This window comes from Trachemys scripta, chromosome 17, assembly GCF_013100865.1.
Source record: "Trachemys scripta elegans isolate TJP31775 chromosome 17, CAS_Tse_1.0, whole genome shotgun sequence".
Taxonomy (NCBI): Eukaryota; Metazoa; Chordata; order Testudines; family Emydidae; genus Trachemys; species Trachemys scripta.
The window spans coordinates 8985071-9129249 of NC_048314.1; the positions used below are offsets into that span (position 1 = coordinate 8985071).

At 44.1% G+C, this 144179-nt stretch overlaps 2 protein-coding genes and 1 long non-coding RNA gene across 7 annotated transcripts; 1 reads left to right on the forward strand and 2 right to left on the reverse strand.

Moving 5' to 3' along the window:
* Positions 1-399: 399 nt before the first annotated feature.
* Positions 400-32879, reverse strand: TNFSF15 (TNF superfamily member 15). The gene is made up of 4 exons (XM_034793669.1): positions 32589-32879; positions 18703-18754; positions 14857-14898; positions 400-8486 (listed from the first exon to the last, which is right to left on the reverse strand). The coding sequence occupies exons 1-4, from the start codon at positions 32784-32786 to the stop codon at positions 8059-8061; spliced, it is 720 nt and encodes a 239-aa protein (XP_034649560.1). The 5' UTR covers positions 32787-32879; the 3' UTR covers positions 400-8058.
* A 3208-nt stretch (positions 32880-36087) lies between these two features.
* On the forward strand, positions 36088-98178 carry LOC117889454. 4 transcript variants are annotated; one of them, XR_004648481.1, is made up of 4 exons: positions 36088-36842; positions 39844-40002; positions 45620-45837; positions 96158-98178. It is a non-coding gene; the product is annotated as an uncharacterized LOC117889454 (long non-coding RNA). The 4 variants fall into 4 exon arrangements; XR_004648482.1 differs by lacking the exon at positions 96158-98178 and adding an exon at positions 50210-51630; XR_004648479.1 differs by lacking the exon at positions 96158-98178 and having other exon boundaries at positions 45620-46365.
* A 2936-nt stretch (positions 98179-101114) lies between these two features.
* TNFSF8 (TNF superfamily member 8) lies at positions 101115-124423 on the reverse strand. 2 transcript variants are annotated; one of them, XM_034793667.1, is made up of 4 exons: positions 123698-124423; positions 114929-114971; positions 102887-102958; positions 101115-102348 (listed from the first exon to the last, which is right to left on the reverse strand). In XM_034793667.1, exons 1-4 carry the CDS (start codon positions 123890-123892, stop codon positions 101888-101890), a joined length of 771 nt encoding a protein of 256 aa, XP_034649558.1. In that variant the 5' UTR covers positions 123893-124423; the 3' UTR covers positions 101115-101887. The 2 variants fall into 2 exon arrangements, with proteins under 2 accessions (XP_034649558.1, XP_034649559.1); XM_034793668.1 differs by lacking the exon at positions 102887-102958.
* Positions 124424-144179: the final 19756 nt, after the last annotated feature.

Below are 144179 nucleotides of genomic sequence, written 5' to 3' on the forward strand. Positions count from 1 at the left end.
ATACACAATTTAATAACCAATTAAAACTTCACAAGAGGGTTTACATGGCGCTAAACTGGTGCCTAAGCCCTGCTGGTGTTCCTCTGCACAGTAGTGAATTTCACCTTCACTAAATTATTTGGATGAATAATTTGCAGACTGTAGGTTGCTCATGAACTCTGCACTTTGACTATTCACCATTCATGTTGTGCAATAGGTCACCTAATTTATATAGTTTTTGCTCCCCAACTGAGTGACTCACACATTTGAGAAATGAGAATAGTGAATAATAGTGCAAGGCCAGTGGGAATTATGTGTGCTAAAACTGATAACGTTAGTATTCACAGTCATTTGCATGACTGCATTATGTTGCCCAAAGACTTTGGAATAACAATGACTCTTTGAATCAAATTCCATGCTTTTATTCCTGACAAAAGTAACAAATCAGGCTTTTAAAAATTATTCAAGCAACTATAAATTATATCATACTGCATATTTCAAAGCCACATTTTATTATAGCTGTTGAATATGATAGATCTAAAGATCAATTTTATATTGTGTCATTATAACAGTTACATAAAGACTAAGACATAATACCAGTTAGTTAAATATAGTATCAATAAATATACTGTGTGCACTTTCAGGAGGTTTACTGACGTTTTAATATAAAACTTTTTAAGATCAATGAAAGCATGTCGTTTGGGGAGCACTAAAATGACAGGCCCTGGAATGTTAACATAACTTTTATAACGCTGCAAGAATCAACAGAAATTCAATTTCTCGATTTATAGTAAATAATAGTGTATAACTTGCTTGTTACATAATGCCTTTCATGGTATTCTAAAACCCTTTGCAACAATGAGTTACAAACTGATGAGCTAGAAACTGACGAGGCATAGCCAATTGTGGTGGCCATCTTGCATTCAGCAGTGATTCATGGATTGTCTTGGACAGTAGAGGCCAGGTCTTCTGAAGCCCCCAGCATGTTTGGTGCACACTGGGTGCTGAACTTCTCTGTGGCACTATGGGAGCTGCTGAGTACTTTGGAAAATGTGGCTTTTATTTAGGTGCCGAAGTGGGAGCTGAACTTTCTGGGAAATCTGCCCCCACCTGTGCTTGCTGAACCATGAATATCTGACCACAGGGACTCGATCCTGCAAGGTGCTTAGGACTCCTCAACACCCATTGGAGAGGGTGGGAATTGGCGGCACTCAGAAATGCTGCCTGACACTGAAAGAGTGAGCTAAGAAGCTGTTTAAATGAGTGGCAATATTGACGATGACACTGGGGCTGTCCCCTATTCTTCTCAAAAAGTGCCAAGGGATCTCCCCACCTGGGCAGCAACTGAGGAGGGGCTGAGTAGACCTTGGTTGACCAACTCATCCAGTGGTGGTTGACTGCAGTCCTGCAGATTTAAAATCCCATCCCTCCCACGGGGGGAATTCCCTGCCCTACTGGGTGAATTCCATGGAATAACATTGATCCTTGTTGTTGCCTCTTTTTGACCTGAGCAGTTAGCCAAAGTTTGGGGCCTGGTGCAGATGATTAATTGGAAGTAGACAGTGATGGTGGCTAGTATTTTTCCAGTCTGGTTTACTTTCAAGGAATATACAAAGTTCTGCTTCTCCAAATACAGGAGGAACCAAGCACACAAGCAATCGTTTCTTAGCTTACAGCCCCAGACCTCTTTAACCAACCTACTCCAAACATTCTGTCTAGCTTTTTCCAGGATCACATTATGCTCAAAAGTTACTAATTGGTTTTCTTGCCTCTGCCTCTCTCTGTCCTGTATTCTCCCTTCCCTCACACTATCTGCTTAACCAAAACAATACTCTGCAAAAGCCCTCTCCCCTCTAAGTCCAAAAACTCCGAGGTGGGTTCACAACCCCTTGTCTTAGGGGGATGGCTTGTAAGTATTTTATCCTGATCAGAGGTGCTGGAACTAGGAGTGCTGGGGGCGTGGCAGCTTGAAGTGGTAGAGGGTTTTCAGTTTGGTTCAATGGCTCTCAGCACCCCCACTATACAAATTGTTCCAGCACCCCTGATACTGATAGGTATGGCCATTGAGGAGTGTGTTAACACCCAATCTCAGAGGTTTGTGATGCAACAACCACCTCTCTGCACAACTTTTCATGAGTGATGTACCCGAATATTCGGATTCTAATTTCTAACCTGCATTGTTAAATCTATTCACCTAAATTTGGGTTATTGCTGATTATGTAGCGCATGACATTTAAAAAACTAACTTTGTATTTGTGGATAATCTAAGCACTATACCCAGATGTTCAGACACTCTATTCCCAACCTATGTACTATATTCTTTTTTTTAATATTAGCTTTAATAAAATGTTTAAATCTCTCAGCATCACATTCTAACAAAATGCCTTCTCTCCCTTCAAGGCAGGTTTGTTCTGAAAGATCCAGGACTGTATAGACACTGCTCAGTCGGTGGTTTAATAGTTTTCTATCTAACCCTTTGGAGGGAGTGAATTTAGTGCTGGTGAAAGGCACTGGGCTGACAGAATTGGAGATTGATGTCACTGCAGAATGGTGGTAGCAGGACTAGTTGCCTCCCTTCTCCCCCAATTTGCCACTGGTATAGAGGGACCACATCTGGCAGTAAGGGATAATTCATTCTCCATGGCTCACTCAGTCCGTGGGTATTCTACTGAGTCTGCCAATCATAGAACACCCATCTTAAGAATGTCACAGAGGAGGAAACACAACATAAAAATGTTTTTCCCTTTGAAAAGACTTCTCAAGCATAACTCTTAGTTAAACCAGAGCTATGGATGAGCAGAAGACCCCACCAACCATTTCTGAACCCATCTTAAAAAGATGTTCTGGTTTCAAAGACAAGAAGATTTTAGAAAGCCTGGAAATCAAAAATGACATGTCCAGTGGGAGAAAGACTTCTTGTCTCTGCTGGTGGAGAGAGAACGCTTCCATATTGTCAGAGGAATGATGAATAAAATTGGCCAGGATGAGAGAAGAAAACCAAAAATGAGAGAATGTTACCATTACATTCAACGAGTCTAATTCATTGCTCAGGATAAAAACTCAGCTAAAATTGCTCAGAAGAACTCCTCTCTGCTGCCTCCTTCAGAACATCTGACCCTCTCTTTTGGCTGAAGCTTGCACATGAAAGCTTTAAGCATCCAATGCATGTTTACGTACATTAAAGCCAGCTATGATTAAAGCAAACCTTTGCTTTCAGGCAGGCAACCGATCAACGAATAAATAAATCGTAACAGCCTGAAAGTTTCTACCAAATCTAAGTGAATAGACACGGTACATTGGAGTAAAGTTTCAGTGTGTCATCTGATGAGCACTGGTTTTCCACAGGTTTCCACAAACTGCTTCTTCTTTTAGTGTTTAAAAACAAAACAAAACAGGAAACAACTGTTTCCCCTGACTGAAAGTAGATAAGAAACCCAGAAAAATCTGACTTTGCAAAGTTTCTTACATTTCGAAAGGCAGACAGAAGCATGAGAATTTTAGTTGTCCAGTTATTGTCAGGTAACAAATTATAGATTCCCCAACTGGGACACCTGCCATAGCTTTACATTTTCTGGTTTCTCTTGTACTGAGTTCACTTTTGTTTGGGCATCTTTGTCTTGGGGGCATGTTTTCTTATTTCAATGCACTTTAAAATGATATTCACCAAAATCTTTGTATGTTACAAAATGTTGCTTTTTCTTATACAGGATCTACATGGTTTCTTTCATATTAGCCAGCAAAATCAAACAATTCAAATGGCTGAGTAGCCAATGACAGCAGCATTTTCACACAGAAATCAGCTCCGAATTACCGTTGCATATAGTTCATTTTATTTAGTTTTATTATAAAACTTTGGAAACAGTAAGCCAAGTCTACTCTACCTTGAAGGAAACAGCTTGTACTATAAGATAATACAGTTATTTATATGAAAATATATTACTATAGCAAAATGCTATACTGGTCTCTAACACCCACATCGGGCAAATATTTGTGACATTCAATCTGATTCTTTTAAAGAATGACATTTCTCCTTAGTTCTCTTTTGAAATGATGGGCCAGTCAGGATGTTAATTAAACAAAGCACATTGTGGGTTGGAGGGAGACACTGTCAAGGTGAAAAATCAGATTTCTTTAAAAATTTGTCATAATCTGTGTTTCTAATAACACATAATTGAGATTTAATGCCTTGATCCTTTCATCTGATCTCTGCAGGCACTTCCTTATGGCCACGGAGACTCCCTTTGCAGTCAGGGGTCTGTCTGCCCAACAGAACTGCCTTGCAGGATCATGGTCTAAATCATTTAAAAAAACATAATTTCTTCTTCAGTATTTGTGGCGGTTGTTTCCTTTATGCATTTCACTCACTGGGCTATTCAATTTCATTTTCTGCCTGTCGGCCCCAGTCCTTCAAACACTTAGTCACATGCCTAGCCTTAAGCATGTGAGGAGGCCATTAAGTTTAATGGAAAGACTCATGTAGTTATAGTTACGCACACCTAAGTGTGTGCAGGACTGGGGGTGATAGTCAGTTTCATTCTCTGTTGCTCGTGCATTAGAACAATTCTGATGTCTGTGGGTTTCCAAATCTGTGAGGGGATGATTTAAATTAGGAAAAAAATATTTCCATTGAATCGAATCAGAAAATCCTTTAGAAGAACATTATTGTTCATATTCACTTTTGTAAAACAAAACAAAAAAAACTTTTACAAAATCCAAAGTTTCAGCTCAAGCTACTTGACAGTGTCTCAAAGTTTCAATCAACTTTTAAAAAATTTGTTTCCCATTGTACTTTTTACATGCTTTTTGCAAGCATTCTTAACTGCCTGGATCTGATTATCCTCTCAGTGGAGATACTCCTGATATACACCAGTGGAAGTGAGATCAGAATCAGTTTCTTTTTATACATACTGGTCACCATCATTGTTACAGAAGCACAAATAACAGAGAAAGTTTCCACTGGAGATTATGTGCAGGGTTAATATGCCACCGCCACTTTAAAACAAGTGACGGAAGAAAAATCACTTACGTACATAAATGTGATAGCACAAAGAGGAGTTGCATATGAAAGCTTACAATAAGTGGACTATAAATACAGACTCCTGGAAAATAAATAAATATGGGTTTGTTTTGTGGGAGTGAGGCGTACTGATAGCTAATCTGGGACTGCGGCTGGTAATATTTTGGGCTGTGAAATGTATGATAAATATACACTGGAAAGAAATTGTATGTGTCTCATGTGAGGAAAGACTTATTATTGCTCTAGGACTTCCTAGAACATGAACAGAATGTATCTATATCTGTATATAAATATCTCCAATAGTCTCTTTTTATGTACCATGTACTGTACGTTTCACTCCTTTCCCTTAAACTCATTTTACCATGATTTAGTGCACCAGGCATTAAGAATTGATGACTTGATTTTGATATATATTTCAATCAGGTGTAGAAATCTATTGGGATTGCATCATGATCAAAGAATAATGCCACAGCACCCCATTTTAGAAACAAAGAACTCTGTGGATTTCTATAACTGTCATAGAACTGCTTGAATTTTGCCTTCACGGACACACTTCACAGAAGTGCTAATATCAGGCTGCTGAAAATTACCTGTCCTGGACAGGTTCGCTGTGATGAGAGCATCTTAGCTTAACAGTGGTACCTTCCTTGGGCTTAACTCACAACGAGGCAACTAGGAGGAGAAAAGCAGGAGGCAAAAAGAGAAAAGACCAGTTTTTTTTAAAAAACTTGCAAGCTGGGAGCACTGCAATAGCCAAGCTCTTATGGGGCATGGTCAGTGCTTCTTAATTGCTTTTGGATGCAGCAGTATCATGGGGATAAATGTCTTCTGAGATAGATATTAAGAGAGCCAGGTGATAGGGGGATGGGAAGGGTGGAGGAGTGGGCCATGGGAGGGTTCTTCTCTTACAAAGGGGTTTGCAGTAAGAAAAAGATGGAGAACCTTTGCAACCAACCTGAAGCAAAGCCAGTTTTCCAGCACTGATGTGCTTGTACAGAGACATGGAGGCAATGCTCAGACCATGCTACTGTTGCATCATTTTGTCTCCTTCCATGCGTCTCTCTCTCCATCTCCCCCACACCCGCTTGTCTCAACTTGCCTTGGCTCTTTTCTCTTCCTCCCCTCCACCGCACTCTTGTAGAGCCTATATTCTATTAATTTTGTCAGCTACGTTAATGCAACAATAAACTATCTCCTGCTAGAAGGAGGAATGCAATGGAGAGAACAGACTGGCTTCCTTGCCAGTCTAGCTGCAGTGTGTGTGTGTGTGTGTGTGTGTGTGTGTGTGTGTGTAAGGACCTTAAATCTGAACTCATCAACTAAACCTTGTCAGGATCTCTAGAATTCTCTAATGTGTGTGATTCCCATTATTGGTTTATGAGAGGCATACACTTGCATTGGAAGGAAAATATCTCCGCTACATTTAGCAATGTGCAATCCAGCAAAGCACTCTGAGTACATATATAACGCAGTGTCACTTTCACTGATCACATGGAAAGACATGTTGAAAGTGAAGGAAGTTCCAGTGAGAGAGAGAGTGTGTCTAGCTGCAAAATTAATTCTTTGGGTTCTTTACATGACTGAGCTTGGGGCCTAGAGGCACTTAAGAATATAAAGCTCGAGTCTATTAGAACATGACTTGAATAGTCATCAGTGAATTGTTTATCACGGGAGTGGTGGGAAAGCCAGGGAATTTCCCTGAGACAGTATGACCTAGAAGACTGAGCAAGAGACTAGCAGTGGAAAGTTCCTGAGTTCTGCTCCTGGCTACACCTCCTACTCCCACTGTTGCCGTGACATCGACCCCGCTCTCTGTGTAGAGGAACCACTAGTGCTAGCCAGCCTAGTGCCTAGAAAAAGTTACAGCAGCCTTTCCTTTCAGAAATCACTGCCGGAGTGAGCATCTGGGTATAGGGGAGTTCTGGCCATCTTGGCGGGGGCGGGGAGGAGGAGGAGAAAACATTTTGTTTTCAATATATGGAAATTTCTAAAATGTTGTGGTTTCTTTCCTCAAAAAGCTACCAAACCAAACCAAAACATCACTTTTGAGGGAACATAACACATTTTCAAAATGGTCCCTATTCTGAGTGACTACACTTATCTGCTGTACAGCAGGTTGAAAGTTTTCAAAATTTGAAATTTTTCTGAAAGTTTTGCTCAAAATTTCAATAAAAATCTCATCCCCTCCCCCCAAGATTTCTCCTCCTGACCCAGTTTTCCAACCCGTTCTAATATTAGGACTTTTTTCAGAGTGAGATGAATTTTTACAATGGAACATTAACATTTTGCATGCTCCAGTGTAAAAATGGACAACCCATTCGAAATGCTATAAAAAGAGCCATTTCTGGGCAGCAGAACAACATAGCCCACAATTTCTGCAAAATGTCTTGGGAGAAAAAAATATCAGTAATGTTTTTGTTTGTTGGTTTGTTTTGCAAACTGCAAGAAATTATTTTAATCTACTTCCCAGGGCAGTTGTTAGGGATTCATTAAACAGTTAATGATTTACACAGTGCCTTGAAGATTTACATTTCTATATTAGTACAAAGTACTGAGCAAATCTATTTTTAAGAAGTAATTGCCTGTTGAAAGGGGCAATCTGAAGAAAGGTCAAACAAACTTACGTTGGAAACTTGAACAGTTTAAAGTGGTTGTTTAAGGCAAAGGGGGGTTGTTTATTAGAGGTGGAATATAGGCTTAATTGATTTGTTTGTTCCCCGTCACCTATAAACTATTTATGCCCCACTTGTAGGTATTCAAGAGGTTCCTAGCTTTAGTATGGAAATGTATTTTTCTCTCCTCTGCCTCCCTATGTTTTTTGGTGGTTTGGTGTGGTGTGATCTATTTGGTGATGTGTCGTTTAATTCAACTTTCCTCCCCCAAAGGACAATGATGGGCACCCAGCCACACAGGTGAAGGAGAATACAGGCTTTTGAGAGCACAGATGCTCGGCACTAGGATACCCTGATCCTGCACTCACTAAAATCATTAGCAAAACTCCTGTGTGACTTTAGTGATACATTTGATCAGGACCCTAATTAGGAGCAGTTGCTGTCAGAAGCCTACAGTAAAAAAGCACCAAAGAATGTTTTGTCTTCTTTAGTGTAATCCACCCATTGGATTTCACTAACATTGACCATCAGCCTGTCCCCCTCCTCCATGAAAAGCACTGCCCCTAAGTAAATAGGCTGGAACCAGTTGTTTCCCATCTCACACAGAGTCTTGGTGGCAGTCAGTAGTTGGGTAGGCTCAGGGTAGCTGTCCGTGACTTTGGTGATGGTCTGCGTTATGGAAACTGGTTTACTGTGATTTGGAGTGGGCCCTCGGAAAGTGACCTGAGAGTAGATGTAGTAATCCCCGGCCTTTGGAATCATCAGTGACTTGTTGGTGTAGTTCATGTTGTTCTTGGTGAAGGCTAAGCCTCGCTCGTGTTCCCACTGGAGAACTGGCAGCTGGTTTCCCGTCGGGGGAGAAATATCTTGTTTCTTAACTGAGGAGGTAAAGGAGAAAGGAAAGAAATCAGTTAGTTCACCTGTTCAAGCAGGATGTGTGGCACTGAGCATAACTCAGGTGATGGAGTCCTTCAAAAGAAAACAACCTGCCAGCACATTCTCTTTAGTAAGGGCTCACTCTGATGTGTATTACTGTAGTGCCCAGAGGCCCCACATGAAATCAGAGCCCTACTGGGATAAGCACTCTACATACACACTGTAAGGGTACGTCCACACTATCCGCTGGATCGGTGGGTAGCGATTTTTCTATCGGGGATCGATTTATCGTGTCTCATCTAGATGCAATAAATCGATCCCCAAACGTGCTCCCCGTCGACTCCGGAACTCCACCAGAGCGAGAGGCGGAAGTGGAGTTGATGGGGGAGCTGTGACCATCGATCCCGCGCCATGAGGACGGGAGGTAAGTTGATCTAAAGTACGTCAACTTTATCTATGCTATTCTTGTAACTCAAGTTGTGTATCTTAGATCGATTTCCCCCCCACAGTGTAGACTGGGCCTAAAAGACAGTATCTGCCCCAAAGAGCTTACAGGCTAGGCAAGGCAAACAAAGGGTCAGAGAAAAGGAATATTATTACTCCCATTTTACATATGGAAAACAGAGGCACAGGGCGATTATGGCCAGATTTTCAAACACAACTAGCCATTTTGGGTGCCCATCTTGAGACGCTGTAAAGGGACCTAATTTTCAGAGAATGGACGCCGGGGCCCCTTTAAGGTGTCTCAGTTTGAGCACCCAGGAACTAAGCCACTTGGTGTCATTAGACCTGATGCCGCACAGCAAGTCTTTGGCAAACTGAGAATAAAGCTCAGCTCTCCTGAATTCTAGGCCAGCACTTACCCACAAGACAATCCTTCCTCAGGGTGCAGTCTGGTCACATCAAAGGGGGAAATTCACTCCAGTGTGTAGAAGGATTTGCCCCCCTCCCCCCGCAAGGCCCAATGCACCATTTCACACCAGTTTCAGGTCTATATCAACACATCATCCTAAAATGCAGCCAACTCTGGGGCACCTGTGTGAATGATTACAGCAACTGTACATAATGGTGCAGGACAGTAATCAATGAGACACCCCATATCCAAGGGACCCTTCAGTCTATAATTACCCTAACTTATATTTAGGCAGGACAGCCCTTGAGAAAAAGTGACATGGAATCTTTTCTGACCACAGATGATCAGCACCTTGGTGTTAATCTAATCCAAATACACCTCTACCCCGATATAACGCTGTCCTCGGGAGCCAAAAAAATCTTACTGCGTTATAGGTGAAACCGTGTTATATTGACGTTGCTTTGATCAGCCGGAGTGCACAGCCCGCCCCCCCCCCCGGAGCACTGCTTTACCGCATTATATCCAAATTCGTGTTATATTAGGTTGTGTTATATCAGGGTAAAGGTGTAGGTGGCAACTCCACCTGCAAACACTGTCCCAAAGTCATGTGGAATCTAGGTAGATTATCCTCCTTGCGTGTCCCATACAAAACTATTTTTGTGACTTAAACCTATCTCTAACTATGAAGGGTTCAGATGAGGTTTCTATTGGGGGCAGATTATCCCACATCTCGCTACTGTGGGGTATCTTGTACCTTCCTCAGAAGCAGCTGGGGCCAGCTGCTGTCAGAGACAGCACACTGGAGCAGATGGACCCCAGGTCTGATTCAGTCTGGCAATTCTCGTGTTCTGGTTTTTGCAGAGTTTGGAGGGAGGAGATGAGGCATGGTGGGACTTTTACCCTTCCTGTTTTAATCATCTCTCTTCCCCCATTTGTAATACAGCTCAGGCAAGTAGCTAGGAAAACAAGAGCCCTATATTTTATTTATAGGAGTGATTTCTGCCAGGGAACGGCCGTCAGCTTTCCTAGTAACTGTGTTTGTCACAAAAAATTGTTGTGGTAAAGTTGCAGCTGAGAAAAGTAAAACATCTGACTTCTCTGGGTAATAAAAAGAAACATACAAGGCTACTGATAAACAAACAAGAAAGACAGAGGCAACTGATTTCCAGGAGATGAGACCTTTTCTTTTGTGTGAGCGTAGGGTGACCAGATGTCCCGATTTTATAGGGACAGTCCCGATATTTTTTTTTATATAGGCTCCTATTACCCCCCACCCCCGTCCTGATTTTTCACACTTGCTGTCTGGTCACCCTATGTGAGCGTGGGTTAATACTGAATGTTTGCTCTCTTTCCATATCATTCAGTTTCGGGGTAAGTGGATGAATTAGGTACAGGAAAGAAAAACTTTGGAATTCTTCCAGACTTAAGTGCTAAGTATGCCCTGTGTGGTACGGGATTCAACAAGATCACACACAATTACTACAAGGAACAGGATTAAGGGCGTGTGACTGAGAGATGCCTCAGCTCCTGTTAAGGTCACTGGAAGTACTGGGGGCTCAGAATAGGTAGGTCTACACAGCCTGCAGAAGCAAGGCTCCCAGCCCACATTGACAGATAGGCTAACGGGGCATGTGATAGCACTCTACAAATATACGTGTAGACAGCGCTTTGCAGTCAGGGCTTGGGCTCTGAAGCCTGGGCAGGGGGGTGGGCTTTGGAGCCCGAACTCCAGCCCAAGTCACAATTTCAAAGCACTGTCTCCACAGTTTTTTAGAGCACTAGCATGAGCCCTGCTAGCCCAGACCTGGGTTGGGAGACTCACTGCCCCAGGCTGTGTAAACCTACCCAATCTGGTCTGAAACCCCATTTCCAGAACATTGCAGCAACTACTGGCTAGCACTGGTTTTCTCCTCTGGTAATATGTAATCCATAAGCGGAGAATGAGCCGTAATGCCTGGCGTATTCGCTGAGCAATATAACGCTATGATGGTGGGAAGTAGCCTCTGCAATAATGGATTTGAGCTCTAGTTCATTCTAACTTTTCTCCAGAAAAAGGTAAAGCACACAGATGTGTGGGGGAAGACAAGGATTGCAATAGCATCTGGTGTGGAAGGAAGGAAGAAAGAGTGTTCTCAGATCTTTGGCTCCAGCTGTATAGAAACTGAGGTTAGGGGAAGCAAATGGCTGTCTGCTACCTCACACTTCCCCAGGGCTTCCTGGGGGTGTTCAAACCCTGGTATAAATTAGAGCAGCCTTAGGCCTTGCAATAGCCCCTCCCCTCCCCTCCCCTCGGGCTAATTTAGCAGCTGGGGAGGCTGGAGTGCAGGGGTCTCTATGTATGCAGCTCCCTACCAACCCTAGCATGGCCCCTACACTGGAGTGTGCCACATCACCTGTGCCTGGTATTTAGGACAAATTTAAAGCTCCTCTGTGCTACTGTAGCAGCTCCAAGCAGCCTCAGAATCTGGCCCAGAATCTGTAAGATTAAACTGGATTTACTGGGGACAGATCTGACTCTGGTAGGCCCTCTTTCTTATTTATCTGAGGCTGTGTTTACACTTAAAATGCCACAGCAGCTCAGCTGTAGTATTTTAAGGGTAAATATGTATTTGACCTAGGGAGGTGGTGGAATCTCCACCCTTAGAGGTTTTTAAGGCCTGTCTTAACAAAGCCCTGGCTGGGATGATTTAGTTGGGGTTGTTCCTGCTTTGAGCAGGGAGTTAGACTAGATGACCTCCTGAGGTCTCTTCCAACCCTAATCTATGATTCTGATTCTATTCACTATAGCACTAGATCATCACTGTAGTTAAGCCACCACCCCGAGAAGCGCTAGTTAGGTTAACAGAAGAATTCTCCCATTGATCTAGCTCTGTCTAAACCAGGGGTTAGGTTGGCATAACTACATCTCTTAGGGGTGTGGATTTTTCACATTCCCGATGGACACAGCTATGCCAGGTAAGTTTTCAATGTAGACCAGCCCTTTGACAATCATAAAGTGAGTGTGACTGTAATGCGTGTTACCAAAGTGGCCTAAATCAGGCTCTGGAAGTTCAGTGATCACCCTTAAAAGGCCAGTTGTTCCCAACCAGTAATAGGACAGTCGTTTCCTAAACTGACTTAGGGAAATGCTCAGATACCACCACACCGTGATAGCTGTTCGTTAACAATTTAGTAGTGACTATCATTTTCCCCCCTCCCCCCCAAAAAGCAATTAGACTGAAGGGGGTGCAATAGCTCAGTGGTTTGAGCATTGGCCTGCTAAACCCAGGGTTGTGAGTTCAGTCCTTGAGAGGGCCATTTGGGGATTGGTCTTGCTTTGAGCAGTGGGTTGGACTAGATGACCTCTTTGAGGTCCCTTCCAACCCTCATATTGTATGAATACACTTTCAGTGACAAGGGTAGAGATTAGGGACAGCAAAAATAAGAATAGACCCTATGGCTCAAATCAAACTTTTCCAGAGCTTCAAAACAGACAGGAAAACATATGTCATTTTCCTTTTCTTGCTCCTCTCTACTTGGAGGTACAAGCTAGTGAATGTGCCCAAACAGCAGATCAAGGAGGACCAGAAATCTTTGGTGATTTCCAGCTAGATTTTGTAAATTCAAGGGATTGAAAGAAACTTTATTCAAAAGTTGGGTGCTTCCCTGAAGTAAAGAGAACATCACACAAGCTTTTGAAGTTAATTAATCAGGCGTACAGAGCTACAGTCTTATCTTCTGAGCCAGCCGTCATGCAGGAGGGGCTGTCTCTTGCCCAGTGTCTCTTGCTACTATGTCACACTGGCTGTGCACCACACAGGACTGTTTTATCAATGAATGGGACCTTGTTCTCCTGCAAATCTGCACTGTTGTGTTGAAAAATTTGGAAAGGTTTGCCTTATTAGTATGGAAAAGGGTCAAAAGACACAGTCTAGCATTAGCCAGGAACTTAAGGACAAACCCAGAGAGCAAAATCCTGCTACTGAGAGCTATAGGAACCTAGGCCCTGATTCAGTGGCGTGCTTAAGCACATGCACAACTCTGCACGTTGACTTCAATGGGGTTACCCGCATGCTTAAAGTTACTCGTGTGCTTTGAGTGCTTTTTGGAATCACGGCCAGAGTCCCCTCTGCTGGGTCAGGCCATGGCAGAGGGATAGGGAGTGGATCTTGGAAGCCGTCCACAAGGTTCTCGAACCATCACAGCCATGCCAGCCGCCATTCTGCCACTGATTTTCCCCATTATGTCCTTGCCCCCGGATTCTCTCATCTGGGGGCTGTAGAAATAGTTTAAGGCTCAGTTCTGCCCCTCCCTCAAAGGGTGTACTACGAAGGGGTTTAGAGCATGCCGAGAGTCCCTTGCCCCTCAGCCCATCTACAGAGGAACCAAGCATCATCCCCTGGTCTGGTACCTTGACACTGCAATAAAAGACCCTCCGCATGGCCGCGGCTGGCCTGTGTCAGCTGCCTTGAGCTTGGAGGGCTCGGGCTGCAGGGCTAAAAATTGCAGTGTCAACGTGCAGGCGTGGGCTGGAGGTTGGGATCTGAAACCCCACAATGGTGGGGAGGAGAGGGGTTGGTTCTCAGAGCCTGAGCCCACTGCAGTGTTTATCCCCATAGCCCAAGCCCTGTGTGCCCGAGTCCATTGACCCGGGCTCTGAGAGTCGGTGCCATGGGTTTTTTATTGCAGAGTAGATGTACCTGACAAGCTCCATGAGGGCATGGCTGGGGGTAATGCTGTCCACACCTGTTAAGCAGGGCGTAGCAAAGAGCACCCTTCAGCCTGCTCCCTCAGACTTTCTCATTGCTCGTGACACCGCCCCACTCCTGCCCTTGAGAAAGGCATAACACCTCCTGGCGCCTCCCCCTCCTCAGCACTGCTCAAACGCTTGAGAGTCACAATTGAACTTAATTCTCCTCTTGCACACGCTGGTCAATGGAGTTATACTGGCGGGGAAAAGGTGCAAGTGAAGAGAATCAAGACTGTGATGCTTATGGAATATTAAAGGTCTGGTTCTCCTGTCCCTTAAACTGCTCTAGTGTCATTGACTGACAGGTGTGGAGTTACTCCTGATTCATATCATAATGAGACTACAACTAGGCCCTTTATGTTTAAATATTCCCGTTAAGTACTGCAGAAGAGTAAAATACCAGCCATTGATTTAAACACCAAGATAATTCTAGCAGTTGCTAAGGGCCACCAGCCCGAGTGTTCATTTTGTAAGCAGCCTTTTAAAACCATAACGAGAATCTTTCATAAAGTGCCCAGCTTTGCAGATACTCCGTATGAACACAGGGCCAGATCCTCGCCTGGTATAAATCAGCATAGCTCAGTAAGGCTAAGTCAAGTGATACCCGCTTGAGCTCTGGCCCAGAGAGTGTAACGGGGAGATGACTTTCTTTCCCCTACATTTCCTGCCTTGCAACGTCTGACTGTCAGTCTCCATCAGGCATGTGCGTTTTGGCGCTCAGCTTTTGTGCAGTGCAAATGTTAGTGACAACAACCCAGGGAGGCATATTATTTTTGAACAGTTACATTACCTGTCAGGTGTGCTCTTGGCTTTCCTGCACTGGATACTAAAGCTGTAATTAAAAAAAAAAAAAAAGAACATTTGCAAACATCCGAGTCTGATTCTTCACAGAGAGAATCTGTGCAGTCCCTCTTCATTTCCGCCTGGGTCTGTTTTACGAGTTATTTGTCTAGGCTGGTTTTTTTTTGTTTTTTTGTGGCAGGCAGGAATGGAATTTTGGACAGAGCTGATGCGATCACTGAACAAGCACCAGGACATGTCAATTGCACTGCAAGGCTTGTGAGAACTTGGCAAATCCTTTTAAAACAAACACTGCCCTCCCCCTCCCCACCCCCACGAAAAGCAAAGCTAAAACCTCTTCTTTGAATTAGATTTCAGCATGCACCAGGGCATCCTTTGTCGTTCTGCCATTTCAATACTAATATAATCAGATTGTCCTCAAAAAGCCACAGGGCAGGTTTATCCCCCCACCAATGCACAAAGGAGGAAGTCTGCACATCCCTTATTCAGGGCGTGCAGCAACCAACCCAGCCACTCCCCCTCTTATGCCATCTTTCTGTCCCCCCAGCCCTCCACTGCTTCCTCGAGCCTGCCTGGGCTCTGCCACAGTCGCACCCTCTCCTCCTCCCTTCCTTCCCCACCTGGCCTCCCATCCACACCTCTCTCCTCCAGCCCAGCGCTTGCCTATGATTCTCCCTGACACTCCCTGCACTGCGTGACCATTGCTGAGGAGGCCTCTATAGACCTCCTGTGTTGAAAGGAGTGCGTGGGGGAATGGTGGACTTTGGTTTCTTTGCACCAGCTGCACTGGCATGAAAGGGACCACAGGGCCCCTGTGAGTCTGGCCCACAGAGCAAGAGTGAGCTGGGGTTGGCTTTCACGTGCAGCTACATTTTCCCTGCACAGAGTCCTTAGCAGCACTAATATCATAGAATCATAGGACTGGAAGGGACCTCCAGAGGTCATCTCGTCCAGTCCCCTGTACTCATGGCAGGACTAAGTATTATCTAGACCATCCCTGACAGGTGTCTGTCCAACCTGCTCTTAAAAATCCCCAGTGATGGAGATTCCACAATCTCCCTAGGCAATTTATTCCAGTGCTTAACCACTCTGACAGTTTTTCCTAATATCCAACCTAAACCTCCCTTGCTGCAATTTAAGCCCATTGCTTCTTGTCCTAGCCTCAGAGGCTAAGAAGAACAATTTTTCTCCCTCCTCCTTGTAACAACCTTTTATCTATTTGAAAACTGTTGTCATGCCCCCTCTCAGTCGTCTCTTCTCCAGACTAAACAAATCAGATTTTCAAGATTTCAATCTTCCCTCACAGGTCATGTTTTCTAGACCTTTAATCATTTTTGTTGCTTTTCTCTGGACTTTCTCCAATTTCTCCACATCCTTCCTGAAAGGTGGTGCCCGGAACTGGACACAATACTCCAGTTGAGGCCTAATTAGCGCGGAGTAGAGCGAAAGAATTACTTCTCGTGTCTTGCTTACAACACTCCTGCTAATACATTTCCACAGATAACACCGTACAGGGAAGTAGATTCAGATATAGATTGTTATCTACCCCGAGCCTTTCCCTTCATTTATGTTTTCTATTGACTCAAACCTTCACTCTCGGCCCAACCCTTCAGCTCTAACCCTGCCCAAACTTCCAGGGACTTTGATGGGATTGCAGGAGCGTGTGCCGCAAGAGGATTTAGGCCATAGCATTGCAGATGAGCTGTGCTCAGGGGAGGGTTTGCAAAGGTAGCTTTAAGCCACATGTACACCCTGCGGCCCCCAATTCTGGTTCCTTGTGGATGCTGGACTATTTCCTGCTGTAGACTAGAGCAGTGGTTCTCAAACTAGAGCTGCCGCTTGTTCAGGGAAAGCCCCGGGCAGGCCGGGCCGGTTTGTTTATCTGCCGCATCTGAAGGGCGGCCAGCATGTCCCTCGGCCAGCACGGCTTCCTGCAGCCCACATTGGCCTGGAGCAGCGAACCGTGGCCAGTGGGAGCTGCGATCGGCTGAACCTGTGGACACAGCATGTAAACAAACCGGCCCGGCCCGCCAGGGGCTTTCCCTGAACAAGCGGTGGCCCTAGTTTGAGAACCACTGGACTAGAGTAGCCACAGGGCTGTTTGTACCTGGTTGCCTATTGCCCATGCCAGCATCTGGGCATCACTGGGGGAGAGAGTTGTCCCCCAGATATGTCCCCTATGCTGGGAACTAGGATGGAGTTGGCATAGAAGCTACTAGACGATTCCCTTGTGCCGTTCTCCACTTGCCAGATGTGATGGCTTTAGGACTGGGTTGCACTGTAGAGCAGTATGAAGCCCCTTTAGCAGGACAAAGAGCTGCCGCATCCTTGCGAAGTCACCTAGCCCATCCTCCTCCAGGCGGTTCCTTTGGGAAATCTAATTTTAAGATAATCCAAGTGATAGGGCTTCTACCCCTTTGCGGGTGAGACTGATCTATAGCATAACGGATCTCACTGGCAGGAAGCTTTTCCTGACATTCGGCCTGAATTTACTTTCCCAGACTTTAATCTCCTTTGGCTTCTAGTTACACCTTTTGCACCACACTAAGCAATTCCTTTTCCTCTAAAGGCACCTGATCTGGCCCCCACTCTGGCTCCTATATGCTGTTTCAGCAGTATACAGCGCCCATGAAGGAACTGCTGGGGAAGAAGTCCCTCTGGGCAGAAGGAGCATAGGCTTGATATTAGTGACCTTGCACACTGTCCTCAAAGTCCAACTCTAGGGGACATGCTGGGAGCGTAGCTGGGTCAGGAAGAGGCATGTTGTGATGCTTCTCAAGGGTTACCCAGTGGTGTGAGGTGCCTCCCTACCACCTGCCCTTAACAGGAGGAAAGCTTGTCTGTGACCGCAGTGGGTCAGTTCCTCTACCCCTCTAGTCTCTGGGAACTAGGGCCTTCCAGGCCTCCGTAGGTCCCATTCTCTCTTTACAGGTTAACGATAGTCAACCTGCAATCTCCGAACATCTCAGTGGAGTGCCCAGCCCCTGATCCACTGGATTTCCCAGACCCTCTGTTCCAAAAGGAACAGTTCTCTGGCCCCCCTTCCAGCGAGTCAAATCATAGCAAGCAGAAATAGTGGAAACAAAGGGTTAGCATGCACATAGCTCTTCCTACTCCAAGTGATTCTGGGCTGCAGTGCGGCTCCTAGGCAGCCAATCGGGCCCGCAGAAAGAAGGCAGAAAGTCACCTTTGCCCAACCCCTCCTGTGCTCTTTGTCCTGGGTTTCTCAGAATCTGTCCCTAGGAGCCTTGTCCTCGGATGTTTGTGTTTATGGGTCATAGTTCTCTACGCACCCTCCCACGCCCCCTCTACTGTACTTGTATTGTTCCCAATTTCCGGCAGGGAGGAGAGAAGTTTAATGGTCACTAGGTAACCCTCACACCTTCTGGGTGTGGTGTTCTGTCCCACCTAGTGGAGCGAGAAATAATGAGTCTGCTCTATAGCGTTAGCTAAGAAGGAGTTGGCTTTTAGCTCACGCGGTAGAGGCTCATGCACTAAACTCCTGAGGTCCCAGGTTCGATGTTACATATGGGCATTTTAACCCCTTGGAATCCTGGGACCTACTTAGTTGTTAGTAGAGAAGGCAGCTGTCTCTTTTTGATAGTCCTGGAAAAGTGCATTTCCGTATAGTGGAAAGAGAAGGAGGGTGAGGTAATATCTTTCATTGGACCAACTTCCTTGGTGAGAGAGAAACTCTTTCAAGATATTACCTCACCCACCCTATCTCTCCTACACTTAGCTGCCGTGAGGAATTTGCAATAGCAGGTACCACCCCACATGGACACATGAGTGAACAGAAGCTTTTATAGAAGAAGGAAAGGACTGGCAAACTTACAAATCGGTGATGCCTGTTGCTTTAGGAATCTAGACATGCTTTCATCTGCAACCTGTGAATAGATTCACAAGCAGTTAGTGTTCAGTTGATTGAGACAAGACAAATCATGGAGTATGTAATATTTGCAACAAAAGAGTCCATCAAAGCCTTTGACAATTGCCTCAGGAGACAGAGGAGGCAGCAATATTTGTTTATATCTGAACTGAGCCTGAAGTACAAGCCACCAAGTAGCTTTGGTTGTTGGTGCAAGAGCCTTCTCCTCCACAGCTCCTGTTAGTTTGAAACTGCCTTCCAATATCCCTCTGCCTCACACACACACACAGGCCAGATTCCCAGGTCTGGCCGATCTGTGCTAAGCATGGGACCTGGGATGGGAGAACGTTACCTCCAAGGCACCTTCCTGCTTCCTGGCTCAACCAGAGCCTGAAATGGCCCATAGAATAACTCAGGAAGGCCTAAGGGCTACTCTAAGTTACGCCACACGGAGCAGTCATCTGGGGACAGTTCTGCCAACCACGGCGTGTGGAGCACAACTCCATCCAGCCACACTCCCTCCCATCCCCAGCCTCCCACTGAAGATCTCCTACACATCAGGGAGAGGAGCCCGTCATGCAGAGGTGAAACAATGCACAGGGGTTAGAGCTGGAAGCCAGGATCTGACCCTGACTCTTTCTTATCTGAAAACATAGTGGGCCTGACCCTCAGCTGGTAGCAGACCTCCTCTGAACAAGGGTACACTGATGTACAGCAGCCAAGGTTCTGCCCCATAATTTCTCCCTTACTTCTGTACCTTGCAATTTCTCTCTCCCTCTGCCCTTTATTAGGTGACTCTGTAACTCTATCATTTCGTTCTCTAAGGCACTGGGGAAAGAGTTTGTGTGAAAGACAGATCAGTAACGAAAAGGAGCCGAGACCTCTCAGTGGCAGAGAACTAACCTTGCAAGTAAACAAGCACTTGACAGAGGAAAGGTCAGTTTTGTTTTTTTTAATCACTTGCTAAATCACTCTCTCTATCTGAGAGCCAGAGTCCCTGTGACGCGCATTCAGACTCACACAGCAAATATTGCAACATAATATTGACTCGGTCAGTGCCAAATACAAAAGGCATTTATGCAAAGCAGCAGGAAGGGCGGTTACCACCTGCCAGTCCTGCCAATGGTGTTCGCTTTTCCGATTCAAACCCACAAGAGTGCATGCATTCGTGCAAGACTTCGGTTCTTTTCAGCCAGCTTCTCAGGTGATAGAAATCAGCATAATTTTGAAGCCAATGGCGCTAGGCTGATTGAGGATCTGGTCTATAGTTTGTGCATGTGCACGCCCCTGCCCCAAACCTTAATAGCAGTGCCTAGAGGCATACAATGCTTACAAAGCAACAGAGGGTCCTGTGGCACCTTTAAGACCAACAGATGTATTGGAGCATAAGCTTTCGTGGGTGAATACCCACTTCGTCGGATGCACGAGTGAGCATTCACCCATGAAAGCTTATGCTCTAATACAGGCCTGCACAACATTCAGCCCGGGGGCTGCATGCGGCCCGTGTGGGCTCACTGTGCGGGGGGTGAGTAGGCAAATGCCAGGCAGTTGCAGGGAGTGAGACGGCGAGCCAGGGGAGGAGTGAGGAGGCGAGCGGCAAATTGGTGGCTGACCTGTTCTACTGATCTGGTCTGGCTCCCATCTCCTTTCCCAGGGCCAGCTCCAGGCACCAGCAAAACAAGCAGGTGCTTGGGGCGGCACATTTCTAGGGGCGGCATTCTGGCACCGGCCATCATAGGCGCCGACTCTGGGGCACGGAGAAATAGTGCCCTCGCCGCCCCAGCTTGCCTCCGCTCCGCCTGCTCCCCTGAGAGTGCCACTGCCACTCCGCTTCTCCCCCCTCCCTCCCAGGCTTGCCACACGCAGAACCGCTATTTCGCGCAGCAAGGCTGGGAAGGAGGGAGGAGAAGCCGAGCGGCGGGGACTCGGAGGAGGCGACAGTGGTGGAGCGGAGGTGAACTGGAGCGGGGAGCGGTTCCTCTACCTCCCCCGTTACTTCCTGCTTTCCCCGACCGTAGCTCACCTCCACTCCGCCTGCTCCCCTGAACGCACCGCTGTTCCACTTCTCCGCCCTCCCTCGCCTGAAGCGGAGCAGCAGCAGACCAGGGGGAGCAGGCGGAGTGTAGGTGAGCTAAGGCGGGAGGTCACGGGGGGCCCTCAGGAAACAATGGTGGGGGGGAAATGCGGCACACTGGGGGAGAAGGCAGGGCTGGGGATTTGGGGAAGGGGTTCAGAAGGGGTGGAGTTGCGCCGGGGCCGGGGGCAGAGGGGCACGAGAAAAAAAAGGGGGGGCGGCCAAAAATTTTTTTGCTTGGAGCGGCAAAAATCCTAGAGCCGGCCCTGCCCTCTCCAAGTGTTGCAGCTGTCTGGAGGTGCCTGCCTCATTCACACCTCATTCATTCAACAGGGCAATTGATTACAAAGTGGGGGGGGAAGATCTTATTCTACTTCTAACAAAAAGACAAATTTTTCTTAATTATACTACCTTTGGGGCCTGCTATAACAAATTACCAAGGTTCAATACTGCTGTTTCGGTGGGGTGACGCTGGGGAAGGAGGGTTTGTTTCCGCGGGGCAGGTGGCGCTGGGAGGGGGTGTGTGTTTCGGCAGCGCCGGGGTGGGGTTGTTTTTGTGGGGCGGGTGGCACGGTGTTGTGTTTTAGGTGGCGCTGGGGCGGGGTTGGCGGCTCTCGGGGGGGTTTCGGCCCTCAGTTGTTTTCTTTGGAGTAATATGGCCCTCGCCACTTTGAGTTGTGCAGGCCTGCTCTAATACATCTGTTAGTCTTAAAGGTGCCACAGGACCCTCTGTTGCTTTTTACAGCTCCAGACTAACACGGCTCCCCCTCGGATACAATACTTACAGTGGTTCTCAAACAGCGGAGCATTTGCTGATGGTCTACGGAGAACCAGCTCAGACGATGCTGACTCTTCTTGTTTCCAGCTGCTAAACTGCATCAACACATTGCTTCTGCCTGCATTCTACACTCAGAGCCGGCTCCAGGCACCAGCGCAGGAAGCAGGTGCTTGGGGTGGCCAATGGGAAGGGGCGGCACGTCTGGGTCTTCGGCGGCAATTCGGCGGCGGGTCCCTCGGTCCCTCTCTTCCTCTTTCAGCTGCCGCCAAATTGCCGCCAAAGAATGAAGCGGCGTGATTGAGCTGCCGCAGAAGTGCCGCCAATCGGCTTTATCTTTTTTTTTTTTTGCTTCGCCGCTTGGGGCGGCGAAAAAGCTGGAGCCAGCCCTGTCTACATTAAAGACTCTTCTAATATTATTTCTCCCCAGGCCCAATTCCAGTAGCTGCTACAGAAATGGCAAAAAAGGCAGCCTAGGCAATAATGAAAGGGAGAGCAGGTGTCCAGGAGACAACAACCAGCGAGATCACCAGCAGGTGTGAATTAGTGTAATACACTGATTTACAGCAGCTGAGGTGCTGACCCAACTCGCTCTGTTAAAATGAGGGCTAGGCAAAAGTGCGAGAAGCCCTGCAGTACAGAGTCTGCTGGGAGCCTACTTATGTTGTATGCTTATGCACTTTGGGAACCAGACTCTCACTCCGTGTAAATCAGAGTAGATTTCATTGTAAATGGGTTTCAATGGAGCTCTGCTGATTAACTCCAGCTGAAGATCTGGCCAATGACAATTACTACTAGAAAACAGTGATAATATTTAATGTGTATATACATATTAATGTGTATATACATATATTATCCAGCTTGGATTATTTCTCACACACACACACACACACACACACACACACCAGCTGCTTCTGGGGGAACAGGACACATGCTGCATGCCAACATGGTCTAGATAATACTTAGTCATGCTAGGAGTGCAGGGGACTGAACTAGATGACTTCTCGAGGTCCCTTCCAGTCCTATGCGTCTATGACTCTATGGGCAAAAGGTGAATGAATGGCTGAGTTAGCTTTGTGGCAGACGGACAATATCCTGAATTAACTTTACTGAATTAAGTTAAACCTTGCTGAATTAGTTTTAACAGCTTTGGGGTCCATTGTTTTAAAAAGTGCAGTTGTGTCTGTGTTCTTGTGGAATTGTATGTTTGTACCTTCTCTGGGAGGTCGACTCACTAATGCAATGTCTGGAAGGTATTAGGAACTTCAAAAGGCTTTTTGAAACAATATCTGCGAAATGGATTTCCTAGGAAGTACCTGGGGGCAAAGGAAATGCAAATGACCCGCCTCTAATCCACCCTTTTGAAGCTATACCTTCCTGAGGAGAAGCTACTGTATATTTATTACCTGCTCTAGGAAACTCCAGATCAAAGACACCTAAACAGTATACAGGGTGGACTAAACATAGGGTGACCAGATAGCAAATGTAAAAAATTGGGACGGGGTGGGGGGTAATAGGTGCCTATATAAGAAAAAGCCCCCAAAATCAGGACTGTCCCTATAAAATCGGGACATCTGGTCACTGGAACTAAACATGTTATGAGTGGGCTAGTTCTGAGCTGAGGCTGTGATGAATTTGAGACCACAAAGGAAATCCCTGGGGTGTGGTGCTGAAGGACTGCTCCGGCCAGAGATCATGTTCGATTTGGGGTGATGTCTGCTAAGCTTATTAGCATTGGTGTAGGGGCTTTTTTTTTTTGTAACGGTTTTCTCTGTAGTGCTTTTACCTTAAGAATAAAATAGGCTTGTATTAGAAAGAACTGCCCGTCAACTTATAACTGCGGACAATCGCTCTGTTATCAGTCCCTGAACAGAAAGCCAGCACGTGCTGGGACTGCCAGTGTCTGCTGAGAATCACAAAGTGAAGGCAGGCAACTGTACAGCCTGGAAATACCCTGCTCAGAAGGGAGTGAGACATGCCTCTCCCCACCTCCCCCCCAAAAAGGCAACAGCTGGGGAGCTGGAAGCCTGAGAGTGCGGGCCCTTGCTTGCACCACTGAGGGGAAATACAGGCACAAGTTGCCCTGAACTGAGTTGAATCTGGTGTGTGCTGCATTGAGGCTTCAGATTTTAAAACTGGTGCCCGAAGCCGAGGGGCGTGTGTGGTCTAGGTCAGGAGACAGCTAAACCACTTATAAAATGGTAATTTCCCAATAGTTAAATTACTTAGAAAAGAAAAACATTGCAACAGAAAATTCCATCCCTTCCCCAGCTACCCCGCCTCTGCCCCTGCCTTCCCACATGCCCCCCAGAAGAGCAGCATGATCTAAAAAACCCTTGTGAAAGCTGTAGGGCACAGTCTGCAAGATAGGAAGGAATCAGGAAGAACTCCCCTACTGAGGTTGACCTTAAACTGTTTGAGACGGGGCAGCTGCTCGGTACTGAATATTGCATGATCTGCAAGAGCTCACAAGATTGCTGGGATGTTTGAATACAATTGTAATTTATGATACAATGTGCAGCATCATGGTCAGCTGAATGTGTCATTTCCCTGGAGGGACTTTACCAGGCCATAGTGCGGGAATTCCGCTGGGAACATTCCTCCCCCATGCGACATTAACGACAGTTGTAATCACTTAAATGTCAAGGTAGTTACATATGCCATAACAAAGCTGTGTTCGGCCCCGATTCAGCAAGATACTTCAGCTCACACCTAACTTTAAGCATGTGAACAGCTCTATTTATTGACTTCAGTGGGACTACATGCTCAAAGTTAGATCCCTGCTTATGAAGTTTGCTCAAGAACCTTACATAAGCGGAACCCTCGAGATTTAATTAGAGCTGATTGTTTCCCTGAAAAGTTTTGACTTTTTGTCAAAAACATAGAGTGGTTTTGGGACAAAAACTGGGGGTGGAGGGAATGGCTAACAACTGAAATATGTTTGGCTGAAAATCAAAACAATTTCTATTTTAGGACAAAAGTGCTAGTTTTCCGAGGGGGGGATCCCCAATGTGAATAACGGAGAAGAGAAGCAGTGGTGCCTAGTGGATAGAACACTTGGTTGGGACTCAGGAAATCTAGGTTCTATTTCTGGCTGTGCTAGTGGCCTGCTGGGTGACCTTGGGCAAATCACTTCCCTTATTTCTGCCTTGGTTTCCCTAACTGTGAAATGGGGATAATGATATTGACTTGCTTTGAAATCATATGATGAAAAGTGCTAGTTCTTTTGAATAGTTTGTTCATGTATATACTGCTTAGTAAAGATCAGTTAGGCTGAAAGATGCTATTTAAATACAAGCTGTATTATCATACAATAAGGAGGTATCATTTATAGACCCCATAATGAAATACTTTTAAAAATTAGTCCTTTTAAAAATTATACTGGAGAGGTTTCTTATTCCCCATTCTTGATTTGGTTGGTATTTTTCAGAAGTCCTCGGCATCACCCTAACCATGCTGCCACTGAAGTCTGTGGAAAAACGCCTATTGATTGCAATGGGAACACAGTTAAATCAGCCTTGTGTGTTTCTGAAAAATCCCACCCCAGAGCTGATTGGAAGACAAGGATCTCCCGAATAGGAGCTGAATAGGCCTCAACTGGAGTATTGTGTCCAGTTCTGGGCACCACATTTCAGGAAAGATTTGGACAAATTGGAGAAAGTCCAGAGAAGAGCAACAAAAATGATTAAAGGTCTAGAAAACATGAGCTATGAGGGAAGATTGAAAAAAATGGGTTTGTTTAGTCTGGAGAAGAGAAGACTGAGAGGGGACATGATAACAGTTTTCAAGTACATAACAGGTTGTTACAAGGAGGAGGGGAAAAAATTGTTCTCTTTAACCTGTGAGGATAGGACAAGAAGCAATGGGCTTAAATTGCAGCAAGGGAGGTTTAGGTTGGACATTAAGAAAAACTTCCTGTTAGAGTGGTTAAGCACCGGAATAAATTGCCTAGGGCGTTTGTGGAATCCCCATCATTGGAAATTTTGAAGAGCAGATTAGAGAAACACCTGTCAGGAATGGTCTAGATAATACTTAGTCCCACCATGAGTGCAGGGGACTGGACTAGATGACCTCTCAAGGTCCCTTCCAGTCCCATGATTCTATGAAATGGCAGCGTTAGTTCCTGTGAAGACTGTGGTATGCAAAAAACTGCCACAGGCTTTCAATTCCAAAAGTCTCCAAAAGTACCATTTATAACCGTTTAACATTTAAATAAAAAGAAAACAGCTAAAGATCCCCCTCCCCCACATCTTGTTTTATTGTACCCTTTTGAAAGCGGGCATCAACATTACAAACCTGAATGCAGCAAAATAGTTAGGAATGGTGGGGTCATAAAGATTAATATGCAGCTGTGTTCAGATCACATCCATCTCTCTTGCTCTTTACACAAGAAGAGAAAAAGCCTTTTGGGGGCCAGAGTCTGTGTGTGTTATATGGGTGTGCATATGAGTGCACATGCATGGGTAATCATAGACATGCAAGGCTGGAAAGGACCTCAAGAAGCCATCAAGTCCAGCCCCCAGTCCTGAGGCAAGACCAAGTATACCTAGGCCACCCCTTAAAGACCTCTAATGATGGGGATTCCACAAGCTCCCTTGGAACCTTGTTCCAGAGTTTAACTACCCTTATATGTAGAATGTTTTTCCTAATATCTAACTTTAATCTCCCTTGTTGAAGATTAAGCCCATTACTTCTTGGTCTACCTTCACTGGACATGGAGAACAATTGATCACCGTCTTCTTTATAACAGCCCTTAACATATCTGAAGACTGTTATCAGGTGTCCCTCGCCCCAGCCTTCTCGTCTCAAGACTAAATATGTGTTTTTTACCCTTTCCTCATAGGTCAGGTTTTCTAAACCTTTCATCTATTTCTGTCGCTGCCCTCTGGACTCTGCAGTTTGTCCGCATCTTTCCTAAAGTGTGGCATGCAGAATTGGACAAAGTACTCCAGCTGAGGCCTCACCAGTGCTGAGTAGTGCAGGAGAGTTACCTCCTGTGTCTTACATACAACATTCCTGTTAATAAACCCCACAATGATATTATCCTTTTTTGCAACTGCATCACATTGTTGACTCATATTCAATTTGTGATCCACTGTAACCCACAGTTCCTTTTCAGCAATACTACACGTTAGCCAGGTATTCTCCATTTTGTAGTTATGCATTTGACTTTTCCTTCCTAATGGCAGTACTTTGCCCTTGTCTTTATTGAATTTCATCTGGTTGATTTCCTACCAATTATCCAATTTGTCAGGGTTGTTTTAAATTCTAATCCTGTCCTCCAAAGTGCTTTCAACTCCTCCCAGCTTGGTGTCATCTGCAAATTTTATGAGTGTGCTCTGCACTCCATTTCCAACTCATTAATGTAAATATTGAATAGTGCCAGACCCAGGACTGATCCCTGTGGGACCCTACTAGGTACACCCTCCCATTTGGACAGCGAACCATTGATAATTATTCCTTGAGTCCTGTCTTTCAACCAGTCGTGCAGCCACCTTATAGTAATTTCATCTAGATCACTTTTCCCTAGTGTGCTTATGAGAATATCATGCAGGGCTGTCTCAAAAGCCTTACTAACATCAAGATATATATCACATCTACTGCTTCCCTTGGAACCACTAGGCCGATAATCCTGAAAAAGAAGGAATTTAGGTTGGTTTGGCATGATTTGTTTTTGACAAATCCATGCTGACTATTCCTTATTATCCTCCAGGTGCATACAAACTGTTTAATAATTTGTTCTAGTATCTTTTCAGATACTGACCAGTCAGGCTGACTGGCCTATAATTCCCATGATCCTCTTGGTTCCCCTTTTAAAGATAGTTACTATATTTCCCCTTCTTCTCTATTCTAGGACCTCACCCATTTATCAGGAGTTCTTGAAGGTAATTGCTAATGGTTCTGAAATTGCTTCAGTTAGTTCCTTAAGTATCCTAGGATGGATTTCATCTAACTTGAATACATCTAACTTATCTAAATTTTCTTAACCTGTTGTTTCCCTATTTTGCTTTGTATGCCTTCCCTCTTGCTGGTAATATTAATTCTGTTGAGTATCTGGTCAGCATTAAACTTTTCAGTGAAAACTGAAGCAAAATGGGCATTGAACACCTTTTCAACTTTCTCAATGTCATCAGTTATTAGCACTCTTTCTCCTCTAAATAAAGGACCTACATGTTCCTTTGTGTATCTCTTGCTTCTAATGTGTTCAAAGAACCTCCTCTTATTGCCTTTTATGTCCTTTGCTAGGTGTAACTCATTTTGTGCCTTAGCCTTTCTGATTTTGTTCCTATATGCTTGGGCTATTCTTTGGTAAGCCTTCTTAGCAACTGTCCATATTTCCACTTTTTGTAGGATTCATTTTTGATGTGGGGGTCATTAAAATGCTCCTGATAGGAAGAATAGGAAGGGGCCAATATGGTTCTATCTTTCCTTCACATTGGAATCGTTTGCAATTGTGCCCTTAATATTGTCTCCTTAAGAAACGGACAACTCTCCTAAACTTCTTTTTCTGCTAGATTGTCTTCCCATGGGACCTTCCCTATCAGTTCTCTGAGTTTGTTAAAGTCTGTTTTTTTCTGAAGTCCATTATCCTAATTCTGCTGCGCTCACTCCTTCCTTTCCTTAGAATAATGAAATCTGTCACTTCATGGTCACTGTCACCCAAATTGCCTTCCATCTTCAGATTCGCTACCAATTTCTCCCTGTTAGTCAGAATCAAGTCTAAAACACCTGTCCCCTTCGTGACTTCCCCACTGTCCGGAACAAAAATTGTCCACAATACACGCCAAGAACTTACTGGAGAGTTTGTGTTTTGCCGTATTACTTTTCCAATAGTTGTCGGGTTGTTAAAGTCCCCTATTGCTACCAGATCTCCTGTTTTGGATATTTCTTTTATTTGTTCTAGAAATGCCTCATCCACTTCCTCTTCCTGATATAATATATGCACCAAATTTATTTTGTGTCATTTCCAGGCATGGAATATTGCCTAAGCTTGACCTGTGCTGTAAGGACCTGATCCGACTCCCATGTAAGCCAATCAATAGACTCACTGACTTTCATGGGAGTTGGATCGGGCCCCAAGGGAAATGCATGATACCTGCGTAAAGCTGGAGTCATTACTATCCAGTTGGGCAGTGGTGATAATGCAGGCAAAGTTTGGGAGGTGAAAACCACACACCTGGGGCCAGAATGTGAGCTTTCTCCTCAGCCCACCCACAGCCGTTCCTCCAGCCTATGTACTGGGGTACTGGGTAGCTGATTCAGCCTCCCTCGGCCACTTGCACGGTATGTTGAGGCCATTGGCTTTGCATAAATGTGGTTCCTTTCGGCTCCTCTTTCGACCCTCATCACTGGCCTCCCTGCTGGCCAGTGCAGATCTGGCATGGAGAGATCCATGCCACAGCTGGCGGCTTTGGAGGCCCGTCTGCACTGCTGCAGCCCACTCCCACAGTCGCCACTTGAGTTCAAAGTGGGCTGCAGACCCTTGTCCCTTCTCCATTTGGGTGAATTTCCCTCTAAACTTGATTCTGCCTGCCTCAGGACGCCTTTGACACACCTGTCCAAATCTCAATGGGAGTTAAGTGCAAAGAACAGCAATTAAGACTTTGCTACCCATTTACAGATGATTAACTGAGAAGACTGATAAGGCCGCAACCTACACATTCCTAGCTGCCGTGTCACTCCACTAGTCCGCTCTAGGGCAGGAACTGTGTGCTCAAATTATATTCTAAATAAACTCAATGAAATGGAATTTGGTCAGGGAAACAAATGTGTTGTTGAAGCCACCACACCGCTAAGGGACAGCGGTACAGTTGTTTCAGAATTAGAGCACAAAAGAAGTATCTGTTATTTTGAAAAGCGGGTGGGTGTTGATGGTGGAAGGCAGGCAGGAAGCTCTAGAGCGTGAACCCCATAGTTCTACACAGACCAGGTGCAATACGATGAGGAAAGCAGAATTTCCGGTTTGCCCATGTTGTCCTTATCATGTGCTCTATCCCAGAAGGGCTGCCTCTAAAGATCAGGCAACAGTCTAAGCTTGTCTCGGGCTGGAATATGACTTTAGGCACATGCATGCGCGAGGGGTGGCATGTAATCTGCACCAGCCCTGCAGAAGACCTAGGAGAGACACTCCTTTGTTGCACAGCTCCCTCACGCACTTCCCTCTAGCTCCTGAGGGAAAAGAGTTACTGCTAGCTTATAACCTTGCAAAAAAATGCACGCACGCCCTCAGGCCAGCTCCGCCGAGCAACCCAGCACTGTTGTGGAGCAGAGAGTAGGTTCTTCCCATTGTCCTTTCCACTGGTCTCCTCATCACCAATCTGCTGGAGAGGGCAGCAAGCAATTATGTGGCCACTGCTGATTCCTACCTGTTCACCTGCTTTCAGGAGCAATCAGTGGGAACACACCTACATGCCCAGACCCAAGGTCCAGGGAACCTGTGCAGAACTGTAAATGGTTGGGGGTAGGCAGGGGCTCTCGCTCCCTTCTAAGAGATCCAACCACCATTTAGCCTTCACTCCTTTGCTTCTCAGTTGGGACGGCTAATTATGGTGGAGAGTGGTCTGACAAAAAGATGCCCTTCACCAGCACAATTTGAATTTTTTAAAAGACCAATGGGAATTAATTAGATCAAAAGGGATTTTTCCGTTTTTGTTTTTTTTTAATTTCTTAGAAAAGAAAAGACTTTGATAGCATTCCAATTGGAATGAAAGGAGCTGCTCCTATGAATAATGGCTACAGGATGAGGCACATACGAGGAGCCCAAATTCAGTTCAGAGCACTGGTTTTTGGAGGCATGAGAAGAAAGTTCTCAAGGCAAGTCAAACACACCCATAACTATTTCACGGCTGCTAGTCACTGCTGACTGACTCAGCTCTCAGTGGAGCAAGTGAAAGGTTTATTGGGTGTAGTAAATAATTTAGCAGGATAAGTATGTTCCGCCCACTCCACTTGGCAGAGACAGATGACAAGTTTCCAGCTATGATGATTTTTTACTTTTGCCTACTGGGATTTTCATTTGATCATAACAGCCAGTTTTTAGAGTAATATCAAGAGACATGCATTAATTTCCTTTCATATACTTGTATAAATATAATATATAATAATATTGTCCAGAATGAAGCAATCCTTAATGCTTACAAAACACCTTCTATCTGAAGATCCCAGAGGCATTCACCAGCATTACTTCATTAACCTTTACAACCTGTGAGCCAGGTAAGTATTAATCTCATTTGACAGATTATTTTATTATTTCAGTTGTGGTAGCATGTAGAGGCCCCGACCAGGATCTGGACCCCCATTGTGCTAGGTGCTGTACAAATATATAGAAGGACACAGTTCCTGCACTGATAGGTGGACATTATAGGGACTAAAGTCAGCAGTAAACTCTGCCCAGATACAGAAGTCCACCCATTCAGAATTCAGTGTAAGCACAACATTATTTGGCATGACACCTAAGTAATTATTACAGTAATGGGCACTATAGAAACCACTACAACAGACAGTGAGAGGCATTGAGAGGTTCAGTGACTCGCCAAAGTCACGAGGCCACATAGTGAGTCAAAGTGAAAGAAGGGAAGAGAACTGCTGATTTAAGTGTTGCGTGTTTTTAAGCAGTATAAAACTGCTTCTCCGTATACAAACATGCACTCACACACATTGTACAGATGTGGATATAAATAGGAACTCTGCCTTAAGCATTCATCTAAGCAACCAGCAAACACAGTAAGTAAAGAGGGTCTAGAACTAATATTGTGTTTGACACCCTGGAGAGATTATAAAGTCTTTGACAAAGAACTGTATGTATTAGAAATAAGCCCCTAGCTCTGATTTCACTGTGTGTGTGTGTTTGTACATATATCTACACAACTGCATGTCAAAGAGTGTAAAATCCTAGTGGCAAAAAGTTTGCCAGAATAGAAATAAAGTCATATTCAGCATATTAGTGCCTCTTGATCATTGTTGTTCATAGTATTCATTCAATTAAAACTTTGTTCATACAAATTAGCAAAGAGTGAATTTCAAGCATAAAGCTGAAATTCATTAAGGTCTGGCTCCTGCAAACAATCAGACATCTGCTTACCTTTAAGCAGGTGGGTAATCCCATTGACATCAGGGGGAATATGCACCTGCTTAAAAAGCTGCTGTGGATGCCAGCAGCAGAGGGTTTAAAGACAAATACCTACAGAGGTATGCATGTGGAGATAGATGTTCAGCTGTTTATTAGAGATAGACCTTAAACTGTCCCCTGAATCCAATGCCCCTGAACATTGGAAAACTTTTGATCAGGATTTAGATGAGGATTTGAATGTTGGGATTGGCGTCACTCTCAATAATGAGCCCAGACTGGACCCTCATATGTAAGCATCCCAAATCTCAGGGAAATCTGAATTCACATGCGACTCTGGAGCTGAAATAGGTAGTTCTGACCCATCTGATACACACACACACACACACACACACACACGGGTATTTGACACAAACACAACCCACACATAGACGGATGGACACACGAATGACATTTAACAGGTGGCTGGTGAAATAGGGTCCTTTCAGCCTGCAATGAGAGACGAGAGAGCTCTCAGCTTGAACCAGAAAAAGGGGGAATGGAGATGGGCAGCCAGATCCCCAGCTGAATTCAATGGCACGACCAGCAATTTACACCAGCTGAGGAGCTGGACCATAGAGTTTTCTTTAGTCTGCCAGTTAGGATTTAATATTGTTCCTGCTCTTCTGACCCTGTTCAACTCAAGGAAGAGAAATGGAGAAAAATCTGCCTATTAAAAAACATTTCCTCCTCCTTCCTCACTGTGTGCATGAAAGAAAGAAAAAGCAAGCAAGCAAGCAAGAAAGAAACAGAACGTTTGTTTAACATTCTTCCTTAAAATTGCAAATCCATAAAGCAAGAAGCCACAAACCCTTTCTCCAAACCCAAATATTTAAAGAAACTCTCTTCTCTTTTTCGTAACCTTTCCTTAAGATCACCAAGAAATGGCACTTTCTTACCTGAGCCGGGCCAGATTTATGGGCTCTGAGATTTCCAACCAGCAGATAGGCTGTGGGTAATGCCAGGACTAGAACAGACAGCAAGCAAAAAACCACAGCACAGCGTATTTTCTTCAGATCCTCCCTGACACCCATTCCGGATTCTTGATTGGTCATATGAACTGCTTCCTCCAGGGATATTTCAGCAATGTGTGGCATGCCTTTGACTGGCTTGTGCACCTCTCCCTCTGAATAGAATCTCGGAGGAGGAAAATCTCTTCTGCTTGCTGTCCTGCATGGAGACCCCCATTAAATAAGAGCTCACTTGAGTGTGGGATGGCTCTCCCCCCCTACACACACATGCACCCTCCCTCCCATGGAATGCACCGCCTACATAGAAACCCAGTTCAGGGAGACAGACAGAGCACTACTTTTGCTAAGCTTGGAGAGGTGCACGTACTATGCTTGTGTCAGTTTTTCCTCCCTTTACAGAAGGAAGTTAGGAAAGTCCCAAGGGGTGGAACCAGGATAAATTAAAATGGATCAGATTAAAAGCTTTTCCACCCAGCAAAAGGGAACATGAAACCAATGGGAGTGAAAGTGAGAGATGAGAGAGATCAGCACAGAAATAATATACTGTACTCAAAAATTTGAGTATACGAATTTCATTAAAAAGAACAGGAGTACTTGTGGTACCTTAAAGACTAACAAATTCATTTGAGCAGAAGCTTTCATGGGCTACAACCCACTTCATCAGGTGCATAGAATGGAACATATAGTAAGGAGATATTTTTACATACAGAGAACATGAAAAGGTGGAAGTTGCCCAACCAACTCTAAGAGGCTAATTAATTAAGATGAGCTATTATCAGCAGGAGAAAAAAAACCTTTTGTAGTGATAATCAAGATAGCCCATTCCGGACAGTTGACAAGAAAGTGTGAGGATACTTAACATGGGGAAATGGAGTCAATTTGTGTAATGACCCAGCCGCTCCCTGTCTCTATTCAAGCCCAAATTAATGGTATCTAGTTTGCAAATTAATTCTAGTTCAGCAGTTTCTCATTGGAGTCTGTTTTTGAAGCTTTTCTGTTGCAAAATTGCTACCTTTAAATCTGTTACTGAGTGACCAGAGAGGTTGAAGTGTTCTACTGGTTTTTGAATGTTATGATTCCTGATGTCAGATTTGTGTTCATTTATTCTTTTGCGTAGAGACTGTCCGGTTTGGCCAATGTATATGGCAAAGGGAGTGGCTGGGTCATTACACAAATTGAATTTATTTCCCCATGTTAAGTATCCTCGTACCTTCTTGTCAAGTGTCTGGAATGGGCCATCTTCATTATCACTACAAAAGTTTTTTTTTCTCCTGCTGATAATAGCTCATCTTAATTAATCAGCCTCTTAGAGTCGATATGGCAACTTCCACCTTTTCATGTTCTGTATGTATATATATCTTCTTACTATATGTTCCATTCTATGCACCTGATGAAGTGGGCTGTAGCCCACGAAAGCTTATGCTCAAATAAGTTTGTTAGTCTCTAAGGTGCCACAAGTACTCCTGTTCTTTTTGCGGATACAGACTAACACGACTGCGACTCTGAAACCTGTCACTAATTTAATTGAGGATAGTCACATCATGCAACTCTAGGAAGGAGGGGGGCAAGTGTCCTTTGATTGTTTAGGGACAGGTAAAGCGACTCTGAGAAAGGGCTTGATCCTGAGAGATGCTGAGTGATTCCTAACTTTGGTGGGAGTGTGCAGGGTTAGTTGTGCCCATCTGGAGGTGCTCAGGCAACCACTCCCAGGATCCGGCCCAAAACAAGAGCTGATTTGGATTCCTGCCTGTTTCTGAGGTGAAACCAAACTTCTTTGCAGGTTGGAAAAATGTTGGGCCAGTTTCTGTGTTTGAGGGGTTCTTTTCAGTGCAAATTCCCGGGCACCTGTTGTCACTGGTTAGGAAGGGAAAGGAGAAGGGTAGTGTCTCTGCTACACACTGCATGTTTTAGGGTCATCTTAGTTTATTGGTCGGCTGATATGGTGATGTCAGCTGAAAAAAGGGCTAGGGGCTCAGTCCTGGGCCACCAGGAGTTTTGTGATTGATCTCAGTGGGAGCAGATCAGGATCCCAGCTTATAACCCCAATAAAATTAATAAAATAATATCAGGCCATATGGTGTGATTTAAACAGTCCCACCTGGAAGCAGGGGGGCATTGCCCCTCAGGGAGATCCAGGAAGTGCTTGGGAGCCACAATCCCTCTCCAGATTTTCTGGACTATTGAAGGAATTGCACATGCTGTATCTTACTTTGGGACAGTAGATCATGTGTGCCCATCCTTCCTCCTTACATTGGCATGACTTGTCAGCACATCCTTAAATAATGGGATTGCTGCTGTGCCTGATTTCTGTATGCAAATACAGAGCGAGGCTGCTGCTGCTACCCTCCCTCCCACTGCATGCGTCCATGCATGAGTTAGAAACAATCAGTCAGAGGAGAGGCGAAGGAAGACTGCAGATTAGCAGCTTCAGTAAAGGGCCTGATCCTGATAAGAGCTGTATCCCTGTAGTTCCCACTGAACTCCGTGCTCACCCCTTCTAGACGAAGCCCTCGCAAGGAGGCAGAAAACAGTGACCAATCAGAAGCTCTCCTTTTAAATATTGGTCTGTGTGAGTTTAGTGCATTGAAATTCTCAACTGTAGTGCTATATTGTGTAGTAACTAGGGCTCGGAAATTATCAGTTATTACTATTTAAGAATTACCCAGCCTTGTCGAAAAGATAGAACAGAGGGCTAAAAGAATAAAAATCCGAGATCTAATGGGTACATTTCTGCAAAAGGAAGCTCAGAGTTGCTTCAGCCTTTTGCAAGAGCGTACCGCTGGTGTAATGAAAGCGACTTCCCCTTTATCGCTGGCTGTCAAAAAGTAAATGAATTAAAAGTCCTGATAAATTAATATCAAACATTGATGTTATATGATGTTCCAGATACAGTAGTAAAATAGGGAACATGATGGAATCCAATATTATAATGAAAATGCATATGACAGGGAAGTCAATTGTAACTTTGGGAAAAATATACAAACTTTCAAGAGAGGGTTTTCCTTATGAACAGTCCTGTTAGGAAAGAAAGGGGTTGCATTCATACTGATTTCTTTTAGGTTAAGTGATAAAGTGAAGAAGTAAGGCTAATGTTTGCAGTCAAGCATGCTTATGCTATCAAGTTAGTGGAATACACCTGTGCTGAACGAGGTACTAAATAAATGGAATTGAAACCAAATAGTGTGTTTATATGGACAATTGACCATAGAGTAGAATAATTAGAAACGTAATTGTTTGGTTAATAATCCACAAACTCAGCCAAGTCAGGGTTGGCAACCCTCCAGGATTGTCCTGGAGTCTTGAGGAATTAAAGATTAATCTTTAATTAAAGATTATGTCATGTGATGAAACTTCCAGGAATATGTCCAACCAAAATTGGCAAGCCATCCCTACCAAGGTCCAACCCATTGCAATTTAAACAAGGAGAATCACTTCAGCTGTTCTGGCTTGTTGGAGCACAACAGTTCTTGAAGGGACTCTGCATTGTATAATGAACTGTCGAAACAAGTTTAAAAACAGTGAAGAATATGGAGGAACTTTGTATAAATTATATTAACTTTAAACTGGATATTTCAGCAGCTAGCGGAGTGTTGATGGAGAAACTGAAAATTGAGGAAGCATAACTTACAAGAACTCAAAAATTGATGTCTCATTCCCTGATGGGATGGTGAGAGAGGACAACTCTCCTTTTGGTTGGATCTTTTGAATCTTCAGAAGTATAGGTCACCATCTGATTTGTCCAAGCCAGCACCGTCAAGAAGAGGAGCCAAGTTGGATCACCCAGCAGAAATTGGATAAAATGGTCCATCTCCTTCAGCACATTGCTTTCTCAAAGCTGAAGACACCTGGAAGAGAGAAGACTGAGGTCCTCGGCCAGCCACCTTTGAGTTCTCCTGGTGACACTTACAATATTTATCTTGGATAGGAACTTTCAAATGTCTCTTTTTATTTTCCAGCAATTTGGGTTGCCCATTAGCCCACTGGGAAAAGACTATAGTTGTGTCTGTCCTTCACTCCACCGGTTTTTGCAGTGTCAGCTCCTGCTCTGAATGATAACTGAGCTGAAAGCTGATGGATGAACAAGATCTCATGATAAGCAACACACAGACTTCCTCTCAGGTGATAACCCATATCAGCGAATTGATTAGTTCCTGAAACTGAGTACCTAATTAGCAAGGAAATGTAAGTGCTTGTGTGTCTACTGTGGAGATTGTCACAAACTTCATGTGTGTCTTTGTTTTGTAACAGGTGCCAGTCAAGATTGTTGTAAAGTAACTTTAAAACTGAACAAGTTACTTTTGTTAGCTAAGAGGGATAGCTCAGTGGTTTGAGCATTGGCTTACTAAACCCAGGATTGTGAGCTCAATCCTTGAGAGAGGGATTTAGGGCAAAAATCTGTTTGGGGATTAGCCCTGTTCTGAGCAGGGGGTTGGACTAGATCACCTCCTGAGGTCCCTTCTAACCCTGATATTCTAAGATTGTAGAACTGTACTTGTGTGTAATTTATGGTTTCATACTGCTTTTCAGGTTCCAGGTGCACTTAGTCTGTCATAAATGTTGGAGTTTTGTGGGATAGTTAGGAAAGTCCGTCAGATCCTGGGGCTAATATAATTCACTGGGAAATAGGTAACAAGGGTTGACTACTATAGATCTGTTGTGTAGGAGACATTGGTGAACTGGCATATAAGTATCTGACCAAATTATCTTGTAATCTGCCTTTGGATTATTTTTCCTCTGTTGTGTTAGCAACACAGGAGTTGATCACCAACTATCACAAGTGAAGCCCTATTCTGTGGGACTCAGTCAAAAATCTAAACAAAGTCACCTTCCTATGGCAATAATTGAATGTGTTATTTTCTATGGTGGTTGTGTGATTTGATTCAGAAACCCTGAATGGTTATATCGACCAATTTTCTAGTTCATGTTAGCCAAATTGATACCTATAATATGTATGTATACCAAAAGATTTTCCATTGTATTTTCACTTTTTCACAATTTATCTTTTTTTCTCAAAAAATATATTGGAGACCATTTTTTCAAGATTACCCCTCTCATTTCGGTAGGAAAAAATCCACTTTTTCCTATTTTTTTTTATAAAGTTTTTTTTTCTGTTTGTTCCCCCCCCCCCCCCCCCCCCCCACTGGAAAAAAAAGTTAAAAAGTGAAAGAAAGTAGGAGGAAAAAAACCCAACATTTTCATTGACTTTTTTATTCTCCTTTTTCCCAGTAGGAAAAAAAAAATGTGTGGAGGAAGGTTTAAAGAGTGCGTGAAAGTGGGATTGTTCAGGGAAAGTGGAAGTGTTCAAATACTTTGCTGAACATTTTTGCATCAAAATTTCATTGAAAAAACAAAATAGTTCAAATTTGCCCTTGAAAAAATTGTAATCAGAACCCATTTTTCAATGAAAAAAATTCTGGCAATAAAATTTCAGCCAGCTCTACTCAGTAGCTATTTGGGGAAGTAAAGATTATAATTCGCCCTCTTACAGGTAATCCTGTGCTGCCCTTTATACTGGTGAAAACTAAAAATCCTACTTTGTACAGAATACATCATTTAGGTCCTAATTCGGCACTGAGAAATCCACAGAGTCTGTCTGCTTCCCTCTCACTGCACGATCAGGGCCTTGGGAATTGAAGAAAGAGGAAAAGAAACCTCTATGGGTGGGTTGAATGAGTTGTTACAGCAGAAAAGTAAAAGAAGAAAACAGGATTAGAAAAAAGGTGGGAGGGGAGTGGTTTTCGAACTTTTTAGGCTGGGTACCCCTTTCCAAATAATGTAGTCTACTGCGTACTCCCATCTTAGATAGGGTCATAATATACCTATGAAAACTGAAAAAAAAAAAGTCTGTAAGGGATAACACAATGCACAAGGCCTGGAGTATGTTGTTCTGGATAATATTATTATTAATTAATTATTATAATTTATTGTAAAGAACAATTTTATTATATATACTTTTGCTTTGGATGAAAAATAGCACCTCAAACAAGTTTCTTATCCGGTGTGGTGGTGTGAACCTGTAATTCTAGCTACATAGGAGGCTGAGGTTGGTGGATCACTTGAGCGCAAGAGTTCTAGGCTGCAGTGTGCTATGCCAATTGGGTGTCCAGTGCCACTGAGAGCCTGGCCAGTGGGTGGCTGAAGGACTGGCTAGAACAACACAAATGATGTGTTGTGATTGGTGCTCTCTCTCTGAAGGTCTGATTGGTCAAGTTACTAGCTGTTGTAAATATTAAGTTGTCAAGGTTATTTTATTAAGTTTCAGGGGGTAGCGGTGTTAGTCTGTATCCACAAAAACAACAAGGAGTCCGGTGGCACCTTAAAGACTAACCAATTTATTTGGGCATAAGCTTTCGTGGGTAAAAAACCCACTTCTTCAGATGCATGGAGTTAAAGTTACAGATGCTGGCATTATATAATGACACATGCAGAAAAGGGAGTACCTGACAAGTGGATAGAACAAGAATAGTTCTTGAACAAAAAACCTTCAGAAACAGACTTCAAAGAGAAAAAGCAGAACTAAAATTCATTTGCAAATTTAACACCATTAAGTTGGGCTTGAATAGGGATTGGGAGTGGCTGGATCATTACAGAAGCAGCTTGTCCTCTCCTGGAATTGACACCTCCTCATCTATTATTGGGAGTGGACTACATCCACCCTGATTGAATTGGCCCTGTCAACACTGGTTCTCCACTTGTCAGGTACTCCCTTCTCTTCATGTGTCATTATATAATGCCTGCATCTGTAACTTTCACTCCATGCATCCGAAGAAGTGAGGTTTTTTACCCACAAAAGCTTATGCCCAAATAAATGTTAGTCTTTAAGGTGTTTGTTGTTTTTGTCATTTTATTGTAATTAATTAAAATAAAAGAAGCCTCTGTGCTGGTCTCAGGCACTCAGAACGAACATAACCCGTGAGAGCCTGTTTGTGACTAAGCATTAAAAAATGCCAGTCATGTATTTTTGTTGATAATAAAACAATACAGGAAAGGAGGCAAAGAAAAGTTCACTATCTACGCATTCCTACAGCTGACTTGGGTGATAAGAATATATAGCGTTGGCATTTTAAAATTCTTGCTAACATACAGTACTTGTTGATATTAATTAAAAATAATAATAATAAAATGCTTACCTATCAGTATGATGGATGTCTCTGTTTTTTATCACAAAAATCACTGACGGCAGGGAGCATTGGAGAGAGAACTTCCCTCGTGAATCACTTTCGGCGTTTAATCTCTGACGGTAATTGGTCTTGATCACCATGAGAGCAGAGGATCCAATCTCACAATGGTACGTTGTGGAGAAGGGCATCAGGAACTTGACCGCCCATTGTGACAGGTTCAGGTAATCTTCCATCCTTTGTGCCCGAAAATCTGCCGAAGGTTTGCGTGTTAACTCTTATTTAAACCCACTGTCAGAAGAGAGATCTAAACGTTTCTCCTGCACATGCACTGACAGATGAGGGATTGGGAGAGATTGTGTCGTGTATGCAGGCATTTGCATTGTCTATGTAGGGGAAATATTTTCTAAGTTGCTGGCTAAGTTGTTGCAAGTGCTCCATAATGTCAGCTTTCACACTCCCATCACTGCATATTGCCATTTGTTGTGAGACGTTTTTGCACTATTAGAAAGCAGTCAATCACATTTCTCTTTAAGCAGCTAGCCCAAAATAGTAGTTTCTTAATCATGGATTCAGTTTTCTTTTGTGTTTTGAAAATAGTGATGTTTAAGCCCTGAAGGCCTAAATTGAGCTCGTTGAGGCAAGAAAAAATGTCTGCCAAGTAGGCTAATCACTGAAGCCAGGCAGCATCTTCCAAGCAAGAGGACAGTGCAAAGGGGAGTGGTTGGTAAAAAAACCCGTAAAGCTCGCTGCACAGCTCAAAGAGTCATGTCAGCACTTTGCCACGCAACAAGCAGTGAACCTCAGTGTGCATTAGTAGCATCAAATGGTCACTTCCCATTTCATCACACGGTAGCAAAAATTCTCGAATTTAGAGGCTGAGCCTTAGCAAAGTTAACCATTTTGATTGCATTAAATAACACTGACGTTAAGTATTCAGGCATTTTTGGGGAAGCAAGGACCTCTTTGCGGAGTCTGCAGTGCACCGATGTGGCTTCTCTTGCTACAGCCTTGATACAAACTACAACTCCACTGTGCTTTCCCGTCTCTGAGTTTGCCCCATCAGTACAAATCCCTACACAGTGGGACCAGTCAATTCCATTCTCACTCAGGAAGTTATCAAGCAGTAAAAAAATCCCTTCTTCTGTTGTTCGGGTAGGCAGGGGCTTTCATACATATAACTAACATAAACCAAAAGATTAGCTAGGCTAGCTAAATCTGTGGATTTGTCTAGTTGCAGAGAATGATAGTCACTGTTTCTAATGTGAAAGAGAGACCATTTTCTGCCATATCAGCACTGCACTGTGACACAGTGTTATCGGAGAAGAGTACGGTATGAAGTTTTTCCTGCTTTTCCACGGAGCCATTGAAAAACTGAGTTGGTTTGTCCTTAAATTGATTTTGTTTATGTAGCGCCCCCCTCTCCACCCGGTTACCTTCTTTAATGCCAATCTGCTTACAGGTTTTGATGGACAGGTCTGGGTTCTTCTGGATCCTGCCACCCACTCAGCAGGGTGTATCTTCTTTATTTTTTCCTATGAATTTATTTGGCAGTGCCTCCACCCCCCCTCGCTCCTTCCTATCAGGGTCACCAAGGCAGCTTGGGAGGAAAATTCTAACCTCGGGGTAACCCCCACTTACTTGCCAGCTAGTTGGAGACTCCCAAGAAATAACACAAATACATACAATGTATTCAACACAGTAATTATATTAAACAGGAGACATATTTAAAATAACAGGGTAAAACACTATTCTTAGGGTCACTGGTGCCCACGCTAATAATACCCGTGACTTTCCCCAGTCATGGGACCTGATGTATGAAATGTAAGATTAGTGTCCCATTGGTACGTGTACTTTGTTGGGGCCCTTCATGATCTATGACCACAATATCTTCTCTGCAGTGGTTTAGCAGTGCGGCTGACTGGGTTAAGTACAACCTAAAGGACTCGCAAGTGGGAGGAGGTGGTAAGTCCCTCCACAGATTTAATATGCAGCTGGTTATAAAATCCCCAAACCCTCACTCTCTGGCTTGAGGACACAGTTCAGGGAGTAGGGGGTCCCCAAAACAAGTTTCCTGACTGACTAACTAAAAGATGGTGAAAAGCAACAGAGGGTCCTGTGGCACCTTTGAGACTAACAGAAGTATTGGGAGCATAAGCTTTCGTGGGTAAGAACCTCACTTCTTCAGATGCAAGATAAAAGATGGTGCACTCACAAACTCCATGAATGATCCTCAGGTTCAGAGCTGACTCTGGACTCCTCAATCACTGCAGAGGGGCTGATCTCTGCCGGCCGGGATCCTCTTCAGGCACGGGTCAGGCTGCTTCAGTCCCAGGATTTCCCCTCACCACAAAGTGGTGTAGGGCTCAAGGTGCAGATTACACAACTACACTAACATCCAAACTGTAGTCTCCTAGCCCAGCGTCCAGACACACACACAGCAGGCAGCAGCCCTAGACTAGCAGTCAGAGCAGAGCTGACCATGTGGTGACTGGACTCACTTAGGGAGCTGGAGGGAAAACTCAGCCTGGCTGGGGAAGTTTCCCAGCAAAACTCTACAAACTGGGAATCATCAGTGGAGAGGGAAAAGCCCAGCTGAGGGATCTGGCTTTCAGGTCCCTAGAGGCCAGTTCTCAGGGGGAACCCTGCCTGCAGGCCTGGGACTCCCCAGCTCCCCACACAGCCAGTCCTGCCCTTGCCCTGGCTGGCTCCAGACGGACTCAAAAAATGGCTTCTCCCCTCTCCTGAACAACTTGGGAGGGCCTCTCACTACCTATTAGTTGCCGGGCAGACTCGGAGTCTGCCTTGACTCCCCCTCCGTACCAGGGACAGTGTTCCCCTCCCTGAGCTGCCAGCAGACAGAGCCCCAGGAATCTAGGTCATCTCCTTGGGGGTTACATTTAGTCTCTAGATGCCAGCAAAAAAGGGATGAGTTAAGACTGTGTGATTTGATCAATCTTTGATATCCAGTATCCCCATTCCATATAAATCCAAGTTCACTGTAACTTTCATCAGACTTGCTTCCCCCGCCCCCATTCTTTGTCCTGCTCTGTTGCATGCTTCCCAGATTGAACTTGTAAATCAGGCATGGCCTCCTCTGCGTTCGCGCCCCTACAGTGACCAGCAGTAGTTGAATGAGCTGAAAATGTGATTGCACTGGCCTCCTGCTGATCTCTATTTGTTCCACCCTTTGCTAATGTCCAAGTCTTGAGCCAGCGAGCCATATTTTCCCACTGAACTGAAGCCTAAAAACTCTTAACTCTGACACCAGATGTCAATAGCGGCTTGTAAGAATGAGGCGAATTAGACCTCATTAGCGTTAGCCTCGCTAATGAGCCCTAATTGGCCTCACACTTGTAGCGTTTATACGTGTTTATAGTGTTAACCTTGCCCAGCAGAAATGAAACGTACACTAAGGCGGCTGTCATTTTAATTAAAAGGAGATTAAACATTGATTAGATTGCAAGTCTTACTAAATAAAATGCGCTGTTTGCCACTACAGGATTTTTCTCATGTACTTTCTGACAAGAGCTCACATACCCCTAGGGTTACATGTACCTCAGCTTGAAAACCACTGATCTAGGGAGTCAGTCTAAATGATATAAATTATAAATGACATAAAGCATTCAGCATAATGGCACCCTGATCTCAGATGGGGGATTCTAGATGCTACCACAATATAATCAAGAAAGAGGGAAATTAACATATTTCTAAGTGTAATAATAACAAGAATAGTACTTTGAATATCTGTGCAATGAATATGTAAGACAGAGTGGCTGAGGTAATATCTTTTATTTAGGGTGACCAGATGTCCCGATTTTATAGGGACAGTCCCGATATTTGGAGCTTTTTCTTATATAGGCTGCTATTACCCCCAACCCCCATCCCGATTTTTCACACTTGCTGTCTGGTGACCCTACTTTTGTTGGACCAGCTTCTGTTGATGAGAGATGAACTTTCAAGTTTACACACAGATCTTCTTCTATTGACGCCATCTGAGCTTCTAAAAGTGTTTTACAAATATGAATGGAATAAGCATCCTAATATCCCGGTGAGGTAGGTGAGTATTATCACCATCTTTCAAAAGTAGAGTGTAAAAGGTCCCCGAAGATCCATGCCTTCAAACCCTTAGATATGTACTTATTCTCATGAAAAGCAACAGAGTCTCCTGTGGCACCTTTAAGACTAACAGATGACTAACATGAGTAGTTCAAGTGGAATAAATGGGAATATTTGCTTAAGTACAAACAACTCAAATGAATAAATGTTTGATGGCTGCCACCATGGTCAACACACCAGGGATTGAATGGGGAACCTCAAGAACTAAAAGCAGGAACTGCTACAATTTGAGCTAAAGAATCAGTCCTCTGTAGTTGGGACTATAACAGATTCATTTTCTTTGTGGATGGTGCAGCGAATGACTTGTAACACTAACTCATCAATGAGTTACATTTGCAGGATTTAGCGTCAAGGTGACTTGCCTTCGGTCACACAACAAGTTGGTTTCAGAGCTGTCGAAAGAATACAGTTCTCTAGACTTTCAGTCTCATGTTCTAACCACTAGATCAGATTCCTTCCTATGTGAGAGTCATATGACAAAAAATGAAAAAGGAACAAAAGAACAGGGGTGGAAGAAAGAAAAAGAAATTAAGCAAAAGATTGGTGCTTCTATTTGATTGCACAGGGCATTTCTCTGAATGAGCAGTTGCGGAGGTTCTACAGTGGGTTGTGAAAATGACAGAATTAGTTTCCTTTTCTGTGTCACTAGGAATCCCCAAGATGAATCTGATTGAAACAGTTTGAAGAGTAAAATGGACTGAGTTTTCATCCTTTGTGCTGTTTTGGCATTTCACTTCTCTTGGAGAAAGGAAGCAGACCCACCAGTTTCATTTGCCTTTCTATTCAGTTTCCAGTTTGCAGTCAGAGAGTGCAAACACGGCCGGGGAATACTGAAACCCCAGCAAGACCATTTTCAATTAAATGTAAAAGAAGGCACAGATCTTTAGGTCCAGCCAAGCTATCCTTGGAATGTGTGCTGAAGGGGATGGGGGCAAACATGACATTCAGCAGTTCTCCAGCCTTGAGGGCAACCAGGGTTGGTTTATGTTCCAGCATAAATTAGAGCAGCCTCTGATTTATTCTGGTAGTAAATCAAGCCCCTGGGAACTGTTCTAGTGCTCCAAGGGTCTCCAGAGAGCAAATCCTACTTTTGGCGCACCAACTCCCTTCTCCCCAGTATGCTGGGTAGTGGTGCTGGGGAAACCAAGAACATGCTCCAGTCCCACCTCCACCTCAGACCTTTCCACCTCTGATGTTTCATGTACCACTTGCTAGATAATAGCCCATAAGAACTCCATGCCTGTGAAATTACTCTAACTCTTTACTAAGAGACGTCTTTGCAGAGATGTTGCAGGTACAGCTAGAAATCCAGTCAAGGGCATACACTCTGGTTTCCTGTGCCTGCTCCAAATGTTTCCTTCCTGCAACCTGGGCTCCAAGTTCCATGTAGGTTGTTACTTCTTTCCTTCAATGTTTTTCTTGTGGCTGAATGGCTCATCTAGTTCAATAGGCTAGAACCCATTATGGACACAGCGAACTCTTTCGAATATATTGCTTAGTGTGCCCTCAGATGTTGGTAATGGCTAGTGACTTCTTTTCAATGAGCTGTTCAGTGATTTGGGGTCAGCGCAGATCTTCCATTTTCTTGCCACTACTAGGCTACAGATCTACTCTGGGTCAGCTTCGAGAGGTGTTGTGATGAATGTAATGTAATCTTTGAGGATCTGCCAATTCCTTCTTCATATTTCTCCAGTCTAATATTGCTGTTTGTCATTGTTACAGGGGTTACATTGCGACAGGCTCCACAGTCCAGTGGGAATCAAGCTGGTTATTGATCTAATAGCATACCTGCAAATGCGGCCTTTGAATGACTGGCAACCTTCTTCTGCAGCATGTGTATATTGACAGTTGTTGGGTCTGCTAAAGTCATCCTGCCAATGTCCTCGTCTTCATTGGATGTCCTCAGTTACTGCATGTGCTGCTCCATTTTCCTTCCTGGGGTAAGCTGCAGCATTGGGACACAAAGTGCTTCTGTTTCCCACAACCCTGGCCCTGCTACCCACAGACTGGGCATTTTTCTTTCTGCCTTTCTTTGTGTTTTTTTGTGGTACTTATCAGGGTGCTGGAATGAGGGGGCCATGGCCCCCCACCTTTAAAAGTGGAAGGGCTATGCCCAAGGTCTGTGGGGGGCAGGAGCAGGATTGGGGGGCAGAGGGAAACTGCCCCCCAGCATGAGTCGGTGGAGCGGAGTGGGTTGGGGCCAGGTCGCTCCACTTCCTGCTGTCTAGTGATTGTTGGGCGGGCCCGACCCCACACTCGGAGCGGCGGGAAGTGGAGTGACCCGGCCCCAGCCCGCTCCGCTCTGCTCCCCTGGCTCCCAGCTTTGGGACTTGGGGGTAGGGGGGAACCACCCCTCAGCACTTACCAGCGGCGTGACTGGGAGCCAGCACAGCAGAGTGGGCTGGGGCTGGGTCGCTCCATTTCCCGCCGCCTGGTGAGTGCAGGGTGTGCCCAACCCCTACTGCAGTCCCCCGGGACGTAGCTCAGGGGAAGGGGTGGAGCGGGGGTGGGGCTGGGGCAGAGCAGGGGTGGGAAGAGGCAGGGCGGGGGTAGAGCAGGGGTGGGGGCTTTGGGGAAGGAGTGCCATGATTTTAAAACCAAACTGGCTCTTCATTAGTAGAATTATTTACTGATATGTTAGTATTCCAGCCATGTGCACACAGACTGGCTTCTGCTACCTCCTTCAAACTCTTCACTCCTTCAGCCTCTGCTACTCTCTCTAAGGAGTTTGCGACACATGACACGCACCCGGGCTTGAGAAGAGACACAAAGGGCAATAATGACTCTATATCACCAGGGGATTCCCCTAAGCAAAGGGACTCTCCAGTTACCCTTTTTGGTCAGGCTTCTGTGCCCAGGGCATTAGGGAAGCAACACATTAGGGACAGAGCAAGGGCTGAGGACTGGGTTTAAACCAGGGATGGCAACCTTTCAAAAGTGGTGTGCCGAGTCTTCAGTTATTCACTCTAATTTAAGGTTTCGCGTGCCAATAATATATTTTAACTTTTTTAGAAGGTCTCTTTCTATAAGTCTATAATTTATAACTAAACTATTGTTGTATGTAAAGTAAATAAGATTTTTAAAATGTTTAAGAAGCTTCATTTAAAAGTAAATTAAAATGCAGAGCCCCCCAAACCGGTGGCCAGGACCCGGGCAGTGTGAGTGCCACTGAAAATCAGCTCGCGTGCCGCCTTTGGCACACTTGCCATAGGTTGCTTACCCCGGTCTAAACAATGAAAATGTTTCTAGTCATATTAACATTTGTGAAGCTATCTCTCCCTCACCTCCCTGCCCCCAGGAAACCCTAAAATTGGGATGTAAACTACCTGACAGGATCCCCAAGTCCTTTCCTTTATTTAGGGGAAAAAAGGGTATTTATGAGCTTGTCTTCTGAAAGGGACAAGTACATCAAAGCTGTGCAGACCTCACGCGATGTATCTGCAAAGTATCAATGCCTAGAGAATGGATTCTAAATATACATTTTTTTGAAAATGAAAACCTACTACATTATCATAAGAAAGCAAAGAAACAATAGTTACTGTCTTCCACACATTCTCTTTCAACCTACTTTGGTCAACGGTGTTAAGAACAATTCTCATCCGAGCTCAGAAAAGTCAGGGATCATGGGGAAAATTCGTGCTTTTGACCCAGAGGAAAATGTTGCCCTACAGGTCAGAGGGGTTGGCCAGACATTGCTTCTGGAACTGCCCCTTCCCAGCCTAGCAGGGAAGTAGGCCTTCATCAGCCAACCTTTGTGTCCAATGAAGTTTTGAGAAGATGATTATGGGCCAGATCCTCGGCTTAGGAGCATTGGCAGAGCTGCATTGACTTCAACAGAGCTATAGCAATTTACACCAGAATCTGGATCTCCTTTCTATAGGCACAGTTGTGACCCACACGAGGTGCCTGTAGAGGGAAATAACGCCTGGCCCCTATGCCCCATCTTGTGTGAGTGGGTCGGGAATGGACACAGTGTGGGCAGAGTTTTGATGTGATCAGGAAATAACCTGCACCAGATAAAGGCCTGGCACAGATTTTTTTTTTCCCCTCTTGAAGCAAGTGATGATATGCACTCAGACAATCACACTATGGTCCCCAGTCGGCTCCAGTGCATAGTTGCACTGCCCTTGCTAGAGGCTTGTGGCAAAACCTTTGTATCCTCAGGGGTGAAGATGGGTTGAGTTGGACCCTGTCCCGATTGATTAAATAAACCTCAGGGAGCAAGTGCAAAGGAGAATATTTATTTTTTTCCACCCTCTGCTGCCCAGAGTCTGTATTATTAAATGTTCCTCCACGGAAGAGCCGAGAGCTAAACAATCTGCTGTGCTGCGTTTGCATTGGCCTGCCTTCCCCATGTGTCTTGTTAGTCCTTCAGAAGTAAATTACTGCACGCGAACAGAGCTAGTGTTTACTGCAGGCACATCAAGAGGCTGCCAAAGATACACAAAGTGACATCGGTTAGGCATATTTTTTTCGGTCCGAGGGAGAAAAAAACAAAACAGAACAAGAGGATCCAGAAAGTGATTTTAGACATCACAGAAGGGACCAGATGGTTCCTGTTTCTTGCACGGCTGCAAAAAGGGAGGAGTAAGTAGCCATCTGCTGCAGTTGAAATCCCCTGCCCTCTGGGGAGCAATTCGTCCCAAAAGAGGTGGAAAAGGGCAGGGACAAGCTACCCCACTTTGCACTGGCCCCGGGGCTAACAGGCCTCTGAGAAGGGGAGAGCTGATGCAATATCCTTAAGAGATATTGCAGCCTGCTCTCTGCATGGAGCTTCTTGGGAGACCAGCCTTCCCCAGCTCCCCTTTGGGCAGTGCAGTTGTGCAGCGGCCTCGAAACGCCCAGTATGTCATATAAATTACCTCCCCCAAAAACGCAGAAAGTTCAATCATACAGAGTGGCAAAGGGGCATTAGGAATTAGAGGCCAGGGGCAAAAGATATGCCATTATTTTAGTCTTGAAAAAAGAGAGATGGAGGGGCAAGAAGACACAGGGAAATCGCACTAGACTCAGTGAAGCTGCAATGTCTGCCACCAGATTCAAACTTTTCCCACAGTCTGATCATATCTAGATTCCTGCTTTATGTTCAGGTGCCCCTCAAGTCCTAAACAACCCACTTGCAGAGGAGAAAGTTCTTGCATCAAGCATCTTGCAACAGAAAGGAGGCTGTTGAGACATGAGAGAAAGGACTTGGGAGGGGAGCAGAGGAGATCACGTAGTTCAGTGAGTAATCCCGAAGAGACACAGGAATGGGAAGAGTATCTGCAGTTACACTAAATAGGATGAAATTAAGAAGGACTCTTAATCCTCATGATTCAGGGCACAAGGAAATCATTAGCTGAGATCAGGAGGAAGTATCATCCTATTATTTAATATTGCATAACTGGATGCTGTCTGAGAATTTAATGTTCTCCTCTTAAGTTTCCAGCACAGGTCACTGATAGAGGCAGCAAATGGTAAGATATTGGACTAGAGGTACCAGTTGAGTTTTCTGGCATGGCTCAAGAACATTGAGGGCTTTAAAGATTTGTACCAAGACCTTGAACACGGCCTGGAATTAGATGGGAAGCCAGGCGGTGAATGAGGCAGCTATGTATGTCAGTCTAGGCTGCCCAATAACAGGGTTGATGTATGTTAGATCAATGGGAGATTCCTCATGGCCTTCGCAGACAAACCCAAGTAGAGTGTACAGGCCGGCTTGGAGGTGACAGAGGCAAGGGCCATCGTGGCTAATCCTGCTTCTGAAAGAATGAGGAGCAATCTCCTATGTAGCTAAGAGTGGGAAAAGCTGCTATGTGGGGGTCAGAGATGAGTCCAGAAGAAGACAGACACTGTGCGCCGCTGTGACCAGCAGAGGCCAGATGCTCTCAGAGTGGGCAGAGATCCAAAATCCTGATGCTTCCCTCTTCATACCAATATCTCCTACATTTTTCTGGGTTGAGCTTGAGTTGTAGCCTTTCCAAGCCACTCAGGCACTGGGATGTTTGAATAATAGCCCCGTAGAGTCACCATGTGAGTTGCTGGCAATGCACTTGCTCGGGTGGGAAACTCCCAGTTTGAATCTCTGTTTTCCTTCCACCAGCACACCCTTCATGCAACCGTTGGCTGCAGTTATAACGAATATACTTGCCCCTATGATACCTACCATTGTAAAATGTGATAGCCAGAGGTTAAGAAATGAGTAAATACAGCTGGATAAATACAAGAACGCAGGCAGCTGCGAATGGTGATGGGTGAACCTCAGAAAGTTCAACATCTGGGAGACACACCTAAAATATTACTCTGGATTCTGCAAAACAATCAAATTCTCAGAAAAGCAGTAAACTCTGTTAGCTGCAAGCCATGAACTGGTGCCGATAGCAAATACCACAAGAAAACTCCATCTGATAGCATTTTGGCATTTCCAGCTTTGATCCATGCTGCCAATCACACATTTCAAAATCTGAGAAGTTTTTTGGAGGGTTAAAAATGGGCAAAGATTCTGGGGAGTGGTTCTTTATTTAGCAGATGTTTATTTTCCAAGCCCTCACACTGAGGTTCTGGATGTCTCAGTGGAGGGCAACTGCATCTGGATTTCCCCACACAGGTCCATCAGGGCCACCCACTCTTGGCTTCCAGCTCCCACACTGTTACCTTTATGGGTGGAGACCCTTGTCTCTCTCCCTTCTGACTGGGGTATTCCCAGGCTACACAGTGCTCTGCCTTCACTGTGTATTTCCTAGAGAGACAGGCTGCCTAAACAGACCTGCTTGCTTTCTTTTCAGAGACTGGTAACAGAGACTTGTTACAGATACAAGTAACCTCTTCGTTGGTCCTCCAATCTCTGTCTGGGTGGATTTTTGAAATATGAACAAATGTCCAGGAAGTATGGTATTTCCATTCTTACTTCCGTGCTGCTGTTGGCAGCGGTGCTGCTTACAGAGTTGGGCAGCTGGAGAGTGGCAGCTGTTGGCTGGGTGCCCAGCTCTGAAGGCAGCACGGCCACCAGTAACAATGCAGAAGTAAGGGTAGCATGGTGTGGTATTGGCACCCTTACTTCTGCGGTGGTGCTGCTTTCAGAGCTGGGTGGCTGGAGAGCAGCAGTTGCTTTATTGCCTCTTTTCCCCTTCAGCTCTCCCTCCCCAGGCAGTGTCCTCTCTTTGGGAACTCGAAATATGTTCACTGTAGGTTACATGTTCATCAGAGCTTCAGCTCAGAACAAGCGTCGAGTCTTTGTAAGGCCTCAGTAAGCGAAATCCTTCCAATCCCCCTAAGGATTGGGAGCCTCCCTGGACCAGAAGTCCTGTCCATTTGCTGGCTCAGGAAGAGGGCCCGGAGTCAGTTTAAAACTCAGGCTTTTTATCCAAAAGTCTTTGGCTTTTGATCTCTGGAGAATCTAGGTTGAATTAGTGTATGCATATCTCCCCCGGAAGTGGTTTCAAAGACTGGAGGAAGTAAATTAGCATCCCCTCACCTTACAAGAGAAAGTACATATGATGCCACAACAACACATACACAACTGCATTTTGAATACAAAGTACGCCGAAGATGTTAATCCTAGTTCAATTCAATGTAATTCAATAAAGTTTATCTTAATTCCCTTAGGTTTCTGTCACCCTGGACAGTGTGTTCTATCGCTGTGTCTTCGCTGACACAAAAATGGTCCTTTGATGGTGAGATAACAAACACGTGCAATAGCTGTCTTGTAAAATCCTAGGTGGTGATAAGGCATCCACAGCATTTTCTGGGAGGTAGCAAGGTCAGCCCTATCCCCCCTTGTGATAGCCTGTTTAAATGCCACACTGGCTAACAATGGGGTAAGAAGAGCCTGAGCCCAATTAGGCCAGTAGGCAGCATCTGGAGGGGATTAGGCAGAACTGATGATCAAACCCAACTGGAGAGGAGCAGCGTTCTGAAGGAAGGAACACAGGGTAGTGAGGGAAGGCCATGGAGGAGACCCAGAGGAGAGGTAGCTGGGAGTTTCTTCTCCTGGACTAAAGGCAGAAAGAAGCCTGAAATTTGGAGCTAATTAGTAGGGACCGAGCCAGGCAGAAGCCTAGGAGTCTGCACCCTGAAATAAAAGCAAGAAAGACACTTGCCAACATGAGACTGAGCCCCAGCAAGAAGCGCTGCAGAAGGAGGCTGCGGGACTTGGGAGGGAAGCTGTGGGAATCGGTGAAGGGAAAACCCTGTGTATGGACAGGTAAATGGTGAAGGCTACAGGAGATGGTGAGTCTCACTACAGCAGGCAGGAAAGAGAGTCTGTTGTGTGATGGAGACTGAGGAAGTACCAAGATGGCAGGAGCTGAGGGGTTCTCACAGTGGTGAGCCCCAGAGAGGCTGGGAATTGAGTGGGACTAGAAATACACGAGGGGGATTTCTTTGAGTGGTCTATGTCAGTGGTTCTCAACCAAGAGTATATATACCCCAGGGGTATACAGAGGACTTCTAGGGGTACTCAACTCATCTACATCAGTGTTTCTCAGCCTGGGGGGTTGCAGGATGGGTTTAGGGGGGTTGCAGGTACAGGGATGGCATTAAGAGTTGTAAGCAGGGCAATTGCCTGGGATCCCATGCCACAGGGGGCCTGGCACAACTAAGTTTCATGCTTCAGCCCCGCCACCTGGGACTCGGGCTTCAGATAAGGCACACGAGTGAAAACCAGGCTCAAGCATCACACTGAAATGTAAGTCCAATATTTATATTCCAATCACTTTAATTTATAATGATATGGGAAAAATGAGAAAGTCGGCCATTTTTCAGTAACCGTGCGCTGTGACACTTCTTTGTATCTTTGTCTGATTTTGTAAGCAAGTAGTTTTTAAGTGAGGTGAAACTTGGGGTACGCAAGACAAATCAGACTCCTGAAAGGGGGACAGTCGTCTGGAAAGGTTGAGAACCTCTGGTCTGTGTTGAAGATCTTCGGTGGGGACCCATAGGTCTTAGTGACTGCCAGGAAGAGGGGTTGAAGGACAGGGGTACTGAAACAATTTGTATAGTAGGGGAGCTGAGAGCCATTGAACCAAGCTGTAAACCCTGTATGTAATGGAAACCACTTCAAGCCAGGGGGTGCGGCAGCACCCCAATTCCAGCACCTATGCTGAAGGGACTGAACTCTGGCTATTATTTTATGTGGACTTGGGCCTGGAATACCCCAGAGGGGTGTGGAACCAAATTGTGTCCTGGCCAGAGGGCTAAGTCACAAGAAGAGGTGGACCATCACAGGACTGGAGTGACCATCAACAGGGAGTGAAACAGAGCTGCTATGCCACACCCAGCCACAAGGGGGCATGCCTTGGGTAAATACACTCTTCTACCCCCACTCCCCCGCAGCTGGGGTTGACCTCACTTTATTTACATCACAGTAAAACTAAAGTGTCTTGTCCCCACTGTTTTTAGAGCCAGACAGCTAATGAACGTTAGTTATCCTTCCAGCAAAACACACCTCTTTTTGTCAGTGATGACAAAGTCTCAGAGTAGCTCTAGGATAGAGGAGTGTCTCCTCATTGCTTTGTGGCCTGCTCTCTCTGTCTATGCACCCCAAAAGCACAATGACTTTGTTTTGTTTTTGCATCTTTCCACCTCTCTCTTTTTGCTTACAAGGAATTGGCTTCAGGGTGAAGTGAATACCTTCGGCTCTCATTGCCTGCAGTGGACTGTAACTGTCTCCCAGGATCAGGTACCTGTAGGCATTCAGACACTATGAGTGGGTGTGTGTCAGGTGGCAGATGATGCTAAATTGCAACTCATGGTTGGTGTAGACAGGGAGCTTTGCGCTCGTCCCGGAGCGCGAAAGAGATGTGGAAATGTATTCTACTGAAGTTGTTGACTCTAGAAATTGCAACACATAAGTAGCTATGTTGAAATGGCATATGAAAGTTTCAGTCCGGATCACAGGGCATGCAAATCAAACAAGGCTTGGGACGTTGTGCATTTCAGGCCCTGAGGTCCCATGACCCACCATAGTTTACTAACAAATAATACAGATGGCTGACCAAGAAAAGGACAGCTCATACCATGACTGGAGGGGTATGTGGGGGGGCGGGGGAACAATTAAAAATAAAGAGGAGAAGAAATTATTGCCATGGCGCACAAACTAGGTTGTCGTGGTTCCAAATGCAGAAGTGAAACAAGTGCTTCAATGCGGGTATTGGTCATTTGTCGAATGAGTAAGCTTTCTTCACTCATTTAAAATGATCTGGTTTTAACGCCTGAATTTAACGCTCTGAACTTGCTCTCAGAGCAGATTCACATGTGTGACTGAGGAGGCAGTCAGAGCTGGAAAGCACGACTCATGGAGAGCAACACCTTTATACTATCATTACAGAACATGCTAAATTCCATGCAGCTGTCACCTTTGGGGCTGACATGGTTCCTTCCATTGGAGGATCTCAAGGTGCTTTGTAAATAGGAACTTACCAGGCTTGACAGCAACTTGGGACATAGGGATTACCTGAACCGTTTCACCCATCCCTACAGGGAGTATGTTGCTTTAAATGATAGCCTTAGAAAAATGCAAAGCATCCAGCCATTTTTCTGACAAAGGGAAGCGTTTTAAGGAGCAGAAGGCACCCTTCCCCGAATGGGATAAGTGGCATGGACCTCACAGAGATCCCTCTCCTCTTTGCCCCTCCAGTGAGTTTCCTGATTGCCAAGTAAGGCATAGGCTGAACTCGGTTTGAGTGAGCTATGCGATAAAGATTTAGGAATAACTAATATCTCTGCAAAGACCAAGATTCCTTCTTCAGCAATTCACCTAATGGTCAAATGGCTAAATGTGCTGGCTAATTTTACTCACTGCAAATAAGCCAGCCATCCCCAGGTCCAGGAACATTGAGCCATGATTTTCAAAAGTGACAAATGATCACGTGACTCAGTTTTAGGGGGCCCAACCTAGGTCACCTTGAAAGGGACCTGTTATTTAGCAAGTACTGAGGATCCACCCTCTGAAACTCAGGCCCTTTCAGGTGTCTCAGGTTGGACACCCAAAATTGCTAGCCAGTTTAAAAAATCTTGTCCTGTGTTCTAGTCCTCTTCTAACAAGCATGCTGCTTGTATAGCCAAGGTTTGATACCTTTTATTTATGGCAATAGTTCAAAACTAACCCCCCTTGGTATGCAACTGATAATGGGGTGAGTAATTCCAAATAGCTTCCACTTCAAGCATAATTTTTTGTTTTTTAAATCCCACCTCCATTCTGCAACATAACTTGATGTTGCCAGACACCATTGGGATGTAAAACAAATCACATTGCAACACCCTCCCCACAGAACCCATGTTCTGGGGATGGAGTGAGGGTCAACAAGGGAACTGGTCTATTTGGGGAACTGGCAACTCTCTCCTTGCCACACTCTACTGATGTGCTTCTGGGGGCTAAAGATCACCCTGGTGCGGTGGTTCCTTGTCTGGGTGATGATAAATGATGGCTTGATGCATTTGTCATCCCATCACAACCCACAGTGTTGGGTCTGCTGAGCCTGAACTCATATTGACAGCTCCTCAGTGGGTGTAAATCCATGCAGCTCTATCGGCCACAGTGAGGTTAGGCTGTTTTCCTCCAGCTGCAGGTCTGCACTGTCTGATAGTGGCTGGGTTCAGACTGGCAGAGATTGTTCAGATGGGCCCAATGTTTCCTCCACACTCCACATCTTTTGGTAACAGATTAACTAGTATAAACTTCCTGTCTATTTGTTGACTATACCTAATTAAGAACATAAGAACAGCTATACTGAGTCAGACCAAAGGTCCATCTAGCCCAGTATCCTGTCTTCTGACAGTGGCCAATGGGAGTGTTTCAGAGGGAATGAATAGAACAGGAAATTATCCAGTGATCCATCCCGTGTTGCCCAAGCCCAGCTTCTGGCAATCAGAGGCTAGGGATACTTCAGAGCATGGTTTTGCATCCCTGCCCATCCTGTACAGTCAACTGAGAAGAGGAGTGGATGGAATTTAATTTAGCTGCAATGAAACATGGGAGGGCTATCCTGGGACTCTGTCTTGATGTGAAGGAAGCAGAAACTCTGCTAGGAAGAAAATTGTTTCCTTCTTGCTCAGTGCTAAATGTAAAAGCAGGAATGTTTGCACTTCCTCTATTCTATTCCAATGATTCCATACAACAGAAATAAGTTTTGAGCTTCCTTGCCAGCTACCCATGAAGAAAGGTTGATCACAATCTGCTGAAGCTGTTCATGACCCTCTGCCCAGGCTACGGACCTGTTCCATTGCACTTCACGTTCAGCCTTTGCCCCCTCTTTTAAAAGCCTCTTGTTTCTCTGCTATATTCTTCTTTCTCTAGACTTTGCCCATGGCACACCTCATAGACTTTAAGGCCAGAAGTGACCATCATGATCAAATAGTCTGACCTCTGCACACTGCAGGTCACAAAACCTCACCCACTTACTCCTGTAATAGACCCAGAACCTCTGGCTGAGTTACTGAAATCCTCTAGTGAGTTAAAGACTTCATGTTACAAAGAATCCACCATTTACTTTAGTTTAAACCAGCAAATGACCCATGCTGAAGAAGGCGAACCCCGCCCCCGTCAGGGTCTCTACCAATCTGACCTGGGAAATATTTCTTAGTGACCCAAATATGGCAATCAGTTAGACACTGAGCATGTCAGCAAGACCTACCAGCCAGACACCTGGGGAAAAATTCTCTGTAGTAACTCGGAGTCCGCCCCAGCTCCAGCATTGGGGATTTTTGGTATTCGCAATCACAGATGGGCCACATGCCATTGTAGGCAATCTCATCATACCATCCCCTCCATAAACTTATCAAGCTCAGTCTTGAAGCCAGTTACGTTTTTGTCCCCACTATTCCCCTTGAAAAGCTGTTCCGGAACTTCACTCCTCTGATGGTTAGAAACCTTTCTCTAATTTCAAGTCCAAACTTATTGATGGCCAGTTTATATCCATTTGTTCTTGTTTCAACATTGGCACTTAAATATATCTTCTTCCTTCCTGGTATTTATCCCTGTGCTCTATTTATAGAAAACAATCATACCTTCTGCTCAGACTTTGGTTAGGCTAAACAAGCCAAGCTCTTTGAGTCTCCTCTTATAAGGTAGGTTTGCCATTCCTCAGATCATCCTAGTAGCCCTTCTCTGCACCTGTTCCAGTTTGAATTCATCATTCTTAAACATAGGAGACCAGAATTTCACACAGTATTCTAGATGAGGTCTCACCAGGTACTTTGTATAATGGCAATAACACTTCTCTGTCTCTACTGGAAATACCTTGCCTGCTGCATCCTAGAAATGCATTAGCCTCTTTCATGGCTGCATCACGTTGACAAGGTTCATAGTCATCCTGTGATCAACCAATACACTCAGGTCTCTCTCCTCTTTTGTTGCTTGCAACTGATACATCCCCAGCTTATAACAAAAATTCTTGACATTGCTCTTAAGAACATAAGAACGGCCATACTAGGTCAGATCAAAGGTCCATCTAGTCCCGTAACCTGTCTTCCAACAGTGGCCAATGACAGGTGCATCAGAGGGAATGAACAGAACAGGTAATCATCAAGTGATTCATCCCCTGTCGCCCGTTCCCAGCTTCTGGCAAACAGAGGCTAGGGACACCATCCCTGCCCATCCTGGCTACTAGCCATTGATGGACCTATCCTCCATGAAATGATCTAGTTCTTTTTTTATCCCTGTTATAGTTTTGACCTTTACAACATCCTCTGGCAAAGAGTTCCACAGGGTGACTGTGCGTTGTGTGAAGAAATACTTCCTTTTGTTTGTTTTAAACCTGCTTCCTATTGATTTCATTTGGTGACAACTACTTCTTGTGTTATGAGTAACACTTCCTTATATACTTAAGTAAATAACACTTCTTTATGTACTTTCTCCACACCAGTCATGATTTTGTAGACTTCTATCATATCCCCCCTTAGCCATCTCTTTTTCCAAGCTGAAAAGTCCCAATCTTATTAATCTCTCCTCATATGGAAGCTGTTCCAACCCCTAATCATTTTTGTTGCCCTTTTCCGAACCTTTTCCAATTCCAATATATCTTTTTTGAGGAGGGGTGACCATATCTGCATGCAGTATTCATGGAAATATAATGGATTTATATAGAGGCAATATGGTTTTTTTGTCTTATTTATCCCTTTCTTAATGATTCCTAACATTCTGTTTGCTTTTTTGACTGCCATTGCACATTGAGTGGATTTTTTTCAGAGAACTATCCACAGATACTCTAAGGTCTCTCTCTCTTAGCACTATTAAATTTCATCCTATTTCTATTACTCCAGTTTTCAAGGTCTTCCAGATTTTCTTGTATAATATTCTGGTCCTCCTCCATTTTGGCAATACTTTCCAACTTTATGGAAATTTTATTAGCACACTCCCACTTATTGTGCCAAAGTCATGAATGAAAATGTCAAATAAGACTTACCCCAAGACCAATCCCTGAGGAACTCCATTAGTAACCTCCTTCCAGCCTGACAGTTCATCTTTCAGTGTGGCCTATTGTAGTTCCCCTTCAACCAGTTCCTTATCCACCGTTCAAATCTCATATTAATTCCTATCTTCTCCAATTTAACTAATTGCTCATGTACTGAAATCCAGGTAGATCTGATCTATTGCATTTCCTTTGTCCAAAAAAACCCAGTTATCTTCTCAAAGAGATTAGCTTGGGCCAGCATGATCTACCATTTCTAAAACCACGTGTTTTATCCCAGTTTCTCTTGACCTTTATGTCCTTAACTACTTTCTCTTTCAAACCTTTGTTCCAGGATCTTGAGGTCAAACTAACGGGCCTGTAGTTTCCGAGATCACTTCCCCCCCTTCCTTAAAAGTAGGTACTATATTAGGAATTCTCCGGTCATAGAGTAGCACACCCAAGCTTACAGATTCATTAAAAAACACCTGCCTCTTGCTCTGTTCTCTTCCCTTCTCTCCCTGCCCACCCCAAATGTGCTCTGAATCATTCCAATCATTTTTAACTATCTTTAGTATTTGTCGTCTCCTCCTTCCACATTCCAAACTCCCATTGCAATCAATAGGGAATACGCATGTGCAAGAATGGCAGGAACAGGCCCTATGGGTTTTCTTTGCTTGTCCTTAACACTGTTCTCCCTCAATCTGTTTCCAAGGGCCTGATTCTCTCCTCACAGGCGACAATAGGGGAAGTAGGGTCTTATTGTCCACTATAAAATACAACCAACTCCTATTATCTTTCATTGGAATGGGAATCCTGTGGCAAGAGAATAAGATGTGAGGGTACGAGTCAGTGCAGGAAGGAAGTCTTTCTGTCCTCTCTCTGCGTATTACTCCTGTTCTTGCCACTATCTCTGCTTAGTTCTTCTCTCCCTTATCTATTCTATTTTTGTCCCTGCTAGATCATCCCTTTCAGGCCCTGATTCATTCACCCTCAGCCACTACTATGTTCCATCCTTGCTTGGTTCTCCCTACTCATTTCTCTCCCTTCTGTGTAACTGACATTGGGGGCGGGGGATCCTTCCCTGTAGTCTTGGATGCCTTACAATGTCTTGCTGCTGTATCTCCCACTCGAGCTGCTTACAAATAGCCTGCCGGCGTGCAGGTCATGCCCTGAGCATCTCTGGATGGCCACGGTTCTGGTTCAGCAAGTCTGCAGCCCAGCCTGTCAGCACATCCCAGCCACATTCTGGCTCCCACCAGCCTTGATTATTATGTACAGGGTGGCAACAATACACTCCCCGTCCTGAATTTCCCCCAAAAAACAACTCTCCTGGACAGTTCAGATACTTTTAGGCCTGGTGTCCCGGTAAGGGAACAATAGACAGTAACTCGCCATCTTAAATAGTTACCCACAAAGTTCAAAACACTGGATTAGTTTTGATTAAGGAACAAAAAAAGTATTTCTTTGTAGTTAAATAGATTAAGTGAGTACAAGTATTAAAATCAAAAACGGTTACAAGAAAAATGAAGACAAAATGCTTCCTAATATGAAACTTAACAGACCGGACTTGGTTGAAGGTGAAGTTCTTGCCACAGGTTCAAAGTATTGTTGCTGGCCAAGTTTCAGGTCGGGATCTGCCCCAAAGTCCGTAGGCTGTTTCTTTTGTCATCTTAGTTGGAAAAGAGAGAGAGAATCATAGAATATCAGGGTTGGAAGGAACCTCAGGAGGTCATCTAGTCCAATCCCCTGCTCAAAGCAGGACCAACACCAACTAAAGCATCCCAGCCAGGGCTTTGTCAAGCAGGGCCTTAAAAACCTCTAAGGATGGACATTCCACCACCTCCCTAGGTCACCCATTCCAGTGCTTCACCACCCTACTAGTGACATAGTGTTTCCTAATATCCAACCTAGATCTCCTGCACTGCAACTTGAGACCATTGCTCCTTGTTCTGTCATCTGCCACCACTGAGAACAGTCTAGCTCCATCTTCTTTGGAACCCCCCTTCAGGTAGTTGAAGGCTGCTATCAAATCCCCCTCATTCTTCTTTTCTGCAGACTAAGTAATCCCAGTTCCCACAGCCTTTCCTTGTAAGTCATGTGCCCCAGCCCCCTAATCATTTTTGTTGCTCTCCGTTGGACTTTCTCCAATGGATAGGGAGAGAGAACTTGGGGTGTTTTTGCCCCTCACATTTATAGTTCAGCAAAAACAACAAGGATAGACTAACACGGCCTCCACTCTGAAACCTGTCACCATTTATAGTTCAGTTATCCTTTGAAATGCATTTTCCAGAGAGTGACCCTTAGGTAAAGTTCTCTCCAGCGGAGAGCAAGGGGACATGGAATTTGATGAGGAAGAGGCGTTATGCTATTTCTTTTCACCTGTGCAGGCTGAAATGCAGATGTTTCTTTCTTTGCTCTCTTGCTGTCTGAGTTTCTATGCAAACGGAGGTAAACACACATGCTTGCTTGACCAGTTCCACATGAGTTTGAACATGTGCTTTTAACATCATACAGGGGGATTCCATAACTTTACACACAATGCCACTTCATACATTTCACCATAATATTATTGACCAGAGAGTTATTTAGTTTTCAAATGATACCTTGCGGCATATTTTCTACAAAGATTACAACGATAGTGCGTGGGGTGTGAATACAGAGGTGCATTCAGGCATAGTAACATACAAGGAGGCGCACATGTTCGATCATGCAGGCACAGAGCGACCAGGTAGTTTCTTTATGCAATTCATTAAAGGTGGATAACTGATACTTAATCATGGGGAAAAGAGCCGAATAAGATAAAAAGGCTGTGGGTTCCTGGTGAATAACACCACTTATGTAATAGTTTCCATACACAGTGCTTCACAAAGAGAAATACATATCATCATCCCCATTTTACAGATGGAAAAACTTAGGTATAGCAGGGAAAGGTCACGTAGAAGAGCCAGGAATCGAGCACAGTTCCCTCAACTCCTAATGACTGGATCATGCTGGCAGCCTTAAAATAAAGTTTGCTCCTTTCCATACATCAACCCACCCAGATCAGCAGGATGGTCTCCTCCTTTCTCCAAAGGGCTTCAGTGTTTGCACTCATCTGGCTATGGTTCAGGGCTGGTCTATGCTTTGTTAGTGGTCTCGAAATATTTTACCATCCACTTAATATGAAAGTCGCTGTACAAAATAAAACAGCACAATCCAATACAGTAGTTTCTTTTGGGCACCTCCAAGAAAGAGACATTGGGAAAAGATCCAGAAATATGTAACACAAAGCAATGAAGGCTTGCAGAGAATGAAAGAAATTTGCTCCTTGGCTAAAAGACAAGTAAGGCCTTTTTTGTTAACCGGTTACAGCTATTGGAAGGATAGTCTTAAAGAAGAGGTAGTAGTGCCCAGGGCCGGTGCAACCACTAGGCGAACTAGGCAGTGGCCTAGGGCGGCAAGTGGCTGGGCGCGCCCGGGCTGTTCTCAGGCATAGGCAGTTGGGTAGGGCACCTGAAAATTTAGAGCACCACTGGGTCTTAGTGTCCACCTGACTGGTTTTCTTAACCCTGTTCTGACCCTTCCTGCAGGCTCTGAGGCCTTGGCTACACTGGCAATTCACAGCGCTGCAACTTGCTGCGCTCAGGGGTGTGAAAATGCCCCCCCCCGAGTGCAGCGAGTGCAGCGCTGTAAAGCGCCAATGTAATCAGAGCCTGCAGCGCTGCACGCTCGCTCGCAGCGCTGCAAGTTACTCCCCTCGGAGAGGTGGAGTACATACAGCACTGCGAGAGCTCTCTCCCAGTGCTGGCGGCGCGACTACACTCGCGCTTCACAGCGCTGCCGCTGAGTGTAGCCAAGGCCCGAGTCTTCTTGGGAAGAGGATCTAGTAGTTAAAAGAGAAACAGTCTCCAGCCTGCCAGACCTATTAGCACAACACTGAAACTGTTAAAGAGCCATTCCAGGGGTAATGAAGACATTTAACAGGCATTTGCCAACCCCCAGGTATCTACTGTCGGTTTCTGAATGTACTGACAAAAACAGTTGTGCATGACTAATATTTACTCAGAATATGTCAGTCTACAGGACCTTAGTTTAAAATTTGCTTTAAAATATGTCATTAGCGAGATTATAAAATCACATCTCTAAAAAACGCTTGCATAGATTTTTAGATGCACAATCATCTTTAGCCTTAAATGCTTGGATCTTCAGACATATGGTTTTTTAAATACATTCTTCAAAAGACCCCCCCCTTATCTAAAATATACATTTTAATTACTATAGTAATAAAACTTACTTCCAAAGTCTTCCTGTCCTTTCTGTCCAGCCATTTCTCCCTTCACCTCCTCCCCCCATTGAAGGAAGCAACAGCTCTTTGCTTCCAGATAGCTGGACAGAGTTTCCCTTTCTTTACTTCTGACTATCTGATGAACTAGTTTTAAGCAAAATCAGTACCTTAGTAAGATATAAAATCCTTTGTTATGCCTAAAATCTTTGGAAACTTATTTTTTAAAGTTGGTGAAATTTCATAAACATGTGTATTGTTATGGAGATCACACACAGTAAATTAGTATTCCCTTTTTCTAAAAGCAATGAACGTTGTTATGAACACACTAAACCTCTGTGACTGATTAATTTAAAATAATGTCTGTTTCAGTGAGTTAAATATGTAGTTATCTGGAATGATTACTTTATGAAGGCTTAAGAGTACATTTAAAATATAAAATCAGCGTAGAAATACTGATTAAGAAAATGTAAAACAGAGAAGAGCTGCATCATGTATTCCATAATATTTAATGTTGTATTCCGCAAGACAGCTAACTCACCCTTACTACAAAGTTTTTGCAAATAAATGTCTGACAAACTTCAGGGCATATCAAAAAACCTGTGACTGACATTTTTTATTCCCAAGTTTAGTGCTTTTAATTAGGTACCTTCTGCATGTCCATTCTGCGTGAGGGAGAGGGTACAGAGGTCTCTGCGGGGAACTGTGACTCTCCGCCACCGTGAGGCGGGCCAGGCGTCTTGTTTGCGGGGCCAGTGAGCCCCAGCCATGGAGGAGCCGGCGCGGCGCAGGGGGGTAGGAGCTCTGCAAAGGCGGCGGCGCCGCTACCGGGGAGCAGCTATGCCCCCCGCCCCTCCTGCCCAGGCTGTGGCCTGGCGCCTGCCCCAGGGGGCTCCTGCAGACTGCAGCAGATGCATGCGGGCAGAGGCCCCCGTGTGCCCCCCAGCTCCCCTCTTGTCACGCTCAGGCTCTGTGGCTCCAGGGCATGTGAGCTGCTGCTGGGGCGCAGGGCCCTGAGACTGCTCCGGGAGGGGGAGGGGCAGCGGCAGCTCACACTCCTGGGAGCCGCAGAGCCCAAGCACGGCGAGGGAGGAGTCGGGGGGGGGTGCACGGGGGCCTCTGCCCACATGCATCTGCTGCAGGAGCCCCCAAAAGGCAGCCCCTCCCTGCCGAGCTGCTGCAGCAGCCCAAGCCCAGCAAAGCCAGTGAGTGGACTCGGGGCGGGGGCCGCCGGGGTGAGGAGGGCTCCCTCCAGGGGATTTCAGGTGGCGAGGAGGGGGGAACATGGTCTGGGGAGCAGCCTCTGAGCATGGCTGGCCCCCGGGGTTTATAAAAGCTCATTGTGATTTGCCCCTCAATGAACCGATGTTACTGGGTGGGGGGGAGGAGGGCGCAAGATGGAAGTTTCGCCTAGGGTGCAATATATCCTTGCACCGGCCCTGGTGGTGCCCAGTGGATAGAGCACACTGGCCTGGGGCTGGGTAAATATAGATTCCATTATAAGCTCTACCATTGGCCTGCAGGGTAACCTGGGGACAAGTCACTTTCCCTCTTTGTGCCTCGGTTTCTCCATCTGTAACATGGGGATCCTGGCAAACCTCTGTTGTAAAAAGCAACAGAGGGTCCTGTGACACCTTTAAGACTAACAGAAGTATTGGGAGCATAAGCTTTCGTGGGTAAGAGCCTCACCTCTTCAGATACAAAGCACTCTTTTGTAAAGTGCTTTGACAAGTGCATACAACGTGGTGGTGGTGGTGGTGTTTGTTATTAATAACAAAGGTGTAGCAGGTAGGGAGTTGCCGGATCAGGTTCTTACTAGATGCTAACTGAGCCTTTCCACCTACAACATCAGTCATTAGCTTAATCAGTGTTACGTTTCTAAGGGTTGGTTTACACGTTGTTTGTACAGCTACATAAATATCTATTTTTACAAACTGATATAGTGGATGTAGTTATGCTAGGATAAAGGTGCTTATGTGGGAATAAGCCTCAGGGCCTTTGAAAATCCCACTAAGTTACTGTGTGCATCTTTAGGTGCCTAAATACCTTTACAAATCTGTCCCACAGTCTCTCTGTGCCTCACTTTCCCATTGTCTAAATTGAGGATAACAATACGTCCTTTACCTCTCTTGCTATTTAGATTGCAAGGCTATTAGGTAAGGGATTGGCTTACTACATTTATACAGAGGCTAGTGTAGTAAGTGAAGGCCCTAATGAAGGCCCAGTATGAGGCCTGAGGCCTGAACCAAACTAAAGTAATGGTCAAGACTTTGCTACCATAAAGCAAAGTTAAGCTGTGAGCAAGAGGCAGGCCCTGCTCACAGAAGCTGGCAAGAAAAGGGCTGATGTTGCATAAATATATATTCACCTCGCATAGTTAAAGTATAAACGTGGTACCAAGATACACTATACCGGAACATTCCACAGATAACATGGAACAGGCCGACCTATCCCAATGACAGGGGCAAAAGGGTAAAATGATGGATAGAGTTGTTTTGATCGAACCAACATGTACAAGGTGCGAGGCGGCACCTTACTACGTGAAGGGGTTGCACCTTAATACGTCAGGAGTGATATGTAACTTGTTTGTACCCGTGTATAAAAATGTATCCCTGGGGTGGTGTCTTTGTCCGGCCACGGGGGCAGTGGAAAGTCCCACCACTGAGCCAGGTCCTTGCCAAGAGGCACTTTCTCGTAGTATGCCCCGTAGACTAAGTAATCTGCGGGGAACTGCAATTGTGTCCGAGATCGCAATAAACCTGGCCGAGGTGCCTTTGTACCTTACTAGACTCTGTGGTTATTGGGGGTTCTTGTCGGGTCTGCTGTGTCAGCTATCTGCGCAGAGCTGGGGCAGCACACAGAGGGAACACACGCACGCAGCCGAGTGATATCAACAGGAGAAAGCAGAAGCACCACACCGGTAGCATCTGACAACAGCTAGCAGAAAGGGACCTCAGTCTCAGCCGGTGCTATTGAAATCCAAAGAATAATTAAGGGTGTCAATATTAAGCAGAGGGAAGAGTGGCTGTCCTAGAAGGATGCCTTGAATTGAGGCCAGCATACCAAGGTGAAACATCCTGATAATTGAAGGCAAATTAAACTTTGGGGTCATTTTCTTTGGGAAGTGGTGGATTCCTCACCACTGGAGTTAATCAAAGTTTTGGCTTAGCAATTGCCCGCATCACCATAAACTGCACTAATCACGGGCAGCCTAAGCCTAATCCAAACTAACAATAAAAGTGCAAATTAAAGCAAATGTTGCAGCTTTAGCAACCAGCTAGAGAGATGCCTTTTCTGCTTGACATGAATTAGTTTTGTTCCGTGTGGTTAAGGTTCTAGGTCATGGTATTTCACCCATTATACTGAGCTGTTTCTAGGTTTATTACGCGGCTAGGACTCTAATTACGTTTAATGATGCGGTCTTTGTTTTAAAGAGCAGCCAGAAGAAACGGTGCTCATCTGATCTGTAAATTCTTATTAGTGATCTGTATTTTGTAAATGGAAATCTAAATGGGACCACAGCACACTGTGGGTGATTTTGTTTTCTTCAGCTGCTGTGAATTGGCATAGCTCTATCGTGAGTTGTTGTTTTTTTTTTTTAATTAGAACGGGTTAGGAATTTTTTTCTGTGAAAATTTTTTACCCAAGCAAATTCACTTTTGTCATTTTTAGTTTTTACACTAAAAGACATGGTCTCCATAAAGGCTTATTACAACACGCTGTAACCCATTAACCGCACTCTCCCCCTCTTTTTGTCCATGACTGAAAAGGTATTAACAGGCCACACCTTGAATGGTCTCTTAGAATGTATTAATTACTAACGCTACACAGTCGGTTCCACTTTGTATTTAACTGTGACCAGAGGCACCAACTTTCTAATGTACCTAGGGTGCTTGAGCCCTGCTGTGCCCCAGGCCCCGCCCCCATTCCACTTCTTCCCTTCTTCCCCTCCTCCCCAGAACACCCACAGAGTTGGCACCTACGTCTGTGACCTTTCCCAGACCTAAAGAAGAGCTCTGTGTAGATGAAAGCTTGTGTCTTTCATCAACATAAGTGGGCCAATAAAAGATATTTACTTCACCCACCTTATCTCTCTTAACCTGCATTATTTTGTTTTGTTGGGAAGGAGGCAACATTTCCCATTTCCTTGAATGTCCACTTTCTGTAGTTTAAAAAACCAGATGCAAATGTTTTGATTAGCCCTTAATGTTCTCTGGCCCATTTTTCAGAAAGCTCAGCCCAGCCAAGAAGTCTGGGACTTTAATCTGCTCCAAGATTCTCACACACATTGCATTCGGTCATTACTCTAAGCTGCTTAAGTGTTTTCAGCTTGTTTTACTAAGAACTGGCATAGCCAGCAGACAAAAGCATAACAAGAGCCAATGGGGGAAAGTCGAAGCCAGACAAATTCAGACTAGAAATCAGGCAAGAACTTTTAACAGTGAGTGTAATTGACCACAGAAAAAATTACATGGGGTTATAGCACAGTCTTCATCACATGTCTCTTTAAAAAAACTGTACAGGAGGCCGTGAGGTCAAGTGGCTGCAGCATCTCTGTGGGGGTCAGGAGAACTTAGTTCTATTCCTAGTTCAGCTGCTGGTTGACCTGGAGCAAGTTATTTCACCGCCTTATCCCTCAGTTTCCCTGTCTGTAAAATGAAGCTAGTAATGATGCCCAGTTGGCTTATAAAACTGCTGTGAGGTCTATGGCCAAGAAGTGCTAAGTAAGAGCTAATATTTTTAAAAGACACTTTATTGATCATCTCAAACGTATGGGGCAGTTAGATCTATGGCTTTTGATTGGCAGGAAGCCATCTGGCCTTAGAATCTGAGTTTAGCCAGAAAGAGAGTCAACCCCCATCCCAGCTAGTTTCTTTATTTAAAACAAAAAGTGGTTGAACAGTGTAACTGAGAAAGGAATGCGACCCAAAGTGTCTAATTTCCTTTTTAGAATGGTGTAAACCAGGAGTAACTGCAGTGGAATTACAAACATGAGAATCGGGTCCTAAATATTTCATGTTGTATCTTTCTAACTCCCTCCTTGTTCTACCTGCACCACTGTAGGGTGCCTTAGATGATAACAGGTTGCATACAAGTTGTGCATGCTAAGTATGTCCCTTTGTTTGCTGTCCATAATGGACCAGCACTCCGGCCCCATAGTTTGACATATCAGAGTTCCCGGCATCTGATTGTTCGATTGGTTGAACAATTTCAACCAACTCTATTCATTGCAGTTTTCCCTCATAAAATGCTGATTCAGCTAAACGGAAATGTTTTCTGGACTGTGATTTTTTTGGTCTAAATTTTCAACAAAAATTTCATTTTAATAAAGGTGAACTTTTGTTTTACATGTATTGTTTCCACTTGTATTATTTTAATATAATTATAGAAATGTTGGGCTGGAAGAGACCTTGAAGTCAAGTCCAGCCCCTTGTGCTGAGGCAGGACCAAGTAAACCTAGACCATCCTTAACAGATGTTGATCCACCCTGTTCTTTAAAACCGCCAATGATGGGGATTCCACAACCTCCCTTGGAAGCCTGTTCCAGAGCTTAACTACCCATAAAGTTAGAAAGTTTGGGCTGGTCTACACTGGGAGGGGATCGATCTAAGATACGGAACTTCAGCTACAAGAATAGCGTAGCTGAAGTCGACATATCTTAGATAAAATTACCTCCCGTCCTCACAGCGTGGGATCGACAGCCGTGGCTCACCTGTTGACTCCGCTTCCGCCTCTGGCCCTGGTGGAGTTCCGGAGTCGACGGGGAGTGTGTTCGGGGATCGATTTATCGCGTCTAGATAAGATGCGATAAATGGATCCCCGACAGATCGATTACTATCCGGCAGGTAGTGAAGCTCCTGTGTCTGTATGACACTCCTGTTACTACATGCCAGAATATTAGTGGTTTTTGCATTTGTGTTACATTGACTCATATTCAACTTGTCATATACTATACCCCCCAGATTTTTTTCAGAGGTACTACCACTTATCCAATTATATTTCATTTTGTAGTTATGTATTCTTTTCTTTTCCTAAGTGTAGTACATTGTGTGTGTGTGTGTGTGTACACAATTTGATAAGATTGGATACTTCCAAAACAAAATTTTTCAGGATTTTTGTTTTGCAGCAATTTTTTTAAACCGTGACTTTCCATTCCAATTCAGGATGAAAGGAAACCTCAAAATGTTGACATTTTCTCACAGAATGGACATTGTTAGTTCTGATCAGGTCTAGCAAAGAGAAAGCAGGAAGTTGGAGGTGGTAATCACACTTTCCAAGGGGTAAAAGAGGGTGGTTTTTTTGGAATACAAATTGTATTGCACAAGCAGATCTACACATATGTTCCATACGCCCCAGTTCTGCTGGCACAGAGACTGCTGCTGCAATGTTCTCCTACGTAATAGCTGATGTTTGTACTCGTGGAAAAGGGAACATCTTAAAATTAGAAACAAAAGTTCAAGCCTTTCTATGCAAGAACTGCTGTGATTGATGTGCAGTCAGCGTCCCTTTGTGAAATCAACGTCTAAGTCTTTGCATGCTTGCTTTGTTTAGGCAGCTGCTTCACTATTCCCAAAGTAATTTACGAATTCTAGCTCTCATAAACACCAGTGTAAACATAGGAACAATTTCACTGATTCAGTGACTCCAAATTTATACCAAGGAAACTGAAAGCAGAATTAGGCCCTATATATAGATCGATAGATATTCTGGACTTTTACAGAATCTACACACAGCCAGCATTCCGACCTATTGTTCATTCATGTGGGAGGACATGGATTTTTAATGATCTAAGAGTCGATAAGAAATATCTAGGGCCAGGCTCTGGGATATGGCCCAGGGACTCATAGCGCCCATCTAGTAGGCGGTATGTGTCCAGAAATGGTTTATGCTGCTTTGGAATTGTCAGGATCTTAGGGCTTGCCTACACTACAGGGACTACACTGGCATAGCTATGGGGTCATAGCTATGCTGGCATAACCTTATAGTGTAGACCAGGGGTTGGCAACCTTCAGCACGCAGCCCATCAGGGTAATCCACTGGCGGGCTGCGAGACATTTTCTTTACGTTGACTCTCCACAGGCACGGCCCCCTGCATCTCCCAGTGGCCGTGGTTTGTCATTCCCAGCCAATGGCAGCTGCGGGAAGCAGGTGGATAAATTGAGTTCCATACAGCTTATTCTGTGTGTGTATGTGGTGTTAAACGTCGCATAGCTCCCTCCAATAGGGTTTGCTTTAGTATCTTTGCACAACGATGAAAGGGATATTTTGTCCAATGCTGTGTTTGCATAACTGGTCATTCTCCTCCCCAGAGCTGTGGATTGGAAGGCATTCTGTGAAAGTAAATAATGATGATTATTGTACCGAATCTGGCTCTTGGCCACGTTGGGACATGTGTATCAATCATTGAGCTTTTCTGGCCTGCTCTATACTAACAATTTCTATAAAAATGGAAAAGTTTCAGAAATATTTTTGCACTCTATCCCTGTTTTCCAACCAGGTGTGGGAATTCCCTGTTTTACCTGATATCGGTAACAGAGCTCACCTTAAAGATATATACAGTGGTCATCAGTTAAAAAAAAATGATATTTACCAAGAACCACCAACTAATAACTGAGATCAGTTTGTTCCCATGGTAAGCAGAAACCATAGCATCACATATACTGTTGGCAAATATTGACCTTTTAGTGGAGACCACTTGCTGGACTAGTGAAGTATCTTTCCAGTTGGCAGCATGCCTGAGAGTGGTGGGATAAAGCTGGCTATTACAATACACCACAGCTTCCGTCAGTCACTGATTTCTGTTGAACGCAAGTTCCTTATTTGGCTATTGTAGTAAAGCTGGTTGAGTGGTGGTGGGGAATGCAGTTATTTTCATTGCACTGATCTGTAGGTTTTGAAAAGGAACAATTTTTAATTTCCCCCCTACATTTTTAAAAACAAACTTGAAAAGGTGGGAGGGTTGGGAAAGTGAAGAGAAGGAAAACAAAACAAAAATAAACTCTCTCTTAAAGTTTCTTTTTGAATCTTATTTTCAGTTTTCACCCTCCCACACACACACCTTTCTTTCCTCTTCCTCCACATTGCCACTAATACAGAAGGGTGAGAAAATGGGGACAAGGAAAGAAAATAATAATCAACCAAAAATCTAAACAGCAAAAGAAATAAACAAGACAATTGTTTGATTTTGAAAAAAAACCAAAACAAACAAACAAAAAACAACAACAAAAAATCATGATATTCCTTCAAAAAGTTCCAATTCTTGCTGATAAAAATGCTCATTCAGAAATGTTGACAAGCTCTATTTTATTGTGTGGGTTATGAGTACAATATTGTAGGGAAAAAAGACACAAAGATTTACATGGACTTTACAAAGATTGAATTTTCAGAGCTTGTCTCATGTCCTGTTACAAGGAAATGGAAGTTCCATAGCCTCTCCCTTACTACTTCCTCCTCCTCCCCCCTCCACACACATACTCCCACACAATCCTTCTTGCTAAGCCAACTATAAAATGCCTGGGAAGAGAAGTGAGCTAAGACCACTGTGCTTACATGGAAAAACTGGTGTATACCTCCAAAGTGATAGAACTAGCCAGGAATGAAGTGGGTGTTACAAACTATGTAAGGATTGAAGTTAACAAGAGAACCAAGGAATGTTTAAAATAAACTTCCTGTTGGTTATCTGGGCAGGAAAGAAAGCGAGCAGCATGTCTGAGTAATCAGGGATGGATAGTGGTGTCAGGTGGACAGGAAGGGAAAAAAATCACAAGCATCTTGTAAGTCCTTATTATGGGCAAGTTTAAACTTGTCTTTCACAGGTAGCTGAGAGGCCTGACTAATGGAAAACTAGGACGCCACTTGTAAAGCTTGTCTTGGGTCAATAAGATGTTAGCACTTAGTCCACACCCAGTGAAGTCAATGGCGAGACTCCCTTTCACTTGGAAGTGCTTAAATCAGGCCCTTCTTGAACTGAATTAAAGTATGCATGTGCAAACAGGAATCAATTGCCTTATCGCTACACTGCGATAACAGATAGGTTCATCAAGGGGACAAACTCTCTCTACCATAGGCACTGACTCTGTGGGTGCTGCAGGGCTGGAGCACCATGAGAAAAAAATTTGTAGGCAGCCAGCCACCGGCAGCCAGCTCCGGCCTCCCACCAAGTGAGTCCCATTCACCGGAAACCCTGTCAATCAACTCCTCCGCCTCCCTCCCAGTACCTCCTGCCCGCCACGATCAGCTGTTCCGCAGTGTGCCAGATAAACAATTCTGTCAATAATAACCTCTGTTACATTACTTTTGCATGACCCAATTGGACCTTTCTGCCACCTCTCCCCAAAATATATATTTTTCAGGGGTCACGACACAAATGCACCCATTGCCTAAATCAAACACTCTTGTGCTGTTAGGGGCTAAAGACTGTATTATACATTGTCCACTTGAATGGTTTAGGTGACATCCCTCTAAAGACCAAGTTAGCTATGGGCACACCCATTGATTTTGCCCCCACTCCTCACAATGTTTTATCAATTCCACCAATTTAGAGTCCCCCTCTTTCTGGATCAAATGTGTTCCACTTATTTCTAGTTGCCATAATTCTCCGTTAATAATCTTCACCAGCACCCAGGGCTTTGTTGCTCTTTTCTTTTTTCCAGTGTTATGTGATAACATCCTGCCCTTCCAATCCCCTTTTAGCATGGTTTGATTCCAATTAAACCCAAGGCATTTCGTCCATCCTATAATTCGTTGTTTCCATATATGGGAGTCTTTGAACCATTAAAAGGGCCATTACCCATTACTCAGTATATTGACTATCCTTTCTACATACTGGATCCCATAAACTTGCACCATTTCTAACACAGTCTTGTTATTCATTTCTGACACACTCCATAAACTTGAATTTAAAGATGTTTCCAAGGCTTGTATTTGTTTTAACTGGGACATTACATTCCTTATTCCTTGCTCCGATAATGTGCCAAAATGTTGTATTACATCTGTCTGTATGGCTCCCAGAACCTCACCCAAGACATTTTCCTTCGTACATCTCAATATCAAATTCAACACCCCGACCTCAACACCAAGGCCACCCACAATATATTCTCCTATACCTCTTACTTCTTTTAGCTCTATCTACACATTGTTGTTGCCATGCTAGTAATAGAGGCAAGGCATATGGCATACACTCTGAATGTTGTGCACTCTCATCTTCCCATTATTCTAGGCCAAATTCCAATTTGTTTTACCTTAAAAGGCATATTCTCTATTCCTTGATGTGCCATGGAGTGGCAGACATTAATTTCTTCCCTTTGCATTTTTTTTCGGGTACCCATGTTACCGCTCCTGTCTTTTTGTTCACTGCGTACAATGAACCTATTTCCATCCTTCATTCTCTGTTCCCAATAGCAGCAGTTTGGGGCTAGATAGTGTTCTCCTGGAATTTGGTATATCACTTAAGCTCCCACCTTGAGTAGACCATGCTCTCTAGGCAGATCATACCATGCATTGACTTTTGCTGCTATATAGAATCATAGAATCATAGAATATCAGGGTTGGAAGGGACCTCAGGAGGTCATCTAGTCCAACCCCCTGCTCAAAGCAGGACCAATTCACAACTAAATCATCCCAGCCAGGGCTTTGTCGAGCCGGGCCTTAAAAACCTCCAAGGAAGGAGATTCCACCACCTCCCTAGGTAACGCATTCCAGTGTTTCACCACCCTCCTAGTGAAATAGTGTTTCCTAATATCCAACCTAGACCTCCCCCACTGCAACTTGAGACCATTGCTCCTTGTTCTGTCATCAGCCACCACTGAGAACAGCCAAGCTCCATCCTCTTTGGAACCCCCCTTCAGGTAGTTGAAAGCAGCTATCAAATCCCCCCTCATCCTTCTCTTCTGGAGACTAAACAATCCCAGTTCCCTCAGCCTCTCCTCATAAGTCATGTGCTCCAGACCACTAATCATTTTTGTTGCCCTCCGCTGCACTCTTTTCATTGTTTATATGTAAACCCTTCTTGTACAATATCCATCAAAATAATGGTAACGACAAGACAAACAACACAAAACACACAACATAATTTTTGTCGCAACAGTAGACCCATGGTGTTCTAGATTGTTCTGCTGGCACCAGCTTGCCTGTAGAGTGTCTGAAAAACAAAAGAAACTTTTCCTATCCCCTCACCCTTGTGGGGACAGATTATTGCTTAAAATAGCTCTCTTTTACAAATTTCCTTGCTGATTGCAAGAAAAACAGAGGAATTACCTCTATACTTTCCTGTGATTTGTTCTATATACAGGCAAGATTTCAGTGGCTTCTACCCTTAAAGAAAAGGGTGAATTATCCCACTGTTCGTGTATGAAATTCATGAGGTGGAGTACCTCAGTTTCCCTTTTTATAGAGCAGACCAGGTTTGTAATTGCTTCTCTGCTGTGCCAACCTTTAAGTTTATTCACAGGTAATAGCTGAGAGTATTACTATGAGATCGTTGAACATAAGATTTATTTTCAATTACCATTTTTAGCATGCTTAAAATCCCCCCCCCAAATTACACACATTATAAATACTTACAAGGTTACTCACTAGGATCCAGAATCTCTCTCCATTTCCCCTGTTGTGGCTGCCCCTGCCATGGCCACATTCTTTGGTCCTCATTAAAAAAAAAAATAATAAACTTTATAAACACATGGAAGTACCTAAAGGGTTAAATGCTAAATACCAAGGCCACATCACACTAGCTGGCCATGTCTGGGGAAAAGGTCTGTCAATGTTGTGACTTTGGATGTGAAATTCAAATGGAGTTTTAGTGGCATTAATTTTTTATTTAAAAACAAAACAAACCTAATTTATTTTAAACCTACAAACAGGATTTTACAGACCATGAGTGTTGGTTTAGGTCCTTAAAACCTTACATAATTACACAATTTCTTTTTCACACACACATTCTTTTTTTTGCCTAATATCCCTTGCACTGGTCTAACTATTTTTTTATAATACTGTACCCAGATTACATTCCCATTTTGTATAATCAAAGCCAGTCAAGTTAAGTTCCAATAAAAACCATATATATGTTTTTTATTGGAACTTAACTTTATATATATAAACACATACGTACACATATCTAGTGATTTTTATTACATACTAATCCTGGGGGGAAAGGGTCCATTTCCCCTCAGAATAGTTGTAAAGACTTCTGGGGATAACACATCGTGGTAGCAGTAGCCACTCAACCTGACCCCCTTGTATAATTTGTTTAACTACCACAGTTCCACTCAATGTAACTGTACGGCATTGCACATATATTTATATTTACATAATTGGATTTTATTATTAAACCAAGAATTCCATTTTTATAACACCACAACTGTTACTTTTTAACACTTTCACAACTCCTAAGTGTTTACTTCCTTACAGACTCTGTAGTATTAATTTTTGCAAAATCTACTTGTAACTCTTCACTTATTTTAAATCGCTTACTTCTGCATATAATTCTTTAAGGTGCAATACCCCTGTGGCTTTTTTTTTTTTTTTTTGCTTTTGTTTGCACCTCAGTTGAATTGCAGAAGGTCACCCCATCCCCATTACCCAGTCCACTTACTTATACCCATGACTGTCTCTACTTCCCGTATGGGTGCTAGACCCTCACCGCTTATCAACTGTTTCCTGATCCCGCCCACCGGTTACCCACCCCTCATTGGGGACATTGCAGTGTGTATATACTATGTGTGCTGCCCAGCCCCAAAACACCAACATACCCCTATACTCTGTATGTTACCCCCAATGACCAATAACTAACGCTTCAAATTTTCTGTATCGTTTATTTTTTTTTCCTAAATATTCTCTGTTGCAGTTAATTATTTCTGAGCAACTTCATGGGTTAACCCATTCACTCTCTCTTTTTCACTTCAAAACCGTTTTTTCCCTTTTCTTCACTCCAAGTCGCAGCTTCTGTCTCCTAAGGTGATCTATTAACTTTGCTTCTGACTCCAAACCCTGCTGTGCCAAGTTATCTTTAACCACCCCTAACTTTAATTTACAATCCTCCCGTTGCCTTTACTGGAGTAGCACCAAACTTTAAAAAAATTACTGGCAGTCTCCCATAATGCTGCCTTTACTCTAAACTTCTTACAACTGGACTTAAGTACCTCCTTTCCTTCACCCTCTCCCCTGGTTCATGTCACACAGACAGAGAGCAGAAGACCAGAAATCCGAAGTGCAGGCAATGCAATGTTTATTGGGGTTAATTCCAAGCAAACATATTCATAGTTCTACATGCCGGCAGAGTCTGTTCCCCAGTATTCCGTTCCCAGCTCTGATGCCGCAGAGCCTAGCCTGTCTCCCCATTCCATCATTCTCTTTTCCAGTTCTCTATTTTGTTTTTCCAGCTGTTCCAACTGAATCTGCATTACTTGTACTTGCCTTACTTCCTTCACTAAACTTTTCTGGCAGATTTTAAAACTTTCTTGCAGGGTCTGTAGTCCTGCACATGCCTCCCCCTTGTATTCAATTATCTTTGATGTAGCCTGCAACAACAACCATATCACAGCTGCCTGCTTCTTGCTGGCATTAGGCTTGTATAGCTGTACATACTTCTCAAACGTGTTTTCTAATGTATCAATTATCACATCAGGTTCTACTGCATCTTCCATCCAAGGCAGGTCCCCAATGCAATAATCTCATTCTCTAACACAGAAGGGGCTTTAACTTTAATCCATTGGGGTGCCTCCTCTACCCTTTTACTCTTTTTAAACATTATCTCAATAACCCTGCGCGGTATCTCCCGGCACGCTCTCACTCACTTATACTTAACGTAGCATATTCCCAAAACTCCATGCAGTACCTCCCCATGTGCACTTTTAATCTCACAAATCCCACAAATAAGGAGTCACCCATTATACTCCCCCAACACCGTGACACCCCGTCTCACAATACGGCATTCCTTATATGTCTCCCCTCCTTGCAGTTCTCCACTGTGTCTGGTATCTGCCCGCCTTCTCCACCAAATGTTAGGATCTGATAGAGGCCTCCCTACGGGATGAGGGAGCAGGCAGATACCGGACACAGTGTTGGTATATAATACTCTAAATATTTTTATTCATAACAATATAAATCCCACTCATTCCACATTCACACTCCTTTCCTACTACATTAGAATCTGAAGATCCAAATGAAATCCCGATGACCAGTTGAAATTCAGTGATCACATCGCTTCTTTTTCAGAGCTTTGGATCGACGTTTGACTCCATATTTCAGATATTTCAGGCAGTTATTTATAGACCAGTTCGTTATATCAACTTTGTTTCTGTTTATGAAGCCTTTCACCCATAACTCCAGGCAAACAGTTCTGGGCAGGCCATCATAATCTAAGAGGTTCCATTTCCTCCAATTCTTGCATAACTGCACAGCTGGTGCTATTCCCTTCTCTGTTAATTCTTCATATTCCCCATGGACATAAAAGTTCTTTTTGCATGACAATTCTTGACTGCTCATTACCTTGAATCCTTGCTTCAGCTGCCAGCATGCAACTCACATACTCATGTCAAACATACAGCATTTATACTAGGCCCATACGGCCTATAGCATATTACAACACATACATCACAACACAAATGCTTCCATGCTACAAGCTCTGCTACTCCTTCCAAGTTCCATGAAAGTTGCTGCAGCCCAGGCTTTGGTATTATGTAACTTAACTGCATTGTTGTTGTCATCTTATCCTATTGGCTGAGGAAAATCCGAGCATGTGGTCAACTGTGATGTCACTGTGATGGAATTTCTGACCCAAATGCTGGTCTATGCTCCACTACTTCCTTTACTACTTTTGAACCAGTCTTGGCCTGAATTCTGTCCCAGGGAAGCCAAAAGCACACCGGACTTCAAGGGATGCAGAAAGAGGCCTGTTTGTTTTTGCACAGGGCTGAATCCTGAACCCATTGAAACCAATGGCAAGATTCCTGTTGATTTCACCAGAGTCTGACCCATTTCTTTTTAAGCAAGCATCACTGATACATTGAATGAGAATGAAGCCAAATACAATAGGGAAGAGATGATTATCTTGCTACAGACTTAAGCAAAAACAAAGTATAATTTACTATGCAATGTTCAGGTCTTTGCTTTTTAATTTTAATGAAAATTTAACATAATTAAATGTCAAGTGGGTGCCTTGTTATTGCTCTGGGCCTTTTGATTAAGAGGCAGGGTAGTATCTGCTTATTATTTTCTGCACCCTCTGAGTCTGGGAGGAGTGATTTTTCAGGCTGTATGCACTCAGTTGATGGAATATCGGAGGCACTGGATCTTGCACATCCTGGACAGGGGGAAAAGGATTGAAAATGATCCTTTATTGTGACAGCATGGTTGTAAGGATACGTGGACTGTTTATTTAAATCTGTAGCAGGAAGCCAGGCCAAAGCGGGAGGCAAGGAATGTTCCAAATAGAGCTCTAACAGAGAGAGAATGTAGCTTCCAGATAATATTGTTTTCACTTGTTCTAATGAAGCTCCGTGTTCAGTGTCAGAAGCCAGTGGCTCTTCACGTGATGCTGTACCATTGCCACACGACAGTCGCTGTTGAGTTACTCCTGCCTAGAGGGAGGCCGAAGAAAGAAGCACACAGCTAAGGATCTCATTAGCATGTTGGTGATTATGCTTAAACTCATGTTTCCTCAGACATGCACATTCTCCTACCACCCTGTGCTCTTGTAAGGGAGTGGCTGTGCAAGAGGCTTGCCTTTTACCGAGGGATCAGGATTATGCCTAGCCATTTTACCCTACTTTCACCTAGGTGCAGCTTCCACTCAGGCTCGCACTGAGGAACAACAGCGGTGCACATCCTGTTGCCCACCATGTGGAGGATCAAGGATGAAGTGATTTCTCTTAGGCCCCATTATTCAAGGCACAAAAGAATCCCCCTTTCTTGAATTCCAAATCCTGAAAATGCTCCTATATGTGGAGAAGAGACTGTAGAAATAGCAGCACTGTGTTCTGCAGTTGTTCCCTCCTTCCCTTCCAGGTCCAGTTTCTCCCTTTACAAATCCAAGGCTGGCTTTGCTGTCTGCAAGAGTCATAAACTCAGGGATTGTCTACACTACCACATGGGGTCGATCTAAGATATGCAACTTCAGCTACGTGAATAGCATCGCTGAAGTCGACATACTTAGATCGACGTACCATGGTGTCTTCACTGCGGTGAGTCAACAGCTGAAGGTTTCCCATCGACTCCACTTGTGCTCCTCGTTCTGGTGGAGTACTGGGGTCAACGGGTGAGCACTCAGCAGTTGATTTATCGTGTCTAGACTAGACGTGATAAATTGACCCCCGCTGGATCGATTGTTGCCTGCCAATCTGGCAGGTAGTATAGACAAGCCCTATGCCTGATATCTGAAAACCCACCTGTGCCCCTTCTGCCTCTTGCATTACAAGTGTTGCTAATAAGGGTTTTGCAATCTGATCTGATGGGCAGTTTGTCCCTGGCTGCAGCACTGGTGTAAGGAAGAAGGAAAGGTGCAAAGAGCATGCCAATTGCAGTCGGTGTGCAATGAGGAGTCCACTGTGCACCTGCTGGAGATAGAATCTATCCCAAAGGGAGAGACAGGGCCATGGTCTCAATCCCTCTGAAAATAAGGCCCTAAGTGACTTGCCCAGGGTCACACTGGGTCAGTAGCAGAGTCAACCTGACCCATGTCGTTTTGAGTCCCAGTGCAATGCTTGAACCACACAATCACCCTTCCAGCTGTAACATTGCTATACCAGGTCAGCATGCTCACCCTGCACAACCCAGGAACTTGCTAAATTGTTAGCAAAGTCCCAAATTGCCCTATTAACAACACACTTGCTTTCTCTAGCTAGGAGAGCTAGAAGGGCTCTGGTGAAAGATCCTAAAGACTGAGACTATGTCCTTTATCTGCTTTGCTATGATTTATGTTATTTAGTGGGTGAATGAAGGAGGCTATATAGTTGTAATTTAGAAATACACAAAGGAGTACCTTAAGAAAAAGGTAAACATGCCTTTTTTATTGAACGAGTGTATAAATAAATGCATAAAATATTAATTACAAGATATAGGGTCTGATCCAATGTCTGAGAAAGTCTATGGGAGTCTTCCTTAATTCAGATTGGGTCAGACCCTTAATTCCTGTTTCCTAATATCCTACAGAAACAGATAAGAGGAGAAAGTTTTCATTCCTATAAGATAATGGAGACATTAACTGTCCACACCAAGTTGTCGCTCTCTTGACTTGTTTTAAGCATCCCTTCTGAATCATTTTGTTTCCAAGTCTTTCCTGTCATCTATTTGTCACTGACTTGAAAAATCCATTATATCCAGGAAGGAAGAGATCAAAACATTTCCAGTTCCAGAAGTTACAACAAATGATGCCAGGACTTGGAAGGCTGCAGGAAAGTTGGCTACAACCTAACTTTCATAATTAGACCTCCCAGATAAAGGGGTTTTACCTAGTGTTTCACGGATAGGGTGTGTTGATCTTAACATGAAGTTGATCTTCTAGTCATCTTCCTTCTATTTTAGACCTAGCAGCCTCATGATGGTTCATTTGTCCCTTAGGTATTTCCTAGCTTTGCATTTGGGTTGCCGATCAGTGACACGATGGGAACTGTCAGTGGGAGTTTAAGAACCAAGAATTATTGGAGGTAGGGAAGACTGATCTGAGCCCAATGTTCTTAAAGAGATGCATATCCTTAAATAATTTGTCTCTAAATGGTCATCTATCAGTATTGCTAGAGTGTCATCCTTTGCATTCAATCCCTTATCTTAGAATGCATGTGGTGCCAATATTCCATTATCACCAAGTTCTACTACATTCAAATCTCTTTATGATCACAGATTTTTTTTTAATTCAAGCAACTCTCAAAATAAAAAAAACAAAGATGTATTTCTACATGGATAGCAATGAATCATATTACAAAGGCAGTTGTCAATGTTTTACATGCCAGGACCCCGTTTAGCAGTATAGGAAAGGTAGGGAAGAGTGGTTGATTTTTTTTTTGGACACCTGTTTACAACCCTCAGGTCAAGAAACCAGGCTTTGCAAAAAGTGTCTTACTTCACTGGAATTGCATTGACTCGCTAGGTTTTTCTACAGTGTTCAGAGACTCTGATACTACAGTGATATATGATTGAGATGATCAACAGGTATGGTTGGCAAATATTGTTATGACCTTTTTTTCTAGGTAGGAGAACCTAGGGCATTTGTAAGATTAAGTCTAGAAGTGGCCACTGACTTTGGGTGTCCCTGGCTTCTGGGAGCTGTGCTCCTGAAAATGGAGACAGCCAATATCAGTCACTTCTGAAAACATTGTCCTGACTCTCACTCTATGACCTTGGGTAAGTCAGTCAGTGGTAGAGCTGGGAGGAGAGGGTGGGAGTTTCAAAGGAGTTTAGGAACCCAAATCTTACTAAATTTCAATGGGACTTGAGCACTTAACTACCTTTTAGGCTCCTTGCAAAACCCCAGCCAGCACTCAGATCTCTTGATCTCCAGTATCTCGCTGTAACCCACAACAAACATTGCCTTTATCTGTAACACCGGAACTGGCCTGTTATAAGAACAGGAAACAGGCACTGAGAAGTTGTATGCTCTCGTGCACATGCTGCATTACTGCTTAAGAATTCCATTCATCTTCCATTTCTGCTTCTTTCACTTTCCAACCTACAGAACATCTGGTCTGAGCAATATCTCCTATGTGGGAGTGGAAGGTGGCAGAGCAGCAGCTGGCATAAGCAGAGCAAAGAGTGAGAACAAAACATTCGAGGAAATGGAAAGAGGAAGTGATGGTCAAAAAAGATTGCTCACATCTTCCTCCCTCCTTCATGGCTGAGGAAAATAGGGGGCTGTAGTTCTGGGACACTGTCTGGAAACCCTTCTTGGGAAAGCAAAGATCTCTGTGACCATTACCAATCTGCTCTCAAAAGGGAAGAGGAACTGGAGTTTAAAAACCTACCCTTGCATGGTGTCATGTTCCCTGCCACTGGTATTGGGACTCTTGTCAACTATTCCTTGCTGTGTTCCCTCTGCATAATTTGAAAAATGGGAACAAAGCCTTTGGGAGGGAATCAGTGCTTTCCTTCCTCTGAGGAGCTTTAAAACAATCCTGCCACCAGGGCTGGCTCCAGGATTTTTGCCGCCCCAAGCAGCAAAAAGAAAAAAAGTGGGAAAAAAAAAAAAAAGCCGTGATTGCGATCTGCTTTACCGCCGCCGCTTCAGTCTTCGGCGGCAATTCGGCAGCGGGTCCTTCGCTCCCAGAGGGAGTGAGGGACCCGCTGCCAAATTGCCGCAGAAGAGCCGGACATGCCGCCCCAAGCACCGGCTTGCTGGGCTGGTCCCTGGAGCCGGCCCTACCTGCCACTTAGGAACAAAGTGTTTCAAAAGGGGTTGGCAGCCACAACTGCAAGAGCTCAGCTCCCCTCTATGCATCCACAGAAGTGACCAGATTTTCCTAAAGAATTCAGCATGCTGGGCAGGGAGCTCTTCTGAGAATCTGTCCCTTAATATCATAAGGGGAGCTACCGGCTGCTGGTTCTTTTGTTTAGGTATCTACATAGGAGCTGGGCTCTTTGGAAAATCCAGCCCTGGTTGTGGGTGCTCAACCCTTGGACACCTGGCCATGAGCCCTTTAGATATGTTAGGTACTATGTGAAATCCAATCAGAAGTATTGTATTATTATGAGCCAGGGCTAAACACCATCCCAGGCCAATATTATTCAGCAGTGTCCAGATATGAAGATGAGTACCACTAGGTGCAGGGAAATCTTCATTCTTTATCACTTTGGTCGCTGCTTCTGTTATAAACCCTTTATTTTCAGGACTTTCAAGCCTGGCTGTAAACATTTGCTCTGTAAACTGCTTACCCCTGAATGTTCAAGCATTGATCGCGATACAAAGGGAGTGCTTAAAGCCGATAAAGTCATTGCAGAGAAACTAAATGAATTCTTTGCTTCAGTCTTCACGGCTGAGGATGTTAGGGAGATTCCCAAACCTGAGCCGGCTTTTGTAGGTGACAAATCTGAGGACCATCACAGATTGAAGTGTCACTAGAGGAGGTTTTGGAAGTAATTGATAAACTTAAGAGTAACAAGTCACCGGGACCAGATGACATTCACCCAAGCGTTCTGAAAGAACTCAAATGTGAAGTTGCGGAACTATTAACTAGGGTTTGTAACCCGTCCTTTAAATCGGCTTCTGTACCAATGACCGGAAGATAGCTAATGTAATGCCAATATTTAAAAAGAGCTCTAGAGGTGATCCCGGCAATTACAGACTGGTAAGTCTAATGTCAGTACTGGGCAAATTAGTTGAAACAATAGTAAAGAATAAAATTATCAGACACATAGAAGAACATAAATTGTTGGGCAAAAGTCAACATGGTTTCTGTAAAGGGAAATTGTGTTTTACTAATCTATTAGAGTTCTTTGAAGGGGGTCAACAAACATGTGGACAAGGGGGATCCAGTTGACATAGTGTACTTAGATTTCCAGAAAGCCTTTGACGAGGTCCCTCACTAAAGGCTCTTACGTAAATTAAGTTGTCATGGGATAAAAGGGAAGGTCCTTTCATGGATTGAGAACTGGTTAAAAGACAGGGAACAAAGGGGTAAATAGTGGTGTTCCCCAAGGGTCTATCCTAGGACCAATCCTATTCAACTTATTCATAAATGATCTGGAGAAAGCAGTAAAAAGTGAGGTGGCAAAGTTTGCAGATGATACTAAACTGCTCAAGATAGTTAGAACCAAAGCAGACTGTGAAGAACTTCAAAAAGATCTCACAAAACTAAGTGATTGGGCAACAAAATGGCAAATGAAATTTAATGTGGATAAATGTAAAGTAATGCACATTGGAAAAAATAACCCCAACTATACATACAATATGATGGGGGCTAATTTAGCTACAACAGATCAGGAAAAAGATCTTGGCGTCATCGTGGATAGTTCTCTGAAGACGTCCACGCAGTGTGCAGAGGCGGTCAAAAAAGCAAACAGGATGTTAGGAATAATTAAAAAGGGGCTAGAGAATAAGACAGAGAATATCTTATTGCCTTTATATAAATCGATGGTACACACACATCTTAAATACTGCATACAGATGTGGTCTCCTCATCTCAAAAAAGATATACTGGCACTAGAAAAGGTTCAGAGAAGGGCAACTAAAATGATTAGGGGTTTGGAACGGGTCCCATATGAACAGAGATTGAAGAGGCTAGGACTTTTCAGCTTGGAAAAGAGAAGACTAAGGGGGGATATGATAGAGGTATATAAAATCATGAGTGATGTGGAGAAAGTGGATAAGGAAAAGTTATTTACTTATTCCCATAATACAAGAACTAGGGGCCACCAAATGAAATGAATGGGCAGCAGGTTTAAAACAAATAAAAGGAAGTTCTTCTTCACACAGCGCACAGTCAACTTGTGGAGCTCCTTGTCTGAGGAGGTTGTGAAGGCTAGGACTATAACAGCATTTAAAAGAGAGCTGGATAAATTCACGGTGGTTAAGCCCATGAATGGCTATTAGCCAGGATGAGTAAGGAATGGTGTCCCTAGCCTCTGTTTGTCAGAGGGTGGAGATGGATGGCAGGAGAGAGATCACTTCATCATTACCTGTTAGGTTCACTCCCTCTGGGGCACCTGGCATTGGCCACTGTCGGTAGACAGGATACTGAGCTAGATGGACCTTTGGTCTGACACAGTATGGCCATTCTTATGCATTGGGAACTGCTTTTGTAATTTGAAATGTCAGGGAATTTTATGGCAAACATTTTTTGTTGGAAAATACCAATTCATTGAGAAGGCTTTTGCAGTGCCAGGATGAAATTGAGAAACAGGGAGAGTGAGTATGGGCAGAACTCCAGAGTAGCTAGTGGCTATGTGGTTCAAGTAATCATCAGGGATGTGAGAATGCCAGGTTCAAGTCTTTGTCTTAAAGCTAGGGCTCCCATATCCCAAGTGAGTGCCTTCACCACTGGGCTTATGGTTAGTCTAGGGTAGATGTCTGCCTCTCTCTTTCTCCCTCCCTCCCCCGAAAAATATTGAAATGTCTTGTTTTTGATCCAACATGGCATTAAACCAAATTCTGAAAGCTCAATGTATTTTACAAAACGGAATTCTTGTTTTCTAGCCAGCCCTTATTGTAATCAATCTATAGCCTCCTGGGACTCTTGGGGCCAGCCAGATTAGGCTATATACCCTGGTTGGCTCCTTGGAACTTCATATTGATGGTGAAGATAGAATTCAGAGCTTCCTGCTCTGAAAACACAGCTCCCTCTAATCTGAACTAAAGGAGAACCCCCACTATCAGTAAAGAGTCTCTGGCACATAGTTAAGCATTCCAATTCCATGCAGTGCTGGAGTGCAAAGGCAAACTTACAAACTAACTTGGGAATTATGACCAATCCATATGGACTGCTTTAAAAAGCTAGATTTAGATCTTCCGGTGGTATAAACTAGAGTAATTGACTTGGATGGATCTGACTCTAAAGTGTAACTTGGGCTACACAAAAAGAACAGGAGTACTTGTGGCACCTTAGAGACTAACAAATTTATTAGAGCATAATCTTTCGTGGACTACAGCCCACTTCTTTGGATTTAGAAATGAAAGAGAACCTATAAACTTAACAATCACACTATCATTTAAAATTGTTACCTCTGCCAATACAAATAACCCCTATGAGTCCTGCTACTGAAAGGGATTAGAGAAAAAGAAATATTCCCCTCTCCTCACACACACTTTGTTTTTCCAGTCAAATGCGTGGAGTAAAGCCAGATTTTCATAAAAGTTCAGCCACCAAAAATTCCCGTTCACACTGATGGGCAGATTTCCGAAAGTGCTCAGCTCTGAGCAAGCTGTGATCTTCTGATAAATTGGTCCTCTGTGTAGCATTTGTTTCTTCTGCATGACCAACCAGTTCCCTCAGAGTAGTCAGTTTCATTCTTTTCCCTGTATAGTCAGTATCCCTTGTTGTTTGTGGAGTTCTTTCATATAGCAACACAAGAGAGAAAAAACATTTTTTGGAATGTGATTGTAAATCCTCAATAATAGCCCCGTTCAAAACCCAATAAAAGGGAACACTTTTGAACACAACTGTATAATTAGACTGGAAATCACTGAGGCTGAGAATTTAGCAAGATTCAAAAAGACATTGGACATTTATAGGGATATCAAGAATATCCAGTGTTCTACTTAATGCCAACAAACATTTTGGAGTGGATATAAACATGCTTCATGGTTTAACTGATCTCTATTACAGATAGTTGGTCTGAGACTCTAATGGGAGTGGGGGAGCACCTGGCTGATTATCCCACATCTGTTGACTTCCAGATTTTTTTTCATCTGAAACAGTTGGTACTGACCACTACTGGAGACAAGATAGTCATTGAGTCTGACTCATTCTGGAAATTCCTAGATTTCTGCAAAAGTGCCTGAAACTACTTTTAACTTGCTTTTTGTTAAGTTGATCATATCTCTTTAGCTATCACTACTAATGAAATATAGCCTTGTCAATTAATAAAATCCTAGCAGATCTTCCCTTTTTATATAACCAGTAGGATTATTAAATCCTCGTTATAGTAAGATCACACTCCTTGGAAATCTCACATTTAACCACAGACCTTAGCAGAATTATCTTTATAATTACACACGCATAACGGTTGTGCTGTATACTATAGATTTTAAAGTCCAACCTGGACCTAACATTTCCCCACCAACATACCCATATCAACAGCCTCATCTCGGAGGGTGAGACTGGGGAGGAGGACCCTCCATTCCCAAAGGTACCCCGTCACTCCCAACACCCGCTGCCCTTGTTCCATCTCCGGCTGCCTCCTGCCCATGGGATAAGTGTGGCAGCAGCTGCATGCCCCTCTCCTCATGGCCACTGCTGTCTCAATGCTCTGTGTGTTGGGGAGCGAGAGGAACTGCGACTTGTTGACACACTCACTAGGTGGCACACACCCAGAGCAGGAAGGTGGTGGCGGCCAGCAGGAGCAGGGCACTCATCCTTCGCCATGCCAACCCCACAGGCTGGAGGAGGTGATCAGAGATGACCCAACCTGAGCATGAGCGGGTTGGGTTTTTTCAGGCCTGACCTGAACATGACACTTGTAGTTGGGTCCCAGGGGGGTTGAGTCAGGTTGCAAGGTTCTAGTTTCCTATCTGGAAAGCTGTTTCCTAAGTACTGAACCTTTAAGAGTAAGTTGGCACCCCTAGCCTATCTACAACATGGACTTCAAGATGGGTGCATTTACAGAATGCATCACTCGCACTGTTCTCTCTCTTATGGGGACTTTATATTTGTTCTTTCTTTCTTGGTTTCTCTTACTCTGCAATAAAAACTACCCAGTCTGAAAGCTACTGAGCTCTTTGCCTAGGGAAACATCACAACCTTCAATTCATATTAGCCTTTGAGTGGCTTCAGTGAATAGTAAAACAAAATTCACACTGAAGTCACTGTTGAGTTATTGGATTTCACAACCTTAAAATTGCATTAAAGTTATTCAGGGCTTTTTTTTTTTTTACATTTAATATATATGATAATGAGGAATCAAAGTGCTTGAGCAATTGTTTAAAGTATTGGCAGAAGGTAAATGTACCAAGATTGAATCACCTTATAGCTTTACAGGCAGAAATGGCGTTGGCTCTGGAAAGCACCCAAGCTGCACTTAAGTCCAGCCCCATTCAGGACAGCCCCCAAACACACACTTAACTTTAAACATGTCAGGTCACTAGAGTCATGTGTTTTGAATCCTGTTTCATTTCCATAGAACCAAATTGTGTGTTTTAGAAACACGGGGTCTGATTTTTCCCTTCACTTCTACCAATTTAACTCAATCGACCCTTGACTGACACGAACTGAAGAGTTTCCATTGCTCCAGGGTGCTGCTAGGGGGTGCTGTGCTGCACTGTAGGAAACAGGATGGGGAGCGTCTCTAGAGGGCACCCTTCCCTTGCACTGAGGATACTTCTTCAGGGGAGGGAACTCCAGTTATTAGGAAGAGATAGGTATTAGCAATGGGCGATTCAATCATTAGAAACATAGATGTCAGGGAGAACCGCATGGTGACGTGCCTGCCTGGTGTGAAGGTTGCGGATCTCTTGGGACATCTAGATAGGCTTATGTGTAGTGCTGGGGAAGAGCCGGTGGTCATGGTACATGTAGGTACCAATGACATAGGGAAGGATAGGAGAGAGGTCCTGGAGGCCAAATTTAGGTTGCTAGGTAAGAGATTGAAGTCCAGGACCTCCATGGTGGCATTCTCTGAAATGCTTCCAGTTCCATGCGCAGGGCCAGTTAGACAGGCAGAACTGCAGGGTCTCAATGCGTGGATGAGACGACAGTGTAGAGAGGAGGGGTTTAGATTTATTAGAAACTGGGGAAGCTTTTGGGAAAGCGGGAGCCTATACAGGAAGGATGGGCGCCACCTAAACCAAAATGGAACCAAATTGCTGGCGCTTAACATTAAAAAGGCCGTAGAACAGTTTTTAAACTAAGGGCAGGGGGAAAGCCGACAGGTGCAGAGGAGCATGTGATTCGGACATTCCTTAGGGGAGTATCTATAAATGGAGATTCCCTATGTCCTAATAAGGAGGAGAGGATGGAAAATGATAAAAATTCAGGGAGGATCTGATGAGAAACAGTCACATGAAAAAAGTCCCATTCAATTATGTCATGCAATAGAGGACAGCTAAAAAATGTCAAATTTTTAAAATGCTTATATACCAATGCTACAAGTCTAAATAATAAGATCGGTGAACTAGAGTGGCTGGTATTAAATAAGGATATTGATATAATAGGCATCACAGAAACTTGATGGAATGAGGATAATCAATGAGTCGCAGTAATACCAGGGTACAATATATATCAGAAGTACAGAACAGCTTGTGCTGGTGGGGGAGTGGCTCTATATGTGAAAGAAAGTGTAGTATCAAATGAAGTAAAAATCTTAAATGAACTAAATTGTACTATAGAATCTCTATGGATAGTAATTCCATGCTTGAAAAATAAGAATATAGCAGTAGGGCTATATTACAGACCACCTGACCGAGATGGTGTTAGTGACTCTGAAATGCTCAGGGAGATTAGAGAGGCTATTAAAATAAAAAACTTGATAATAATAATAATGGGAGATTTCAACTATCCCCATATTGACTGGGTACATATCACCTCAGGAAGGGATGCGGAGATAAAGTTTCTTGATACCTTAAATGACTGCTTCTTGCAGCAGCTAGTCCTGGTACCCACAAGAGAGGCAATTCTTGATTTAGGCCTAAATCGAGCACAGGATCAGATCCAAGCTGGACTGCTTGGAAATAGTAACCATAATATAATTAAATTTAACACCCCTGTGGTGGGGAAAACTTGACAGCAGCCAATACTGTAGCATTTAATTTCAGAAAGGGGAAATACACAAAAATGAGGAGGTAATGTTAAAAGAATGCGTAATGCGATAGCAGTGTTTGGAGTGAAAAAATCATTTCTTGCTATAAATTCTAATACTTTTAGAGGAGAAGTTTTAGGACTTATTCGCTCAGATAAAACTATAAAGCTATTCATTCATCATACAATTCTACTGCATCAATGTCAGCAGCGTTATCAGTACTGAGCGCTAAATGTAGGTCTTGGCACTGCTTCATGAGGTCTTCTTTGGAAAACTGATTTTTAATATTTCCAATATCGTATAAAAATTCAAAAGTTTCACAATGACCATGCAACTGGCAAAACCTTTCTTCAATGGAAGTTAGAGCTACATCCAAAATACAATAGAAACATTCAACTTTAAACCTTTCGTTTGGATCGAGAATAGGATCATCATGACCCTCATAACAAAACTGTCTTGTTTTTTTCCGAGGACGAATGAATTGTTGAGGTGCAAACTTCGGTTCAAAATCAAGATCCTCTGCTATTGTTGTTGCTTCTTTGACAGTTTCTTCAAATCCTTCATCTGAACGGTATTTTTTAAAATATTTCAGCGTTTTCTTCAAAATCATCTTTGCCTCGGATATGTCTATGGTTATGTTCGGCATAACTTTGCTGGTCAAATTAATTTGATTTAGAATATTGTGCCAAATAACCGTGCAACATGAAAATTGAAACTGCATCATTTTCTGAGCCAATGTTTCAGCTTCATGTCGAAATGAAGGCTCATACGACAAGTCCTGGCTTATTTCGAATAGTGCATCATAAATTTCTCCTGATGAATATCGGAATGGTCTAATAGCGTCTATCCTGCTTTCCCATCTAGTTTGACTCAGAGGTTTAAGTGTGAGTTTTTGTTCAAGATGCTTCTTCATGACTGCCCAACGGTGTGTGGAAGCACTAAAAAAGTTGTAAATTGCTTGCACTGTGGTAAAATATGAAATGGCATCTTTAGATGATTTGGCATCATCATTGACAACCAGATTGAGCAAATGGCAAGGAATGAAAAAAGCTCGATTGTTTAAATTCAATATTCTTTGCTGTACACCTGCATGTCGTCCTCGCATGTTTGAGTCGTTATCGTACCGTTGGCCGTGCATATTTTCTAAAGGTATTCCATAGTGTTCCAATCTCTGTAGAATTACATCTGTGAGGGCTTTCCCAGTAGTTTCGTTCACTGGTATAAATTCTAGAACATGTTCACAAATTTTCACTTCTGCATTTTCATCAGTTTTCAGAAATTGTAAAACTATTGACATTTGCTCGGTTTGGCTCAGATCTTGAGTACAATCAACTATAATTGAGTAATATTTGGCATGTTTTAAATTCAATAAAATTTCATTACGCACTCCATTAGAAATTAATTCTATTATCTCATTTTGTGTATTTTTACCCAAATAATGGGTGTGAACCTCTCCATCGTTCACTCTTCATACACGCTCAGCCATAACATTATCAAATTTTGCCAATAACTCAACCAATTTTAAGAAATTTCCATTGTTATTCTCATATAAAATATCCGAGGATCCATGGAATGTGAGGCACTGTTCGGCTAGGAAATTAACGATTGCCAGTAAATGTTCCAACACCGCTTGCCAACGTAGAATTTCTGAATTTAGTTGACTTTGCTGTACAGCATTGATTATTGTACCGGAACGTAATCTGTTTGACAGCTCAATCCAATTTGTCAATGAGCGTAAATGATTTTTTGATGTTTCGTATTCTTTCAAATGCTGATGCAAATTTCGCCAGTCATTAAAACCTGCAGTTGCCAAAAGAATATCCGAGTTACAGAACAGTTTGCAGCAAAAACACAAAACGACATCTTTGGTCTGTGAATACACTAACCATGATCTATTCATTTGTTCCCCATCTTTCATTTTTTTCTTCATACTAAATGGCATAAATTGACGATTCAACTCATTAAATGGATATTCAAATGTAGGATCTAGTTTTGAAGGACCTTTTTTCACAATAATATTTCGCATTGTATCAGTAATTATTGTCGGCCATGTACTTGGATCCGATCCTATGTCAGTCTCTCCACCTTCCAATAATTGTTCTTCAGTTTTAGATTTGGATAACAGTTCTTCATTTCTGGACTCTTCAGCTGAAGTAGTAAATCTTTGGATGGATTGTGATTGTTCGTCTTTATCAGTTAGTGAGGATAAACTTTGGTCAGATTGTTGTTCATCTTTATCAGTTGATAAAGGTAATCTTTGGTTCGATCGGTCTTCATCAGTTGATGAATAATCACCTTCAATGCATTGCTTAGAACTTTCTCCTTGATTGTTGACTTTTTTAAAATACTTTTTGAAGTACGAGATAGTTTTTCTAATTCTTTTTGCCGTTTCTCTCTTTGTTGCCAGTAAGCAGCACTGGAAAGTCGTTTTTGTTTTTGTCCCGGCATTTTAGCCCTATAACTACTGGCACCGACGCGAAACGTAAATTAGTGCGAATGGCGCCGACAGGGCAGCACAGTACACACACGTAATCGTGATTTGAGTGACCGTGTCACAACGTGACATGATATTTTTCATGTCAGACTCCTATTGCACTACTGTACTTGCAATAAGTAAGGTGCTAGTCATTGGGGCGAGAGAGCTCCCCACGAGCTTGGATACACACTGGACCCAGCCCTGCTGGCATTTTCCCAGCGCTGAGGTCACCCAGCTGGGAGCCCGAGGGGCATGCAATGGGGAGAGCTCTGGGGCTGTAGGAGCCAAGGAAGAGGTGCTGGGCTTGCTGGGCAGATGCTGCTCCTTTCTGCCAGGTCGCTCGCCCCCTGCAGGGGGAGGCAGAAGGAGACTCCAGGCACCGGCACCCTGAGGCCACCAGGCTGGGAACCCGAGGGGCATGCAATGGGGAGAGCTCTGGGACTAGAGGAGCCAAGGAAGAGGTGCTGGGCTTGCTGGACAGATGCTGCCCCTCTCTGCCAGGTCGCTCGCCCCCTGCAGGAGGGGAGGCAGAAGGAGACTCCAGGCACTGGAGTGCTGTGAGGGGCTGGGGAGGGAGGCAGCAGCCTCTGGGGCTCCAGCAGGCAGAAGCTCCCCAGGGGTCTCGGGGACCCTCCCACCCGGCCCGACTCTTACCTTGCTGCGGATCTGGCCCGAGGTGGATTCATCTCCCATCACAGGCGCTCCCAGGGCCAGGGATTGGGGCTGCTGCTGGATCCCAGCCCTGCTCATCCTTAGTCTTCGCCTTGGCCCCGGCACGAGCTGGGCTCAGCCCAGGCTGCCGCTCCGCTCCCCTCTCCCCTCCCCTGGGTGAGGGGGCCGGGTGGCCACTGACCGTGGGAGAGCGGCGGGAGCTGGTAGCGCGGCCCTGCCCCAGCTGCAGAGGACGGGCCGCTCCTCCTCGGTTTGTTCATGCTGCTCTCCCGCGGTCAGCGGCCATCACCCCCCACCCTCCGAGGCGGGAGCCGGTAGCGCGGCCCTGTCCCGGCTGCAGAGGACAGGCCGCTCCTTGACTTGCAGCAGCAGGGACAAGCCGAGGAGGGGCGGTCCATCCTCTGCAGCCGGGGCAGGGCCGTGCTACTGGCTCCTGCCTGAGAGGGGAGGTGGCCGCTGCCCGCGGAAGAGCGGTGGGGACACGCTCCCCACTTAGCTGGCTCCGTGCCCTGTCGCACCCGGCGGCAGAACAACAGGCTGGTTACGCACACCGGGGCGGTCAGGATGCAGCCCAGGATGCTGCTTGAGGTTTGAGCTGTGGCCCCAGCATTATGCCACCCCATATATTTTGCCGCCCTAGGCACCTGCTTGTTTAGCTGGTGCCTAGAGCCGCCCCTGAGTGGATTACATCCACCCTGATTGAATTGGCCCTGTCAACACTGGTTCTCCACTCATGAGGTACTCCCTTCTCTTCATGTGTCATTATATAATGCCTGCATCTGTAACTTTCACTCCGTGCATCTGAAGAAGTGGGTTTTTTACCCACAAAAGCTTATGCCCAAATAAATCTGTTAGTCTTTAAGGTGCCACCGGACTCCTTGTTGTTTTTGATGATAACCTGTCTGTTCATTCCCTTTGGGGCCCCTGCCATTGGCCACTGTCAGAGGATAGGATACTGGGCTTGATGGATCTTTGATCTAACCCAGTATGGCCGTTCTTATGAGTTCCATTGGCTCTGGACCTCTGATCAGTGGAAGCAGAACGTGAGAATCAATGCCCGGACAATTAGACTTGCACACAAATGTGTTCCCCCCCCCCCCCAAAAAAAAAAAACTTACATGTATTGAGTTAACCAAAATTGAGCCTAAGTCAGCTGAATACAAATCCACAACCCTGTCTGAACCAGAATGTCTAACGCTTGCTTGTACCCTGGGGCTTGTATCTTCATGTATGACACTTACTGAGATTAAAAACAAACCATCACTGAGTTACAAACCAGAGCTATTTATTCAGATTTCTAAAATGAAAATAACAATTTACAAAAAGTCGGCTTCATTTTAGTTTGTTTACATGACATTTATTTAGACGTCCTATATCTGTGTGCATTGCTAAAGCCCCTGGCTACACTATCTCACTGAACACCATCGTGTTTATACCTAGTTTGTTTAAATAGCCTTTAACTGTAAAAGCTTTGACACACGAGGTCCAACCCTGCTCACAATGGGGCCTGAGTCTGATGAGCATCAATCTGGATGAACTCCTTTGAAATCAGTGGAGTTAGCCCAGTGCAAGACTCTCATCCTTTAAGGATTTCCATATGTACTTAACCCTAAACATGTGAATAGTCCCTTCAAGTTCAAGCACGGGGACACCTATTTTCAGGATAGTGACCTAAACCGGGATTAATTTTCAGTGAAAGTCAATGGGGATGAAGCGGCAATAGAACTGAAATTGTTTGAACAAGAACATTTTTTGTTGAACATTGTCAAGAAAAAAATATTGGCTTTCAAAGTTTTCTTTTTAAAAATTTATTTTTAGAAATTGGAAAACAAACAAACAAACAAAAAAGGCTGTTTTGAGTGGTTTTTTTATTGCATATGCGGGAGGGAGAGGTTGGTTGTTTTTTCCTTTTCCCTCCCTCTCTTCCACCTTTCCCCCACCCATTTTCAATGGAAAAAGGGAAAAATGGGGAGGAAGACGGGGGGAGGGAGGGGAAGGAGGGGAGGGAACAAAGAAACTAAACATCTGAAAAGGTGAAACATTTCAAAATCGAATGTTTGGAGAAACAAAAAACATTCAAGAAAATTTAGAGTAAACAATAAATTATTCCTCTTCAAAACCTGGAGAATTAACATTTTCAAATGTTTGAGCTCCACCCCTCTCCCCGCACCCCTCATTTTTGACCATTGGTAATGAGTGTAAACTGGTAAAAGTGAAAGCAGATTTAGGCCACTGACTGCAATAGGATCCACTCTCATTCCTTTTTCCCCCTCCATGTAGTGGAAAAATAAAGTCTAAACATGCCCTAACCAGGAACGCAAGCACAACTACCTAAATATTCTCCAGCACTGCACTGCTCTTGGCATCAATGATTTGCTGCACAAGTGGATGCCATTGGGGAGATGTAGGACTGGCCGCTACTCTGAAATGTCATACTTTCCTAGATAAATTCATGGAGGACAGATCCATCAATGGCTATTAGTCAGGATAGACAGGGATGGTGTCCCTAGCCTCTGTTTGCCAGAAGCTGGGAATGGGAGACAGGGGATGGATCTCTTGATCATTACCTGTTCTGTTCATTCCCTCTGGGGCCCCTGGCATTGACCACTGTCGGAAGACAGGATACTGGGCTTGATGGACCTTTGGTCTGACCTAGTATGGCCGTTCTTATGTTCTTAATGCCAAGCAAACTTCTGTTGGACCTCTACTGTAAGAAATGATCACATGTCAGGACTAAATAACTTTATAGTAATCTTGTATTAAATAGGACTGAAGAAGACCAGGGCCCTGGAATATCATGCTGCAATGATACCTGAGCCTATCGTTGGGTAGAACACTATCATGATACTAGTTAAGGGCCTAATCCTGCAAACACATGGGCCCTGATCCTACAACCACTTACACATGTGCTTATCCTCACATAAATGAGATGCTCATGAGTAATCCTCTTGGAATCCAAAGTTGTTTCCACTATTAAGCATTTGAAGGATCAGGTCTTAATTTAGTAGTGTCCCATCAAAGAACAGGGTCTACCTTTGTATTTGCACAGTACCTAGCCCAAGGGGATTCCGGTCCATGACTAGCATGCCTAGGCAAAATAATGATACATTTTCAAAAGTAACCAGTGGTGCTTGGTGTTCTGAAGGGCACCCAGATTAAAGCACCTTAAAGAGACTTGAATTTCAGAACGTGATAAACTCCCGTCCTCTGAAAAGCAGGACCCTCAAGGAGGTGTCAAGTTGGGCCCTCAAAATCATCCATTGCATCTGAAAATTTAGCCCTGGACATTTCTTCATGATATTTCTTTGGGTGGGGTGGGGGGTCTCTAAAGGTAATATTTTCCAAAAGCACCCAAGTCCCACTGACTTTATATTAAACGTAGAGCATGTCTACACGGTGTGCCAATGTGCGCTATGGGGGTGTGATGACTAAAGCTCACTAACGTGTTGCACATTAATTGGTCCATGTAGACATGCTGGTGTGCACTTAAGTTTCCCTAGGGTGCTTTAACATAGTGCTGTTTCAAACCTTTTTTGCACACCAGCAGGGCCTACATGGACCAATTAATGCGCTTTAGAAATCACATCCTGTAGTGTGCATTGCATTCATGTAAACAGGCCCTGTTGGAAAATTGGGCGTTGGCCCAGAGTCTCTAAAATCCCATTGATTTCAATGGGATTTAGGCACCCAAATGCCTTTAAGGATCTGGGCCTAGGAACCTAAATTTCTCAGGCTCCTTTGAAAATTATACTCCAAGTCTGTATGGCCCCAGAGCTCATCCTACCTTAAGGCATGTCAGCACTTACAGTGCTGCAGGGTGTATGGTGAAGATGCTCCATGTTGATGGGAGAGAGCTCTCCTGTCGGCATAAAAATACCCACAAGTGGCAGAAACTGTTTTAGCAGGAGACGCTCTGCTGCTGACATTGCACTGTGCACACGAGCGCTTATGCCAGCGTAATTTATGTTGCTCATGGGGGTGGAATATTCACATTCCTGAGTGACATAAATTATGCCAGCATAAGCTCTAGAGTAAACGGAGCCTTATTCTAACTGCTTAGTTCAGTCTGTTTGGTGGAAGTTGTATCTTTATTATTGTTCCCTCTGTAGGAGCCCCTTTGTGGAGGACTAGAACAAGGCCTATGCAACATTTATGTTCAACTTGGATCCTCACAATATGGCGTCAGTGGGATTTATATGGTGCCCTCAGCACAGTGAAGAATTTCACCCAGATTGTCTAGAATCTCGCCCCCAGACCACCGCCCAGAAAGATCTGAAGAATGGACATAAATGGAGATGGAAACTTCATGTCACCTGATGAAACCACCCATTGCCTAGGTTGAGAATATGTAGCAGTTAGAACACAACTAAATCCCCCAGATCTGGCCACCTCTGAATTTTGGGAGAGTTTGGATCAAGATCAGAACTGTACAGGTGACCCTAAGCTTTTTAATGGTCTGAGTCAAAAGCCTGGCTCCCAAGCTTTCCTCCTTTGGGGAAGTTCAGGTCCACTTCTGAATCGATGACTCCAGCTCATCCCTCTGATTTTTCATTTATCAGAGGGTGAGATTATTAAAAGCACTCATCTCTGCTCCTATTAAAATCAATAATAAAGTAACAGGAGCAGAGTTAGACCAATGCTGAGCACTTTTGAAAATCTCACCTATATTGATCAGTGACGGACAAATCTTCCAACACCCGTAGACTCAGCCAAGAAAGCATAAAGAGATTCAGAGGATTTAGATTCTTTGGTTTCTGAAAATGGACCAGAAACCCAGGAAGATCAGACTCCCACATGAGGTTTCTGCTGCTTCCCATTTCTGGTCAAGTTAGGAACATAGCGTACACACAGAAAACCACAGGACTGCCACATCTAAGGACATGGGGAGGGATAGTCAAAAGTGTCTATGTGACGTAGGCTCTTTCAATGGTCCAAGATTGTTCTACTGTTTGAGGGAATCTCAGAGAAGGTACATCCAGAACTTGTGGATTGGAGAGACAATGAGAAGGGCAAAAGAGGAAAAGCTCTTGATTCCAAAGAGTTCTGGAAGTCTTTGGGACTCTGGCTTGAGTAAGGACTGCAGGGTTGGGCTACCACCCTTACTAAATGAACTTTGCATAACCACTGTGCCCCGAGATTAAGACCAAGTGAGGCAGATTTAATACAGGAGAACAACAACCTTCTGAAAAGTGGCCTTCATTGAGAATTTGATTTTCTGCAACACGTGACATCTAGGTCCGTGGAATGATGTGTCCCCCAAAGGCTGTCACCATTGACCTTGCTGAAATGGCATGCTGTAGTACAAAGGACTGGAATGGGTTTTTATTATTCTATAAACATGGCCAAACACAAGGAGAAGAGAGGGGGCGGGGGGAAGATGAAATAGTAAAGTGGTTTGGAATCTGCAATGAAGTGTGGAGTCTGGTGCCTGGCCCAGGACTTTGTTTTAATGAAAGCCGTTTGACACACATCTAGCTGAGTGGCAAAAGTGCACCCTCTAAATGGTCGGACTTTCTGGCTGTAATTTATGTGTATTTCTTGGATGTGGCATAGTAAGGGCCAGATGGTTCTGTCCTGCCGTCATGCAAAGCCAGGGGCTGATCGGTCAAGTTCCACTCTTCCATTATTTTCTCCATTTGCTGAAAGAATAGAGACATATCCTATGCAGGGGGATTTTTTTTTTTTATAAAAAAAAGAGCTATTTTGCCCTTCAAATTCAAAGCCTTTTTTTGTGTGTCAACACTGCTCCTGCTTCAGAGTAGCAGCCATGTTAGTCTGTATCCGCAAAAAGAAGAACAGGAGTACTTGTGGCACCTTAGAGACTAACAAATTTATTAGAGCATAAGCTTTCGTGGACTACAGCCCACTTCTTCGGATAATCCTGCATTCATATTCGCTGAGAAATCAGCCCTTGTTAAAGGTTCCTAAGAGGGATGAGCCTCTTTAAACTTTGTTGGGGTCTACTCATATGACACACAAGTGCAGGCTGATGCTGGATAGAAAGCCGTTCATAGACCATTATTTGATTTGACCCTACTGAGGATCTGAATGTATAGCATTAGGTGAATGCTGCAAAAAATAAATTCCTTTAAATAAAAAACATGGTTTTGTTCCCATGGTATCTGTGATCCCTTTCACTCATTTTTTGCAAGTGTGTATGTGTGTGTGAAACATTTTTCATGTGAATGGTCACCAAAACAGGAAATGTTGTGAATGATCTAAAACAGTGGTTCTCAAACTTTTTTCCCCGTGGACCACTCAAAAATTGCCGTGGGTCTCGGCGGACCACTTAATGATCTTTCCAAATGTTGTTTCTACCATTAGCTAACTATTGTAAAGTGCTTTGGATAAAAGTGCTGTATTAAAAAAACCCCTTACTAATAATAAATGGTTTTTTTTGTGCTACAAATAAAAGCACATAACTCATATTTTAATCCCAGTAGTCTTACTTTTCTAATGAAATGGATGTGGCCTCTCTTCCCTGCTGCGGCAGCTCCCTAAGTGGGACTGTGGGGGGTGGGGGGGGGGGAGACTCTCCTTCTCTTCCCCACTGCAGTAGTCCCTGAGCTAGGGCTGGGAAGGAGGAGGGTTTCTCCCTGGGAGCCACAGCTCTGGAGCTGGGGAAAGTCGCCTCTTTCTCTGCCCACCACAGCCCTGCACATCCCAAATTCCCCCCCCCCCCCCTCTGCTCACCCCACTGCCCCTCCCACGGCCATCACCTCACTTTACATATGAGTCTTCTCCAGGGTTCAGGCACCTAATTAGTGGAGCCACACCTGTGTGGCTCCACTAATTAGGTGGGTAGCCCTTCATTCTCTCTTGTGTGGCTGTCCAGGTGCACATCTCAGAGGGAACTATCTGCAGACCACTTCAATGGAGCGTGTGGTCCATGGACCACAGTTTGAGAACCTCTGATCTAAAAGATCCTCTCTAGTTCAAAGAGAAATTATGTTGGAGAAGTTCTATAGCCTGCAAGACTAGATGATCACCCTGGCCCCTTCTGAATCATAGAATAGCAGGGTTAGAAGGGATCTCTGGAGGTCATCTTGTCTAGACCCCTGCTCAAAGCAGGGCTAATCCCCAGTCAGATTTTTACCCCAGTTCCCTAAATGGCACCCTTAAGGAGTGAACTCATAATCCTTGGTTTAGTAGGCCAATGCTCAAACCACTGAGATATCCCTGACCTTGGAACCTATGACTTATGTAATTATGTTTCCATGCACACATTTTTGTGTGACTATGTATTTGCACAGATGAAGTGGATGTGTTTTGAAAGCTCTTTGTGCATTTTGAAGTCATCTGACCAGGGAGCAGAAACCATGCCATGTGACTTAGGTGACCAGTCACATGACACAAATAATGAATTATGAATATTACAAATATTCTGAATGTGCTCACACAAACCATTAATCAGAAAAACCCAAATAGCAAAATGTCTAGTAAAAACTGTAGTCTGTTTAGGGGTAATTCACAAAGACAAAAGGGAGCTAAATCCACTGAAAAAATCTATTTGGAACAGTTCGCCCAGCTCTAGTCATGTGGCTAAAACAAAATATAGGTACACAGTGTGGGCCATTCCTTCCTCCTCTGAGCTCCCTAAAAGCAATGTTTATATGCATGTGTAAGCAGAGTCAGGATGAGCTCTACCCTGACATCTGGTGGTGAATTATGGCGAGTGTGGAAAAGAACTTCCGGGGATAATATTGTTTGCATAGGCACACCCACCCTGCCTAGCATGAGCCCACGGCAACCCAAAATGGTCACTTTGGCAGTTGTGGGATCCCCAGTTTCTCTGTTATTGGGGCAGAAGGAATAAAGTGTTGTTACCCTGATTAGGTGAATCAAGGACAATGAAACTGTTTTATGACAGATGGTCTCACCATCACCTAAGTAGCACTCGCTAGATGAGGGACATGGGTTCCAAAACCCAGTGAATTGAGAGAGGTATGAGTATCTGATGGTATAGGTGCCCTTCCTCTTTTGGGGGCCTGGAACACCTCCACTGTTAAACAGCAGAGCTAATTTTGATTCCATTAGGAACCTAGCTAGAGACTGCTGAGCTGAATTCACTTGGGGCCAATGGTGCACCAGCAGTGGGGCTCCCCTACTGCAAACTGAAATCACTAAAAGAGCTAAAATTACAGAGCTGAGATCACTGAGTGCTGTGTTAACTAGTGGGGGAGCCTGAAAATCTATTGCTAAGTGGCTGGCAGAGTGGAGCAGTTTGTGGGACAGTGGGAGCGGCCCATGGGACAGTGAGCGGAGCAGAGCTGAGCAGTTTGTGGGGACAGCTGGAGCGGTTCATGGGACGGCTGGTAGAGTGGAGTGGCTGGCAGAGCGGAGCAGTTTGCGGAGATGGCTGGAGCGGCTCACGGGGTGGCTGGAGGACAGAGCCGTTCGTTGCGAAGGCTGCAGCAGAACTCCATGGAGAGGCGGGGCAGTCGGCTTCGGACCACGTAAGGTGCCCCTTAACACCCCATGTGCCCCCTCCATTTCCACCCAGGCTGGGGGGGGGGGGGGAAAACTCTGCAGCTAAACTTTTGAACTCTGAGGTGGCACTGACCAGGGACAGAGACTTTGGGTTGTTGGACTTTGGGGTGATTGAACTTAAGACCCTGAGGGGAAAAGGACACTGCCAAATTTACTTGGAAGTGGTTTGTGTTATAAGTCCTGTTTGTGGTGTTTCCCCAACATAATGCTGCATTGTTTCCCTCCTTTATTAAAAGGCTTTTGCTACACTCAGACTCCGTGCTTGCGAGAGGGGAAGTATTGCCTCCTAGAGGCGCCCGGGGGTGGTATGTAATTGTCCCAGGTCACTGGGTGAGGGCTCAAGCCGGTTTTGCATTGCGTTATTGAAACGGAACCCCTAGATACAGAACCCGGCCCTTGTTGCTGCTAACTCAGAGGGGCAGAAGGGTTACACATGTATGTTGTGGTGACATTCAGATTACTTTTAAAACTTGACTTTACAAAGCACTTGAAAATATACTGTAAGGGACAACCCTGTTACATGGCACACGGACTAGATTATTATTACTACTTTTAATATTTGTATTATGCATGTATCTCAAGGTCCCAATTGAGATCAGCATCCCATTGTGCTGGGCACTGTACAAATACATAGTCCCTATCCCAAAGAGCTTACAATTTAAATACAAAAGATGGACAAATGGTGAAACACCTTGTGCAAAGCCACCCTGCAGGTCAGTAGCAGAATAGGGAACAGACATCAAGTCTCAGTCCAATGCCCTAACCGCTGGGCCACATTGCCTCCCATGACCTAACTTCTTCCCATCTCTGCTTTCAACGATGCTGCCCACAGGCTCTCTCGCAGATTTACAGTCGCTTGCTCTCGTTGTAAAAAAAGCATTAGTTATCAGCGTTGACTGCTAGTTTTTGGAAAAACTAGCTCAAAGTACTATCGTGTATAATTCCAAAATCCTCAGATGACAAGAGGTCCCATTCCCCCCAGGCAGTCACACTTGCCCAGCTGCTTTCGTAAGTGGAAGATATCAGATATCTGATCATTCTCAGCATGGAAAGTTCTTCTCCTAATTTGGTTGTTTTTGTTTCTATTTTGAGGCGCCATTGTTGGGTCTCCGAATCACTTGCTGGCCCCATTCCTGATGGACAGTCTTCTGGCATCACGGCAATCCCACTCTCAGCCAAAGCCGAGTGTTTTCCTATGTCTGTCGGGTGCATGGTTTACTGTGTTTTAGATTTCACTTTTGGATGCTTGGAAAGTTCCTTATTTTCCCCTAAGGATGGGGTAAGGTATGTCAACTAAGACCCGGTATTGTCCAGCAGAGGCATTGTCATTGAAGGTAGGTTACTTTTAGCTACACGAAGCAGTCAGCGCACTCCTTACTTTTATCACTGTACCTGAGGACTGTAAGAATATTGTCATTGGGTAAGAAATCTAAATCCAAATATTCGTACTGCTCAGTTTTTACTGATAGCCAGTCATCTGCATCTAGGTTCACCAGATGGAATATGGAGAGCTCCTGATATATCCTGTTATTGTCTGTAACTGATGCACATGGATTGAATATCGTTTGCCTGTTGGTGTTGGAACAGGGTGTGAGTAATGTTTGCCTGTTGGTGATGTTATTCACAAGCAGTTCCATCTTAAGGTAGATTGTGTTGCTTGAGAAGTTGGTTAGATGAAAGTGCAAGTTGCAGTAGACCAAGTACAAGCCTGGCGTCTGGATCACTGGGTCTCCTTTGCTGTTGTACGTGATGTCTTGGAGAATATGACTGTTTGTCCACTTCAGTTTTGGACTATTTATTGGCTTTGACACTAGAAAGAAAAGGAAAATGAGCTAATACAATATACCAATGTGGTGTATAGTCTATTTAAACACACAAGTGAGAGCTTGCTGGATTTATTTGCTGGCAAATGGTAGCCATGTATTCTGTCATTCTTCTATAGGAGACACCAACCACTGTCCTAGACCAAAATTCTCAGCCTCAAGCCTAATCGAACACCTCCCTTCCCAACTTAAACCACTTGGCTGCTATCTACAGGTAGGCAGAAACCTCCCCAGCACAAGCAGATATAGTCAAAATGTTGTCAGGAACATGTGGTGGGAAATAGTGGGCACAAAGACATACGTTCATTCAATTTTTGTTTTCATCATTTAAAAACAAAGCATTTTGTTGCTAAAAACTTAAAAAAAAGTTTTCATTTTCCACACAAAACAAGCTCTATTTTCACGAAAATGTCCATTTAGTCAAAAGGCCATTTTCCACCAATTTTTTTTTTTTGATGGAAAATCTTCAGTCAGTTTGCGATATAGGCTCGCGTAAACTTGAATTAGCTGGACTCATTCACTGACCTGTCATGTATGCAGCTGCTTTCATAAATGAAGCGTTCTGTAGGGTTGTAAAAACAACTTTTAATTCATTCCCTGGAGGAAACAAAAGATAAATAACCATTGCAGTTTCATTTCCGTTAGAGGGTTTGCTACCAGCATTCTTTTGCAGTGATTCTCCAACCCACACCATCATGAACCGTTCCCCATCCCCAGTAAAAAGTCCAAGTCCCATGGTCCTCAACACAGCATAATCCGATTCTAGCTTCATTTCATTTTTTAATGAATAGAAAAAATTCATTCCTGGTTTAACTTTACTGAAGTTGGGGATGACTTTAGCTCAGTATTGCTTTAAACTCATTCTGCTTATACCCAGATGGAATACTTGTCAGCTGAGTATGTCAATAAAAGACAACAGAGAAAGAACTTGAAAATAAACCAAATATTATCCCAGAAATTCATTTACTGGGAGTTATTAACTCAAAGTTCTGGAAACATAATTGTTCCTATTGTAATACATTTTGCAATAATTGTCCCTATTGTACTGCAAGTGACTTAGCCAAAGTACCATTTTCAGAAGAGACTTTGGGGTCTATGGGCATGTTTACACTTGCCATTTAAAGTGCAAAAAGTCCCTTTGTGTGTGTGTGTGTGTGTGTGTGTGTGTGTGTGTGTGTGTGTGTGTGTGTGTGCAGAAACTGTGGGAACGTCTACATTTGCCAATGATTTTTTGTGATGAAGCTCAGAAGTTTCACTGCAAAAAGAAAACCACCTCCACAGGAGGCGTACAGCTCTTTACCAGTGATGCTTTTGTGGTGATGTGCAAGTGAAGACACGTTCTTCCTGTTTACAGAGCTTTCAGCCTCCTGAGGATATCCCACAGTGCCTAGGTGACCACTCTGGCCAGCAGCTCTGCAACTCTGCTGCCAGGTAAACAGACGTCCGCTCCTCCCCCGGTAATGCCTTGGGAACTTTGAAACTCCCCTTCCTGTTTTCTTGGCAAGTGCTCACTTATCAACTGGCCAGGTGACAATGTCTGCTCCACGGAGCAAATGATCCCCTGCTTGGAGCAATGCTGAGCTACGGGAGTTGATCAGTGTTTGGGGAGAGGAGGCTGTGCAGGGACCCAGGATGCCCCACGATCATGCCCCCACTTCCCACAAGACCTATCCTCAAAATGGAGAGAGCTGCATTGTGGGATAGCTGCCCTCCGTGCGCTGCTCTCATCAGCAATGGAAGTGCTGCAAACGTGAACAGTCTCTGACACTTGTGGAAGTGAGAACACAAGCCAGCGCTTTTCTTTCACCGGTTCCCAATCACCGGTGAACCGGCAGCACAAAAACTCTGCAAGTGTAGACATAGCCTAGGGGCACGTCTTCACTACCCACCGGATCGGCGGGTAGCGATCGATCTATCGGGGATCGATTTATCGCGTCTAGTGTAGACACAATACAATCGATCCCCGATCGCTCTGCCGTCGACTCCGGAACTCCACCGCAGCGAGAGGTGGAAGCGGAGTCAGCGGGGGAGTGGCAGCGGTCAACTTACCGCCATCCTCACAGCCAGGTAAGTTGACCTTAAATACGCAACTTCATCAGCTATGCTATTTGCATAGCTGAAGTTGCGTATCTTAGGTTGACCTCTCCCCCTCCCCCCGTAGTGTAGACCTAGCCTAAGTCTCATTAACTTTCTAAATAACACCTGATCCACACACAGATTTCGTATAAGTAGAACTATTTCATTTAGGGGTATGATTTTTTTTACTGAGATAGTTATACTGGTGCAAGCCTTAGGACCCAGTTACGCTGGTATAAAGGTGATGTACACTGGTATCCCTTCTTCCCCATCCCGTATGGGGATAAGTTATAACAGTATAAGCACATTTAATCACCCCAGCGAGTAGCACTGCTTTAACTAGACCAATGTAGTTAAAGCAGTACAGCTTTCTAGGATAGACAAGGCCTTGCTTTTGAAAAGGGGATTTAGGCTCACGCAGGCACTTTTGACAATTTTACCCTATTTCTTTATAATTAGAGCAACGTTAAGATGGGCTCAAAGATGTTCAGGGAAGTTTGATGACCCTCTAGACCTGAAGGCTGCTGGTTACTTCATACAAGACAATTTGATTGCTGTATATGTTTCTTCCTGCATAACAATAGTGAAAGAGGAATTGGCACGCACAATGCAAGCACTTTCAATCAATCCAGGAACTGAAGCTGGGGAGGAATGGGGCACGGGTAAAGTCAGCAAAACCCAACAAAAGATGCTTGAGACTTTTACCATTAGCTCGTCAGACTCCTTTGCCATCCTTAAGCCTGGAATTACTATTTGCTCATTGTCAGATCCTCAATCACTGGCCTATCAGCATAATCAAGCTGTAGACAGAGGACAGAGGACTGTATAAAGAGGACTTTAAACTTTTTTAGTGGTTCATGAACTCTTGCAATAGTTCCCTGAACGTTATGAAACAATTGCCCGTTTTATATGCCCTTCCGGAGGTTTTATTTCCATTATGCACAATGCATTTCCCCCACATCCTTTTCTCTGATGATGAGGCAATGAGAAATGGCTGATTTGCAATCGTGAAGCCGAGCGACTCAAATTATGCAATGGAGAGGTGATCTCATGCATACTGCGTGTGAACCATATACTGCAGTGAGTAGGGCACTGTATCTCTGTAGCTGCTTTACTATCGCTCCAAAGCAGGAGAACAGGTCCCCCTACTGGGCAAAAAAAGTGCAGCGTAGCTGAAGTTCTGTCAATGCTGCAGGGAGTGAATTTCACATTCTACCACAGTTTGGATACAGATGTTTGTAAGCCAAACATCCACCCTTCTTAACCAATGATCCTGTCAGCTCTTCTTAACCAATGATCCTCCCCAATTCTCCTTCTTTTATTGATTACTGCAACAGCCTTCTCCTTAGCCTTGACAAATACAATCTTACCGCGCTCCTATCCATTCAGAATGCTGCTGCAAAGACCATTTTCCTAGCCCGTCTCTTTGAGCATGTCACACTTCTCTTTGAATCACCCAACTGGCTCCCTCTTCTCTATCACGTCAAATAAAAGGTACTTTTTTTCACTTCCAAAGCCCTTCTCGGCCTCACTCCACCCTACCTATCATCTCTCCTTCACTGTCGATGATGCCTCCAGTCTACCCATGCTGAACCCTCCACTGGACTGGTTCAATTTTCAAACAAGCACCTTCAGGCTTTCTCCCGATGCTGCCCCTAACGCTTTGGTGTTGCTCCCCGTTAACATCTACAACGCTACCTCACTTAGCCACCTTCAAATCTCTCCTCAAAAATCTCCTTTGCTGTGATACTGACAAAAAACCTTGACACAGTTAATATTAATAATAATATTAATAATATATGGAGATATACCTACCTCATAGAGCTGGAAGAGAGCCTGAAAGGTCATTGTATCCAGCCCCCTGCCTTCACTAGCAGGATCAAGTACTGATTTTGCTCCAGATCCCTAAGTGGCACCCTGGGTTTAGCAGGCCAATCCTCAAACCACTGAGCTATCCCTTCCTCCATCTGCTGCTCGGGTGCTGAAATCATTGGGTTGCTGTCTCATTGTTTCCCTGCACTCCTCCCCTCTGGCTATAGCTGTTGGTTGTCTCTTGTTTTATACTGGGATTGTAAGCTCAGGGAAGGGAATGTCTTTTGGTCTGTGTTTGTGTAACCCCTAGCACAGTGGGACCTTGCTCCATGACCGGGTCTCCCTTGCACTATGGTAACACAAATAATAAATAATAATAATAACCATTACTTTGTGATTAAGACAGAAAGATCTTGCATCTCTTGTCCGTCCCCCCTCCCCCACAATTAGTCCCAATTAGTTTCCCTGACTGTTTTGGCTATAAATTGGGTGTTATAAACTAGAGCACACAGGTCAGGAAATATATTTCAATGCACCACTAATCATTTCCTCCAGATGGGTGAGTGCTACTTTCACAATGTACATGAAAGCCCCATTGACTAAGGGCATGTCTTCACTACCCGCCGAATCGGCAGGTAGCAATCGAGCTATTGGGGACCGACTTATCGCGTCTAGTGAAGAGGTGATAAAATCGATCCCTGATGGCTCTTCCGTCGACTCCGGAAATCCACTGCAGCAAGAGGCGGAAGCGGAGTCGACGGCGGCGCGGCAGCGGTTGACTCGCCGCCGTCCTCACAGCCAGGTAAGTCAACCTAAAATACGCAACTTCAGCTACGCTATTCACATAGCTGAAGTTGCGTATCTTAGGTCGACCCCCCCTGTAGTGTAGACCTAGCCTTAGTCACATAGAATTACACAGGACATAAGTAAAACCTCTGACCTTTAATCCAGATGTGGAGGGTGTGTTGTCTAGTGGCTAAAACAGGGGACTGGAAGTCAGGATCCCTGGATCTGACACTACAGGACCAAATTCTCCAGGTGTCAATGGGCTTTAATGGAGCTGTGTCAGTTTATACCAGCAAAGAATTTGGCCCAAGATATGCAGCCATATTCAAGTCACTTACACCTTTCTGGGCCTCACTTTCTCCTTCTATTAAACTGGCCTAACATTTACTCACCTACCTCACAGGGTTCTTATGAGGCCTTGTTAATGATAGGGCCCACTTCTGCTGTCAGTTACAGCAGTATTAAATCTGGCATAACTCCACTGCGATCAGTAGAGAACAAAATGTGGCCCGTGTGTAACACTAGTTAAGATTTTCAGATACGATTTCCTATAAAAGTGTAAGAAAAGAGATCCTAACGTCTAGGTCTCCAGAACAACTGCTTAGCCTGACTTTTAAGTAAGAAGGTAGAGGTTGCCTGTCATTGGGATGGGGAGCAGTTGAGCAGCTATAGATAATCCTATTGGCTGGCCACTTGTAACGTTTCAATCTTTGTAGTCATACCACCATTGGTCAGGCAGGTGACAAACACAGGAATGAATGAAATTAGATAACACTAAACATATGACCGAGGCTGAGATTTTCAAAAGGGCCAAAGGTAGGTGATTGTGGCACACGGAAGGTCCATGAGAGTGGGGCACCCAACTCCTCGACTGATGAAAATCCCAGTCAAAGAAAGACCAAAGCACACATTTAATCACATTGCTTCATGCACTACTGGAAATTGGCCAGATACTACAATGAAGAGAAGAGAAGAGAAGAGAAGAGAAGAGAAGAGAAGAGAAGAGAAGAGAAGAGAAGAGAAGAGAAGACTCGATGACCTATCCTAGGTACTTAAAATCTGCATCATGATGAAAAATAGGATTTGATAAGATGCATTCATAGCCCTGAACCCTTAAAACTTCATCTGTCCTACAGAAAGGTAGAGTCTGTTTCTGGGTGGGGGGGTTATGGAAACTCAGTGTTACTGAGTGGAATTCACCCTTCAGATCAGAAAAGCCCCTGTAGCATTTAAAGCTCCAGCAATGCAGGCTCTATTGATCAAGCAAAGAATGGTGCCTTGACATAAAGAGCATGATCGTGCAAAGAGCTGAGTGCCTCACTGGATGATCTCAGGACATTCAAGGCATCTCCCACGATCAGCTCTGAGCTGATGTGACTGTACTTGGCCTTTGTAAGCCTGAACCAGCTTTCATTGACGTCAGCAAGTTTTAATAGCATTTATTTGGTGACATCAGCTGTGTTTCTGAGAAAACCAAGCATGGAAAAAAAAAAAAAAAGTCTGGTTGTAGAGCAGCATTTCCTGAGCTCAAGCCGCCACTGGGGCTGCTTATAACCATTTTTCAGTTTTGCTTCTCTAGTTAGTTATTCCGATCGCAAATCAGAGGAGTTCCATGAGTGTAAAACTAGTGTGAGTGTGATCAGAAGCATGGGAAGATCAGTGTGTGCAGGGCTTAAGTCTCTTATGTACAGTGGTGTAAATCCGGAGTAACTCCACTGAAGTCAGTTGGGTTACCTCAGTTTTAAACCACAGTAAGTACGAGGAAAACCAGGGCCAGAGTCTGGAAACAAGGGTAAGAAAATCTTTGCTGGCTGCATTCTTGTCCACTGAGCTGTGTGGTACCTGAAGGTCAAATATGGCGCAAACTTGAGGAGAGGCTGACAGTGGGAAAGAAGCCCTAGAAGGAAGGTGTGCGGAGTATTCTGTCCTGAAGATGCTACTTATGTCACGAGAATCTCAATATTTGTATGCCATTGCCACGGATGCTGGCAAAGGAACCTATCTTGAGGGATGTGGTATCTGCATGCTGAAACACATGGGGAGAGTATCAGCTCACACAAGCCTAGCATAGCTCCTTGGGGTCCAGATCAAGGGAGGCTTCCTGTTTGACGTGACCAATAGAGCTGCTATGTCTATGGAACATGTGTCTCAGCTGGGCTACAGCCTCATCTGTAGTAACATTGAGAATGTGACTCAGATTCCACCAGTCATGCAAGAAGGAAGGAGTCTATAACAGGTACTCAATGTGATTCAGTGGACTGTAGCTTCAGGACAGGAGGGATCTGAAGGCCATACACATGCATTCGATCTCTCTGTCTCCCACACACAGAGCATGGTGAATCCAGCCACCAGATGGAGCCCTCAGGCAACAGGATCAAGGAGTAAACAGGAGAAGACACTTACATAGGATGTCTTGGCAGATGAAGTTTACCCAGATTAGGTATCAGAGTGATAACAGTAGGGGGAAAATTAGCATGGGGAAACTAAACTATTTCCCCATGCGAATTTTCCCCCTACTGTTACTCACACCTTCTTGTCAACTATTTGAAATGGGCCATCCTGATTATCACTACAAAAGGGTTTTTTCTCCTGCTGATAATAGCCCACCTTAATCGATTAGTCTCATTAGAGTTGGTATGGCAACACGCATTTTTTCATGTTCTCCGTATATATCTTCCTACTGTATTTTCCACTGCTTGCATGCGATGAAGTGGGCTTTAGCCCATGAAAGCTTATGCTTAAATAAATTTGTCAGTCTCTAAGGTGCCACAAGTACTCCTCGTTCTTTGTCCTGATTAGGTAGTCACCTCATTTCAATGAACATGTAGAGCTTCAGGTTTGGTTGGAGCTGAAGATTTGTGATCTTTATGAAATTATTTAGGAGGTTCATAAAATGAGTTCAACTTATTTTAAGTATAATTTGAACCAATATTATTCTACAAGTCTGGTTCAAATAATACTACGAATTTCTAGCTGAAGAGCTTCCTGTGAAGAGACCCCTGTAGCTAGGCACCCACAGCCTGAGTGACCTATAGATGGGATCCAGTACACAGTGTATCTGCTTTTTGGCTAGCCTCGCTCTCCTCCAGCTGTTCATCTCCATCTCCTAAGGGGACGGCAAACCCAAAAACGTTAGAGTTACACGTCCAAACCCACTATTGTTTAAGTTGCCTTTGAAATTAGGCAAAATGAGTTCACCCACCTCTAGCAAATATCTGCTTAGCTATCTGAGAGTATTTTAATTAAACCTGTGGGTTTGTTTTTGTGTCCTGCCACCGGCTGCAAGACACGGCACCTGCTGCTGCTGTCAGATCCTAGGGGGTCGTACAAACTGAGCAGAGCTCTTCAGCATGACATTCGTGTGCTGCTGTTATTAGGGCTCCGTTGTGGAGGGAAGCAGGTAGCCCTAGAAAGCAGTGTGATTAAGAGTTCTAGTCCCAGCTCTGTCAATAACCTGCTGGATGCTTCAATCGGCCTCCGTTTCCCCTCCCACCTTTTTGTCTGTCCTGTCTCTAGGGCAGGAACTGCCTTTCATGATGTGCCTGCACAGTACATAGCACAATGGGGCCCTGATCTCTAGGCTCTCTTATAATATGAATAATCGTAACGAATTAGAGATGTGGCAAAATTTCCAGTGTAGCAACTTTTTGTTGGAAAATGCTGACTTGGTGGAATCGATACGTTCCACAGGAACACATTGATTCCGTCGAAACTTTCACCAGAAACTAAGGTGGCTGGGGCCGTCTGTCTCCCTGGTTTCCTGCTATCTGAGCTGCTCGCCCAACTCCCCAGCCTCCTCAGCATCCCAGCTGGTGGGACCTCTTGTATATCACAGGCTATTAAATGTATTGAGTTTAGACTAAAACGTCTCTTCCACAAAGTCTTATTTCAAGATATCAGGAGATGGGGAATCCATCACTTCCCTTGGTAGTTTGTTCCAGTAGTTAATCGCCCTCACTACAAGCAAGAGGTGGTTTATTTCTAATTTTAATTTGTCTGGCTTTAACTTCCAGCCACTTGTTCATGTTATGCCAGACCTATTGCATTGGTGGTCAGGTAGGGACGCCTGGTTTAGAAGTAAACTGAAGGACTTGATTAGTATTTGCAAGCCCAGACTTGCCACCACCCACTTTTTCTCCTAAAAGAAAACAGAGGAACAAAGAAAAACGGTTTCTATAATTGGGGACTAAGAAGCTATCAGAGGGTAATACCAAACCTGTCTGTCAAATTCCATACTAAAGTCCCGGCAAGGTAGCCTTCTCCTCCCCACATTACATATACAAATGCACTGACTATAACATGCAAAGATAGATCAGTAAAATTGCAGTCTCTCCATAACTCTCAGTCCAGACAGACTCCTTAGAAATTGACTACCATCATAAGACTGGATTCTGCTTTCTCTTACATTGTTTTTGCCCCAGTGTAACTCCAGAGTCTTCAGTGAAGTTGTACCAGATTTACTCTGGTGTAAGAGAAACCAGATTCAAACCAATAAGACCAAATTGTGCTCTTAGTTCTATTGGTATAAATCTGGAATTATTCCACTGACTTCAAGTCTATTCTGATTTACTCGGGCATAATAGAGATGAAAATATGTCCTGCGTTGTCTAATCACTCAACTGCTAATGAATTTCAATATCTTACTTCCAGGTAAACAATGAAGCATCTCCTGGTATACCCCAGGGTCAATAAGAGCAGAGTTTGGGGCCATGTCTTCATGATCCAGAGAAGAACAAGAGGAGTCAGCAAGCTGGAGACATAGAACTTGAAGGGGAATGATAGATGGAGAGGTTTGTGGAGCCCCAATATCTGACTCTCACCAAACAGCTTCTGGCAGGCAGAAATCACTTGTTAAACAGAATGGTACATGCATGCCAAGAACCATGGAAGGGATTTCACAACTGCAGAGACTACATTTCAGGAAAGATTTATTTTATGGTGATCTTAAATTTTTCCCTCTGTTGCTTGTGCCATTCCACCGAATATCAAAAAGAGATTTAGCGATGCTTTTGTGGTGCTTTTTCAAATAAACATTTAATTAGCTGGCAAAGCATCCCTTCAATTAGATGCCATTAGATGATTTCAAACCTATCCCTGGAGGATTGACAGCTGAGTAAGGAATATGAACACCTGAATAAATTTGCTGTTAAGTACCCATTGGTATTTAGTTAATAAGATGCAATAGGATGTAAACTCTAAATGAAACATGAGATGAAAATGTAATGCATGTTTTTAGTATCACTCAATCAACTCTGGAAAGTAGCATATGTCTATCCCATTGTGAAGTTGCCTGATGATACATTTTTTAATTACTTGATCATCTGCTATTTTTTCCACTGCACTCCTGCCTCCTTCAGGACACAGAGGGGTAGAATTAAGGTTGCACCAACAACCATAAATCTGGCATTTCCTAACTTTTGAATGCTTGACTTTACAACCTAACTAATTGTCTCTGAATGTAGCTTTTTGTATGTAATACATATAGGTGGCATTTCCCCCCTCTGTATAGAATGTATATTTACACTAAAGCCACTTTATTCCAATTGAGTCACGGAAAGGCACACAAATCCCCCTTTGAGTATGTCTACAGTGCAGCTGGGAGCGAATGAATTGACAGCTTGTAAGCTCCCTGAGAGTGCACATTCCTTCTGTCTGACATTCCCCAGTTATTCGTGCTGAGAGAGAGCAATTGGCAGGAGCTGGCTGGGAAGAAATCAAGGTTTCAGTGTGTTTATTTAGAATCATAGAATCATAGAACTGGAAGGGACCTCGAGAGGTCATCTAGTCCAGTCCCCTGCACTCATGGCAGGACTAAGTATTATCTAGACCATCCCTGACAGGTGTTTGTCCAACCTGCTCTTAAAAATCCCCAATGATGGAGAGTCCACAACCTTCCTAGGCAATTTATTCCAGTGCTTAACCACCCTGTCAGGAAGTTTTTCCTAATGTGGAACTTAAACTACCCTTGCTGCAATTTAAGCCCATTGCTTCTTGTCCTAGCCTCAGAGATTTACAAGAACAATATATCTGCTTCTGCCTTGTAACAACCATTTATGTACTTGAAAACTGTTATCATGTTCCCTCTCAGTTTTCTCTTCTCTACACTAAACAAACCCAATTTTTTCAATCTTCCCTCATAGCTCATGTTTTCTAGACCTTTCATCATTTTTGTTGCTCTTCTCTGGACTTTCTCCAGTTTGTCCACATCCTTCCTGAAATGCGGTGCCCAGAACTGGACACAATACTCCAGTTGAGGCCTAATCAGCGCAGAAGAATTACTACTCGTCACTTGCTTACAACATTCCTGCTAATACAAGAACAAGTGAGAAATCTACCTTGCGCCACAGAGAATTGTATTGTATCATTAGATTAAATATACATTAATTGATCGCCAGTTTCGTTGCACCTGATTTTCATCAATTCCTCTGTCTATGATAAACATCCACCACTGCAGCTCCCTCTGCCTCTTACTAATTCGGGCTAAAGCCTCAGCAGGCTGTAAATCAGCATCACTCCAATGACGTGGGTGAGGCCATGTCAAATTACAATTGCCAAGGCTCTGAGTGTCTCTTTTAGTCCCTATCTTCACACTGCCAGTGCCTGCCTTTCCATCTCTAGAAATGGCCCAGCCTCGGCTGATGCTGTTTTGCAAAGCTTCTGAGAGCATTTGTAAAGCTTACTCGGATTCTGATATCAACCTCAGTTACTCTGGTGTGAAGCCAAGGTAGCTCCCCTGAAGCCATTACTCTGGGGTGACTGAGAGCAGAATCTGGACTCCAAGGATCTAATCTTCTCTTTACCCAAACCTGGCTGTGTAAATTAAACCTTGGGTTATTTCCAGAGAGATTCAATCTGAAAACGATAAGAAGTGATGAGACATTTATGATGCCAGGAAGCCTGTGATGGTATAGTTGGCACATGACGACAGTTTGGTATGCTGGATAGCATATGTACTTGGCCAGCCACTGCTCAGAGTTACCTCTGTGTAAATGCTGAGTAAGAGAAAGGATGATCTTGTAATTAAGGCACTGGACTAGCACTCAGGTGTTCCTAGTTAAACTCTTGACTTTGCCACATGCTTTCTGTGTGACCTTGGCCTAGCCAATATAAATCGTTGTGCCTCAGATTCCCCTATGTGTAAAATGATAATGGTAATGATGCTTTCCTTCTTCTTGGAGGTGGCGCTAAATTCATTAATATTTGTGAAATACTGAAACACTTGGTGATGGGGGCCCATCTAAGCAGATGGATAATTGCAATGAAACCAACAATTACTCCAGTTTTATGATGGTTTAAGTGAAAGAAGACTCTTGGCCCACTGTCTACATTATTCTCATTAGAATTGTCTCCTCCTCTGTGCTCTGTTTTTCCCCACATATTTCTCCCTCTGCCTCTCTTGATGCCCTATTTTTCACCATCCTCCCACCTACCTCCGCCTCAACTCTCCTTCTTTCTTGCATCCTCTCCGAAGCAGAATGTGAACCCAGTACTGTTTGAAGTCATATCAATCCCGTGAGCCCATGGTGTCCCAGTGGTTTTGACATGAGTGACAATGACCCATCCCTAATAAAAACAGGGTAAAATGTGTCTCTGCCAGCAGGAATGCAGGACTGAGCCATCCACGTGCTACCTTATAATCAGATTAATGTTCACATCCTCTGGCAAAAAAACATACTGTACCAAAGACAAGACGTGCTTGTTATTTGCTTAGCTGTGCACTGGTTTCCGGAGGTACCGAGTTACTTGTAAACTTTTTCCACTGGCTCGGGTTTTACAACAAGAGGAGAGTTTGGGTAAGTGATTAAGAGTTGCGCAAACAGCTTTTCATCACCCTGGATGGCATTTGCATTATAAACCAGGCAAATTATATTGATAGTCAGTTACAGGTCTTACCTATGCTGGGTGCTGTAATGCCGTCCTCTGGAGGAGCCAGACCCTGAAAGAAAAGGAAGGGAGCCGATATTTATTCTAGCGCCTATAAATATTTGTATTAAAGGTACAGAGTGGTTTCAAGTTATGTTCTATTACATTCTGTCCCTGAAGAATGAAATTCAACCTGAGCAGCAGACCAGCACAAGGCCTTATCCATCAGTTATGTCCCATGGTGTCCTACAAGCAAGAGGTGGTTTATTTCTAATTTTAATTTGTCTGTCCTCCAATTCGGGCTGCGACTAGAACCAGAAGTGCTGAAATGACAGGCGAAAGGATCTTTGCTCAGTGGCCACAAGGAGGAAATACCTGAAAATGTCAAGGGAACATACTTGACAGTGAGCTAAAGTCTAGTGACTCCTGCTATGGTTAGCTGGGGAGAAGGAAGAAAGGTCAAGAGTAAAAGGCATGACTTGGTTCTGATTCTGTAAATCTGTCTGAAGCACAAGGATCAGCCTTGTGATCCCTTCCATTCCTCCAAGTCCTGAGGTGCTAATCCTAAATGTCCATGAATGTTTTTAATATAACACTCTGGCCAGCGGTGCCTGTGACCCCCTTCTGTGACTGACCCACAGATCAGCTGCCACTGCTCTCATCTAAGGCACTTCCTCCTTTAGTCCAAATGGTCGAAGTTTGTACTATGTTACTAGAGCTCTATTTAGGTACTTATATGACCCTTGTTACTGGTAATATCTGAGGGCCAGATCCTCAAAGGTAGTTAGGTGCCTAATTCACAAAGGAAGCCAGTGGGAGTTAGGTACCTAAATGCCTCTGACAATCTTAGCCTGAGCGACTCACAGCCATTAATGGATTTTACCTTCTAAGGATCCCCGTGTGATGGGGAAAAATGCTATCTCCATTTTACAGCGGGAGAACAGAGGCATGGGGTAGAATGGGTGACTTGGCCAAGATCACTGAGGGAGGCTGAGCTGGGAATTAAATGCAAGTCTCCTGTGCTTCAATCCAGGGCCCTAGCCATTAGACCATTTTTCCCACTATGGGACCCCACAAGGAGTCAGAGCATTAAATCTCAGTGCAATATCCTCGGTTCTAAAAAGAGGTGGGTGTATTTTGCCACGTGAAGAAGGAAACTTTGCATCTACAATTACATTTCACATGGGCTGTCGATTAATCACAGCTAACTCACGCGATTAACTCAAAAAGTTTAACTGTGATTAAAAAAATTAATCACGATTAATCTCACTGTTAAACAATAGAAAACCAATTGAAATTTATTAAATATTTTTGAATGTTTTTTCTACATTTTCAAATATATTGATTTCTATTACAACACAGAATACAGTGTACAGTGCTCACTTTATATTATGATTTTATTACAAATATTTGCACTGTAAAAATGATAAACAAAAGAAATAGTATTGTTCACTTCACCTCATGCAAGTACTGTGGTGCAATCTCTTTATCGTGAAAGTGTAATTTATAAATGCAGATTTTTTTTGTTACATAACTGCTCTCAAAAACAAAACAATGTAAAGCTTTAAAGCCTACAAGTCCATTCAGTCCTACTTCAGCTAATCGCTCAGACAAACAAGTTTCTTTACATTTACAGGAGATACTGCTGCCTGCTTCTTATTTACAATGTCACCTGAAAGTGAGAACAGGCGTTCGCATGGCACTTTGTAGCCGGTGTTGCAAGGTATTTATGTGTCAGATATGCTAAACATTCATATGCCCCTTCATGCTTCGGCCACCATTCCAGAGGACATGTGTCCATGCTGATGATGCTTGTTAAAAAAAAAATGTGTTAATTAAATTAGTGACTGAACTCCTTGGGGGACAATTGTATGTCTCCTGTTCTGTTTTACCCACATTTTGCCATATATTTCATGTTATAGCAGTCACAGATGATGACCCAGCACATGTTCATTTTAAGAACACTTTCACAGCAGATTTGACAAAATGCAAAGAAGGTACCAAGGTGAGATTTCTAAGGATAGTTACAGCACTCGACCCAAGATTTAAGAATCTGAAGTGCCTTACAAAATCTGAGAGTGACGAGGTGTGGAGAATGCTTTCGGAGGTCTTAAAAAAGTAACACTCCGATGCGGAAACTACAGAACCAAAACCACCAAAAAAGAAAATCAACCTTCTGCTGGTGGCATCTGACTCAGATGATGAAAATGAACATGCGTCGGTCTGCTCTGCTTTAGATCATTATCGAGCAGAACCCGTCATCAGCAAGGACGCATGTCCCCTGGAATGGTGGTTGAAGTATGAAAGGACATATGATTCTTTAGCACACCTGGCACGTAAGTATCTTGCGATGCCGGCTACAACAGTGCCATGCGAACGCCTGTTCTCACTTTCAGGTGACATTATAAACAAGACGTCGCAGCATTATCACCTGTAAATTGTAACCAAATTTGTTTGTCTGTACGATTGGCTGAAGTAGGACTGAGTGGACTGATAGGCTCTAAAGTTTTACATTGTTTTATTTTTGAATGCAGTTATTTTTTGTACATAATTCTACATTTGAAAGTTCAGCTTTCATTATAAAGAAATTGCATTACAGTACTTTTACTAGGTGAATTGAAATATACTATTTCTTTTGTTTTTTACAGTGCAAATATTTGTAATAAAAAATAAATATAAAGTGAGCACTGTACACTTTGTATTCCGTGTTGAAATTGAAATTAATATGTTTGAAAATGTAGAAAACATCCAAAAATATTTAAATAAATGGTATTCTATTATTAACAGTACAATTAGTCGCTATTAATTTTTTTAGTTGCGCGATTAATCCCAATTAATTTTTTAATCGTTTGACAGCCCTACATTTCATTAAATGGAATCAGGCAGTGGTTCCACAGCTGTTTATAAAGGAGTGTTTTGCAAAGCAATCAAGCTATTAGCATTAGAGTGAGCCTTTCATCTTTCAAACCTTCCTCTGAGATGGAGGTTAGGGGGAAAAATATATAAATCTGATGACTCATAGTTTGCTGTGCAGATGGGGTGACTTGAGAAAAATTAAAATGCACTAATGTATCGCATTCCCTCTTGGAAAGTCTCAGAATGGATGGAGAATAACAGATACTAACGCATTTTATTTCAAGAATAATTGAGTAGACACCCAAATAAAACTTTAGTGCTTGCTTCTAAACATTATCGGGTGGGGTTTTTTTTTTCCCCCTTTCCCACAGCAAGAAGATTGAGTTTAATGCTCTAATTTGAAATGTAACGCGTTCCCCTCTAGGTGCTCAAAGAGATGAAATTGTATTGTACAGGCTTGGGAAAAATTCATTATAAATCTGCAATGGCTCTGCATGCAGGGGATGAACGGTCTCAGTCATCACAAGCAGAGTGATTTGCGTTTGTTTCATTAGAGAAAACGATAATCATGTGCCAGGGAAAATCAGCTTTTAAAAAGGGCTTTTATAAAAAATCTTCTCTGGTTTCTCGGTTGTCATCTAATCAAAATCATCTTGATAAATGGTTGACCCTTGCAGACCCCTCTCCCTGGGAGAAAACCGGCAAAGGTCATGTATCCCCTGACTGGAAAGGAATGATACCCATAATAATTAAACAACCGTGCAATAACAAACAACGAGGTGTGAGGATTACTGTGGCGTCAGATTCCAGCACATGCCCTGCAGAAGATAGAAGTAGGGATGGATGAATGAGCTTGGGGAAAAGAAGCACTCTTTTACCAGATTCTATGCCTCTTTTTAAAACGGAATTTGAATGCAGGGCCAAATTCAGCTAGTATAAGTAGGTGTCACTTAGTTAACTTCAGTGCACTTGCACTGGCATGAGTCTGTTCTGAAATTTTCTTTCTTTCTTTCTTTCTTTCTGTTCAGATAACTTTTTTCAGCCACTTGTGAGTATCTCAACATCCAGGCTCCAACCAGAACCTACAACACTGAACTGTCACCAAAATCTCCCATCTGGGCCCACATGTGGAGAGAAAATCTATTGTTATGAGCAATTTAGCCTACATTTGCAGACCCAAGTGGTTTGAATTCAGTAGTTGAGCTAAGATTCAGATAAGCATCCCTATTTACAGGCATGGTATTCAACCTGACTCCAAATTCCCCGGGGGTGAAGTCCTGAGCATTTGACCTTAGTGGGATGGTTTGCTATTGACTTAGTTGAAGCCATGAATTCACCCCCAACCATTTGAGATTCACCCTTGAATTGTGAGGATATAGGCTGAGTATCTTTAGCTCCCTTAGGATTGAAAGTCCATTTTACCTGCATTCACACCGAAGTTGGGATTGGTCTTATAAAATCCATGTAAAGGCACTTAACTAACATAGTGCTATACAGAGACATCAGGACAGCATCATTAGTTCAGGAGTTTTGGGGTGCTGAGTCTACGCCACTGGAGTCATGCACGCTCAGCAGCTCTGAAAACCAGGCTCCAGGGGGGAAATCTTGGGCCTATCAACCTCAGTGGGAGTTTTGCTCTAGAATGTCACCCTACTTAAACTATCTAGTATTAAAACAACAACAATTCCCCATTTTTCTGCCTTTTAAGAGGTGCAAGAATATGAAGACATGAAAATTAATGAATGAGCCCCAGCCATTACAGCTAGCCCCTATAGTCCCACAGGGCCTATAATCAGCTACTTAATTCTTAATCTTTGGATATACTTGTTACAGCAGAGGCTGTAAAAGGTGCATCCTGTTGCACCAGCATCATAATTCTTCATACCTTTCATCTGAGGACCTCAAAGTGGGTGAGCATCATTACTCTCATTTTACAGATGGGGAAACTGAGGCAGAGACAATTTAAGCAGCTTGCCCAACCTCTCACATAGTCAATGGCAGAACTGGGACTAATGATGCACAACTTCTGTCTCAAGCCTCACACTTGACCTGAGACGGGGCATCATTACAAATGCAGGCGTAACTACAAGGGAATGATTTTAGTGCCGGCGAACGGTACCAGGCTGACAGCCTAGGACAGTGAAGGATACTGTTTAACCATAGAAAAGTTACAGCCTGGGTTTGAGCAGAGCAGATGGGTCTTGCTCCCATCAAGATGCCTTAGTCCTGTTTTGCAGGGTTCTATTTTAGGAGTGTGTGGCTCATTTTCCATGGTATTCAGTTCTTGCTGTCTCTGCCAAGTTTGCCCACCAGGGGGCACTCTTTAATGCAAATTGCAACATGTCCACTAGGAAATAGAGTGACATTTTTCGAAATCATGTTGGACAGTGTACTACACAGCCATCGGATAGGAATGACTTTTGGTCTGTACTGAGCTGGGCTGGATTCCAGCTGGTGAAATTGTTCTAGAATTTTAACTTTAACAGGTTTCAAAACTAGACCATTCCGTATAATTACTGGGCACATACGTATAAAACTTTGCATTATTGCTGTAATAGGTCTGAACAGCTCTGGGGAAAAAACAAAACCAAACCCTATCAGGTTAGAAACATGAGCATTTAGAAATCCCTGAAACGTCTTGTCCCTGTGTGTAGTTATGATGGCTGATAAAATACAAGCTTGGGGATGAATGGGGTGTACTATTGCCATGTTCACTGCAACCTTTTGCTACAGCCTGGTAATTTAAGGCTGGTGCTCCATAATAATTATTGTTTACATCACACCCTCTGTCCGCATGTGCATCACGGAATATCTACCTACAGCAGCAATGAAACGCAGACACCTCTGAGGTGCAGGGCATCAGTCTCTCACAGCTGCAATCAGAAAGGGAAATTTTGTCCAAGGCCCCGCCATGGCAAACCCTTCCACTTTTATGAAAAACAAGATCTCACCTAAAAGAGCGAGATTCAGTAAACTGGAAGATGGTCAATGTCTCTCTAGCAGAAGCATGAAGAACTGAGCCGACTCTGTCCCAATACATAATTCCACGGAGTCTAAACTTACACTGCTAAGCCATTGCCTCTAGAGAAGCGGGTGTGAAGAAGACTTTTTTTGGTGCGCTATAAAATGCACTAGGGTGGATTATTATTTAACGACATTTGCATTAGATCTGGAGGGATGATTGGATTTATAGGTGTTTATTGTGGTCTTCCATGTTGTATACACTATGTTCGGGGCATCTTGAGTTCAGGTCTGCAGAGCTTCTGTGCTTTTTTATTGAATTTCACCTTACGTAAAGTCCTTAAATCTGAACCTTTTTTTTTAGTGGAAATTTGTTACGAGGGAGATTTTCAACAGCATAAATGAGGGCTAGGCAGCCAACTTCAGGGCCGGCTCCAGGCACCAGCTGAGGAAGCTGGTGCTTGGGACGGCAGATTGCTGGAGGCGGCATTCTGCCCAATCCTAGGGCGGCACGGACGCTTTTTTTTTGTTTTGTTCTTGTTACACTCCGGCCGCCCTGTAGGGGGCAGCAGCGCGGAGAACCAGAGCGCCCTGCAGGGCAGTCCTCTTCCTTCCCTCCCCGCCGACCAGAGCAGAGCCCTCGCGGCAGGCAGCAGGAGGCGGCGCAGCGGGAGGGGCCACGTGGCAGCGCCCCCGCCCGCTCCCTCCCCTTCCCGCCCCCCCCCAGCTGGTCCCCCTGCACCCGTGCTCCGGCCGTTTTTTTTTTTTGCTTTGCCGTTCTGGTCGCCCCGTATTTTTTTTTTTTTTTTGCTTGGGGCGGCCAAAAAGCCAGAGCCGGCCCTGGCCAACTTCCATGGACTGTCAACAGCACTGGCTACCTAACTGCCCTGTGTGCCTTTGGCAATCGCCCATCAAGCCAGCTGGAAAAGACTTTAGAGAAAATCAAACCAGCCCCTGGGTCTGCTCCAGCAGCACGGTTGGGTGCAGTGTGTCGCAGCACTGAGCCCTATGAGCCAGGTGGGTCCGACGATGAGAACTTCTAAAAAACACCTGCACTGTGGGGGTGCATTGAAGAAAGCACCTAGACTAGAGGATCCCCTAACTCAACAGCAACAAACTTAGTTCTCAGAGGAGCTCCTGCCCCATCTTACACTGAGCATGAGCACGAGGGAGGATGCTTGTTCCAAATGAGAACCGCATCCCACTGAGGAACTGCTCATGGGGTGGCACAGTTCTTCATTTGGGCTTGAAGGTTAGTCACTTCCCCATTGACGGAGAGTAAAGGGACCACAGGGAGATGATTTAAGCATGTGAGTTCTTTAGTGTCTTGAAAGCAAGCCCAGGAGACACGTTCCTTACTCCCTAATTCCCCCATGCAGCACAAAATTGCAGCATGACTCTCTGCATCACACGCCTGAGCTATCAGCTTGCCGCTTTCTCCTTTTGCAAGCTCTGTTTCCAAAATGAACAACCTTAATCCTTCATTATCATTCCTCTGGCATTTAGTGTAACAGCATTTATCCTGATGCAGCGCTAATTCAGTGTTAAATTTAGTGTTAATAAGTACTACTGGAACCAACATTATGTGGGATCTCTGCAGTAATTAAGTAATCCATTATTTTAGATGTTTCCTTAGTGTCCCATTAGTTGATTATTATGTTAAAATACCTGAATCTCATTCTGACTACGCTTACACTGGTTTTACCATAGTGTAACAACCTTGATTTCAATTAGGTAACTCCTTATGTACACTGATGTAACAGAGAGATGAATTAGACCCCGAGGTTTCATTTTTAGGTAAATTCCAGATAGTTCCACACACACTCGATTTAGTAATTCAAGAGAAAAGAACATGATGGGTAGCATTTTCCAGTCCAACTTTTTCCCATAAAGCTGGGTCTTTAGCTACTGTAGCTTCCCTTCTAACAGGTGCAGTTGGGCATCTTCAGAACTTGGATTTATAATAAGATTTCTAACCCGACTGGGTGAAAGCCTGGCTCCACTGAAGGCAATGGCAAAACTCTCGCTAATTTCAATAGCTTCAAGACTTTAGTCACTATGTCCATAATCAACTGCACAGAGAATATAACCCCATTGCCCCATCCTGAAATACACCATTGGCTCCCCATTCATTCCAAGATCTAGCTCAGAGCTGTCCTCTTTTATTTTCAAATACTCCACAGGCTTGTCGACAACCTACCTCAGAGTTCCCATTTTTCTTGCTCCTTATCTGCAGTTAGCACTGACCTGCTTTCTTGTTCCTTCCTCCAAACTTGACACTCAGTTCAAGAGCCTTATCCTCTGCAGCTTGTGCTAGTTTGGAACGGCTTCTCTGCCTCCCTCTATTCCAGTGTCCTCTCCATTGTTTCCCAAAGCCAATCTGAAAACATCTATCCTCCTCCCTCACTTATGTTCCCTTATGTCTCTCTCCGTCTGTTAATGAGCTTGAAATCTGAATGCTTGCAGGAATGTACCATGCAATGCCTTTGAAGCATTGCTTCTCCCCACCCCACACACTTTGCAAACTACCATTACTTGCAAATACATGGTGTCATACACAGTGGTTCCTTCTATCCCATCAATCAATAAAGAATTTTGGCAAAGCATCATAGTACTATAAGAATTGCTATGGTGGATCAGACCTCAGGTCCACCTGCCTCTGATGGTGGCCAGAACCAGATGCATTAGAGGAAAGTATAAGAACCACGCAGTAAAAACCTCATTCTAGGCACTCCTGATGGATTATGTCCTGAAGCATCAGGTTTTCTATTTCCCTTGTGTGGAAGATATTGTGCACAAGAAACTACTATTTTACTTAGAGAAAATAAATAATTTCCTTATAACGTCTCTCTCTTTCTCTTCCGCTGTTTTGCCTTTAGCTTCCTAATCTACATTTTGTGCACTGAACCTCCAGTTGCAAGAACCCTTTTAGAGAGCGGGAGGAAAAAAGAGACCGAAGGAGAAAAGCTGGCAGTGACTTACCTTCCTCTGAACAATTAAGACCATGATGGTTGCTAGAGCAAAGACGAGGCACACCGTGAGGGAAGCTGTGGTGAAATAGAAGTATGTTTTGTTGGTGGCACTGAGCCTCCTTGAAACACCGTCTTCAGTCATGGCCATGGCTGCTTCATGAGAATCATTCGCCTGGAAAAATGTTTGCTCTGGTGAGGAGCACATTCTTATATAGCCCTCAGTGTATCACTCCGTATCTCCCCTTGATCAGATTCTCATTCGCAGCCCATCTCCACTCCTAGCAGGATTTTCCCCCTTCATCCTGGGCTCATGTGATCTGGAAAAAAAGCTTCATCATTCGTCGTACGAAGAAAAAGGGACCCGGGGGCGTGAGGCAGGATGCAGCCGTGAAGAGGGGAAGGAGCCTCATGTTCTTGATCAGGGATTTCATGAAGGCAGCCTCTCATGCTGCACCGGAGGTTTCTGATGTCAGAAGGTGAATGGTAACCAAGGTTCGTCCCCCCCTCCCCTTCCACCCTCTTTCTGTGAAACTTAGTGCAAGGCAAATGCTGTTTCACTTCCGACTCAACTACAGTGATAGTTCAGTACAGTAAATCACCCCGGCCGATATCTTCCTGTTTCACAGTGTAGTTCCTTCTCATTCTTAGTCAAGCGTTGTAGGACTGTGATCTCCTTTTCTCCTCTGGAGATCCGGGTCCAGGTGTGATTGAGCCAACACGAGCTTGGTGAACATGAGTCCTGACATTGGAAACATTGGGTGGGAGTGTCATAAGTGCCTACATGACTTAGGAACACAAGTCCCATTGAAAGTCCGTGGGAGTCCGGCTCCTCAATCACTTTGGGCATGTCTACACTGCAGTTGGCAGCATGCCTCCCAGCCTGGAGAGACAGACTCACACTGGCGCTGCCTGAGCTAGCATGCTAAAAATAGCAGTGTGACATTTGCAGCATGGTGGCACAGCAGATTCAGAGCTGAAAAGACCTTGCAATAGCCTGACAGCAGCAATTCTGCTTGGAGGGACTGTTGGATGGACTCCTTTCATGGTGGAATCCAGAGAAATAGCTCAGGTAGGAAGATGGCTGCCTAGAAAAGAAGGGTAGTTTTGTGGCGAATGAAGTAGATTGTGTCTCAGCAAAACCAGTTTTGATTCCAGTGAGCTGTGGCACACCACACAGTCCATCTGTGCCTCAGTTAGACAGCTATAAAATGGGGACAATAATGCCTTTTTGCTATCCTGTCTCTTTAGACTACACAGTGTTTGCACTGAGACTTGCTATTACTATGTACAGTACCTGGCACAATGAAGCCCCAGTCTTGGTTGGCCCTTAGGCACCACTGTAATAAACGTGAGTAAGAGTAATACACCTGTACTGTAGTACATAGAATCATTCTAATAGGCGGGCACGCAGATCTGATGCTGGTGACGGTTGTATAATGAAGTTTGGTGGGTAAAATGACTGGACATCTTAGGTCAAACTCAGCCCTGGTGTAAAGAAGCACAATGCTCATTGAATTGTTTCTCTGCCATTTTCTGCGCTAAGGTGAATATTGGATTTTAAACCACTCCTTACACTGGCATTAAGCAGCTGCATTATCTGGCCAAGCCGATCCTTCTCCAAGATGTTTTCAGCAGTTGTCCAATAAAATAGAAGAGAAACATCTTCCTCTATGAACGCTCCTTTTCCTGGTACCCATTCAGCACCTGGCCACTCCTTGTAGAACTCTGCTCTGAGTCTCACAGCTGTGTCACTCGTGAGTGCAGGCTGTTACTTAAAGACAGCAAACACAACAATGTAAACATAGGCACAAACACAGCTCCCCCTTGTATATGAAAAGTATATACCTGTGTTAGGCAGCACTCTCCAGTTATCAAAAGTGTCTGCATCTACATCCCCATATGGACTGTAGGAAATGTCTTGCATTACTGAGGTAACTTAAGATAGGGGGTTATCTTAGAGCCATTAGCCACTTTCTAATGGTCTCCATGGTAGTGTGAACAGATGCTTCATAAACTCCCCCCATAACTGAGTAGTAGAGACACTGCACCTCATTAGCCAACCAAAGCATGGGGAGCTTGGGGTGTGAGTGGCAAGTGTTGTGTGTAGGGAGCTGGGAGAGGATTCACTACAGTTGAAAACAGGCGTATGTTTCCCATAAACACTGACCTGGGTGCAACTAAAACATTTTCAAACACATCTCCATGGTGATGTTCCATCACTCCGTGGATTCTGTCATCAGTCCCGGAGTCCCGCCCCTATCATCTCCCTGGTTATCTAGTGACCTGCTGGAATGCAGAGCTGTAGCGTCCTGCATACAGCTTCAAGGAGCTTCATATGAACATATTCTCCCACACTGCGGCGGTAGAGGCTTAAAGGCAGAGTGTAGCCAGGTCTTTGCGTTGACTCTTTCATACACAAAATGTGGCACATTGTAGCATCTGCCGCCCAGATCTTTTCTCTGCCTTTGTGTGAAAGGACAAGAAGGGAGAAAACAAGCGAACCACAAAACCAGCAATGCTATTTCTTTGCAGAGCACACAAGTGACTTCTCTTACAGGGAAACAGAAGAAAAGCCCGAGCTCCAACGTAACTTCACTGCACTAGTTTCAAGTGTAAAGGAAAAATAGCAAACTTGTTGCATGGGCTCCAGCTATCTGACATGGCTTATGTAAAATTCACCCCTGCATGAAGTCACTGTGAATGGAGGCTCCTCAGTACCTCTCATGAGGCACTTACCCTCTCTCTGAAAGAGGTCCAGGTGCTGTCAAAATCATCCTCTTCTTTTGTATGCCCTTGTAGCCCTCCTGCCAGAATCTGGCCCATAGTTTATGAACAACTAACTTAACTAGGCAGATTTTTGTCATGAACCATAACATACATTTGATGAGTCAGAAGGATGTAGATGAAAAATGAATAAAAGGTCTTACACAGCCAATATTTGGTATTAGGAGAGAGGGCCTCTGACTCATCTCCACGTTGAACCACTCAGACAGCCCCCTCCAACAAGCAGTGCCCATCATTTTAGACTCAGCTGCACTTCTGTACCACAAGTCCTTACGATTACACTGGTAAAGCATTGGAAACCGGAAATGCAGAATCAGAAAACTGAGGTTATTGAAAATATGTATGCTCAAGATGAGTCACACCTTTTAAAATTCCCACAGTGAATCATTTTCTCGCATCTCTCTTTGGCCTACATTATATTCTAGATCGGGGCCTGGGTGGGTTGAGTAATGCATTCAGAACTTTCTGGGACACGGATGCTGTTGTGAGGGACCTTTCCACCGTGAGCGCTCTGATGCATCACTCAACGGATGCTACCATATTCTGCACGGCTGCTTTAAAACTTAGGGGTTCAGCCCTTGAAGTTGAATAGGTTGCATCCACCCTACCCTTCCCAGATTGACAAATGGCAGCAGGTTGATGCAGCTTGATGGGAGAGGAGTCCCAGAGCTGCGGGTTTCCAGGACAGAAATGGGTGTGTCCGCATGGAAAAAGCTGGGAAACACTGAATACAATTTTCAAAAATACCTAAGGCCCAGATTCTCCAAGGTATTGTGGGACCTAACGCTCATGGAAATCAATGGAAGTTTGCCACCTAACTACCTTTGAGGATCTAAGTGACTTAGGAGCCTAAGTCCCACTGAAAGTCAATTATTCCAACTGAGACAAAGTTGAAAATCAATGGGATGTAGGAACGTAAGTGTTACTGTAACAATAACCGTTGAAATAATTGGAAACTGACTCATGTATCATGTGGTTCTGATCTTGGCCGGTGACTGGGGCAAATAAATAAAGTTAATGATACTGTGTGTGTTACACACTTATTACTGTTACAACAATATTGGGGGCTGTTACAATAGACTATTCTTTTAAAGAGAGTGCTATGGAGCTCCCGCCTAAGACTTCCTCCTTTGGGATATATGGGAGGAAAAAAACAATCAATCGAAATTACTGAACCAAACTAGACATAAGACAGGGAGAAAAACAGAGGTTAAATCAGCAATTTGTGTGGTATTATCTCCCCGGGAAACTGCACAGTGTTTATTCTTGCTGTGAAGCCAGCTTTCTTGTTCAAAGGGAACACATCAGTCAGCCTTTCAAGGCAATAGGAGAGCAGGTATATCAAATTAGCTGTAAATTGCCTGTAGGGGACAAAAATCTTTTTATAACAGTAGGCGATGCGCATCATCCATCGTTCTCAAAGCACAGTACATAGCGAAACTAGTGGCATTAAGGCAGATAATAAAATGCAATAGTAATCCAATACAAACAGAATGGTTATAATAGTGCAATAACTCACATAGATTTTTCAGGTAATGCATTCCCTCAGTTGGAGTTATTGTCTGCCATGGATTATAATAGTTCTGTCTGCATAGCATCCTCTCCAAACACCTGGGCTGTTCGACCGTCTTTGGTATCTCACAGCAGAACGCATTAGGTAAGATTTAAGAAAGATGGACATTTTCTTTTCTGGGTCCGATACCATTTGATAGTCTCATCCGTGCCTTGGAGGATGGAATGGAGAGGGTGATGGGGAAACTATGAAGCTGAGAGAAAAGGGAATGTTAAGATTAACATACAGTATGAGCCCAAGACCAGATTTTTCAGACGTCTAGTAGTGATTTGGGGCGTTTCAATTTCCGAGTGCCTAATCTGAGACACCTGAAAGAAGGCTAATTTTCAGAGGGCGGCTGCTCAGTGCTTTCTGCAAATGGCCTCTTCAGGGTCTCTGCAGCTGGGTACCCAAGATTGGAGTCACCCAAAATCTCAGGACACTTCGGCAAAGCTTGGCCTGGGAAGATCAGTGGAATGGTTTCAAGTCTCTGAATGAGGGTCAAATACAGGCAACAATAAATTGACTCAGATGATAAGGAGGAATAATCAAATGCACATATAAAAAAGCCCTGATGCCAAACCCATCAAAGTGAATGGACAAGGTTCCCATTGATCATGCTGGGCTTTGGAAGTGCCCCAGAGAGAGCATGATCTTGACACGAGGCCAGCTTGCATTGAAATCCGGGGTATTATGCATGCCAAGAATTTGCTGATTAAAGGAATGTTTGCTTTGTCAAGGATTAGAATCATCATAGAATATCAGGGCTGGAAGGGACCTCAGGAGGTCATCTAGTCCAACCCCCTGCTCAAAGCAGGACCAATCCCCAGACAGATTTTTGCCCCAAATCCCTAAATGGGCCCCTCAAGGATTGAACTCACAACCCTGGGTTTAGCCGGCCAATCCTCAAACCTCTTACAGAGAAAGATCTTGGGCTCACAGTGCAGGACACAGCCACAGATTTTAAAGACCATTAGATCATCTAGTGTGACCTCCTGTGTAATACAGACCCTAGCATTTCATCCTGTTATTCCTAGAATATGCCAATAACTTGTGTTTGACTAAAGCAAATCACACGCATGACAAAATATGACTGGAGGCAAATAAATCAATGATCAAAGAAAGAAAGAATGGGATAACCTTTGTTTACCCCTTCACTTTCACAACAGAAATTGCTCAATACAATTTGAAGAATAAGAATAAAAAGGAGGAGAGGAAGAAAGAAACCATGTGTTTTGCACAATACATTATTAACCTGCGTAACTCATTGCCATAACATTTACTGATAGAGCTTAACTGGATATGAAAAAGGATTATATAGACCAGGGATCGGCAACCTTTGGCACGCAGGTCACCAGGGTAAGCCCCCTGGCTGGCCGGGCCGGTTTGGCTGATCGCGGCTCCCACCGTCCCAGGCCAATGGGGGCTGCGGGAAGTGGTGCAGGCCGAGGGATGTGCTGGCTGCCGCTTCCCACAGTCCCCATTGGCCTGAAATGGCAAACCATGGCCAGTGGGAGCCGCTATCGGCCAAACCTGCGGACGCGGCAGGTAAACAAACCGGCCTGGCCTGCCAGGGGGCTTACTCTGGTGGGCTGCGTGCCAAAGGTTGCCGATCCCTGATATAGACATTTGTATGAATAATCAGAGTTAAATGAGATAGCTTAATATTGATGAGAGATTCAAACCCTCAGGTTTCAGTTAATGGCTAATGGCCTGGGGTCAGGAAGAAACATCCCTCTGGGTAGTTTATTCCATCATATTATGTTTCTGTGAACCTTCCTATGAAATATCCGGTATTGGTCACTGCGGAAGGCAGCCTACTGGACTAGTCTGCTTTAGTATGGCAATTTCTATTTTTCTGTGTTCCACATACAAGCGAATTGTGTTAAAAATGCTGTTAAAAAACGTCAGTTAGGGAAATGTGATCGGATTGGAGATTGTAAACATAAAAAGCTAATAATGAAACATACAGAGGGCCAAAATTAACCCTGCTTTAATCTTACCAAAGCAAGAGTTACAGCAGATATGAATTGGGCTCCGGATGCAGTAAAGCATCCAGATTATAATAAAGGGTCACAAGAAAAAATTACATTCCAGCACAAACTCTTAATACAGCTCTGAATATCTTATAAAAAGGGAAACCAAAAACTCAAGCAGCTGACTGTGGGATTAATATATTAAACTTAATTGGAAATAATACAAGACAGTGAAGAGACAAAGTGACATCTAACGCGAAAGGCAAACTGCACAGCAAGGGAGGAGAAAGGACACAGGACAAATCCCTGTTTATAAATCTGGCAAGCAGGAATGTTTTACCCTCAGAAAATGATCAAAATCAATCAAAGTTTTCGGAGGGAAGAGACATTTCATTTTAGATTGTGAAGTTTTTTTGCTGTTTGTTTGTTTTTGTTTTGTTTTATTTCTTGCATCACTGTCAGCCGGGGAAGAAAAGAACCTGCAAAAATTGGATCATGATCTAAGTTACTTATTGGGCCCCTATTACTATGGGCTCTAAACAACTCCCAATTTTTAATCCACACAACACCCCTGAGAGGCTGGGCACTGCTGTCATCCCCATTGTACAGATGGGGAACTGAGGCATAAAGGGCCTGAAGGTTAGATTCACAAAGGGACTTTGGTGCTACAATGCTGCAGTGCCCAGCTTTTAAGCACTCTGCCATCCAGTGGCATTCACAGCCCAGGCTCTCTTTGCAATGCATGGGGAGAATTAGGTGCCCATGAATGGTGTTCACAGAAGCCACCAAGCAGAGGTGGAATCCACCTATATTAGCCAATGGGAGATACCGACAAGACAGCTAGGTTAAGATAGTGGTTGGCAGCACTGAACTCCATTGCCTGAGCTCCTGTGTGTCCAGTCTATAATGCCAGACAAGCAATTCTGCGCTGGATTTTCAAAGATGTTCAGCCCTGGCTTCACTCTGCCCCCAATGCAGTCAGTAATAAAACTTGTATTCACTTTAATACAAGCAACTATTTTCAAAAGCAACTCTGTGACTTAGGTGCACAAGTTCCATTGCAGGTCAATGGGACTTGGGTACTTATGTCACTTACGCACCTTTGAAAAATCACAACCAAAGGGAGCAGAGGTAAGCCAGCACTGAGCATTTTTGAAAATCTCACCTTCCAGGCACATGAACCTTGTGTTTGAGATTTAAAAAAAAAAATCTTGTCTTGGAAGTATTCTTTCTTGGGGCTTGTCTACACCATGCAGCTTTTAGCAACAAGGCTGTATCGACACAGCCTTGTCGCTAAAAGTCAGCGTGTGTAAACGCTCTTTTTCGGTACTTTGTCGGCACTTTTGCTGACAAAATATTTCCAGCCCTGCTCCTGCTGACAAAGCCGTGTTCACACTGCCATTTGCGTCGGCAAAACTTTTGTCTTTCCCGGGGGGGCTTTTTTAAGTACCTGTGAAAGACAAAAGTTTTGTCGACAACTTTGCAGTGTAGACAAGCCCTATGTACCCGCACGGGTAAAAGACAGAGAATACACTATCTTGAATTGACTCACCAAGATTTTTCACTTCAACTGCTGCTCTAGAGACACCCAGAGCTTTTATCAATGCAGTATACTTTATCCACCAGAAGCAGCTATCCAACATGGATCATACTAAATCTAACCTCCCATGAGTTATTTTTAATTCTGTAAAAGCAACGAGGAGTATTTGTGGCACCTTAGAGACTAACACATTTATTTGGACATAAGCTTTCATGGGCTAAAACCCACTTCATCGGATGCATGCAGTGGAAAATACAGTAGGAAGATAGATATACACAGAGAACATGAAAAAATGGGTGTTGCCATACCAACTCTAACGAGACTAATTCTCTGTTTCTTTCTTTGATGCCAAGCACAGGGTACAAAGACTTTCACTTTTCCATTGATCTTCAGATATTTTCTACTTCAGCCTTTTCCTGAGTTAATGAAACTTTAGGTGTCTTAACAATGTCGATTTCAATGTTTTGAGGATTCTGGGATTTTTCCCCAAATTCTGCCCTAAATTAGACACCTTTAGGCCAATGTCTCAGGATTGCATCAGCTCTTCCTTCCTTGGGCAGAGAAGAGGGGTGAGGACACTTCTGATGGAAAATCAAGGACTTCACTGTTCCCAGCAAAGTTGGAGGCAAAGGCACAAGGAGAATGCAGAGCCAAGTCAAGGGGAACACCATCAACAGTCTCCTCCCCCCAGTCACATCTGCTCCAGACAGCCAGGGTGTTTCTAGCAGTGTTACTTAGTACCCCATTTTCTCCAAAGCCTTTCACCATCTTGGAGGCATGCTGGCTAAAATGGGAATGTCCAGAGGCTTGGAAAAAAGCAGAAGGCCTGCTACAAGATTCTAAACTCAGCAGCACAACAGAAGGGGCTACTTTTACAACAGGAGCACAGCATCAAACACCACGTTCACAATAGAAGGCCACAGCAGTCCACAAATAGCTCCGATCAAAAGGGCTCAGGAAGTCAGAAATGGGTGCGGAGTTTAGAAGAGAGGGGCTCAGAGACTCAGCAACCAGCAGCATGGCTCAAAGTGGTGTGAAATTCAAGTTGCAAACCTGGCCTGCGGTTTCAGACTAAACCTTTTTTGTTCTTTAGATTGTATGGGTTCATGCCCCCTGAAGTTTGCTCTCGGTTTCAGGTATGAATGAATTCAAACATCTCTAAGCAAAACTCAACCAAAACTACCTACTTTTGCCTAGTTTCAGTACAAACCCAAAGCAAAAACCACAGAATTGCTCATGGTTTCCAGACCAAACCATACATTTTACCTAGTTTGGGGTTTCACTATGATAATTGCATAGCTCCTGAAATAGAACACATGAAGCACAGGTGCCAAAGCAAATTGAATTGCTATATATACACTTTTGTCTTCTTGTAACGCAATGGGTGAAAATTCAGCCTTCTGCCAGGGGGCCAGTACGAATGCATCCAGCTAGCAGTAAGCACCGTTTACGCTTCACAAACACATGCCGAAGGGGAATGGTGTGCCTGATAGGCCTCGAATGGGCCCTAGGCCAGGGATGAACATCACACACTAGGCTCAATCATGGGGCTCAGCTCTGGCAGCTTTGCACAGCCTTAGCAGCGAAAAGTGGCGCTACCCCCAGGGAAGGAAATGGAGGATTCCGCCTGTCACCAGGGAAACCACGAGTGGTGTTAAGGTGACGTAGCCAGCGCTACAACCTCTGCCCCCTTGGTGCAGGGCACAGCTCAGGACATGGGAGGGTGCGGGGGAAGCAAGCAGCTTTGTAACTACTCTCAGTTATGCCAAAGGCATAGGTGCTAGAACTGGGGGTGCTCCTGCACCCCCTGGCTTGAAGTATAACCACCCAAATATATGGTTTCCGCCTTCAGCACTCCCCTCCCCCCTATAAAAACTGTTCCAGCATGCCTGGCCAAGGGCCACTTCGGCCCCAGATGACCCACGACTAGGGGAGTAGAAAGACGGTGTAGAGCCAAACACATCTGGAAGCACGGCGCAGTTGGGGATTGAGCACAAGGTGGGAAAGAGGGATCCATTGTGGGGATAAGCATGTTCAAACAATAGAACCATTAACATAAAAGTTGACTGTATCTATATGGCTGGTGGATAGAAAAGGATTTTTTTTTTAAGTGTAGACAATTTGGCCAAAATTATGATGTAATTGCAAATGTAATATAAATGGGCATGGAAGTGAATACGTGCCTTTTGGCAGTGACCGTATTTCTGAAGACAAGGTCTCAGATAGTGAAATGGAGCCAATTTTGTCTTCCAACGAACAGCAGTGGTTCTCATGGAATTCTATAGGAACCATCCCATTAAATACTAATGAACCCGTGAACCTGTGACTGACCTGGAGGATATCTTTTAGAAATTGATCTAGTCTTCATTTACAAGTGATGATGAACTTACCACATACCCTTGAAAAGCTGCCCCCTCCCCCGATTAACTACCCTCACTGTTAAGAAACTTCATCTAATTTTCAATTTGTATTTTTCTACCTTCAGCTTCCAGCCATTGGGTCTTGTTAAGTCCTTCCTTGGTCGATCAAAGTGTTCCTTAATGTCAGATCCCTTCTCCCTAGATAGGTTCATAGAGACCCTGGTGAAATTGCCTCTTCAATTTCTCTTTGATCAGCAAAATAGATTAAGTTCCTTAAATCTTCCACTGTAAAGTGTGCTTTCCAGACCTCAAATTATTTTATCACATTTTGCCACTGTAATTTCTTAGAGGGGAAGAAGAGAACATTTTCCAGAGAACACGAATGCTAGAAACCCTGTAAATTGTAAGTTAAAGATATGCTAAAGGAAAGGAATTGAAAATATGGGTCACGCACACAAACCTAACCCTGGCCCTGTGGCCAATGGTAATTTAATTAGCTAGTTGGAGGACACATCCTACTTATTTCCTGTTTTGGTTTGTTTGGCTGTTTATCTCTAGTGAGAAGATAGGTGGTTACCCACAGGATTGAGAGTCGGGAGGTCTGGGTATTCTGCCATAGACTTCTTGTGTGACTTTAGTCATGTCACTTAACCTGTCTGTGTCTTGGTTTCTCATCTGCATAGGAGAGAGAATAATATATTCTTTACCCTATCATTTGTCTATCACTGTACACTGAAAACTCTCTGGGCCCATGCATTTGTACAGCACGTAGCACAATAGGGTCTCAATGTCCACTAGGTACTACTGTAATATAAATAAAATTAGCACTTTGCAAAGGAAGTATTATCTCTATTTTACAGATGGGGAAACTGGGGCACCAAGAGGCAAAGTAACTTGCCCAAGGTCACAGCCAGGAATAGAAACCAGCTCTCTTGAGTCCCCAAACCAGTGCTCTATCCACTAGGCCACAGTGGCTCCCCAGAAAGGTGTGATAGATTTCCATTCCCAACTGCCTACTGGGTTTCTACACAGCCCTGTAATCACTGGCAGAAATTTCCACAGGAAGTCACTCCTGGCTCTGTCAAAGCAGATGGTGCTTCTCTAACTTCATTTGGGCTCTATGGATCTGAAAATTCATATCTTTACAATCAACCAGACAGGCTAAGGAATAGGGAAGAGGAGTGGGATGAAGACAGTGAGAAAGAGGAGGTGGTGGTGTAGGTTGTGAAAGCAAACGAAAAAAGCTCTGACATAAGCAAAGGAAACTTCAAGTTTGTAATTTAAAAAATCGACTCAACATTTCTGCGGCAGTAGATAAACATCTATCTGATGTACTGCTGGGACTCCTCCTTTGCTGGCTATAAATAGAAGTAACTTTTTACCTCATGTTATTTCCTCTGGGGTTTTTTGGGGTACAAATGCGTGGTAGTGGGGATTAAAGAGCTTGCAAATGAGTTATTATTAGTCAATATGAAAAATGGCCCCCAGGGTTCTGATGTGCAAGGCACTGTACAATCACATACTAAAACAGTCCCTGTCCCTGGAGAACTAAATGCACAGCTGAACGGCCACCAAGTCTGTAGGTGTGATTAGTGTTTGTTTACCGTAATGTATGCGCTTCTCAAAACAGTTGCCATACAGAAAAGAAAGGACAGGCCCAGCCCCAAAGAGCTTATAATCTAATGGCAGACAAACAGGCAGAGGACAGGGCAAAGGGATACAACATATAAGAAGAGCTGTCAAAGTGGTGATCTTGGTTATGCTAATACAATGTCTTTTTTAATCTAGGCAATATAAACTACTCCCAATTACTCCTCAGTCTTGTCAGAATCAGTCAGCTAGCCAGGTATCTATCTATCGACACATAATTTGTAAAAGCAGTATTATAGAATAGATAATAGATAACCAGCATGCTGCCTAGGCACCGCATTCAGAACTCTATAACAATGCATTTACAAGTTATTATTATTGCAGAAGCACCTGGTGGCTTCAACTGAGACTCAAATCCCATTGTGCTACGTGCTGTAAAAACACATAGTAAGAGACAGTTCCCTTCGACCGTAGTCCATTCCACGCTTTGCTGCACATTGGGCTACCCACATTTGCCATCCTGGCCTGTCAACTGCCCTTCTCTCCGAATCTCCCCATTTCATGTTGAGGTGCTTGATGTCATCCAGAACTGTTCGTTTCCATGTTATTCGTGGTCTTCCTCTCTTTTGTCTTGCGTTTGCTGGCTTCCATTCAAGGATGGTATTTGGTAATCATTCTTTTTCCATTCTCAGCACATGTCCCAGCCACTGATGCCTTCTTTTGTAGATTATTTGTGAGAGGGTACCTTGTCCAGTAATTTTTCTGACTTCTTCATTTGTCTTCCCTATCTCTCTCTGTTATGTCCAATATTCTTCTCAGACATTTGTGATGAAATGCATCCAGCTTTTCCGTATCTTTCTTGGTAAGTTACCATGTCTCACTGCTATATGCTGTGATGGCAGTAACAATTGCTTTGTACACATTCATTTTTTTCTGGAGGGAGATGTTTTTGAGTTGCCAGATGTTTTTGAGTCTTCCAGATGCAGCGTTTGCCTTCTCAATTCTTCCTTCCTGCCTCAAATAGTCAAGAAAGACAAAGGGTGGGAGGGGAAACATAGGCACCAAGAGAAGTGACTTGCTCAAGGTCATACAGAAGAGCCATAGTAGATCCTGGGACAGAACCAAGGATTCCTGAGTCCCAGTCCAAGGCTGGACATTTTTCTGATGGAACATTTTTTCACCAGAAAATGCTAATTTGTCAAAAGCAAAACATGTTATGGAAATTTTATCTTCGGGGGGGGGGGGGGGAAGGAAGCATTTTGATAAGGTCAAAATGTTCCATTGCAACATTTTTGGAATGGAATGATTTCATGTTTAAACAACTTGTCATTTAGAAATTCCTTCCATTGTATAGAATTTATATAAACATAAATAGAAAAATATTTGAAATGAAAGGCAGCTTTGATTTTGTCAAAATTAAATGTTTCACTAGACCCATTTTTTAAATTTTGTTTTATGGGAAATTTTGATTTCTTTTGTTCCGTTTCTGAATGGGAAAAAAAATCAATTTTCTTGTGATACTGAAGATCTGGATCCCGCCCAGCTCTATGTAAAATCACTGGCCATCAGTGGTTCAAAACCTCAACAATATTTTCATTCTGAATTATGGAAAAATGTCTCCTACTGCCACACCCCCGGGGTCTCTGCTATGTTTTGAGACAGGTAAATGAAAGGGGTGGAGGTGGCTTATGAAAGTTTCAATTCTGTGTAAAAAGAACTGAATTAAAGTACTTGAGGAAGGCTGAGAGGAGGTGGGGAGTAGGAGGCTGGGACAGGAAGTGTGAGATGGGGGTTGGTATAAAGGTGGTCAGGGCTAGAAGGGAAGTGAGTGACTGTAATAAGAGGTGAGGGATGGGGGGGCGGGAGGGACACCATCAGGTTGGGGAGGGAAATTCTGCATTAAATCATTTCTCACATGAAGTGGTCTATGGAAATAAATCTTTCAAGAACCATTGTCCTAAACAGAAGCAACATTTGGGACAGCTGGTTTTTCTCTATGAAGGGGAGAAGGCCCATTAGGTTGCCCTGGGAGATTGCTATGATTTATGGTCTCTTCCATTCTAAATCTGTGTCCTGCGTCAGAGCACTGTGCCTGCAGCAGATAAAACAACCCAAGAGGAAAATGAATAAATGAATCTGGCAGTAAATAGCCTTCTAAATCAACTCATTAATGCATCATGAAAAACAATATCTAATAGGTTTAGATTAGGGCTGTCGATTAATCGCAGTTAACTCACACGGTTAACTCAAAAAAATTAATCGCGATTAAAAAAATTAATCGCACGTTTAATTGCACCGTTAAACAACAGAATACCAATAGAAATTTATTAAATATTTGTGGATATTTTGCTACTTTTTCAAATACATTGATTTCAATTACAACGTAGAATGCAAAGTGTACAGTGCTCCCTTTATATTATTTTATTACAAATATTTGCACTGTAAAATGATAAACAAAAGAAATAGTATTTTTCAATTCACCTTATACAAGTATTGTAGTGCAATCTGTTTATCATGAAAGTATAACTTATAAATGTAGATTTTTTTGTTTGTTACATAACTGCACTCAAAATAAAACAACATAAAACTTTAGAGCCTACACGTCCACTCAGTCCTACTTCTTGTTGAGCCAATTGCTCAGACAAATAAGTTTCTTTACATTTACAGGAGATACAGCTGCCTGTTCATTATTTACAATGTCACCTGAAAGTGAGAATGGGCATTTGCATGGCACTTTTGTAGCCGGTCTTGCAAGATATTTACATGCCAGATATGCTGAACATTTGTATGCCCCTTCATGCTTCGACCACCATTCCAGAGGACATGCTTTCGTGCTGCTGATGCTCGTTAAAAAAATGCACTAATTAAATTTGTGCCTGGACTCCTTGGGGGAGAATTGCATGTCTCCTGTTCTGTTTTACCCACATTCTGCCATATACTTCATGTTATGTCAGTCTTGGATGCTGACCTGGCACATTATGGCTCATTTTACAAAGACTTTCATGGCAGATTTGAGAAAACACAAAGAAGGTACCGATGTGAGATGTCTAAAGATAACTACAGCACTCAACCTAAGATTTAAGAATCTGAAGTGCCTTCCAAAACCTGAGAAGGAGGAGGTGTGGAACATGCTTTCAGAAGAGTTAAAAGAGCAACACTCCGATGCGGAAATTACAGAACCCAAACCACCAAAAAAGAAAAGCGACTTTCTGCTGGTGGCATCTGACTCAGATCGTGAAAAATGAACATGCATCGTTATTGTGCAGAGCCTGTCATCAGGAAGGACACATGTCCTCTGGACTGGTGGTTGAAGCATGAAGGGACATCTGAATCTTTAGTGCATCTGGCACATAAATATCTTGTGACGCCGGCTACAACAGTGCCATGAGAATGCCTGTTCTTACTTTCAAGTGGCATTGTAAAAAAGAAGTGTGCAGCATTAACTCCTGCAAATGTAAACAAACTTGTCTGAGTGATTGGCTGAACAGGAAATAGGACTGAGTGGACTTGTAGGCTCTAAAGTGTTACATTGTTTTATTTTTGAATGTAGTTATTTTTCTGTACATAATTCTACATTTGTAAGTTGCACTTTCATGATAAAGTGATTGCACTACAGTAATTGTATCAGGTGAATTGAAAAATACTATTTCTTTTGTTTTTTATTACAAATATTAGTAATAAAAATAATAATATAAAGTGAGCACTATACACGTTGTATTCTGTGTTGTAATTGAAATCAATATATTTGAAAATGTACAGAATATTCAAAACTATTTAAATAAATGGTATTCTATTATTGTTTAACAGTGTGATTAATCAAAATTCATTTTTTTATTTGCATGATTAATCACAATTAATTTTTGTAATCACTTGACAGCCCTAGTTTAGATGCATCCAAGGGCAATAAACCTGTAATTTAAATCAAAAGGAGGAGAAATAGGTGCCAAAAATGAATAAGATGGCCATGAAAGAGATGTTCTAGACTGCAGCAACCCACATTGCAGGCTTTCCACACGCCTACAGTGGAACAAGTTTTAATTATCGTCTACCTATGTGCACAAAGAATGAGATTCCAAGTGCTGAGAATCCTCAGTTTGCACCGTGGTCTCGTTCACAGTCCACTATCATCAAAGGTGCCGGGTTGAACCATTGAATGGGGTTGGAGACTTGTAGCACCTGGCTGGATCAAATCTTTGGTGAGATTACAGGAGGGGCGGCTCTATGGTTTTTGCCGCCCCAAGCACGGCAGTCAGGCGGCTTTCGGATGCACACGTGCAGGAGGTCCGCTGGTCTCGCAGATTCGGCGGCATGCCTGCGGGAGGCCCGCCGGTCCCGTGCCTTCAGTGTCCCCGCCAACGAATTGCTGCCGAAAATACAGGACCAGCAGACCTCCCACAGGCATGCCGCTGAAGGCAGCCTGACTGCCGCCCTCACAGTGACCGGCAGGCCGCCCCCTGCAGCTTGCCGCCCCAGGCATGCGCTTGCTGCACTGGGGAGTTTTGGTGTCAGATCCTTGCCCAAAGAGACACTTCCTCTGACTGATCCAAAGCATATTTTCTAACTAAACTCTTTTTAGATATTCTCCCAACAAAGCAGATAATTCATAATAGCCCCTAATAGGTTAACAATTTCCATAGCAACAGCCAATAACAATTAATTATTCTCCTTATCAGCAAAGCAGCTTCAGGAAAAAAAAACCCACAACCGTACTATGACAGGTTCCCCCTTGGATGCCACCTGGAATTGGGGTACCACTGAGCCCTCTGACCCACCAGCCTGGGCTCTCTCTCACACTGTGCTGCTGTGACAAGTTGCAAAGTCCACCAGTCACATGCAGGCTCCCTAACCGCCAATCAGGATCCCAGAGCAGTACCGTCCTGCCCTGGTCAAATCTGGCCAGTATATGGTTTAACACCTGGTCTGCCTCTCCCTCAATGTGAAGAGGACCATGCACCCTTGTGGTAACCAAGCTGAGATTTTCCTCAGATGCGTTAGTCAAATGCACCCTGGTTTGGATTAAAACATAAAATAAGTGTCTTAACTGCAAAAGGATAGATTTTAAGTGATTACGAGGGATAGCAAACTGATCAAACCAGATTACCTAGAAAATAAACAAAACCGCAAACTGAGTTTAATATACGAGATAGGTAGGATATGAAGTAGCCAATTCTCATGCTGAGTGAGAAACAGGCTGGCAGATTCTTAAGGCACAAGATGCCTTGACTTTGCAGCTTGGGTTTCCCAGGTTTTCATACACAGGCTAGAAATCCCTTTAGCCTGGGACCATCACTTCCTCCCCTCCCCCCCCTCCCCCCCGTTCAGTCTTTGTTCCTCAGGTGTTTCCAGGTGTGTTGTTGTAGGGAGAGTGAGGTCCCCCCAGGATGTCATTTTCCCCCTTTTATATCTTCTTCCCACTTGCTGGAAAGCTCTTTTGCTGTGATGTGGGTCAAACAGTTCACATTGTGTAGTGCCATCTCTGAGAGGTTTCTATTGTACACAGTTCCTGGGGTAATCTTTGTGCTCGCGTGCATTTCCTCAATAAGCCATTAGCATTGTTTGGCCTTTTTACGGTTGTACTGGAAAGGCTGCTTGTGGGCATTTTCAACCTCACAAACATGTTTCAGTAACACATACATAGCCAAACTTCATAATTTCCCATATGATGATAGCACATACAATCCAACGAGATATTAATGTCCAGCAGATCAATACGTTTAAAATGATACCTCACAGGGCATACCTTGTACAAAACATATCCTAATTACATGACGGTGGTGAATATTGGGGTGCCAGGGTGTCACACTTACAACCACAGACAACCAAAATCAAGGTCAATTTTCCACAATTCCTCCTTTCTCATGAATCTGTCCTTTACCTTTATCTATCCCAGTCAGTAAAACTGCAGCTTGCCTAAGCAAGGCCAAATTATTCCTCACTTCCAGTTTATGAGGGCTAAGTGCAAAAGATGGCTGACAGTTATGCCAAATCCAGTTCTCTCACAACAAAGTGGCTATACCACAAAAGGTCTCATTGCAAGTAAGGGTCTGTCTACACTGCAATTTGACATCAATAGCTGGCCCTTGCCAGATGATGTGGGCTTGGGCTAAGGGGCTATTTAACTGCAGTGGAGATGGTCAGGCTAGGGTTTCCAGTTTTAGTTGGATGTATTCCTGGAGGTTTCATCATATGACATAATCTTTAATTAAAGATTAATCTTTAATTTCTGGAGACTCCAGGACATCCTGGACAATCCTGGAGGATTGGCAGTCCAGTCCAGGATCGGGCTGCAATCCAAGTTCTGGGACCCTCCTACCTCACAGGGTCCTACAACCCATGCTCCAGCCCAAGCCTGAACATCTACACTGCAATGAAACAGCCCCTTAGCCCAAGCCCAGTGAGCCCAAGTCAACTGGCACAGGCCAATTGCAGGTTTTTAATTGCAGCATAGAAATACCCTAATTGGCCACATTGTTGGCAGCCTCAACAGAGGTTGAGGAATGAATGGGATGTTAATACAGAAATATTCTCTCACCATTAAAGGCAGCTCCTCTAGGTAAAACATAATGGCTGAGAGAAAGTTTGACTGGCTATTGTCTGTCTGACATATGGTGATTATGAATATTCACAGATGTTGTGGTGATTATGAAGATATAAAGACACAAACCCACTTGGTTCCTGAGGGATATCCAGTGAGTCATCTAGTTTCAAGGCTTTGAAATTCATCAGACAGTGAAATGTTTTTAAACATATGCAATGCTACCTCAACCTTTCACTAGAAACTGCTTTGAGAATATTGAGAGCATGTAGAACAGGGATTGGCAATCTTTGGCATGCGGCCCATCAGGGAAATCCGCTGGCAGGCTGGGACAGTTTGTTTACCTGCAGCATCTGCAGGTTCGGCCAATCACAGCTCAACATTCCCGGCCAATGGGGGCTGCGGGAAGCAGTGCGGGCTGAGGGATGTGCTGGCCGCCACTTCCCGCAGCCCCCATTGACCTGGAATGGCGAACCGCGGCCAGTGGGAGCTGCGATCGGCTGAACCTGAGGACGCTGCAGGTAAACAAACCGTCTCGGCCCACCAGAGGATTTTTCTGACGGTCTGCGTGCCAAAGGTTGCCGATCTCTGATGAAGAACATTACATGGGATTTCCGCTAGCTGCTGGACTGGATGTTATGTAACTGAAGTTGACATAACTTAGGTCGACTTACAGCTGTAGTGTAGACCAGCCCTAAGTGTAGCAACCTGCATGGAGCAAGGAGCACAGGTTGCAGGAGGGAAGCGTTTGGAGGAAGCCCCAGGCAATCATTCTGTGTGCACATGGTTGGAATGTGAGCTGCAGTTGCAGCACCCCTGTAAATAGTTCTATTAATAAAGAGCCAATTCAGTTTTACAAACGTGGAGTCCTCTCATGTTATTACCCAGCATTTGGTACATGAAACACGGTTGTGCTACTGAGACCTGCAACAAGGAAGAGAGTTTGAGTAACAGGCAAATAAAGAAGCACCTAGGTACAGAGCAAACAGGTGTCATGGAGGCACTCAAGCCATTGGGAATGCAGGATTTCCAGACATAACCGTGGAAGCAGTGCAAACAAGAACGGAGTCAGCATCCAGAGCTGACTGGGGGATAAAGGTGAGAAAACGTAAGTAAAGGTTTTTTACTATCTCGTTGGGCGGAAAAGGATGATAAGTCAGTGGTTGCCAGGGGTAATGCGTGAAAGGCTGGAACAGCTGCTGATTAAAGTGTTTGATGAGGTCTGTGATCCTAGACAGAAAGAATGTGTAGAGAGAGACTCTGTTTTTGTACCTCAAAACTAAGAAGAAGAAGTAGATACATTACATTACAGAGCTGAGAAATCTGACATCCACATGTCATTTTGGAGACAGAAAAGATTCCCTAGTTAGAGACAGGATTGTTTGCGGGATTCCCGTGTTTAAAGAGACAGTCCCGTATTTAAGCCATCCTGCAGATGTCCCAACTTTTTCTTAAACACGGGCAAATTGTCCTGTATTTTCTCTCTCCTCCCCGATCAATACTGGCAGGTCCTGCAGCTGGCCGAATCCCTGCTCTCCAGTCGCCCGCCCACCAGTGACGATGGGCGTGAGTGTGCAAGGGCTGATGGCAGAGCGAAAATGGAGTGCATGGGGCCGGCCCCATCAGCGCAGCTCCCGCTGTGTGCTGGCTCTCGGCCAGCAGTGCCCCGCCCCCTGTCCTATTTCCATCCAGCGCTGGCTGCAAGCTGCAGTGGAGTGCGAGCAGGCGCCAGGCAGCGGCCGGGTACGTGTCGCCTTTATTGCCCACCCATCGGCCCATTACGTGCTCCCCCTCTCGCTGTCCTCTCCCTGCTTTGCTCCTTTGCTTCCCTGCAACAGCCCCGCTGCTCCTCCATATCCCTGCAGTGGGGCACGTCCTGCTCCCAGCACTGTGCGGAGAACCAGCCCCTGGTCGGAGCACTCAGTTCACCAACAGCCTGGCTGACAGGCTCCTTCCTTCCCCCACTGCCTCTAGCTGGGTGCCCCGGGAAAGCCCAAGACCCTCCGGCCCAGGGCACTGGCCAGGAGGAGCCGAGCCCTGCATGTCCCAAAGCCCCACACCGAGTTGGCACAGGGAAGACTCTTCACCCCTCAGCTAAGCTCTGGCATGGCTGGGAGGGGGGAAGCGATTTCCTGGCTGTTCATGGAACAGCAGG

Coding starts and splice junctions, on each gene's coding strand:
- TNFSF15 (XM_034793669.1), bottom strand. CDS start 32,786: ATGCCACACATTGCTGAAATATCCCTGGAGGAAGCAGTTCATATGACC. Junction 18,755..32,588: donor ATAAATCTGGCCCGGCTCAG/GTAAGAAAGTGC, acceptor ATCTATTCACAG/GTTGCAGATGAAAGCATGTC. Junction 8,487..14,856: donor GCCAAGAGCACACCTGACAG/GTAATGTAACTG, acceptor TTACCTCCTCAG/TTAAGAAACAAGATATTTCT.
- TNFSF8 (XM_034793667.1), bottom strand. CDS start 123,892: ATGTGCTCCTCACCAGAGCAAACATTTTTCCAGGCGAATGATTCTCAT. Junction 102,959..114,928: donor CATTACAGCACCCAGCATAG/GTAAGACCTGTA, acceptor TGTTTCCTCCAG/GGAATGAATTAAAAGTTGTT. Junction 102,349..102,886: donor AGCAGCTGCATACATGACAG/GTCAGTGAATGA, acceptor TTTTCTTTCTAG/TGTCAAAGCCAATAAATAGT.